Source organism: Eptesicus fuscus, chromosome 2 (assembly GCF_027574615.1).
Source record: "Eptesicus fuscus isolate TK198812 chromosome 2, DD_ASM_mEF_20220401, whole genome shotgun sequence".
NCBI classification, from domain to species: domain Eukaryota; kingdom Metazoa; phylum Chordata; class Mammalia; order Chiroptera; family Vespertilionidae; genus Eptesicus; species Eptesicus fuscus.
This window is the reverse complement of record NC_072474.1, coordinates 8,709,964-8,854,142: the sequence shown is the minus strand read 5'-3', so window position 1 is coordinate 8,854,142 and position 144,179 is coordinate 8,709,964. Positions and strand designations below refer to the sequence as shown.

Sequence of the window (144,179 nt, the reverse complement as noted above, 5' to 3'; positions counted from 1 at the left end):
CGGGTAAGGTCGAGAGGGCCAATGGCCTCCTTAAAGACCATCTAACAAAACTCTCTCTAGAAATTCGCAGCTCCTGGCCGGATCTCCTGCCCATGGCCCTGACCAGAATCCGGGCTACACCAAGGAGCCCCACCTTCTTAAGCCCTTTTGAACTCCTATATGGGAGACCCTTCTTGCTCAACTATTGTCTCCCTACTGACCTCTCTTGGCTACTTTTCTTCCATACCTGTCTCTACTCAGGCAGCTGCTCCGGGAACACGCTGACAGGTTTCTGCCCAGGCCAGAACCAGCTAACCAAGGCTCGCGAGGACCACCCCTCCAGCCCGGGGACTCAGTTCTCCTTAAGAATCTACATCCCAAGGCCTTGGAACCCAGGTGGACGGGACCTCACACAGTTATCCTCACAACCCCCACTGCGGCCAAACTACTTGATGATCCATCGTGGCACCACCTCTCCAGACTCAAGAGGACCCCGGAGCAGCATGACTTCTATAAATGTGAGGTGTTGGGCCCCACTAAGGTCCGCCTTAGCCGCCCTCCCCCTCCTTCTTCTCCTCCCAGCCCTGGGCAACCTACACCCTCCTACACCTGCTTATGTGTGGAGGTTCAAGGTCCATGAAACCTACAACCAGGACAGCACACAAGTCACCCGACAGGTAGGATTTCAGGACTGCCCTCTGGCCGGATGCCAGGCGGAGATCCTGATTGCTGTCAACCTCCGGTCAGTGTCCAATGGTGGCCGACCATACGCCTGCTTTGCTTACGACCAGCGGAACCCAGACAGGTGTAATCGAGACGTCAACACCTATGGGGGTTGCCGCTGGTCAGGCTGTGTCATCCATGATGCCTACAATGAGGTCAGGTCTGGTCCCTTCTTCTGGAAGGACGGGACCTTCAACATCAGGGTCCGGGACCCCTGGGACCAGCGATGGGTTGCAGGCGTTATGGGAAAACTATATGGGGATGGTTGGAGCTCAACCCCTTCAGGGACCATCTACATCTCCCGGGTTTCGGCACCAGATGAAAGGTTTGCGACGCAGGAAACAAGACACAGAGTCCAGGCCATGGAAAAGGGGGGCAGGTTTTAATCTTGCGCTCCCGGGCGAAACTCACCGGTCCGAGAGTGGGCCAGGGGAGTTCGCGCCAAAACAGGGGCTTAGGTATTTCCTTTATACAGCCGTTTGGTGAGAGGAGGGTGGAGAGCATGAGAGATGTGGAATTCCTGCCTCAGGCAGGGGTCTGGGAAGGCTAGCAAGGGTCTGGGAAGGCGCCAGTTATCTTCGTCACCATCTACCTTGCGGGTGCTTGCATGGCTGTGGTCTTTCCCCCATGCCTCGACCTAACAGGTTTAATCTCCAAAATTTATAGGGAACTTACACATCTTAACAAAAGTAAGATAAACAATCCAATCAAAAAATGGGCAAAGGACCTAAATAGACACTTCTCAAAAGTGGACATACAGAAGGCCAAGAAGCATATGAAAAAATGCTCAAAGTCACTGATCATCAGAGAGATGCAAATCAAAACAACAATGAGGTACCACCTCACTCCTTTCAGAATGGGTATCATCAACAAATGACAATGATGTGTTGAAAAGGGAACCCTCATAAATTTGCTTACTAAATACTTAGTGAGCAAAAGGTCTATATTTACAAATAAAGGAAAGGAAGCCCCTCATTCAGAGGAAGAAGAAGAAAGCCCAAAGGGAATAGGAAAGGAAAACAATAAGGAAGGAGGGGAGGAAAAAACCTATTATGTCCCATGTGAGGTTCGACCTTTGAGCTCAGGAGTTTATACAGTCAGCAGGGCCAAGGCCATTGTGATGCAGAATTTTTGGACTGGAACCCTGATTCTTTGTCTGCCGGAGTCGAAGAATGAATCCACGGACAGAGGGTGGTATAGCAAAGATGGAGATTTATTGAAGAACAAGTACAGACTCCCACGTGGGAAGGGGGAAAGGGTCCCACTGAGTTCCTTTTGATACCAAATTTTTGTACTGGAACCCGGATTCTTTGTCTGCCGGAATCGAAGAATGAATCCACGGACAGAAAGTGGTATAGCAAAGTGGTATGGAGATTTATTGAACAAGTACAGACTCCCAAGTAAGGAGGGGGAAGAGTCCCATTGGGTTCCTTTCCCTATGGCTTATAAAGACTGCAGATCCTGGTGCCTGATAGCCCCTCTGATTGGTCAATATTCCCCTTTGACATGTGAAGTTCTTCCTCCTCCTTCCCTCTGGGCTTTCTTCTTTTCCATCTGAATGAAGGGCTTCCTTCTCTTTATTTTGTAAATATAGACCTTTCCTGTCTACTTTCAGTTCCCTTGTCTTATGTAAATGCAACTGTTGCTGCTCCCTTGTCTTATGGAGATGTGACTGCACCTGGCTTCCTTGTGTTATGGATATGTACCTTCTCCCAGTCTGCAGCCCCACGCTTCCATGGACCCCAATTCTAAAAAATCCCTAAGCCTGCCTATGTCCCCCTAAAATTCCTGCTTCACTTTTCCGTATGGCTTATAAAGGCTGCAGATCTTGGTACCTTGATATCCCCTCTGATTGGTCACTATTCCCTTGGACTGGTTACTATAGTAACTTCTGGGCTCAAAGGTCTCCCCCCCTCTCCTTCCTTATTGTGTTCCTATTCCCTTTGGGCTTTCTTCTTCTCCTTCTGGATGAAGGGCTCCCTTCTCTTTATTTTGTAAATATAGACCTTTTGCTGTTCCCAGCTCCCCTATTCTATGGAAATGTACCTTCTGCTGCTCTGCAGCCCTGTGCTTCCTCCATGGGCCCCTTAATTTCTAAAATTTCCTAAAACCTGTCTTTTTCACCCCCCAAAATTCCTGTTTCAGTTGCAAGGACTTGGGCTTTTATCCTGGAGGCACCTGAAGGGTTCTGAGTGGGAAAATAGCCTGGGAAGTGTTCATGCTAATGGTCACTTTGGCTACAACATAGAAGACGGAGGTGGTCAGGCAGGGAGATCCCCTTCAGGGGTCAAAACCGGTGGTGGGGGATTAGCTCCAGTGGAGGGGGGGGGGGGTTGGGTGGGGGGGGGGGGGAGGTAGGATCGACCAGGTGGGGTATGGGTGGGAGGGAAGGCCAGGGTCAGCCCATGTTCTCAGCTTGGGCCTTCAGTGCACAGCAGTACATGCAGGACACACAGCTCAAAAGGGAAGATGGGCTCATTTCTGAAATCCCGAAATGTTCACTGGGAGGAGGTGTGGTCTGAGCCCTCTGAGGAGGTCCTGAGGCCCTGAGGTGGGAGGCCTCAGGATTAGAAGCACTGACATTCAGACATTTGGGAGGAAGATCATGGGAGCCAGGCCTGAGTGTTTCCCCCATATTGAATGCCCAGCGGTTTAGTTTAAAACACAGAAGTCGGCCTGACCTACATGGCTCAGTGACTGAGTATCGACCTATGAACCTGCAAGTCATGGTTGGATTCCCAGTCAGGGCACATGCCTGGGTTGCAGCCTCCATCCCCAGTGTGGGGTGTGCAGGAGGCAGCCAATAAATGATTCTCTTTCGTCATTGATGTTTCCCTCTCTCTCCTTCTTCTTTCCTCTCTGAAATCAATAAAAACATATTTTAAAAAAATAAAATTTAAAATCCCACAGAAGTCAGCAGAGACAGGAAGCACTTTCTTGGTTGTCTAGGGCTGGTGGGTGGCAGATAATTGGGGTGTGGCTGTTAAATTGTGTTTGAAGCTTATTTTTGGTGAGCTATGAAAATGTTCTAAAATTGTGGAGATGAATGCACAACCGTTAATATACTCAGTGTACAATTTGGATGGCTGAGTTTGATGGTTTGTGAATTATATCAACAAAAAGTGAATATTTGGATTAATCTAAGAAAGGGGTATCTGGGAGGTGTCTGTACTGTTCTTGCAACTTTTCTCTTGGTGTGACATTATTTCCAGTTTAAAAGTTAAAAAAGTGAACAGGCCAGGAGTGGGGAAGCAATGACCAGCGTTGTGGAGAGGAGGGGTGACTCAGAGCACAGGGCCAGGAGGGAGGAGCCCAGTGGGGGGATCAGTGGGAGGAGTAGGGGGGAGCAGGAGAGGGAACTGGAGATCTGTGGGTAGTGGTTAGGCCCCGGTGGAGGTCTGGTGGAGGTCCGGTGCCAGATTTATGTGAAAAGGCTGCAGAGGAGGAGTGGGGATGGGCTGCCTGAGACCATCTGGTTTATCTGCAGTAACGGCCATGTGCAGAGTTGGTTTACTTCTTCCCAAGTTGAAGGTCAGTTGTTTAGACAATTTGAAATTTTGGCTTTCTCTTTCTTTTGTTTATATTTTTAAGATTTGCTTTATGTTGGAAAAGATGTTTGTACTGAAGAACAGTGACATGCAGAGGATTCCTGGCTATGACCCTCTCCCAAGTAGATCCCGGAAAAGGGTCTGGGTGTTATCCGAGGCATAAGCTTAGATAAGCTTAACCATGCAGGTGTTGGGACATTTAAGTAGTTGCTAGCAAAGAGACTGCTCTACGCAAGCAGGACCAAGGGCAGGCTTAGGACCGAAAAGACCAAAAACCTTAATTTCAGTTTCAAGCATACACAAAACAAATTAATTAACCGCTGGAGGAATTACACCACATAAAAACATATGCAGTTGCAAATCACACAGCATTTTATTACTCACAAAAGTTCCTGATGCTGCGGGTACAGGCTTAACGGGATCCTGGTGGTGGTGTTTTCTGGGGTCCAGCAGTTGGGCTGGTCTGGTCCGGATGCAGGGGGCTGGCGTTCCTCACCCAAGAGCTCGGTCGCATCTCCATCGGGAGGTACTAGCCGTTCTTCTGTCGTCTGTCCGTCTCTCCGGGAGCAGAGAGTGGAGCAGCACAGTATGGTGTCGTCTGTCGAACTGGCAGAAGGATGTGCCTTTGTGGATGTCTTGATAGGCGAGCACTGTCGACTGGTCAGGACCCGTTTTTAAAGTCTGTTCATACCTGCAGCAGTTCAGGTGGCTGTCCATGAATTACGTGTTATCAATCGGTGTGCACTCGTGGGTGCATATCTGGGGAAAGTATATCACTCACATATATGGCTCTCATAGCAAGTCACTCTAAGTCAGTAATCGAAGTTCAAATCCTTATCTATGGGATACACATGTTTAGGGCAGTAGGGTATGTGTTCTTAATATCATGCTTTAGGTTTCAGTAAAGTTAAACATTTTAAAACCTTTTAAACATTTTTAGACATTTTAAAATATTTCTATATATTACTACAACAGACCCCGAGACTGTAGAGAAACTGAGGAAATTGCAAAGAGCTTTGGTGAGTCACTTTTACTCCTAACTGCTTTGAGTTCCCTGTGGATGTGAACCCACCATGGAAGTCTGGGAGATAGTTAGAGCTGTGAGTCAGGTGCCCTGCCTGGTCAGCAAGAGTTCCGAGGGATCGAATGGCAACTGTGTTTCTGTGGTGAGACCCTGTGAGTGGCCCGTGTGCAGGGCAGTCCTTGTGAGTTAAGCATCCCCCACACTTAGCCAGTGGGGCTGGACTCGGCTGTGCAGCAGAATCACCATAGAGCCTTCTGATCACTTTGGAAGAGGCCCCACCAAGACCAGAGGCAGGAGGAGAGGGGGCTTGTCTGTTGAACCTCCTCAGGTTTTTTTATGTGGGGCCACAGCTGAGACCCATTGCCCTCTCCTCTATCCTTCCTTTTTTATTTTTTTAAAGAGAATGCTTATTTTATATATATTTTTTATTGGTTTCATAGAGGAAGTGAGACGGAGAGAGAGAGAGAGAGAGAGAGAGAGAGAGAGAGAGAGAGAGAAACATCAATGATGAGAATCATTGATTGGCTGCCTCCTGCATGCCCCACACTGGAGATTGAGGCCACAATCGGGGCATGTGCCCGCCTGGTTCATAGGTCAACACCAACACTCAACCACTGAGCCAGGCTCAGGTGCTGGTAAAACTGCTTGTATAAATAAAAGAATGGTATTGCTGGTTTAGTGTGCTTCAAGGTGTTCTTTGAAACTGTTGGGAAATTTGGTAAGAATTTATAACTTAAAATTTGAAAATTACCTTCTAAGACCTAATGGGAGCCCATTTTTTTCTTTAAAACCTATCCTGAGGATATGCTTATTGATTTGAGAGAGCAAACCATTGGTGTGAGGGAAAAACATAAATTGGTTGCTTCTCATATTCACCCCTCCCGGGGACTAAATGCCCAACCTAGGTATATGTTATGACTGGGAATTGAACCCACAGCCTTTCCATGTACAAAACGATGCTCCAACCAACTGAGCCATACCAGCCAGGTCATGGAACCAACTTGTAGGAAAGAAAACCTTATATTACTCCTAAGCTTTCTGCATATCTGAGGTCTAAAACACAGCTAAGTCAATGTGAGCTCATGAAACACCTTGATGACTTTGAGTTGATTAAATGAGATGTAATGTATGCAACCTGCTCACCACTGCGCCAGGCTTGCACTCACTCTTTTGTGGTTTCAGTCGGCCTCCTTCTGTTTTCGGTGTCATTGTTATGTATTTTCCTTAAAATAGCTCTAGGTTCATAAATTTTGTATCATTTCTCTGAAATGCTGGCCCTGAAAATTGGGAGCCGAGTGTTTAAAATTTTAGCATCCAGTTAATATCTCATTGGCATAAGCTCATAAACTCAACTGTTATTGAAATCTTGATTTGCATAATGATTAAATAAGTAATTTTCAATATGTCAAGATTCTTTAAATTATATGTTATTTGCTCTGTTCTCAGTTCAGGTCACTACATCTATAAATTTATTTCCAGTTTAGATCACATTTGTTTGACATTATTTTAAATCTCATCATGCTTCCCACAAATGAAGACTGTTGGATTTATGGGATAGGTTCTATCTGAGGAATTGATTGAGATAGTTACGAAAAAATAACACCTTTAGGTGGGATTTCCCCCCCATTTTTGTTCTTGTGTTAGGGGCAGGAATAGAATGTTGGGGATGAGCTATAATCATAAGAAATATTAATTGTTCTCTGGTAACCGTGATTGTTAAGTTCTGATTAGAGAAAGCACATTCTAATCTGGCTGAGAGCTGTACGCCCTGGGACATGGGAGCTAACATGGGAATGCAGGTCATTCTTTCTGAGAACTGCCTAGATCAGTGATGGGCAACCTTTTAAGCTTGGTGTGTCAAACTTCGCCCAAAAACTGAGCATAACTCGGGTAGTGTGTCACTTTGAGGAAAAAATTAACTCCAAGACTCTAGTCACAAATGTTTCATCCTCAGGAGCAGCAAATGTTTCATCCTCGGCATGCGGCCGCGTGTCATCAGAAATGGCTATGCGTGTCAGTGCTGACACGCATGTCATAGGTTCGCCATCACTGGCCTAGATTAACAACCTTGTTACCTGTAATCTGGTCCCAGAGGCACCCTCCCAGCCCTCATTGCATGTAACCCTAACCACTATACCTTGCCTACTTTCCCATGCCTGTAATTTCTACTTTCCCATGGAATCTTTGTTCTTCTACCCAAGATAAGCAGCTGGCTTATGGGGAGGGGTGCCTCTGGGACCAGATTGACGTTTGTGGATGACCTGCTGCTCTCCCATTCCACCCGCATTAATGCAATAAATGCTCATATATGAGTCAACCCTGTCTCTGCTTCATTGGCTCAAGTAGTGATCAGCAGCCTGGATCCATTGTTTGTCCGGTTTTACTTTAAGTATTTTTATAACAGTTATTGGAGCTGGATAACTAATATAAATGCTAATCAGTACCTTTTCCCCCTCTATCATAAGTCCAGAGATTTCATCTACTTAAAACAATTTAAATTTTCTTTAAATTAAGAATGAGTTTTTTAATTAACCTAAATAAAATCATTACTAGTTTAGAAATAATCAAAACACTTTTGGTTCATTAATTGACAGCCTAAATATTTAAATTCTGTTCTGAGGATACCTGTATATTTGTTCTCTAAATGTCTTTCTTGCATGTGCTAATTTAATACTCCTTGCACAGAAAGCTATGTACAAAATCTTTTTGTTAAAATCTTTTCCGGTCCAGCTGGCATGGCTCAGTGATTGAGCTTCATACTATGATACAGGAGATCACCATCTGATGCCCGGTCAGGGCACTTGGGGGCTCGATCCCCAGTATGGGGCATGCAGGAGGCAGCTGATTGATGATTCTCTCTCATCATTGAGGTTTCTATCTCTCCCTCCCTCTCCTTTCCCCTCTGAACTCAATAAAGATATATTTTAAAAAATAAAGTATTGTCCAAATATACAGCTTTACTTTGTTCATTTTTCTTATAAATTACACATTAGTGAATGGTCTGTCAAATTGTTTTTTAGGCAGTTGACTGGTGGGGTTCAGGTGTTCTAATGTATGAACTATTCACAGTCGGTGGTGAGAATTTCCGAGCTGAGCTCTCTAGGTAAGACTCCACAAAATAAAATGTATGTGTTACCTAAAAGGGACGGATCGAATTTCTGTAATCCGGCTGATGGGAAAAAAATAATTTTTAGAAATGTGGATAGACAAAATTAGAATTAAGTGGTTAATCTCCATTTATAATGATATGGTATATTTAATATAACCTTTATGTTTCTTTATATTTTCTATGCCCTGGTAGATCTTAAGTTTCATAGGGAGAGTGTCCTAATCTTTGTGTATTCTAAAGCAGCATGGGGCGGGAGCCGCTGGCAGAGCCGTTTAGAATGCAGGGCGGAGAGCCGTTTGTAACGGGGGGCATGGAGACAGTGGGATGTGGGGGGCAGAGTCGGAGGGTGTGGAGTCGTGTGAATGGTCGGTGTGTGAAGAGTCAGTGGACATAAGAGTCGGTGGCTTGGAGTCGGTGAGTGCAGAGCCTCTTCCTGTGTACGAAGGGACTGTACTCGCCTCGCTGCTGTGGAGAGTGAATTTGGCGAGGACAGAGGGCACCCAGTGAGGGCCGGGCATGGGCAGAGAGACGGTGCCAGGTGAATCCAGAGTCTGTGAGCAAACCCTTCCCACTGCCAGACTTTGATCGGAACTGTGTCCACGGACGAAGGTCCACGGCTCCCCTTCTTCCAAGAACCGGGTTCTGTCCCGTGCAGGGAAAAGGAACACGAGCTGGGAAGGCAGGAGCTGCCGCCCACCCCTAGTGGTTAAAAGCCGCGAGTGGGGCCAGCCTTGGAAAACTGCCCACCGAGAGACACGGACACACCCCGTGAATGCGTGTCCCCAAACTCTGAAGGCACTCAGGGGACACTCAGCCCCTAGGACACCGAGTGGTTCTGGGAGGGCTCCCGGGGCGGCAGCAGAGTCGAGGGTAAAGAGCTGAAGGGTCCCCGGGGTGTGCTGGGGGGCAGTGGGGCCGGAGTAAGCCCCGCGGATCCTCCCGGGAGGGGGCCTGTGAGGGACCTGCCATTGCATCCCACACCCAGCATGTGCCTGACACACAGAGCCCCATAGTATGGTTTGTTAGCCCTCATTTCCAGGAAACTGCCGAGAGCTTTTGGTTTTGCAAGAGGACGTATGCAAACTGTTCAGATAGGAGCTGTGTGTTGAACAAAAAAGCTCGCCGGAATAGCCATTTATCTCCAGGACCCAGATCAGTGCAGTGACTGTGGAATTGAGAGGCCTAGGCTCCGCCCTCGAACCCGGAATAGCTCGTAGTCCCCACCCCTTCCTTGTTAAGGAACCGAGCTCAGCGAAGTCAGCAGGTGCACTCGTCCAACCAGATGAGCCTGTACATGTCAGATACTCTTGGACTATGTGTACAGCAGATTGGGGCAGGTTTAGGTTTATGTTGTGTCTTTGATTTTCCGCTAGTGGGTTGGTGCTGCTGCCAACACAATGGCTTAAGTGGGCATCACTTAAGGCCCTCAAAACAGACAGGGCCTGCCTGGCTGGGGCGGTTGCCCGGGTTGCAGGCTCCATGCCCAGGGGTGTCCTGTGGGAGGCAACCGATCAATGATTCTCATCATTGATGTTTCTATCTCTCCCTCTCCCTTCATCTCTGAGATCAATAAAAATATATGAAAAAAAAATCTATATATGTTAAAAACAAACAAACAGATAGGGCCTGACTGCTGTGCTGCTTTTCTGTAAGGATGTATGTAGTTGGGTGCCTGTTGCAAAAAGGGTCTCTGTTGGTGTTTAGGATGTGGGTTGAGCTGTGATTTGGGAGTCCCTACAGGCTTTCCAAGACATGTTAGACCTGCTAAGGGGCCACAGAGCTGCCGGTCATCATGTTACTTGCTTTAAAGCCCTGTGCTATATGTCACTTTGTTCAGACAGCACTCAGAGACCTCGGATGTCTTCATCACCTAGGTCACTAGGCCAGTATGTCTTTTAGTGGCTGTGAGTCTCACAGCTGGGCACTGTGTTGGAGTCACTTTTGTGTGGCTGTGCTTTTGGAAATGAGCTGTTGCATGGAGGCCCTTGGGGGGCGGGGGCTGCCCAGAGGGTGCCCTGGGGCCCATCCTCACCCCGCCCCTCTTCCTGCACTAGGACCTTGGACACAGCCTCCAGCAGTTCCTTGAGAAGCTGCTGAGGGACAACATGGCCCACGAGGCTGAACAGATCCAGAGGATGAACCAGTCTGACCACCTGAGCTGGGAGCTGGAACAGCTGTCAGATGGCAGGCAGCAGCCCCTGGTGCCTGGGAGCCAGCCTGGCTGCGGCTTCTCCCTCATCCAGGGAGCTGAGTCCTTGGCTCTGAATCTCCTGGGTCAGCCCATCATCACCCCAAGTAAATAGGGTTTTATTCAAGGACCATTTGGAACTGTTTCATTGCAATTCTCCCCAAGAAGAACGTGAAGGGTCTGGCAGCCTTGAAGTCAGACATGAACTACAAAGTAAGTGTTGCCCGATTTCTCAGCTCCCATGTGGACAGTCCCAGGAGCTTCCAGATGACAGCATGCTAACACCCAGATCTGTTCATGGGCGACTGAAACTCTGGATGGCAGGAGGCTTCCCCAGTGGTCACTAACCTCCATTGTAACAGTACCCTGGGCATGATTTCCTCCGTTCATTTCATAATCGGGCAGATGGCTGCAGTCTGCTCTCTGTCTCCCTGGGAAGGGGCTGCTAAGTGCCATCTTCTCCTGAAGGACCTTACCCAGGCATGGCAAGTACTGGGCACACGCCCCCCAGAGCCTCTACCACTTGCAGACATACTGGTCAATTATTGTGCCCCCCACATACTCAGCTGAGCCCCCCAAACCCCCTCACTCTGAGGGCTGGCACAGACACCACCATCTCTTTGCCATCTCTGTGAGTCTCTGAAATCCTTGACTTGATGGTCAAGTTAGAACTTGGCAAAATATGGTTCCAACAGTTCCACCATCTTGAACTTTTGCATTGGCTTCTCCACGGTCACCTGCTTTCTTCTTGAGCGCTGGGTTGCTCCCCGAACAGACCCCAGCTGAGCCAGCAGAGGGGCCATAACCGATAGCAACTGCACCCTGTGAACAATGGAGGGCACCCAGCTGACCATCCCCAGCCCCTCAAACCCAGGGCTCAGGGTGATGGCTGTCTCGGGGATGGGGACAGAGTGGAAGCGGAGGCCCTGGCATCTGGCTCTGACTCCACTTTGCTCTTCAGCCTCCAGCCGGATCCTGGAGTTGGAGGAAGAAAACCAGACAATCCAGGGCACAGACCAGGAGCTGCGGGAGAGCAACGTCAAGTGCGGGAGCTGCAGAGGAGAACCAGCAGCTCCGGAAGCAGGTAGCGGTGATGTCCGGAATACGGGTAAGCCAGTGGCCAGGTGTCCCATGTGGTGACAGGTGTGGGGTTTGCTTTAAAACAAACTTCACTGTGTGACTGGCAGGGCTGGGGCTTAGGCTCTGCAGGTGGAAGAGTTGGAGATCCAACTGCAGCAGGAAAAGGCCAAGAGCCAGCACTTGGAGACCCTCCATGAAGAGCTGGAGGAAGACCTAGAGCAGCTGCTCAACATCGGAGACACCCTGAAGGTGCACAAAGCCCCACAGGTAGGCCCTCCAGAGCGCATGCCCACCCCCACCCACCCCAGTGCCCCTGCCTGCAAGAGGGAGTGTTCAGGATCACAGCCGTGTCCTGGTCATTGATCAGTGATTCCTGGGTACCAGTTTCCTCGCTCAGCTGCAGCTCAGATCAGCAATTCTCAACAGTGGCAGGGGGACAAGGGCAGTTATTGCCTCCCAGGGACACTGGCAATCTTGTTTTTGGTTGACAGGACTTGAGGGAGAAGGAAGGTGCTGCTGGCTGTGCTGGGTGGGTGGTTGTTCCTGAAAATATCAGGGTAAATTGGTTGGTGGTGTTGTTCAGATATTCATAGTGATGTTCTAGGTACTCTTCGTAAAATAGGATTTTAAAAGTAGTCAGAGAGGGTACCCAAGGAGCTTATCCAGAGAACGGGCATCATTTGCCAAAAAGCTCACGTGTGTGGAGAGGGGCTCAGGACTCCGTTTAGCACCATATGATAGTCCCTTTATGTCATGATGTGGTCTGTCCCAGCGCAGTTCCTTAATTCCTGGAGGAACTGTCCTCAGCACAGCTGGGTTTTGCCTGCCCTGAGGGTCCCTGCTATTTTGGTGTCTGCACTTGCCCTGCTCTTGGCCCCTCACTGCGTGTGGGGGTGCAGGGATGCGGAGTCTCTGGCTCCCCATGGCCTGCACCCAGTGAGGCATCATCACCTTTTCCCTCTTGGCAGGTAGAACCTTCCATTCTGGGCTCTGAGATCCAGCAGGGGGCCAAGGAGAGGGAGCTTCAGGAGCTGGGAGAGCAGCAGGAGCAGCTGACTGACGTCCAGGAGGCCCTGCTGCAGGACCACGCCTGCCTGGGGGTGCCCCTTGATCACCTGTTGGGGCAGGACGAGGCCCTCATGGATGAGCACAGCTGCCCCAAAATGCTGCTGTGTGGGTCCCTGGAGATGGAGAGCAAGGCGGTCAGGCTTATGTGCATGCCGGCAACTGGTGGGGTGACTGGCAGGCTCTCCAGGTCTCCTGCTCCACCTTCACCCTGACCTCTCGTGTTTCCCCAGTACTCACTGCTTCACAGGGACTGGAAAGAACCCTGGGGACATGTTGGGTGGGAGGTGGGGGACTTGGCTCTGGGGCTGGAGGAGACCCCTGCCCATCCCCGCCTCCCGCAGCTCTGCAGAGAGAAGCTGCTCATGGAGGCTGTGCAGGCTCCTGAGAGTCCATGCCTAGTGGGTGGGTGTCCCTCCTCAGGCAGCAGGACCAGCTCCCACAGGAGGTGGCGCTGCAGGAGCCGAGGCAGCTCTTGACCACCAACCGGGAGGCCCTGCAGCAGGAGCAGGAGGCCAAGGCCCTGGCCGCCCAGGAGAATGAGAGGCTGCGGCAGGAGGTAGACAGGTAACTGCCTTAGCCCCTGCAGCGGCATCTGCGGGGTTTCATTCAGACCAACTCACTCAGCATCCACTGAGCTCAGCTCAAGTGAGTCCCCTGGTAATGGGGTACTTTTACCAACCCTATCACGGTAACAGCTGGATGGGTGGTCACAAGGTAAAGGGACTCTAGCTGGTGGCTGGGATGGAAGGACTAGTGACAGTTAGGATGGAGCATTGTCTAGGTTTGAATAACTGCCCCTCCCACATTGATGATGGTGATAACTGTGTCAGGCACAGGCACCTTCATCCTCTGACACCAGCGATCCTGGGAAGGACATATGCTCGCTCCAAGTCATTCACACATTCCCTATCGGTGACTTCACCTCCTTGCTGAAATGCACTTGTCATCACCAAATCGGTACTTTCATGGGTCGGTCCAGAGTTCGAGATGTGGGAGTTGCCTGATGTGCTCATTTGCAGCTGTGGTTAAACAAGGCCTTTGACTCCTGCCTTGTTTCAGCTCTCACACTGCCAACTAGCATCCCTTTCGTGGACCGTTGAGTGCCATGGAGTTCTATTTTCATGCTTTTTGGTGGCAATTTCGCTGTTTGAAATGGCCCCCAAAGGGAGGGCTGAAGTGCTATCTAGTGTCCCCAAGTGCAAGGCTGTGCTGGGCCTCAGGGAAAATATAAAAGTGGCATGTACGGGTCATTCAGGCCCAAGGTATGGTGCCGTTGGCTGTGAGTATATTACACAAAGCGTCTTTATGTCTTGATTGGTTGACAAAAATGTGGCCAGAGACTCACAGGAACTGTTGGGAACAGTTTTAGTATACACTAATGCAGTGCTGGAGGTGGCTTGATAGGACATTATATGGCAAATCATGAGAATTGACTGAGCTATTATCTGTTGTTTTCAAACAGATAAGGAAAGAGGCTCAGAGAGATTACATAATTTGTTCAAGGTCAATCCTGAGTGTAGTGGCACAGTTAGGATTCAAATCCAGGTCTTGTCTCAACCCAGAGGCATGACCACATGAAGCCTTCCTTCCCACAGCCTTGTTTTACTATGTATTGGGGGGCTGCAAACTCAGGTGCCTGCGGTGGCCAGGCAGGTCCAGCAGGTGTGGAGAGGAGTGTCAGTGATAGAGCAGGCCCCTGCGGAGAATACACACCCTCTGAAGGCTGTCAGCTGGGAGGCAGTCCCTGGCTGCCAGGTCATTCTTTTGTTTAGACTTTTTTTTTTTTTTTTTAAATCCTCACCCCAGGATAATTTTTCCACTGACCTTTATAGAGAGTAAAAGGGAGGGAGGGAGTAGGAGAGAGAAATATTGATGCGAGAGAGATTTTGGATACCTACAGCACACTCCCCTATCATGCCGGGGAACAATCCCACAACCCAGGTACATGCCCTTGACTGGGAATTGAACCCATGACCCTTGCGTACAAGGGCTGACACTGTAACTGCTGAGCCACACCTGCCAGGGCCTTTTGTTTATGCTTTCTCCCCACCCTTTGAGAAGCTAGATAGCTGAATATTGATGTGAAACTTAAAAATTTTAAAATATTCATTAACTAATTAATTTAAATCAAATTGAGTCCATGAGCCTCTGGTCATGTGAGATTTTTTGGTATAAATTTTCACCCCAGAAACACAGTCAGGTAATTATTACAATGATGATGATGATGATGATGATGATGATTTCAGTGGCTTTACATAATACTCCAGACTCTCATATCTTACTTGTCTCAGGAGTTGAAATTAGAAAGGGACTTGGAATTGGGGAGAAGAGCTGGGCATAGACATAGATTTTTAGAGAAAAAATGTTCTGATTCCATGTTTTTCAAAAGTGTTTCAGTTGAAGAATGCTTTTTTCCAAGGAGGCAGATATGCAAAACCTTACACGAAAAGGATTTTCACAGGATACGTTGTTGAAGTGGTTTCTGAGCCTGCCTGTCCTATCTCCCCCAGCCCACAGTGGGGCAGCTGGGGCAGCCTCATAGAACCCCAATGGACACAGTTTGCAAACCGCTGATTTTGTTTACCCCTCATTTACCCATGGGAAAACCTGAGGCCCAGAGAGGTTGTGGATTTGATTAAGGTGCATACCTGGGATAGAGGCTGGGAGTGCTCCTCAGGCCTGGTCCATGTGGCTCTCCACCACCAGGCTCACTTCCTGGAACTGTTACAGAAAACCGGAGAAGAACCAAGCAACTCTTAGAGAGATGGAGTTACATTTATTACACGAGGGCTCAGAGGAAAATGTTTCTCAAATTCTGGACCCCAACATGGAGGAACTTTCCCTATTTATATGTTTTTACCTTCTTTGTCTCCCAAATATGGAGTGTTTCCGGCCCCCTTTGCAAATTCTTAAAGAGCCCCTATGTGCTGGGGCCTTGAGACCTCAACCAAAGGCCTGGCCTGGTGCCAGCACTGATAACTTCATCCGGGGAAGGTTTAATGGCTTCTCAGAAGTGGGAGTAGTCTTATTTTCCTTATTATTTAAGCAAGCAAGCATCTACAGAAGCCAAATAGCAGGGTTAAAATGTCAAACAACAGTGTTTATATAAGATGGATGCTTCATTCCCCACTGGTTTTATGTACATGAGTCAAATCATTGACTCTTAGTCATTGTCAGGGAGGGAGTTATATTTACCCCTGAGGACTATAATCTTAATTTTCTGCTTAATAAAGTTAGTGGGCCTGCTTATAAGATAAGGGCCCGGAATGAGGGCCAGGAGTAATCTTTAGAGAGTCCGAAGAGTCCTGGACTCTCTATTTTTCCTGGGCTGTCTTAAGCCTGGTGTGATGAAGCCACATTGGGATTCCATTGACTTGACTGCCATGGAGGTGGTCCTTTCCAGGTAGGAGTCAGTCCTTGGGTGGCAAATTTCTTTACCCAAACAGAGTCACCAGGGTGGAAGGGATGAATCGGATCAGAAGTTGGTACAGGCAGAGCGTCTCAGATGTGCTTCTGGATTGCTTCCTGGGTAGACTGTAAAGCCTGTAAGAACTTGAGTAAAGATTGGTTATGGATTTCAGCTTTTCTAGATTGGGTAGGTCAGGGTCTGGAAGAGTCACTAGAATCTGTAGAGGCCCCACTGGTTTTAGAGCAGCCTCCCGGGCTGCTTCATCTGTGGCCCGGTTCCCTCTTGCTTCTGTGGAGTCCCCTTACCTTTTAAATAGCACTATGTACGTGAACTGTTGTAAATGAGTACCTGCTATCAGTATAAATTGTTACTGATTTTTCTTTTGTCCACCGGAGAGCCTGAAACTGGGTGACTCAAGTGTTTGACATCCAGCACTCCAGTGTGTTCCAGAGTAAAGCCTCAACCTCATGTGGGGCAGTTAGGATTAGTTCCTGCCCTAGGGTTAACTTATTTGCTTTTTCGATAAGCATAGCTGTGGCTGCTACCACCCAGAGGCAAGTAGGTCACCCAAATGCAAAGGGGTCAAGTCTTTTGGACAAATAGGCTACCGGCCTTTTCTAGGGGCTGAGACTTTGGGTGAGTACCTCTTTGGCTATGCCCCTTGTCTCACATATGTAGAGGTGGAAAGACTTAGTTACATCTGGTAGCGCTAGTTGGCCCATCATCCTTGCTCTGCTCATGTCTGTCTAACTGCCTAATATATTACCTCAAGGATCCTGGCTCTGAATTCTTTTAGGGAAGATGGACATTGAATTTCTTCTGTAGCTGCTTCGTGCTGAGGAGGGACGGAGTTTTCTCTCAGAGTCAAGAGATCCTTGCTGTCTGTCAGTGGGACGATGAGGCCTGGGCACAGAAGGAGGTGGGCTTGTGACCTGGCAGAGACAAACTGTAACAAATGGTCCAGTGGAAGGGAAAGAAAACCCTTCAGTTTTAATAACCTCTATTGAAATAGAATTTTTCTCCTCTAAATTACCTCTATGTTTATCAAAAGAGCCAGATCAAGACCAATTTATCTATTGTATTTAATTTGGCCTGATAGTTTGCATAAACACAACAAGAATGTTAACTGACTACCTTTGCCTGAATTTCATGATTGAATCGTAGTGTGCCCCATAGGGCCAGGAAGCCAAGCCCTGCAGCTGCCATCCATCCAGCCTGTAGTATCTGCTGAGTTAGGTGAATTCCTCACCTGCAGTGACTCCACCTGGGCCCATGCCCTAGGTTTTAAGGCCCATCTCAGTAGCCCTCCTACTTGTCGCAGCCTAGAGTTCATGTGGGTTCCGCAGCAACGCAGAGGCGTCCTTATTGCTCCCCTTCTACTCTGGCCAACCGCCAGCAATGATAGGGTACGGGCCTGATGCTATCTATTTTTATGGCTCCCAAGCAGGATACCAGGCTTTTTCTGTGGCACTCTTATTGGCTTCAAGTCTTCAGAGTTCAGACAGGGCTCTTTAACCCTTTGCATTCCCTTGCTTTTCTCTATTCCTTTATTCTACTGCTAACCGTGTTGAGTCATACTCGACATTTGAGTGCAAAGGATTAAAACATGATACTCCCGTCAAAGTTTTCAGTTACTAAGACCACTATTAGAAACCGGTCTTATTGAATTTATGCAAAGAAATGCATTGCCATGATTTATTTATTAAGAATTGCCAAGTTTTGGAGGAATTGTATAAGGAGAAAAATATACTGACCTGCTTTAAGATCTTCTAATTTTCCTTGTCAGTCCTTTTCATGGACTATTTAAAGTAATATAACTGTCTTCAAATGGCAAGAAGAAATTCAAAATGTGTCTATATTCAAGTAGGCGATTACAGCTGACCTTGCAGTAGGGTTCCCCCTACTTGACTTGTAGTCTCACGTGTTACAGGACCTCACGGGGTCTGTAATTCCTGTAACAGAGGGCTGGTACTCACCACTTCCCTCTATTCCAAACAGGCCTTCCCCAGTTTCCTAAAGTTGAGGTTTGTGCAACCCCTGACATGGGCATGGTCACACAGGCCTGCAAGACAGTATACAGGCTGCCAACTGTCTTTTAATAGAGACCAAAACCAGATGGGTATTTTTCTTGCCCATTTGGGCACCTGTCCTTTTGGCAACTGCATTCAAATCTGTAAGGCTAATGCAATATTATTAACACAATGAAGTACAATATTGGCACTGTGGCCACCTTAGGTAGCCAAATCTTCTGCTACCATATATGACACATGGTAGGGCTATACAAATATCTTAGGGAGGTGACTAAGGTCTATTCTTGACCTTCATACACAAAGTAAAATTGTCCTTGTCTCTCTGGAGCCATGTCCATGAAGATGGAGGCATCATCTAAGTCTATTATACAGTTTTCTGCAGGCCACTGTCAGGGCTGTGTATGGTGGCTGGTTCTTCTTTCTAGTCACAAACACAACCTATCTAATTTCCCTAAAATGTATTCTGGCACAGGAGAAAGTTGTTTTGCTGTAAACAGGCAGCTTAACCCCTACATAACTGGGCTTGGACATCTGCCTAGAAAGCCATAATCTATAAGTTTAACATGCGGCCTTAGGTCCTTCCAACCCAACAGGGTCTCTGCCATCCCTCAGTCAGACTCCTCCTCTCTTGGAGAATCTCAAAGTCCTGAAGGCTCCCAGGTCCAGGGAGAGTGCCTTTCCTTTGCCCTTTGACTTTAAGCTGCCAGTCCCAAACAGCCAGAGCTGCAGTTAGAAACAGCTTTGCATATTGCAAAGCACTCCTGTGGCAGTGGCTTGGATATTAGGCCCCTTGTCTTCCCGCCAGTCCCCTTTGTGGCAGAGCAGCGACCAGGCCTCACCCAAGGGAGTGCACTGGAAGGGGATCTCAGCCCCTCCTCTTCCAGCAGCAACAGGTACTGAACCCTTTCAGTACATTTGCAAACAGGGAGCTTTCACTAGCTCTGTCTGCTGCTTTCACAGATCCCGGCCCTGCTGCCCTATTTCTGGGGCTACCGGAAGGCCAGTAGCAGTCACTGGCTTCTGGTTTAACTGCTGCAGCCAGCAAGCCAAAGGCCTAAGTCTTGTATTGCTTGTTGTAAAACGTTTATTACTCACTGGGCATCAGCGGGGAAGCTCTAGTGTCAGGTAAATGTCTGCTGTCCCCTGCTTTTCTCACTGCTGCTGCTTCTTCCAGGGTCATTGCAGGCAGCTCGGGCATCGAGCCCCTCCTCCTCCCCCCCCCCCCCCCCCCCCCCGCCACACACACACTTCTTTCACCTCGCTCTTGGGGGCTGAGTCAGCCTAGCAACCAGTTCTAAATCGCCAGGGCGGCTGTGGACTTCAGCTCCGTTTCTCCTCCACTTGGCTCCTGGGAGTTTAGTTTAGGGTTTTTTTTTTTTTTTTTTTTAATGTATTAAAATTCTTTATTCTTAGAAACCTCAATCCTTTAATGATTACCAAAAGTGAACAGTCAGCATTTTTAGATTAATATTTATGAACACATTTTAAATGTACTTTTACTTTCAAGAAAATATATCTAGACCTTCTGTGATAAAACTAAGAACAGATAAATTAGTCTAGTAAAAACTTATATTTTTCCTTATGCAATTTCAAGTATATTGTATCGGTCTAATTTAGTATTGGAAGGGTTAAACAAGATAAAACAGGGCAGAGAAAGATTAATTGTGCTTGCAGAAAACTTGCGACGTTGAATCTAGTGAAGTTCTGATAAGACACCTGGACCAGACCCCTACGCCAGCAGAGCGGTCTGCAGCCAGTAAAAATCAACAAAAACCTATCTCTCCCTGCTTCATAATTAACTGCCGACACTCCCTTCCCTTTCTGCATTAACCATTTACTTTGTCCTGAAACAAGGCAAATGGTCTGAGATCCTGTATATTTAGGCTTTTTACATTTAAGGATACTTTTTTTCTTTCTGTAACCGTTGTTTTCCCTCATAGATTTTTCCTCTTTACTCTAAGCCCCTAGAGGATCTTAAATCCTCCTCCTTCACTACTCTTGATCTCTGCGACCATCCCCGTTCCCCAGTCCAGTTGCTTGTCTCCCTTTCTTATTGTGAGTCAGAGGAAGACAATTCCTACAGAGGGGAGAAATAGAAACAGTGGGAGTTTCAGAGAAAACTACAGACTACCGCTGTAGTAGTCCTCCCTTTCGAAGGCTGGGGTCCAACATGTGGAGAAAAATGACTCTTAGTTGGCCTGGAAAGATAGGGGATGAGGATAAGGGTGTGTAGGGAGATTTCTTGTGAACTGAAAGCCTGGATGGCCTCCTGAAAGAAAAGATCTTTAATCCAGTTACAGATGCTGTCAGAATTAGGAATAGGGAGGAAGGGAAAGACCAGGTTATGTCCTCTATGAGGATCCTAATAACTAAAAATGACAAATCAAATAAAACACACAACCACCAAGACAACAGACCGCACAAGACACACAACCAGGGTTAACGGGGTCCATAGACAGTTAATAATAACTTCAGCCTTAGTTCTGCCTCAGGTGGCTCATGTTGGACTAAGATGTCACAGGCAGGGACAGGGCATGTAAATCTCTCCACCCTGCAGAACTGTAAGCCCTGACCCTGGAAGTCTCTGACCACCAAAAGAGATAAGAAACTCCATAAATAAAAGTTATTTGTTCTTTGAAATTTCACAAATTTAAATAAACCCTAGAACTTCAAAATTTCAATTTAATACAGCAAATTCACAAATCAGAGCAAACTGAAACCCTTATTTATACATAGACAGAAATTTTTATTAGCTAAGTGGGCTGATTACCTCTATGATGGAGAGCAAAAGACTCTGAAAAAAAGAAATCTCACAGCTGCTAGAGACTTTTGCATTCTGCCACAGCAGGTCTGCCCTAACTTTAAACAAATTAGACAATAGAAAGAGATAACAAATATTCTCTACCTAAATTAACGGGGTCTCGGCTAATCCCCGAGGAAGTCCTTGACTTCCGGGGAAGTGGTCAAGCTCCCTTTTCCACTAACTTAGAATGGGCCTAATTGACTAGGGCCCCTACCTTGCCGATTCTGTCGACAGGTCCAGAAGTGTCCGTCCACTCTCTCCAGATGCCTGCCGGCTGGGTCCTGGGCTGAGGTCCGGGTCCTCAAATATCCAAAGCTGATCTCTGTACTGTTACCACAGAGACAAGCTCAAGAGAGTATGTTTTTGGGCTTCCTTGTATCTGCCAGGCCTCGGATTAGCCATTTCTGTAGCATCACATAAACACTCCCTCTCAGTGAATCCTTAGGGGGGCATGGACACCTTCTACAGCCGAGCGCCGCCTGCTCCAGCCTTCCCTTCTGCCACTGCCTGCACCCAGACCATGCTGTGCTCCACTTTCATGTCCCCCCTACCTCCTACCCTACTGTCAAGCCCTGTCCTTATCCGGGTCAGCAGCAGAACCCCCATTCCCACCACCACGCTTCCTTCTATGTCTCCATGGAGCTCCTCAACGTCTGTCTGGTATGCACACAGCTCTTCTCACATACCATTGCCCGTCCTGGTTCCTGGCCACAAGGTTGTTGGCAGAAGGAGCACAACCACGGCTCACCAACAACCAGCTCTCCCGTCCATTAAGAGGAAATCAGACACAGAAAGGGCTCAGTCCCCGATCTGAATTCTTTCCCTGTACCTCTGTCATATTTTAAAAACTGAACTAAATTCCAAAAGCAGATTAAAAAGCGTCTGGTAGTGGGCAGTGTCTTTGAAAAGCCAACAAAAGCCAACCACCCCTACTTGCAGAAATCTAGAACCTTTCCAGGGAAACGAGAGAAGGATGAGCTGGGAAGATGGCCTGTCCCCTTGCCCTTGGGACACCAGTGCCCAGAATGTCGAGGGTTAGGCGTGGAGCTGGAAGCCCGGACGGAGCCCTTTGTGGACTGACGTCGGTCAGCCCACACCCCTTACAGGCGCTGAGTCCTGTTCTCCACACACTCTTCTAGAAAGCTCCAGTTCTGCTCCCCCAATGTCTTGATCTGGCTCCTGAGGTGATGTTTCTCTTCTTCCAAGTCCTTCCTCACACGGGTGAGCACTTAAAACACAGATCAACAATGTCTCAAACACCATGTGCCCCTGTGACCCCACTGCTGGGGATCTGCTCCCAAAAGAAGAAAAAGGCCACGTGCACAAAGATGACCATTTCGTATGATCTACACCAGTTGGAAAGACCAACACAGCCAATGACATGGGGATGGCCAAGTGCACCAGCCAATCAGGCAGCCACTGCCCACGTGTGGCCACTGAGCACTGAAAACATAGCCAGTCTGAGCTGAGACATGCCATAAGTGCAAAATACACAACAGGTTCTGAGGACTTAGCACTTTTAAAAAGAATGTAAAATATCTCATTAATAAGCTGCCCAGAGGGTGTGGCTCAGTTGGTGGAGCCTCCTCCCATGTACCAAGAGGTCGATATGATGTGCACTGACCACCATGGGATGGCGCGGAAGGAAGGGAGGTCCCAGCTGGCAGCCAGAAGGCTCAGATTGGCCCTGATCACTGGCCAGGCCTAGGGCCCCTACCCGTACATGAATTTCATGCACCAGGTCTCTAGTATTCTATATAATCCTAATATGCAAATCAACCAACCAGTGGAATGACCAACAGAATGGCCGGTTGCTATGAAGCACACTGACCATCAGGGGGCAGATGCTCAACACATGGGGCAGCTCCTGAGTTGGGCACCTGCTCCCCAAGAGGGAGGCGACCAGCAGTGGCAATCAGGGAGTGGGGCTGGCCAGCGGGTGGTGCCAGGCTGCCAGCCAAGGTGGGTGCCAGTGGGGCCCTCCGATTGCCCCACCTTCTGGTTGTCCCACAGATGGCCCTGATCACTGGCCAGGCCTAGGAACCCTACCCCATATATAGGGAACAGTCTCTTAGATTTAAAAATTAAAACCTGGCAAGGCTACTCTAACACTGAAAAAATGGATGATGCAGTGGTGACATGCATGGATTCTGGCTTGCACATTTTATGGTCAGCCCCGATTCTGACACTTATAACTGTGTGACAAAGCCAATTACTTAACTTCTCTCTGCTTCAGTTTTTCCACCCATAAGATGCGGAAAATGGTACTACTGCCTTAGAAGGATCATATGGACTACTTTTTATAATCAGGGCAAAAAAATGTAGCTGCCCATATAACAGCAAGATGCCTTTCACCTGTATGAAAAGTATGGTCACTGGTGCATGCAGTGTCTCAGATTGTAAGAGGGATGTCTGACTGCCGGTTTAAGTCCAACATCCCCCGAGGGGTCTGAGATTATGAGAGGACACAGGCTGGGCTGAGGGACCTCCCCCCCCTCGCCTGTGCACAAATTTTGTGCACTGGGCCTCTAGTATATATATAAAATTGATTTCAGAGGGGAAAGAAGAAGGAAAGAGAGAAACATCAATGATGAGAGAGAATCATTTATTGGCTGCCTCCTGCATGCCCCACACTGGAGATGGAGCCCTCAACCCAGGCATGTGCCCTGACTGGGAATCGAACCAGGACTTCCTGGTTCATAGGTCAATGCTCAACCACTGAGCCAAGTTGGCCAGGCCGACTTCTGTGTTTTAAACTAGACCACTGGGCATTCAATATGGGGGAAACTTCTTCTCTGGAACACTCCGGCCTGGGTCCTGTGACCTTCCTCCTGCTCTTCCTCCCAAATGTCTGAATGTCAGTGCTTCTAACCCTGAGGCCTCCCAACTCAGGGCCTCAGGACCTCCTCAGAGGGCTCAGACCACACCTCCTCCCAGTGAACATTTCAGGATTTCAGAAATGAGCCCATCTTCCCTTTTAAGCTGTGTGTCCTGCATGTACTGCTGTGCACTGAAGGCCCAAGCTGAGAACATGGGCTGACCCCGGCCTTCCCTCCCACCCATACCCCACCTGGTCGGTCCTACCTCCCACACCCATGTCCACTGAAACTAAGCTAATCCTCCCACCACCGGTTTCAACCCCTGAAGGGGGATCTCCCTGCCTGACCACCTCCGTCTTCTATGTTGTAGCCTAAGTGACCATTAGCATGAACACTTCCCAGGCCATTCCCACTCAGAAACCTTCAGGTACCTCCAGGATAAAAGCCCAAGTCCTTGCAAAGGCCTCTACTCTGCTCCCATGCGGGCCCCACACAAACCATCTTTCTGCTCTTCACATATTGCTAAGGGTTTCCCTGAGCTCCCCCATCTCTAATCTGCAGAAAAGGAAATGAGGTAGGAGTCATGCTCAGCCTTGTTTTCTAGAAGGGGAAACTGAGGCTTGGAAGACTCAGGTCAGTGGCTGAGCCAGAAGTGCAGGTGGGTTGACACCTAAGCCCTGAGCCACATGGCCTTCCTCAGTAAACATTTTTTGAACAGATGAGTGTTAAATAAATCTATTCTTAAACTCACAAAATACCCGAGTTCTTAGTAAAGGAACAATGTTTGCTCACATATTAAAGATAAAAACATCAAATCATACAAGCAGACGATAACAGATTGCTAGGACATGAAACATAATATTTACCCCATTTATTTTTACGTGTTGGTCAGCTTCTGAGCATTTAGGCACGTAGGAAGCAGGTCCAGGGACCCATCGTACCCTGGTCTGGTCCTGGAACTTGCTGCCTGCCCCCTGGCTTTGGCCTGGGTCTTTGAGATCAGTTCGTGACAAAGCATCATCTTTTCTCAATGAAAAGCCCCCATTTCTCAGCATTCACAGGATCAGTTCCCAATCTTTCACTATGAAAGTTCCGGTAAGTTTTTTCAAAATGTCAAAGATGAGGAGAGACTGTACCAGGTGGAAGTCATACAAATGGGCAATGATGGTGAACAGGTTGCCACATTCTTTGCCCTCGCTTCCATTTTTATAGATGTCACCAAACTCCCCCACTGGGGCCTCCAAGAAAGGGAGCTCCGACCTGCACAAATGAAACAGACCAAACGTCATCGCAAACACCTGACAATCGTGGCAGCAAGTTCCTGTCAGGGATCCTTCTTTTCAACAAGCTGAAATGTTTACAGTGAAAGAGTCAGCACTTTTAAACTTAGCGCATAAATATACACATGGTAGGGTACACACTCCCACAGGGCATATGCTTTAAAAACCATTCTGAGTGTACCTTAGTGATGTCCGGAAAAAGATCACCACACACCTCTGTCTGCAACGCTGCACGTCATTCCGAAGCCTCGCTTGAGCCTGAGGAAGAGGCGGAAGCAGGGGAAGCAGGTCGGGTGGAGGCGTGGAGCGGCGTGGAAGGTGTAGTCAAGGAGTGAGGCCTGCACAAACGCAGTCCAGTGGGACCTGGGAGGGAAGGCCCCGAGACAGAACTAGCAGGTGTGACCAGCCACTCGGCCACTAGATGTAAAAGATTAAACTCCGAGGAACAGGAGCTGGAGGCGCAGAGCAGGTTCTGGGGGAGCTGTTTCAATTGTGGGTGCAGGTGAGCTGGACCAGACAGGATAGAGTGTAATATACAGATGTCATTGCTAAAGCGCAATCACTAAATGGTAAAGACTCCAGAGAAAGGCACAGATGGGCAGGAGGGAACAATGACTTCACAGAGGCCAGCGCCCATAGACAGGAGATATCCTTTAGTTAATAAATAATAAATTTAACTTGTAAACTCCCTATTGGAGCCCTCCCACTAAAGATCAACCTGAAGAGCATACTATGACCACGACATTATGATCAAATATAGCTTAAAAAAGAGAAATCAGTCCAGCCTGCATGACTCAGAGCCTGCATGACTTGAGAGTCAACCCAAGAACCAGGAAGTTGTGGTTTGATTTCTGGTCAGGGCATATGCCCAGGATGCAGCTCAATCCCCAATTGAGGCAGCCGATCAATGATTCTCTGCCATCATTGATGTTTCTATCTCTTTCCCTCTCCCTTCCTCCCTGAAATCAATAGAAATATATTTTTAAAAAAGAAATTAGAATTCTGCAGATATAAGAATAATTAATGTATAAAATCTCAGGTTGAATGTTTTTAGCACATGAGTGGAATTATTTAACTACACCAAATTTGAAATTTATTTGATGTCTTCAAAATTAAATATAACTTAGTATAGCATTTATTTTATTATCATTGTTAAAAATAATTCTTTATTGTTGATAGTATTACATATTTCCCCCTTTTGTCTCCCCATTAACCCCTCCAGCCCACCCCCACCCCCCACCCAAGGCCCTCACCACCCTATTGTCTGTGTCCATGGGTTATGCATATATGCATACAAGGTCCTTGATTGATTACCTCCCATCCACCCACCCTCCCCCACCTTCCCTCCAATATTCTGCTCTCTCTTCCATGCATACATGTCTCTGTATCCACTCCATTGATCAGTTTACTGGTATTTTGTTACTTAGATTGTATATATGACTGCAATCATGCGATACTTGTCTTTCTCTGACTGGCTTATTTCATTTAGCATGATACTCTCCAGGTCCCTCCATGCTGCCTCAAAGGGTAAGATACCTTTTTTTTTTTTTTTTTTTAATGCTATGTAGTATTCCATGGTATAAATGTACCACAGCTTTTTTATCCACTCATCTACAGATGGGCCCTTGGGCTGTTTCCAGATCTTAGCTACTGTAAATTGTGCTGCTATGAACATAGGGGTGCTACATTGTTTGTGATTGGTGTTTGGAGTCCCTTAGCATATATTACTAAAAGTGAGATCACTGGGTCAAATGGCAGTTCGATCTTTAATTTTGTAAGGAAACTCCATACTGTTTTCCATAATGGCTGCACCAGTCTGCATTCCCACCAGTAATGTTCTTGGGTTCTCTTTTCTTCACTTCCTCAGCACACTTGTCATTTGTTGATTTGTTGATGGCAGCCATTCTGGCAGGTGTGAAGTGATACCTCATTGTTGTTTTAATTTGCATCTCTGATGATCAGTGACTTAATGCTCTTAAGCAGCCATCGGGTTCCTTGGGAAAAGAACATTTTTGAGCATTTTTTTCATATGTCTCTTGGTCACCTGTGTGGTGCCTTTGGAGAAGTGTCTAGGTCCTTGGCCCATTTTTTTTTTTTTTATTGGATTGTCTATCTTCCTGTTTTTAAGTTGTATGAGTTCCTTATATATTTTGGATTTTAACCCTTTATCAGATGTATCATTGCAAAATATGTTCTCCCATACAGTGGGCTCCCTTTTCATTTTGTTGACAGTTTCTTTTGTTGTGCAGAAGCTTTTTATTTTAATGTGGTCCCATTTGTTTATTTTCTCCTCAGTTTCCTTTGCCCTAGGAGATCTATCTGTAAACACATTGCTACGAGAGATGTCTGAGATTTTGCTGCCTATGGTTTCTTCTAGGAATTTTATGGTTTCCCAACTCACATATAAGTCTTTTATCTATTTTGAGTTTACTCTTGTGTATGGTGTAAGTTGGTGGTCTAGTTTCATTTTTTTGCATGTATTTGTCCAATTTTTCCAACAACATTTATTGAAGAGACTGTTTTGACTCCACTGTATGTGCTTGCCTCCTTTGTCAAATATTAATTGACCATAATAGGTTGGGTCAATTTCTGGAGTCTCTGTTCTGTTTTATTGATCTACTAGGGGCCTGGTGCATGAATTCGTGCATGGGTGGGGTCCCTCGGCCTGGCTGGCAATCGGGGCTGATTGGGGCCATCTCACCTAGTCCCTATTGGGGCGATCTGGGCCAGCCGGCCGGGGGTGGGGGAGGGGAGGGACCATGGGAGGTTGGCCTGCCGTGGGAGGTTGGCTGTGGGAGTGTACTGACCACCAGGGGACAGCTCCTGCATTCAGTTCTGCCCCCTGGTGGTCAGTGCATGTCATAGCAACTGGTTGACTGGTCGTTCTGTCATAATGGTCGCTTAGGCTTTTATATACTAGTATATAGATATGCCTGTTCTTGTGCCAGGCTGTTTTGGTTACTGTGGCTTTGGAGTATGACTTGATATCTGGTATTGTGATCCCTACAACCATTTTCTTCTTTCTCACAATTGCTGTGGCCAATTGGGCCTTTTTTGGTTCCATATAAATTTTTGGAGTATTTTTTCTAGATCTGTGAAATATGCTGTTGCTATTTTAATAGGGATTGCATTTGATTTGTAGTTTGCTTTGTGTAGTATGGACATTTGAATGATGTTAATTCTACTAATCCATGAACACGGTATATTCTTGCACTTGTTCATATCTTCCTCTATCTCTTTTTTCAACATACTTTAGTACAAGTTTTTTACCACCTTGTTTAAGTTTATTCCTAAGTATCTTATTTTTTGTTTTGTTTTGTTGCAATGGTAAAAGGGATTGTTTATTTGGTTTTCCTTTCAGAGAATTCATTATTGGTGTATAAAAATACCATCTATTTCTGGGTGTTAATTTTGTATCCTGCTACATTGCTGAATTCTAGTAGTTTTTGGTGGGGTTGTTAGGGATTTCTAAGTACAATATAATGTCATTTGTGAATAATAAGAGTTTTACTTCTTCCTTTCCAATTTGGATGCTTTTTATTTCTTCTTGTCTGATCGCTATGGCTAGCACTTCTAGGACATTGTTGAACAAGAGTGGTGAAAGAGGGCATCCCTGTCTTGTTCCTGTTCTTAGGGGAAATTGGTTTTAGTTTTTGCCCATTGAGTATGATGTTGGCTGTAGGTTTGTCATATAAGGCTTTTATTATGTTGAAGTATGATCCCTCTATTCTCACTTTGCTGAGAGTTTTTATCAAAAAAGGGTATTGGATTTTGTCAAATGCCTTTTCTGCATCAATTGATATGATCATGTGATTTTTGTCTTTCGATTTGTTTATGTGATGTATCACATTTGTTGATTTGTGGATATTGTACCAGCCTTGCATCCCTGGAATAAATACCTCTTGGTCATGGTGTATGATCTTTTTAATATATTGCTGGATCTGATTTACTAGAATTTTGTTGAGAATTTTGGCATCTATGTTCATCAGGGATATTGGCCTGTAATTATCTTTCTTAGTAGTATCTTTATCTGGTTTTGAAATTAGGATAATGCTAAACTCATAAAAAGAGCTTAGATGTGTCCCTTCCTCTTGGATTTTTTTTTTTGAATAGTTTGAGGAATAGAGGTATTCTTCTTTGAATGCTTGTTAAAACTCCCCTGTGATGCCACCCAAATTAGGGCTTTTAAAGTTTGCAGGGAATGTTTTGATTCCTGCTTCTATTTCCTCAGTTGTTATTGGCCTATTCAGGTTTTCTGATTCTTCCTGTTTCAGTTTTGGGAGATTGTGTTTTTCTAGGAATTTGTCCATTTCATCCACATTGTCCAGCTTGTTGGCATATAGTTGTGCATAGTATTTTCTTACAATCCTTTGTATTTCTGTGGTGTCAGTTGTTACTTCTCCACTTTCATTTCTGATTTTATTTATTTGGGTCCTCTCTCTTTGTTTCTTGATGAGTCTGGATAATGGTTCATCAATCTTTTTTATCTTTTCAAAGAAGCAGCTGTTGGTTTCACCAAGTCCCATTCCTTAGTGGTGAAAGGTTCTGTAGTAACCAGACCTGTCAGAAGGAGACCAAGGTAGACACATAGAGGTCTAGGAAGCAGTGATTGACTTGGGGAAGCTTTGCAGATATAGTGGGTTCTCAAAGCTTCTGGAAACCCATCAAGGAAGCCCGATGAGGAAGTGTGGGAGATCTCCTCCATCCTGGAGATGTAAGGTGAAGGTAGGAGTTACTACAAAACCTATAACATGGAGGCTAGGCAAATGCTGCAATAGATCATGATGCCCAACAAGCTGCCTCAACCTGGGTTATTATCCCAGCTAAGCTCTCACAGGAGTAATCTATGGAGGATTCAAAGTCGTCATTACAAAATGTCAAAGTTTAGCCAATTATTTTAAGTAAAAAAATAAGGGAAAACTTTATAGCTGTCTCCTTCACCAAGACATTTGACGTCTCAAGACAGCTGCTTGTTGAAATGAGATGATTTCCGAGATTAAAAATGGCAGCAGAGTAGGAGAATGCTGCACAGACATGCTCCCAGGAACAAGCTGAAATTACAACTGAAATATGGAAAGGCTTCCTGAATAATCAATGGAAAACTCACAGGAGAGAACCTAATACCCAAGGACCGAAGGTGGAGACCACATAGAGACTGGTATGAGGGGTGGAGACATGAAAGGAATGGCTGGGCACCCACAGATGGCAAATGAAGTCCTGGAGAGCTACCTCAGTTCTCAGGAGGGGGTGCCACTGAGAACTCTGGGATCTAATCCCGAAGCTGAGCTCCCAGCAGAGAGTACCAAACTGAGGAGGGTACCCACATAACATCAACTTTGAAAAGCAGTGGGGTGCCGAAACCGGTTTGGCTCAATGGATAGAGCGTCGGCCTTCGGACTCAAGGGTCCCAGGTTCGATTCCGGTCAAGGGCATGTACCTTGGTTTCGGGCACATCCCCAGTAGGGGGTGTGCAAGAGGCAGCTGATCGATGTTTCTCTCTCATTGATGTTTCTAACTCTCTATCCCTCTCTCTTCCTCTCTGTAAAAAATCAATAAAATATATTAAAAAAAAAAAAAAGAAAAGCAGTGGGGTACTGTTTGCCAGGGAGTGGCAGCTGAAAGTTTGGGCATCCTCTTAAAGGGCCAATGCACAAAAATTCCCTGTGGAGCCACCCACTTTGTGCTCTGGCAGAGGGAAGGTGACGTGGACTGGAGCTGTGAGAGCAGAACCCAGGACTGGGGACTAGGGGGATGGAGCTCAGAAGGCAGACACCCCAAGTTTCCTGAGCTGAGTCATTCCCTCACACAGCAGAGGACATATTTCCCACACAGACATCTGCCTTGCCTGGGGGGGAAGACAGTTGACACACCCTATTGGAAAACACCTTGCCCTGAGGCCAGTTAAGAGATTAAAAGTAACAATTAGCCTCCAGGCAGAAGCAACTGCTCCATTCTGTTGAAAAAACTCTCGCCACACCTGAGGATGATTGCCTGGAGGCAATTCAAGTCAGAATCCTAATAGTCTGTAGACAGAGGCAATCTCTGGAGGCTTTGAGTCTTTGCCTGAGCCTGTTAGTCAGAAACAGCCTTTAACACTGTCCTGCACTAGAGATTGAGAGGTATAGAGGATCTACCTAAAACATAGTCACAAACCCAAACAGACAACCAAAATGAGGAAACAAAGAAACAACCCCCAAATGAAAGAACTACAGAATTCTCCAGAAGAAGAGATAAATAAAGCAGAGATAAGAAATTTATCTGAATCAGAGTTCAGAGTAATGATGGTACAAATGCTCAACAGCATGGAAAAAGTATAGTAACTATGAAAAAAGAACAGTCTGAGATAAAGAATGACATAACACAAATAACACATTGGAAGGAATACACAGCAGATTAGGGGAAGCTGAGGATCGAAACAGTGAATTAGAAGACAGAGTTGAAAATAGCACTCAATTAGAGAACCAACAAGAAAAAAAAACAATTAAAAAAACAGGAGGACAGCTTAAGGGAGCTGTGGGACAATGTGAAATGCAACAATATTAGAATAATAGGTGTGCCAGAAGAAGCAGAAAGGGAGAAAGGAATAGAGAAGGTGTTTGAAGAAATAATGGTGGAAAACTTTCCTAACCTGGTAAGGGAAAAAGTCACACAAGTCAGGAGGCACAGAGAACCCCAAACAAGAAGAACCCAAACAGACCCATGCCCCCACACATCATAATTAAAATGCCAAAAATTAAAGACAAAGAGAGAATCCTAAAGGCAGCAACAGAAATGAAAACTGTTACCTACAAAGAAGTTCCCATAAGGCTGACACCTGATTTCTCATCAGAATCTACAGGCCAGAAGTACTCAAGGTAGTGGAAAGCAAGGCTTTGAGACCAAGATTACTATATCCAGCAAGGCTATCATTCAAAATAGACAGTCAAATAAAGAGCTTCCCAGACAAAAAAAAAGGCTAAAGGAGTTTATCACCACCAAGCCAGCATTACAAGAAATGCTAAAGGGATTGCTGTAAAGGATTGCTGAGAAGAAGAAACAGAGAGAGAAACCTAGCCATACAGAATTAAAATGGCTACAAATAAGTACCTCTCAATAAGAACCCTAAATGTAAATGGATTAAATGCTCCAATCAAAAGGTGTAGGGTAGCTGAATGGATACAAAAACATGACCCAATTATATGCTATCTACAAGAGACCCAGCTCAAAACAAAAGACACACACAGGGTGAAAGTAAAGGGATGAAAAAAATTTTCCATGCAAATGAAAAAGAAATAAAAAGCTGGAGTAGCAATACTCATATCTGACAAAATAGACTTTAAAAGCATTATGCTAAGTGAAATATGCAATTTGGAGAAAGATAAATATCATATGATCTCACTCATTTGTGGAATATAATGAACAACATAAAGTGATGAACAAAAATAGAGCCAGAGGGGAAAATATTCTAGAATATAATAGAAGTAATCCTGTTATTTGCAGATTTTTAATATTTCCTACAACTTTTGTGATATCATACTATGTTAGTACAGTCTTGGTAATATTATTATACTTAAAATCTTTTTATTCTTGAAATATTAATTTTATTGCAGGTACTATTATTATATGTACTAATAAGATCTTTTTTCTTAAATAATAGGTGTTTATTGCATGTAACATATTTAAAATCATTTTTCTTGAGATATTAATGTTTATTGCATGTAACATTATATTTAAGATAGTTTTTCTTGAAATATTAAGGTTTATTGCATGTAAGATTATTATATTTAAAATTGTTTTTCTTAAAAAAATTTTTTTTCTTTATTGATTAAGGTATTACATATTGGTCCTTATCCCCCCTCTCTCTAAAAATATTATTTATTTTTTTTTCAATCTTTAATTTCTTTATTGATTAAAGTATTACATATGTGTCTTCATCCCCCCATTAACCCCCCAACACCCCCTCACTTATGCCCTTACGCCCCTGGCGTCTGTGTCCATTGGTTAGGCTTATATGCATGCATACACGTCCTTTGGTTGATCTCTCTCCCTTTACCCCCACCATCCCCTACCTTCCCTCTGAGGTTTAACGGTCTGATCAATGCTTCTCTGTCTCTGGATCTGTTTTTGTTCTTCACTTTATGTTGTTCATTGTATTCCATATATGAATGAGATCATGTGATATTTATCTTTCTCTGACTGGCTTATTTCACTTAGCATAATGCTTTCCAGTTCCATCCATGCTGTTGCAAATGGTACGAATTCCTTCTTTTTTACTGCAGTGTAGTATTCCATTGTGTAGATGTACCACAGTTTTTTAATCCACTCATCTGCTGATGGGCACTTAGGCTGTTTCCAAATATTAGCTATGGCAAATTGTGCTGCTATGAACATAGGGGTGCATATATCCTTTCTGATTGGTATTTCTAGTTTCTTGGGATATATTCCTAGAAGTGGAATCACTGGTTCAAATGGGAGTTTCATTTTTAGTTTTTTGAGGAAGCTCCATACTGTTCTCCACAGTGGCTGCACCAGTCTGCATTCCCACCAGAAGTGCATGAGGGTCCTTTTTCTCCACATCCTTGCCAGCACTTGTCGTTTGTTGATTTGATGATGATACCCATTCTGACAGGTGTGAGATGTTACTGCATTGTCGTTTTGATTTGCATCTCTCAGATGGTTAGTGACTTTGAGCATGTTTTCATATGTCTCTTGGCCTTCCTTATGTCCTCTTTCGAAAAGTATCTATTTAGGTCAGTTGCCCATTTTTTGATTAAGTTGTATGAGTTCCCTGTAAATGTTGGAGATTAAACCCTTATCAGTGATAACATTGGCAAATATGTTCTCCCATGCAGTGGACTTTCTTGTTGTTTTGTTGACGGTTTCCTTTGCTGTGCAAAAGCTTTTTATTTTGATGTAGTCCCATTTGTTTATTTTCTCTTTAGTTTCCATTGCCCTAGGAGCGGTATCTGTGAAGAAATTGCTTCGGCATATGTCTGAGATTTTGCTGCCTGTGGATTCCTCTAGTATTTTTATGGTTTCCCATCTTATGTTTAAGTCCTTTATCCATTTTGAGTTTATTTTTGTGTATTGTGTAAGTTGGTGGTCTAGTTTCATTTTTTGCATGTATTTGTTCAATTTTCCCAACACCAATTATTGAAGAGACTGTCTTGACTCCATTGTATGTTCTTGCCTCCTTTGTCAAATATTAATTGAACATAGTGGTTTGGGTCTATTTCTGGGTTCTCTATTCTATTCCATTGATCTATATGTCTGTTCTTGTGCCAGTACTAGGCTGTTTTGAGAACAGTGGCTTTGTAATACAGCTTGAAATCTGGTGTTGATACCCCTCCTACTTTGTTCTTCTTTCTCAGGATTGCTGCGGCTATTCGGGGTCTTTTTTAATTTCAGATGAATTTTTGGAGTGTTCATTCTAGGTCTGTGAAATATGCTGTTGATATTTTAATGCTTTGGGTAGTATGGACATTTTAATAATGTTGATTCTACCAATTCATGAACACAGTATGTTCTCCATCTGTTTATGTCTTCCTCTATCTCTTTTTTTAGTGTCCTGTAGTTTTCTGTATATAGGTCTTTTACCTCCTTAGTTAAGTTTATTCCTTGGTATCTTCATTTTTTTGGTGTGATGGTAAATGGGATTGTTTTTTTAAATCTCTCTTTCTGTAAATTCACTATTGGTGTATAAAAAGGCCATATATTTCTCTGTGTTAATTTTGTATCCTGCTACATTGCCGAATTCATTTATTAAGTCTAGTAATTTTTTGATGGAGTCATTGGGGTTTTCTATGTATAGTATCATGTCAAACATGAATAATGACAGTTTTACGTTTTCTTTTCTAATTTGAATACCTTTTATTTCTTCTTCTTGTCTAATCGCTATGGCTAGCACATCCAGGACTATGTTGAACAGGAGTGGTGAAAGTAGGCATCCCTGTCTTGTTCCTGTTCTTAGGGAAATGGTTTTAGTATTTGCCCATTGAGTATGATGTTGGCTGTAGGTTTGTCATATAAGGCTTTTATTATGTTGAGGAATGATCCCTCTATTCCCATTTTGCTAAGGGTTTTTATCAAGAAATGGTGTTGGATTTTGTCAGATGCCTTTTCTGCATCAATTGATATGACTATGTGATAAAATCGTTTTTCTTGAAATAAAAAAAAAAACCCTGAAAAAAAAGAGCTACCAGTTTAAAAAAAGAAATGAGATGATTCCCAATGAATCCTTGTTAAACCTCCTTATTAAACTACAATACCTGGGATAGGCAGTATGGTATCATCTCACATCAGTGCTGGTGTGACACCTTTATGAAGAGAGATGAGGTGATTTCCTGCTCCTGTTGTACCAGAAACAGCAAATCCTGGGCACCTGTAAAGGTGAGAGGTGACCAGGGATCAGCCCTCAAGGGCCCTTGGCTCCATTTTGATAGATGTTATCTAGCTCCCACTGTCTGTGGGATGTGCCTATGTTTTATTTATTGTGGGACTGTTGGGAGGAAGGGCCCCTATGGGGACAGGTTGGCCTGTGGGGGACAGACCCTGAGCTCAGCACACAGCTCAATTTGGACTGTGCTGCTGTCTCTCTTGGTGGGAAATTTCCCAACCACAGACTGAGGAGAGCACTTAGGATGGTCACTGTAGAAAGAAAAGCAGAAAACACAGGAACATGGTGAAGGAGAATCCCCAGTCACTGCCCATATGTCATCTGCAAACAGTAGTGTTACCTCCTCCTTTGTTGTCTGCAGTGAGAATACAGGAAATTAGAGCCACAGAGAAAAAGCAAGAATCCTTCCTGGATGCAGCCGAGAGCTTGAGAGGAAAATCCCTGCTCCCAACACAAAGCCCTTCTCTTCCCCACCTCCCTCTGCCCGGCTCCTGGGGCTGCTCTGTGGGCTTGGTGAGTCAGGAGCGCCCCTGGTGTTCTTACTGTCCCCTTCAGGTCTTGAGCGCCCCCTGGTGTCCTGATCGCCCCCTGGTGGTCTCAGCCTCTCCTGCAGAGAGGTTTGTGTGTGAGCTCACACTGACTTTCCCTCACTGTGTCTCTGGCACACTGTGTCCTCCGCTCTCAGGCTGTTCAGTGTTAAGTAAACTTGGCTCTTGGAGGTGTCCCTGGTGACTCTGAGTGGGGATTTCAGTGTCGGGTTATAGTTTGTATCTTCATCAGTTCATATAATCCCGACCTACTCCAGCCCTTTTCCTGGGGGCTGGCGGATCCAGTGCACACTATGGCTCCTTAAAGAGAATCCAGAGACAGTGCAGGTGAGGGAAAGGGTCTGGGAGGGCTTCACCAGTCCTGGGCCCGACTCCTGCAGCTGGACAGGACACCTGGGGACAAGGAGCATCAGTCCCTGTCAGTCACGTGCAGTCACAACCATCCCTTGACCCCTGTCTGACACCTGAGTCCCTCACATGGCAGGGGGGCGGGGGGGCGCTGTCACCAGGCACAGGAGAAGACCCAGCAGTCTCATCTTCTTCTGGACCACAGCTCTGCCTTCCCAGAGACCTCAGCCCTGTGAGAGGAGAAAGCTGTGAGCCTGCTCAGCCCTGGAGAGGATTTACCTTGCAGCTTGAAAAGATATTTGCATGTGGGGAGCTTTGTTCCCATAAGCAGGGAGGGACTGAGGTCAGTCTGACATGTCCTTCTGGTTCCTGTGCACATTCCTTCTCCTGTACTCAGTGGTGTGGGTCTGGGATGGGAGGGCACTTGGGGTATTGGCACCTTGGAGTAAGGTCAATGGATAGCCCCATCTTTCTAAGTTTAAAAATAAATGCTGCACTAGATGAGTGGGTCACACTATTTTAATCTTAAGGATCATGCCTTTCGCTGATAAAATGGATTAATATGATATAAAAAAAATATTGCCAAGTGCAAAGAAACATTAAATAGGTTCAATATAGTAAGATTGGATAATCATAATCTCTCTATATAAAAGGCTAACATGCAAAGTGTCCTCTTGGGAGTTTGACCGGGAGTTCAATCGCTTGCTATGACATGTGCTGACCACCAGGGGGTGGTGTGGAATGAAGGAAGGTCCCAGCTGGCAGCTGGGGAAAGGAGACCCCAGCAGGCAGCTGGAAGGAAAGCCCCGGCTAGCAGCTGGAAGGCCCCAATCAGTCCTGATCTCTGGCCAGGCCTAGGGACCCTACCCGTGTACGAATTTTGTGCACCAGGCCTCTAGTTTCATATACTAGCAAAATAACATTATAATGTCAATTTTGATATAAAAATAATTGTAAAGTAAAAAAAATCCTTCCCTAGACCTAATTGAGGTCCCTGGGCCTACAGGTAACAGCGCCGGGGCTGCCTCTATCTCTGTCCAGCTCCAGGGAACAGGCCATGCTGGTGAGGATCTGCCTCCCATGAGTCCAGCTCAGGCCATGAAGCAGAGACAGGTTTACACTCTGTGTCCCTTCTCTCCCCTCACTTCTCCCAGGCAGTGCAGCCCCTCACACAGGTGAGCAGCTCAGGAAGGTCTCCCTGGTCCTTGACCACAAACAGGCTCTGAGACTCTGGAATCATCTTCTCCCAGAGGGACATGGGCACTTAATCTGGACCAGCAGGTGCTCTGACATGGGTGTGGACACGTACCTGATCCTGGTCACAGAGAGTCATTTTGGGAACCGCCCTCCCAGCGTCCTCCTGCGAGGAAGGGATTCCAGGAAGGGAGCTGTGAGCTCATGATGGGCTAAGAGTACCGATGGAGGGAGAATCAAAGTCCAAAGCAGTTGTATCTTGTGTTAAATCACTTAACTGACATTTACCTAATAATGAGATATCAGAAGAAACGGGTTTTGAACTTTCCTGAAGAGACCTGATCGTGTGTGTTAACAACAAAGGTGGTCATGAAATTCCGGGTAGTCTCTGAGCTCCGTTGAACTCACTCATCAGCTAAGTCAGGGACAGGGGCCACCTGCGTCATGAAGCACATTGGAATTAGGTCAAGGACAACCTCATTTGAGCAGAAGAAGAAATGTTGGACTAGATGAGTTGGTTACATTGGCAAATTCTCATTCATCTTCAAGTAAATTTCATAGGGATTAGCATTTGTTCAGTTTCTGAAATCCAACACTTACACATATCTACAATTACCAAATGTTTATCATTGTCATCTTATATGCTAATTATGTTCACTTGGTGTAAATAATTTTGAAAAGCACAGCGCCATTTATTCTGTCACATTGTCTTCATTTATGAGGTTGCTTTGATATGAGTAACTGCTTCCCAAATACAGGAAAAAGGGAGACCCTTGATTCTTGATGTTGGAAACCTTTTATTATGTTACAACACACTGCACAAACTCTTACCTTATGCAAGCCCACAGCATATTGCAGGGACCTCAAACTAATCACAAGAGAAATTATCATGTTTTAAGAGGGAGAAAATGATAGAAATAAAAACAGTGATCATGCATGTGTACCACTGTGAATCCTTTTTAAAAAATATATATTTTATTGATTTTTTACAGAGAGAAAGGGAGAGGGATAGAGAGTTAGAAACATCGATGAGAGAGAAACATCAATCCACTGCCTCCTGACACCCCCTACTGGGGATGGGCCTGCAACCAAGGTATATGCCCTTGACCAGAATCAAACCTGGGACCCTTCAGTCCACAGGCCGACGCTCTATCCTCTGAGCCAAACCGGTTAGGGCCCACTGTGAATCTTTAATGTGTTGAAATGATATGGCAGCCTGTTAAGTGAAAGGATTTCTCAATCTAGTGTTATCAGTGATGTTGGGGTTCAGAGTGAGGGAAATTTGGAAATTCCTAGGATACATTTTCTCACAGGAAAGAGAACTTCAACCCTGTCAGGAAACCCTTACCCCCAGGTCCCCTCTGCCCTGTCCTGGTGTTCACTGTGGTCAGAGGGTGCTGGACTCTCCCCCACAACATACAACATCCTTGATGTGTAATGCACACATTCTCCCATCAGGCACATGATTCGGTGATATTTCTGGATGTCAACTGGTATTTGTATTTTAGAATCTAGTAGTGTCTAAGCTGGTCTCATTTGGAGTTCCTGACATCTAAGTCTGGCTGCTACTATCACCGGCCAACATTGCCTTTTATCTCTAGATGATCACTAGGACCCCCTACCCATCAGTGGAAGACTATGACTGATCCATCATAATTTACAGAATGTATTTAATAGCATGGCATCATATTTTCTTTCTGCTTCCTTTTCTCTGTTCCTGTAAAGTGTTTTCTGGATGCAGGTGTTATAGTGGAGCTTACACATGTCCTCTAAGATCCAGAGACTGAGACTTCATGATTTTATCACAGTGTGGTGGACAGGGACGTGCACCAACTAGATTTTTGGCTATATTAGTTTCCTATGGCTGCTGAAACAAATGACCACAAGCTTAGTGGTTTAAAGCTACACAAATTTATCTTTTTGTTGTTGTTGTTGTTGTAGTTCTAGAGATTCGAAATCCAAAACCAGTTTCACTGGGCTAAAGATAAGATACAGGGGAAAATCTGTTTTCTTACCTTTTTCAGCTTCTAGTGGTCACCTGTATCCCTGGCTTATGCTCATTTTCTCCATCTTTGAATCATACCATGTTAATCTTTGCTTTCATCATCACGTCTTTCTCCTCTGACTCTAACTCCTCCTGCATCCTTCTTCTAAGAACCACAGTGATTACACCAGCCCCCCTGCCTCCTGCTCCTTCTCCCAATAATCCAAGATATATGCAAAGTCTTTTTTTTTTTTTTTTTTTACCATACTGGTTAACATTCATAGGTTCCATTAGGACCTGGACACATTTGGAGGCTATTATTCAATCTACCATTCTTGTCTATTTTCAGTGTCTGCCTTTGCTGCATGGAACCACTTTACCTCAAGTCATACCCTCTCTGGGCACTTGTGTCTGGTGGCTGAATGAAACAGGTATAAATTGTAGGAAATGGACCTCTGTGATCTAACTCCAGCATGGTAGGCTTTTGATGGGATTTACTGAATTTCTCAGGACAAACAGAAAGTAGGGAGGAGGGAAGAGGAACAAAGAACTGTGCACCTGGGCCAGTATCATGGTGGAAAGCCCTGAGGCATCTGCCTCAGCTAGACAGGGGGAGGTGGAGGCAGCTGGAAAGGCCTCAGCCCAATATTTTAAAAGGCCCAATGGGAGACAGCAAGACCTAGGAACCTATGAGGAAACAGGTGACCCCATAGTGCTCAGCCAATGAGGAACCGGAGGAGGGACTAAATACATAGCCTGTGTTCCCTGCACCAGGTGTGCCTGTACAATGGGATGGACACCCACTCTCGAGAACATATAAAAAGTCTCATTTTCCCCAAACTTCTGTCTTCGAGTCCATTATTTGAATTCAGACAGGTGAGCATTTTCTCACACAAATGCCTGGCCATTTTGGCTCAGCCCAGGCTATTCTGAATGGAAATACTTGCTCCTGGGCTTCCTGCCAAGTGGCTGAGGCTTTGCTGGATCTGTGTCATAGTTTAATTTCTTCCTCGCCCCAATCCTATTTTTTTCTCCTTTCCTTTCATAGATGTTGATCTTTAATCAACATCTTATACCTCCAACCCTGGTCCATTTGCTGCTGAAGAACTCAAGTTGCTGGCAGTTAGTGCTGAGCGTAGGCTGGAAAAACAGTGGATAAGATGTTTTTTTTTTATAGCTGGATCATTCATTACCTGGCAGACAATGAAGAGCTCAAACAGCCCCTGGCAAAGTGATGGCTCATTGTTAAGCTTTCACCCTTAGTGAGCTGGGAGGTAAACTAGTTGAAGGTAATGTATTAGTAGATAAAATATATTAGGTATTTGAGATTTACAGATTAAAGACCTAATATACTTATATACAGATAACAAGATTGGATGGGCATTACTAAGTTCTTGGCCTGATAACTCTTTTTGTAAATAACATTTTATTGGAATACAGCAAATGGCCATTCATTTATATATTGTTTATGGCTACTTTGACACTATAATGGCAGAGTTGAGTAGCTGCCACAGAAACTATGTGACCCACAAAGTCATATACAAGAATATTTACAATCTTGTCTTTTACAAAAAAAGTTTGGCAAGTCCTAGTTGGTTGCTGGAGTGGTAGCCCCTATTATAGTCTATTTAATTTACCTGGCCCCTGAAAAAAACAACAATGGATTTTGGAGAATAACTATAGACTACCACAGCTCAGATAAATAATTGCACTCAGTGTACTTAATGAACTTTTTCTAGGGTACATTAATTTGGCTACAGATATGTGTTCAGTGGCCACAAAGTTGGAAAATGCATTATTTTCTAATCCAGAAAAGAGAATAAGAAGCAGTTCAGATTCCTATGAAATGGATAATAATATTCATTTATAGATTTGTCCTAGGGCTCTTTTAGTCTCCGGCTTTCTGTCATAATATATTCTGAGGAGATATGGACAATCTTGACATTCTGCGCTACATTACTTTAACCAATTACTTTGATGACATTATGTTGGGTTGGATTTGCAAGAGACAGCTAGCACAGTGGAAGTACTGGTACAACATGTGATCTTGAGTGCGGGAGACAAATCCTACAAAAAGTGAAGTGCCTGCAACATCTATCAATATTTTAGGGGTCAGTGTTGTGCCTGGGTAGGTCCTCCAATGTAAAAGAAAAATTATTTCATCTTATATCTCCTACATTAAAATGGAAGCACAATATTGGTGGGCCCCTGACTTCTGGAGGCAGCATAATTCTATACCTCAGGATACTTCTCTGGCCCACGATACTTCTCTGGCTGGCTACTTTATATGGGATCTACATTAGAAAATAGCTCACCAACAGGTCCAGGCTGTGATGCATGCACCTCTGCCACTTGGGCCCTACAATTTGGCAGAATCTATGGTATTAAAGGTGTTGGTGAGCAAAGATGCTGCATGGAATTTGTGGCAAACACCACTGGGGAAAAATCATAGTATTAACCCCTTGAGTTCTAAAGCAAGGCCATACCATTTTCAGTGGAGAATTATGTGTTTTTTAATGTGCTCCTGGTCCTGCCTGGCCATGGAGCATCAAGGGACTATCTTATCTATATATTCCTGTGAGGAACTGGATTCTGTCAATTTCCCCAAATTATAAAAGATCAGACAGGCTCAGCAACAGCACATTGCAAGATGGAAGTGGTACATTTGGGAGCAAGTACAAGCATGACTGGATGGCACAAACAAGCTTCACGAGCAGGTACCGCAGATGACTGTAGCATAGTTGTGTCAGTGCCCTTCCCTCAGCTCATGCCTGTGATTCCATGGGGGATTCTTTACGATTACCTGAAGGGGAAGAAAAAACCCTCAAGCTTGGTTTATGGATGGGTCAGCTCAGTATGTAAATGAAACTAAAAAATGGCCTCACTCAAAGGAGGCCTTGAAAGACAAGGTCCTGGGAACCATTGTCGGTCCTATTCTTTGCACAAATGCATTTCTTCCTATCTCACTGGTGCATTTTTTTTCTCCTAACCATCCTCTTGCCTCATCATATTTTATAACCATTAACCTTTCAAATAATTTTATGGAATCCATGTACTTATCTCTTTTAAGAATGATTACCCATAACTTTGTCAAGTTTCCCCATTTTTAGAGAGAAGGAACCTTATTCAACATGTGGATTAGTTACTTTTTTACCCAAGAACTGTATATCATTGCCACAGCTCATGATCCTACCACTATAATTTGCTTCTTGAGAAATGAGTCAGTTTCACAAGACTTGGCTACTTCAGGGTTTTATCTCTATGGTGATTAAAGAATAATATTAAATTCAAACCAAGAAGTTTTATTAAACACAATAACCTATTAAGAGAAAAGGAAATTGTTTAGGTTGTGTTTTTATGGTAAAAGGAAATGATTTTTTGAAAGACAAAACAGGTTGGAACTTCATGATTAGACTTTCATAGACAAAAGATAAGTGCAGAGAGAAAGAAAGGAGACTATTTATAGAGAAACTGGGCCTTAAGATCAGGTAGAAACCTGGAGGATGAAGCTACTTATATTCTTGGCCCTTCTACATGGGCAATGTGGAAGAAATTCTCCTTAAACAAGTATGTGTCTTTTCTGTTGTTAATTATTTTCTGGAATTTTCTTTCAAGCCTGACTTGAAAATACTGTGATATGTGTTTTCTTGTCGAGCATATTTTGTTTGATCAGAGATAATTCGAGCCAGATTATTATTGTTATTTTGCTCTACCACAGAACATTTCCCCCATAAATTGTTCTGGGCTGCAAACATTGCACAGCTCCCCCGCTGCCTGGAGGCAGGATGCCTTGGGACAGAGGGAGGTGGAGTGGGTCATTGAACAATGGGCCGGTTGGAGTTCAGAGGGAGGTGGAGGTTCAAGCTCCGGCCAAGCGTGCCCAGGCGTTGCACCTGTGCCCTGAGTTCCTTGGAAGCGGCTGAAACAGCTTTTGTAACCTTTGGGGTGTCATTGTAACTGTCCTAACTCCCTCTTGTGGTTTCCGAGTATAAATTTGCGGTAACACCTGAGGTCTGCACTGCGGTTCGGCCTTCACCGCGGTAGAGTGCTGCAGCTGCAGTCACTGGCCAGTTTATTAAAGGCTCATACATTTTGATCTCTGTCTCTGGTGATCAAAGACAGATGGTCGCCCCATAACAAAACGTGTACAAGAAAACTACTTGAAGAAAGTTTCTCACAAAATATATAAAATTAACAATTCACTGGAATTCAAGAATTTGCCAGAACTCAGAAGCAGCTCTGGAATTCAACAGGTTTCCACTAGATGGCAAGCTTCCTCTTTCAGTTTCTCAGAGGCAGCAAGCTAAAAGGTGGTTACTATATCAGACCCACATCTCTGCATGAGGCAGCTGCACTTGGTATAAAAAAATGATAAAACACTGTTCACAAATTTAGTCAAATTTAGAATCAAGTTATTTAAACTTCAGTTAAAAGTTTTATTTGTAGAATATATATTCATTCATTTGTTGACAAACACCAAAGAGCCTCATAGGTGCTTTTAATACTTTGTCTCATTTACTCCCCTCCCCAACAATGACATTAGGTATTTTTATTAGTCTCATTTTAGAGATTGGGAAACAGGTTTAGAGAGATTAAATAATTTATTATCCCCAAATAAACTGTCTAGTTTTAAACTTAGATAGTTTGATTCAGAGCTTATTCTCTTAATCACTACATCTTAGTATTTCTCTTAAATAAATTATAATAAATCAACTTAAAGCATTTAGCACAGTGTTTGACATGTAATGTTCAAAAATATTAGTTACTAGAGGCCTGGAGCACGAATTCGTGCACTGGTGGGGTCCAGCTGGCCCACCCCAATGGGGAGTATTGGGGCTGGCTGGCTGGGGTTGGGGGCTGATTGGGGGTGTGGCCGTCTGGGGTGAGGGGCTGCGGGCATTCAGGTCATTCCACTGTTCAGTTGATTTGCATATCATCCTTTTATTATATAGCACTATTTTCTTCTCTGTAGTAGACATTAACAGGGTTTGGGGGCTAAGAAAAATACTTTTCTTCTCACCTTCAAAGTTCTTCTGGGTGGGCTAATAAATTAACAGAGACAAATTAACAGGAGAAAAATCAAATTTTAATACATGCACATAAGGAATTCACATATGCATGGAAATGCCACAGATAGTGAGGCAGCATTAAGTATATAAGACATTTTGGACAAAGGATAGAGGTGGGGAGTGGGATATTAGATTTCAGAAGTGAAAATTGGAGATTTGCAGGTAGTTGAAGAAGGGTGGAACACACCTGGCAGGCAAATTCCTGACAACTCAGAAACAATTGGACACGGGATATTGAGCTAACAGGCCCCAGCCTAAAGCCCTACTATTTACCATACTTAATCCAAATTAGCCTAAGGCAACATCCCAAGATTTCCTTCCTAGAGTAAACCTTTCCATCTAAATCTCTTAGGCAGGGGAGGGTTAAAGGTTCTTTCTGAGCCTTTTTTCCCCCCTGAATATACAGCTTAAAATCAATATCCCAGAAGGCAGCTTCAGCATGGCCAAACTTTTGTCCCCTTCAAGAGTTAAACCTTCTAGCTGAAGCCGGTTTGGCTCAGTGGATAGAGCGTTGGCCTGCGGACTGAAGGGTCCCGGGTTCAATTCCGGTCAAGGGCATGTACATTGGTTGCAGGCTTATCGATGTTTCTAACTCTCTATCCCTCTCCCTGCCTCTCTGTAAAAAATCGATAAAATATAATTTTTCTAAAAAAAAGAGAGTTAAACCTTCTGGTATAATCTTATTATAAAGAAATACAAATGATTGCAAAGCACTGTATTTGAGCAAATAATGTCCGGACAATGTTGCCTATTTACTATGTAAGACAACAAATGACATGAAATTCTACAAATGTGCCTCAGAGAAAGACAAAGGTAGAAATGATACCATTGTAATTAGCTAATTATTAATGATAGGAAAGGAGCAAAGCGAAGGCTGGATATTATAGGTACATTCCCTGCAAAACAGTGTGGGGAGGGGACTGGACAAAGGGAAGATAGACTCATGCCCCACAATGTTGGTATGCCATAGGAAAGATACTCACCTGTCAATCACACCTGGGAACAGAGATGGTTGGCCAGAATAGGCCTGGCCACTCCAAGGGTAGGAAGATTTGAGATACATAAATCCCTAAACAAAGGAGTTCGCTCTCTTGTGCTCTTGGCTCTCTTGGTATTCGTGTGACTAGTGTGACTCTGGGACTCCTTTGCTCCCGCTTCCTTGCATTCACCCACATGGACCCCCACACACAAGGGACTAATGGACTGCAACTAGCTTGATGCTGAGCTAGACACAGCTCCAACATGGAAAGGAAACTGGACATGGACTTTGCTTCTAGCTTTATTGAAACCACAGCTACACTTCTATGGCTGGACTAAGGGAAATTGGACTTTTTGGGCAGTTTTATAACTTTATTTGACAGCAGTTAGTTCTCACCCACATTAACTGTTCGTAGATTTTTGAAAGTGGTGGCAGGTATGTAGGTGACCAACATTTAGAGCTTGTTTGGTGAATCTTCATCCTCATTATGTGTTCTGGAGAAGCATACCTTTACACTATGGGACATTCCTTATTCCTTTGGCCCAGACAGCTTAGTTGAGCCTGGTGTCAAAGCACACATCTGGAGCTGCCATCTCCTTCCTGGCAAATTTCCAGATCTCTTTGAGTGCCTGAAGGGCACACTTTTTGAAACCCACTCTATGGATGTGCATGTGAAGGTTGATGGTATATTCTCTGGTCACTACCTCGTTGATGGCAGAATGTCCCTTCTTCTTCTCATCGCCCTTCTTTGTGGGAGTCATTACTGCCAGGCCTAAGTTGGAAAGCTCTCAGTTTTAATTTTAGTAAATATCAAAATTCCCTCCAATTGGTTATATTAAGTTTACTGCATCTTTCATATTTTAAAATAATTTTTAATCTCAGAAAAATCCCTATCAATTAAAAACAAAAACCAAGTATTCATAAAAGGAGTATAATTCACATGTTATATTATGGTATCCCCAAATGTAATATAGCAATGATTCCTAAGTCAGCCAGCATCTGAAACAGCACTTGTCATAAGAACTGCTGAAATCAGAAAGGAGTCCTAGGTGGACCTTTCTTAAACTTGCTCAGGAAAATTAGATTCCAAGGATCTCTGTTGCCATCTGGTGGCAACTCCCCATTGGTGAAACCTCCTGTGACACAATTTCTTTCTTTTTTAAAAAATAATTCTTTATTGTTGAAGTATTACATATGTCCCCCTTCCCCCCTCATTGACCCCTTTCAGCCCACCCTTTCCCCCACCCCTGCCCCAGCACCCTATTGTCTGTGTCCATGGGTTATGCTTCTATGTATACAAGATCTTTGGTTGATTATCTCCCACCCACCCACCTTACCCTACCTTCCCTCTGAGATTCCGAACTCTGTTCCATGCTTCCCTGTCTCTGGATCCACTCCGTTCATCAGTTTATTTTGTTACTTAGATTCTGCATATGAGTGCAATCATGTGATACTTGTCTTTCTCTGACTGACTTATTTCACTTTGCATGATACTCTCCAGGTCCCTTCATGCTGTCTCAAAGGGTAAGAAATGCTTCTTTTTTTTTTTTTTTACTGCTGCATAGTATTCTATGGTGTAAATGTACCACAGCTTTTTTATCCACTTATCTACCAATGGACACTTGGGCTATTTGCAGATTTTTTTTTTTTAAATATATTTTATTGATTTTTTTACAGAGAGGAAGAGAGAGGGATAGAGAGCTAGAAACATCGATAATAGAGAAACATCGATCAGCTGCCTCTTGCACAACCCCTACTGGGGATGTGCCCGCAACCAAGGTACATGCCCTTGACCGGAATCGAACCTGGGACCTTTCAGTCCACAGGCCGATGCTCTATCCACTGAGCCAAACCGGTTTTGGCTATTTGCAGATTTTAGCTATTGTAAATTGTGCTGCTATGAACATAGGGGTGCATACATTCTTTCTGATTGGTGCTTCGGGTTTCTTAGGATATATTCCTAGAAGTGGGATCACTGGGTCAAATGGCAGTTCCATGTGGTTAAATAGTGCCTAAGGTATATCTCTGGTAATGTCGTTTGAAATGTTAGATTTAACATTTAACAAGTATATTATTAAAATAACATACTTATTAAACTGGGAGACATCGCTAATATGTCAAACGATAGAGTTAAAATTTAAGTGATCCTGATTAGCTGGAATGGGAGATGTAAGGTTAAATGTAAGAAAGTGAAATTTCCCAACACTAAGAATAAAATGCTGTAATTAGGTTTAAAAACTGTAACAAGCCAAAACCGGTTTGGCTCAGTGGATAGAGTGTCGGCCTGTGGACTGAAGGGTCCCAGGTTCGATTCCGGTCAGGGGCATGTACCTTGGTTGCAGGCACATCTCCAGTAGGGGTTGTGCAAGAGGCAGCTGATCGATGTCTCTCTATCATCGATGTTTCTAACTCTCTATCCCTCTCTCTACCTCTCTGTAAAAAATCAATAAAATATATTTTAAAAAAATAAAATAAAAACTATAACAAAATCCCTGTGGGCAATATATTACATTGAAAACATCTTATGGTTATTGTTGGCTGTAAAGTTAAGTCAATAGTGTGATGCAGTTGAAAAATAAAGTAGTAATGCAATCACTGGTCTTATCACAAGGAAATAAGAGTCTCCCTTCCCTGTAAAACAATCTGGTAGTGTTTAGTTCTGGGCATCACTTTTTAAAAATGACTTTTGCCAACTGGAGTGTATCCAGAGAAAAGTGAGCTGAAGCCACATCATACAAGGTATAGTTGAAATAATGGAAAAATGTGTATAATGGAGGAGACAAACTTACATTGACTTGAGTCTCTCTTTAAATAGCTGAAAGATTGTCACATAGAAGACTTACATTTATTCCAGAAAGCCTCAGAGGCAGAACTAGAAGCCCAAGAGAGTGTTGGAGAGCGTGGGATACTTTGGATAAAGAGTTATCTGAAACTGGAGATGCTGCTTTAGGAGGAAGTTCACCATCACTAGAAGCTCAAATATTCATGCAGAGACTTGTCAACTACTTGTTAGGGACCTAGTAGAAGTTATTCTGTGTTTAATGCTTTCTGCTGATGTTCATGGACATCTTAAAGGAGACAGAGGTACAGTCAACGGTTGGACATAAAGCAGGTGCTTGCAATGAGAAAGAAATAGTGCCAGAAGGAGAAATAATCATAATAAGACACTGCACCAAGTTAAACTTTTGCCCATGCAATCGTTGCAGAGTCAGTCTGCTGGACAGGTGGGAGTGAGGAGAAGGGGAGAGGGATGATGCACGGTGGTGATGAATGTCTTCCACTCATTCGCTTGTTCAACAAAATGCCACATATAAAATCTTATGCTAGGTCCTGGAAATATAAAGATGACTTGGATGTAATTGCTGCCCATTGGAGCTCATAGAGAAGACAGATGTAAAGACAAATAATTCACAACACAACATGGTAAGCGCTTTGGCAGTGGATGGTAGGCAACTGACTAGGGACCAACATTTGGGATAGGCTGATCAGTGAGTTTATAAACATGCCACTTCAAATTGGCAACAAGAAAACCATCGATGATGTTATATTGATTTGTCGTCAACTAAATCATATGCTCAAGAAAGTCTGTTATTGGGTCAGTAGGAAATTTATAGTAAGAGGAACTTTCCTGAACAGTAGTTCATGCAAAACACCTGGGGATTTTATTTGAACTCAAGCTCAGTGTGAGTTTACAGAGTGATATGACAGCCAAAAAAGCCTATGCTATTTTTAAAATGAATTAATAGATATATAGTACCCTGAATAATGAGAATAATGGAAGCAACATCAGACTGTATCTGGCACATATAAAATATAATGATTTAAAGGGAATATTGACATAAAGCAAGATCATTTTTTCAAATGAGATGAAATACAATAGAAGGAACTGAGTGCTTTTTTTTTTTTGGCTTGCAAAAGATATGATTTATGAGGAACCTCATCAAATATTTTAGTGGCACTTAATGTCATGTGGAAGAATGATTAGACTTACACAGTTGTGGCTCCAGATAATTAACTAGAACAAATCAGAGAATTTAGAGAATTTGGAGGGAAGTTTAGGCTCCGCTCCAAGTATATCTGCCTGATAATTGCAAAGGACTGTCTTTTGATCTAATGAGCTCCCTATGTGAGATGGCAGTGATGACCCAACTTTCCAACATGCTTGTATGCACATCCTTTGCCATGTAACTTAGGTGTGCCTCCCATGATGGGAAGGTTGATCTGTGCTGCTTCTTAACTCTGGGCTGAACCATGTGACTTGCTTTGCCAATGGGATGTTAACAGATGTGAAGTAGGCTTGCACGTCGGGGTTTATTTTACCCTACTCCTTTACCAGCACCATGAAAGCATCTTGTTAGACTATTGGAGAATTAGATGTACATGGGTAGGGTGAGTCATCCTAGTCATTCCAGTTGAGGCCTTTCTAACTCAGCTGAGGGCCAACTGACCTTTAGACATCTGAGTTGGATACAACTGAGTCCAGAACTGCCCAGGCAATCCCAGTCTAAATTGCTGACCCATTTATTTATTACTAGAAGCCCGTTGCATGAAGTTTCGTGCAATAGACTTTCCTTCACCTGGCTGCCAGCACCAGTTTTTGTCTGGCCACCCGCCGATCGGAGCGCCTCCTGAAGGCTGAGGGAGGGACTCGGGAGGCGCTCCAATGGGGGGCGGTGGCCAGAGGAAAACTGGTGCCGGCAACCATGCAATCTGCCACCGGCGTCTGCCGCCGGCCCCATGGGTCCTCCCACAGCGCCAGCCCTCTACCCCCTCCCCCCCCGCTCCTACTGCCAGCCAATCAGCCACCCTGAGTCCCGCCCCCGCGCCTCCAGCTGGCCCAATTGTGGGCGTAGTGGAGTGATGCAATTTGCATATTGCCTTTTTATTATGTAGGATAAGCTAAATAAATACTTATAGGTGGTTTGTTTTACACTACTATTGTGGCAATAGATAGTTGACATTACCTATTGGTTGAGCATATTCAAGAAAGGGATGGATGGCCATCAGTCAAGATTGTTATAGGAAAGGATACTGTGTGGACACTTAGACTAAGTACGTTCCAAAGATATTTCCCTCCATAGGGACTACAAGGGTAATACTGTCTTAATATAATGATTAACACTTAATGAACAGTACTATCTGCCAGGCATTATTTTAAGGTTTTACATGTATTATTATTTATTCCTATGAGGTAGTTACTCTCATTATTCTTATTATACTATTGAGGAAACAAGCACAGATCACAAAACTAAGTGGTGGATCTAGGATTGAACCTAAGCATCTGGCTCCAGAAATCACACTTTTATCAGCACACTATGCTCACACTGGCTCACGAACTGTTTAGTATTCCTAAAGCCCATTGGGAAGTGGGCATTTATATCTCCATATATTTATTAAGAGTGGGAGAATTGCCTGGCTGGTATGGCTTAGTGGTTGAGTGTTGACCCATGCACCAAGGGGTCAGGGCACACGCCCGGGTTGTGGGCTTGATCCCCAGCATGGGGCGTGCAGTAGGCAGCTAATTGATGATTCTCTCTCATAAATGTTTCTATCTCTCTTTCCCTCTCCCTTCCTCTCTCTAAAATCAACAAAAACATATTTAAAAAAAGAGTGGGAAAATTAATCACTTCTCTAATGCTTTTTTTTTTATATAGAAAAACTTCCAAAACATGAGTTTTATTAGATAAAATTAAAAAGGGCTCCTTAGAGGTAAAAATGTTGGCAACTACTGCTTTAAGCAGTCTTCCAACCTTAAGTTACATGATTCTTAGGTAGAATTATTCGCTAATATGCAAGGGTCTTCTTTTCTTTAAAATAATAACATAATGAAAAGAATTCCATAAAACTTCCTTAGACTACTGGCTTTATAATAAGTACTTCATAGGACCATTCATGAAGAAAATATTAATTTGTAGGTGATAGTAGAAATGTTCTGCTCACTCACCAAAAAAGACATGTTACAACATAAAGGAAAATTTAAAAGAAAGTTCCTACTAGCCAAATTATGGTAGCATTGTATTCTAATAAAACTTCTTTATTATGCTGTATGTGGAGATAGAATTAGCAATAACTTTCAGTCAGTAAACATATTATGTGAGTATTTGGTTATGTAGATATTTTGGACAACCTGGCTTAATCTTTCATATCTTACTAGATACTATATTAACTATGCTACTTTAATGGTAACAAAATCCATATTTTGATACATTCTCTGCTGCAGAACATAAATATTGAATAGGATTCAATTTCAACTGTTGAAAACCATCTTTTGCAAATCTAATGAATTTATGTAATATGAGTTTAGCAGACAAGCTGTTTATAAAATTGGTCTAAAATTATATATTTTTTGCATTGCTTACTTTTCTAAAATCATATCCATTTTTACACTAAGGAAGTTGGCATCAGGGTTGTAGAATGGAGCTTGTGGCTTATTGCTTTTCAATGTTTATTTCATTTCTTGAAAAAAAGTCACCACTGTTTCAAAATACCTTAATGAAAGTGTTCCCTCACACATTGCAACAAGGAACATATACATTATTTTTCAGTATGTAAAACTATTTCACCTAATGTTTATACAGATATATTCATTTTAAAGTCTAAGCATTTCTCGTGATGATCTGTCAGTTATTCGAACATTCTTGGTGGTGTTGCTTTGGCAGTTTGAATTGGGATATTCTGGACCAAAGCTGATTTAATAATTTTCTCTGGAACTGTTCACAGTCATTCCTTCACACCTGTGGATGGATATTACTATTTGCATAAAGGTAAACTAAGTGAAAAGCAAAAAATTTCATCAATGGGAAATATTACTTATTTGACAACAAATACATACCTGTACCAAGGATAGAAAAACACCTATTACACCATTCTAGACCTATAGTAGAAAATAATAATTGAACTTCGCCTGGCACCCCCATAATTCTGATGTTGGTACGCTTGAAGTTGTCCCAGAGGCTCCTTACACTATCTTCTTATTTTTGGATTCCTTTTTCTTTTTGCTTTTCGGTTGGGTGTTTTTTGCTTCTTCGTATTTCAAATCTTTGACTAGATTCTTGCGATCCTCTAGTCTGCTGTTGGATCTCTGTATATTATTTTTTTATTTCAGTCAGTGTATGCTTAATTTCTAGTTGGTTCTTTTTCATATCCTCAAGGGTCTTGCTAAATTTATCGGCCTTTTCTAGAAAATTCTTGAAAAACCTTATAACTGGTTTTGAACTCTATATCCAGTCATTTGCTTTCCTCCATTTCTTTAATTTGTGACCTGTTTCTTTGTCTCCGCATTTTGGTTGCTTCCCTGAGTTGATAGAGTGGCTTTGTGTGCTAGGTGTCCTATAGGGCCCAGTGGCTCAGCCTCCCCAGTTACCTGAGGTGGACACTCTTGGTGCACCCCTTTGTGGGCTGTGTGCACAGTCTTGTAGTTAAACCTTGATTGTTGTTGGTATCACTGGGAGGAATTGACCTCCAGGTCAATTGGCTGTGAGGATCAGCTGTGTCTACTCTGGGAGAACTTCTGTGCTGGAGACACCCTTATGAGACAAGACTTGCAAAAGCCTCTGTGCTCAGCTTGGATGGGGCGGAGTCTCAGGGTGGATTAGACAACAATGGCTTCCCGTCAGCCCTGTCCCAAGAGGCCCCTGGTTCTCAGCGTCCCATGGCAATCACTGCAAGCACCTCTGAGAGAAAGCCGCCCTCGAGCCTTGCCCGCTGCCAGACAGTCCAGTTTCTCACCAAATGAGTCTGGGTCCCCAGAGTCTCGCCCAGAACCAGAGTTCAGAGCAATCGGGAGCTTCCGTCTCCCTCTAGCTTGAGAAAGCCAGCCATGTACTCAGTTGCCAGCCCTCTCCACCCACATGCCTCCACACCTCTGCCCTCCGCAGCTCCTGTGAGTCTCAGTGTGCTTTTCTCTTTTCTTCTAGTTATAGAGTTTCCACTCAGCCAGCCTTCCTGTGGTTCTGGATGATGTCTGTTTTGTCTTTTAGTTGTAGTTTTGAAATTGTTGTGTGAGGCAGCAGTTTAGGTGTTTACTTATGCCACCATCTTGGTTTCTCTCTTTTTTATATTTTCTTATCCATATTATTGATCTTTTCTATTCTTTTTAAAGAAGTTCCTTTAACATTGCTTGTAATACTGGTTTAGTGGTGATGAACCTTTTTAGCTTTTTCTTGTCTGTGAAACTCTTTAGAACAATATTGGTTGTAGGCTCTTTCTTTTCATCACTTTGACTATTTCATGCCAATTTTATCTAGTCTATAAAATTTCTGTTGAGAAATCTTCTGACAGTCTTATGGGAGCTCCCTTGTAGGTAACTAACTATTTCATTTACTGCTTTCAAGATTCTAGCTTTGTCTTTAACCTTTGCCATTTTAATTGTGTTGTATCTTTGTGTGTGCCTCTTTGGGTTCATCTTGTTAGGGACTCTCTGTGTTTCTGGACTTTTGTGCCTTTTTTCTTCACCAGGTTAAGGAAGTTTTTAATTATTTCTTCAAATAGGTTTTCAATCCCTTTGTCTCTCTCTTCTCCTGATACTCCTATGGTGTGAATGTTGTTATGCTTGATGTTGTCCCAGAGGTCCCTTAAACTATCTTCATTTTTAGATTCTTTAAAAAAGGTATTTTATTGATTTCAGAGAGGAAGGGAGAGGGAGAGAGATATAGAAATATCAATGATGAGAGAGAATAATTGATTATCTGCCTCCAGCATGCCCCACACTGGGGATCAGGCCCACAACTGGGGCATGTGTTCTGACTGGGAATCTAACCGTGACTTCCTGGTTCATATGTTCTTTTATCTTTTTGTCATTTTGATTGTGTTTTTTCTGCTACCTTTTATTCCAGATTGCTGATTCAATCCTCTGCTTCATCTAATCTGATGTTGATTCCCTCTAGTATATTCTTCATTTCAGTTATTACATTCTTCAGTTCTGACGGGCTCTTTTTTATACTTTCTCTTTGTTGAAGTTCTGTATGAGTTCATCTATTCTTTTCCCAAGTTCATTGAGCATCTTTATAGCCAGTATTTTGAACTCTGTAGACTACTTGTCTCCATTTTGTTTAGTTCTTTGTCCTATCCTTTCATTTGGGATGTGATTTTTGAGTGCTCATTTTGACTGACTTCCTGTGTTTTGTTTTGAGATATTAAGCAGATCTGGTATATCTGGTCTTGACAGAGTGGCCTTATGTATAAGGTGTCCTGTAGGGCCCAATGGTGCAGGCTTCCTGGGCACCTTATCTAGGTGCTCCATTGGTGTCCCCTGTATGTGTTGTGTGTGCCCTCCCATTATAATTATGCCTTGATTGATGCTGGCACATCAGTTAGTGTGGTTGACCCTCTGGCTGACTGGCTGTGATGGCTGGCTGTGACTGTAGCAGACAAGCTCTTGGGCAATGGCTGACCCCAAGGAGCAGGAGTGTCTTTAGCAGGGCTCTGGTACCAGCTAAGGTTGCTCTTCAGATGTGTGTGTTGTGAAGCTAGTTGGGTAGTGTTGGCTAAAACTGTCCACTAGGTGTATTGGATCTGGAGTCTCTTGGGAGGGGCTCTAGTTCCGGCCAATATCTGCCACTGTTTGTGCCAGCTTGAGACCATTTGGTAGGAGCTACAATGTGAAATGTGGTTGGTTGCTGCTTGTGCTGGGCTTGGAGGAGCATGGAAAAGGCTATGCTGTGAACTGGGGCTAGCTGCTGCTTGTGTTGTGATGTGAGCTGAGATCAGTGCCACTTGTGCTGTGCTTGTAACCATTTAATTCAGAGGTGGGGAACCGTTTTTCTGCCAAGAGCTAGTTGAATATTTATAACATCATTTGTGGGCCGTACAAAATTATCAACTTAAATATTTGGTCAAACATTTAATTAACTCACCTCTAATGCCTTGGCAGGGCCAGACCAAATGATTTTGTGAGCCTTATATGACCCTCAGTCTGGATATTCCCCATCCCTGACTTAGTTGGACCTATGTTACAGGTCAGGACTATCTGTTACTTACGTCAGGTTTGGGGCCATAAGATGGGAGTTGAGACTGGTTGCTGCTTATGTTGGGCTTAGGGCTATTTGGCAGGAGGTATAATGCATACTGAGGTGGGTGCTGCTTGTTTGGGGTTTGTGGACTTTGAGAGAGTCTGTAGTGTGAGCTGAGAGTGGCCACCAGCAGTGTGGGATTTGAGGATCTTTTTTAAAGACTTCAGTGCAAGCCTTGGGAAGCCACCACTCATGCAGGTTTTTGTAGATTTTTGGGAAAATCCACAGTGAGCTGAGATAGGCCACATATGTGGAACACTTGTTGGAAGAGTCTTGGGCCAGGTCAGTGACTTGGGTTGGGTGGAGTCTCAGAATCACCTGGGCAGGGTGAATAGGGTAGCCAGGTTAATGGAGAGCACAGATTTGGTACCCACCCCACACCCAGTTGTCTGGGTAGGAAGAAGAGCTCAACCAAAGAACAATGGTACCTGCCAACACTTAGATATCCAGAGCTCCCCCAGCCCTGTCCTTGCAGACCCCCCATGAAGTTAATCAATTTTCTTTCTCTCCATATGTCTCTGGTGCTTTTCGAGCTGCTGCCCTGTGCTGGAACTTAGAGTGAGTGAGTTGGTGAGCAAATGAGTTTGTGTGCAGACCCTTTAAGAGGAACATCTTGGTCTCTAGCAGATTTTTGTTTTCTCTGGCAAAATCCTCTCTGGTTTTCACAGCCAAATGATATGGAGATTTTTCTTCCTGACACTGGTGCCCTGGGATGGGGAGCCTGGTGTGAGGCTGGGACCCCTCATTCCTCAGAGATGGAGACATGTGCAATAGAGATTTCCCTCCCATCTCTTAATCACCACACTGTGAGTGTGGGATCTGTCTGGTCCACCTCTCTGTCCCTCCTACTAGTGTAGATGTGGCTTCTTTATATCATTGGTTATAGGAGTTCTATTGAACTAGTCTTTAGGTGGTTATTAGTGATGGTTGTTCTAGAATTTAGTTGTAATTTTGATGTGATTGTGGGAGGTGATGAGTACAGAGTTTACCTACTCCATCATCTTGACCAAAAGTCCTCATTGGTTATTCTTATTAAAATGCTCCACACAGCTGCTGCCAATTGATTGGAGCTACAAACAAGTTCAAACCTGTTTATTATCCTATAGTTACAATGAGCTTAGAAGTGCCTATATGATTGATCAGAGTTTTAATGTAATAAAAATGAAACATCTGTTGATCACTCCGTGGGGATTAGGCACTGAGTTCAAAGTTATATTTGCATTATCTCATATTTCTCACAGAAGCCTTGTGATATAGGTTATTATCATCATTTCCATTTTATAGATGAAGAAACTGAAGCATAAAGGGGTTAAGTAAACTTACCCCAAATCATAGAGCTAGTAAGTTGGTGAGTACCAGTATTTAGATCAGCACTGTCTGATTTCCTGACTTTAAACCCTGGCTCTTCACCAGTATTTGGTACCACCTATTTTTGTTTAAGTTTTTGTTTTTGGGGACTTCAACAACACTCTGTTTCAGGGTACCTCAGTACTGTGCTGATTGCACTTTTGTGCAGAGCTGGCTTGATCTCTGTAAGTGGGGTGGAGGACCTGTTTTTTGTTGTTTTGCAGAGGAAAGAAATGAGCCAGAAAGCACATTAAAGTAGTAACTCCTTATAGCACAGCATTGGGAATTGGAAACATCTTATTGATTTTGAAATTATGTAATAAGTTCTCATAATATAGTAAAAATACTCTCCTTTTTATATTAAGCAAATATGTTTCCTTTGTTTGACACTAATGCTTCATTGGTTATGAAAGGTAGCTTAGTCAGAATTAAACACTATCCTTTAATATGGGTTGAGAAATAAAACCCAAACCATAAATACTGCCCTAAAGTGTTATTATAGAACTGACAGTGTGTGCAGTCCTGGAAAATATTAATTAATAAAAAAAATTGATGTTAATTCTCTGCTTAGCATTTCAATGTCACATTAAAAATTCTGCAAGATAGTTAATTGAATATTCTATGTGTCTAGAAAGGGCTGTGATTCTCAGAATTGCATACTAATTCCTAATTCCTTTTATATAATGCAGAATACCTTTATGGAATTAAAATTTCATTTATATTTTAGGTGAAGTCATTATATATTTACTAGAGGCCCGGTGCATGGATTTGTGCACTAGTGGAGTCCCTCGGCGTGGCCTGCACCCTCTCTCAATCTGGGACCCCTCAGGGGATGTCGGACTGCCAGTTTCCACCCGATCCCCGCAGGCCAGGCTGAGGGACCCCACTGGTGCATGAATCCGTGTACCGGGCCTCTAGTATGCATGTAAGATCTTTGGTTAATCTCTTCCTGTCCTCTCCCCTCCCCCCTTCCCTCTGAGATTCATTAGTCTGTTCCATGTTTCCATGCCTGTGCATTGAGCATCTGCCCCCTGGTGATCAGTGCACGTCATAGCTATAGATCGAATGGTCAAACAGTCAAACGGTCGCTTAGGCTTTTATATCTATAGATACCAACTTTTAAATAAAAGAAATGTCTAGAATTAATGTGTTAACTTCAAATTTTGTGGTTAAGTCAGACTTTTGAAGCTTTATCCATGCAAATTATTAAAATTCTCCCATGAAATGAAGACCCTTTTATACAAGCAATTATTATTATTTTTCTAATTTCAATATTACTGAGTTGTCCAATGAAGGTGCAAAACAATTCAGGCCCCCATTTTCACTTATTAATAATCTTACTTGGCCCTTTCCCTGTTTTCATTTTGTAAGTTTTGAGCTTCTCAGCTAGTCTTTATTTTTGTCTTGATGAAATTCTAACAATAAAACTGTTGGGATTTTTAACTGCTGATGACAATCTTAGCAAGATAAGAAGGATAAAATATTTCATCTTCCTCTATAGCTGCAGAAACATACACATGATTTTATTTTTGTCATAAAACCATTCTTACACATTTTATTTCTAACAAAGGAGTCTTGTAAGAAGCCTTGGTTTCATGCTTTGGGAAAGTAACCTGTAGCTTCAAAAATTGCCAATTCTGTTGCTCATCTTACATAATGATTTGTTGTTCTGAAAATAATATATAAACCAGCATTTATGTTTTCTGAAAGATAAAAATACTAAGAAGTTAAAAAGCTTAAAAAGGTTAAGTCCTTCACCTCTCATATGTGGACAGGGAAAAACTAAAGCCATTGGATTCCTTATGTGAACAAAGTTTGAGTCTAATCTATTTGTTAAAGTTATGATCATGTCTTAATGTAAGAGAGAGGTTGAAAGGCTCTTATGAAATTATTGTAGTATATGCCATACCTGTAGAGCAGAGAGAAAAGAAGACATTTATCATTTATCTGGTGTCTGTGATTTAGGCACCAAATGCCAGATTTTCCTCATTTGAGGAATGGGACTGCTACTTAGTAAAACATATCAACCCAGTTCAGTTCAGTTTGGGTGGTGCTGAGGCTAAGTCAGGCACAAGCCAGAGCCTGAACTCCCCATGCACATGGGGCTCTGAGCTGTTGATTCATTGCTGGCTCAGTGGACTTGTATGTGCCACAGCCTTGAGAAGAGCTGGACAAGTGGAGTATTCCCCTTTGGAGTTAGGGCTGCCATTTCTGTCTTTTCTCCAGCACCAGTTCTCTTTCCTTTCTAATTTAAGATGACTATATTAATCTGAACTTGACCTAGAAAATCTTTTGCGGGATTCTGATATTTTCCATCTTCTCCTTAAATGCTCTCTCTTATTTTGTTTTACAGTTTTTCTCTCTACTTTCCCCCAAGCCACCGGGAAACCGAATTTAAAGAAAAAAAAAGTCAGCCTCTCTCTAGGACCTTCCCCAAGGTAGAGATCCACAGCCCATTTCCTTTTATTTATATTGTCTGTCTCATTACCTTTCTGGAAAGAACAAGGAAAAAAAATGAGTGGCTGTTTTCTGAGACTTTCAGTTAATAAGGTGTGGCTAGGTTAGAATCTTATTTTACCTAAGCGGGGTGAGAGTGACTCTTGAAGTTGATCCTTCTAAATCAGAGAAGTTTCCATTCACATCATTATGACATGTGCTGTTCTAGAAATGCTAAACAAGTTTCTAGATTTAATGCATAAATCTTAGTCTCAGTTCACTTATGGTACATAATGTTATTGGATGATAGATTGAGGTCAGAAAGAAAGAGTGATATCTCAGACTGCTAGGTTGTGCCTTTTCACACCAACTTAAGTTGTCAGTTTTAATTTTCTTGTGAGAAATATTATCTACAAGAACAATACACTATAGTGTTTTGATAACATTGTTGCATCTGTAATGCATTACTGGGCCACTTGAAATGAGCAGTAATGAGATAGGTCAAGGCATTATGTGGTGTTTCAACCATTTAACATGAATTGTTGATGGCCACACACTCAACCCTATTTGCAGTCAGTATAGCATTAGTTGTGAATATGGAACTTCAAAATGACCCATGTAAGTTATGAACATAGCCAACATGAAGCCCAATGTATGAAATTTCAAATTTATCCATTGTTGCAAATATTCACTTAACAAAAAGATTACCACTGGATAACTTTAAATATTGGTTAAAATAGAAGATTTGTTTGTAATGCACAATAAAAACTTTAAACAACAGTAGCACTTCTATCTGTTAAAGAATAAATAGTATTATAGGATGAATAATCACTAATATGATAAAAATATTAATATGGTAGGAAAGAAAAGCTAAAACCTTTGTTAATTGCAATGGCAAGTCTAGTTTATTCTCCATTGTCTCTTATATTTTTCCTCTTGGGTCCTGACTATTTTGAATTTAGATTTAAATTATATAGTGTGTATGTGTATTTGTGTACTGTGTGAAATCTCATTATGTTATTCTTGGGAATTTTTCCCCCATTACTAAACTCTATTAAATAGAATTTTAATTGTAAAAAGAAACTAAACAATAACAACAACAAAATAAAACAAAAATCGAAGGAAAAAACCCCCAAAGAAACAAACAGAAAAACTTCCCCAACAAAGTATAACTGAACATAATTTAAAAATCCTTTAGAGACTTACCTATTAAATCAGGGCAAGGGTAGATTTAGAGTCTTTCTTTCTGTGACATTTATGTAGACATAAGTGGTTTCAGTTAGGAACTTTAAGTTCCGAGTCAAATTTACAGCCTGTAAGTATGGGCAAGAAAGCAAGACATAGAGAAAAAAGGGAGCATCAAGGCATGATAGCAAAGACCAATTATTGTTCATTTGCCATGGGCCTGGTCCATAGGGTCTCTGAAGCTCTACCACTATCATTATTCTGGCATGCATATTAGAGATGTTCAATAATTTAAAAAAATAAAAAGCTACATCCATCAAAGTTATCTTCTTTTAATAATTTAACTTATTTTCTAGGACATAAGAGATTGGGAAAGATTGAATTGCTAGAGAAGTTGTTTTTTTTTACATCTACACTGATTTTCCCAGAAAATACACCCATGCAAGTGGGGGAACATCCTAGGACCAACTTGGGCTCATTGGTTATCCTGTATTTATATTTTACAGATACATTAAACATGACAAAATTTCCTGATTTTGATCCTGAATTTTGAATATCACAACTAGTTAATTTTTTTGGTTCAGGTATGGAAATTAGGTTTGTTCTGAGACAATGAGGCAAGAAGAGTATCTGCTTAGTTCTACATAGTTATCACTACTGCTTTGAATCGCTATAAAACACAATAATTAGTGGTAACAAGGACCTGTGACTAAAGCAAATATTAATGAGGACTTCAGTACACTGTGTAGGATTGCAGGTAAGGTTAAAAGGGATTGAGATGATATACCACCCTACACTATTTTTTAAATATATATATATAATTTTAACTCATCCTGTTTGAACAAGTCCATAGTGTCTGAGTCAGTAGGGGAGCAGTGTAGCAGAAGGAAGGGTCAGATGGATTGTGTTTGAGTGTTGGCTTTGTTTTTACCTTTCTGAGCCTCCATTCCTTATTTGAAAAATGAAGATAAATAATATATCTACAATACCAAAATGTAGTCTGGATTAAGTGTTATAATGTATGTGTAAGCGCTGTTGTGAAATTGCTAAAAGCTAAGAAAATGGCATATAATAGTATTTCCACCCAGCCTCTCCTCTCTCATGCATTTCTTTCTCCTATTTATGTCAGTTCTAGGTAGTATAATGACTGTATTTGGGGATAAAGAGGAGAGACTAAAGTGAAATTGATTTATTCTGTGGGAATTTCTATAGGCTTCCCTTTACCTTTCCATTTATTTTAGATTTAGAGTTTGTGTAGATAAGAAATGTATGGATGAGAAAATGCTTTTATTATAAAGATGTCAAAATAACAATACACACAGTCTGGAAGTGGGGCAAACAATCAATCTTATGACTTTGTCAGTTTAGTATGTATAACATCTACACTAATAAAAGAGAAACATGCAAATTAACCATCACTCTGCTACCCCCACCAGCCAATCAGGAGTGAGTATGCAAATTAACCCAACAAAGATGGCGGCGGCCACAGAGCTGGAGCAAGCAGGAGGCTTGGGTTGTCCCCGGTGATGGAGGAAACCAAGCTTCCTGCCTGCCCTGGCCGGCCCTGGCCTCCACTCAAGGCTACAAAGTTTCAATTATAGAAGATAAATAAATCCCAGATACCTGCTTCCAGCCAACCCTGGCCTCTGCTCAAGTAGGCGTTGAAAAAAGAAAAAGGAAAAAAGAAAAAAAGCCCCTTACCCAGGCTGGCCACACCCCCATGGGGTGAGGGTCCCCGCTGGGGGGTGTGACCAGCCTGCAAACAGCCATCAGCCCCTCACCCAGGCTCGCCACACCCCCATGGAGTAAGAGTCCCCGCTGGGGTGTGTGACCAGCCTGCAAACAGCCATCAGCCCCTCACTCCGGCTGGCCAAGCACCCCAGCGGGGACCCTCACCCCATGGGGGCATGGCCGGACTGCAAACCACCACAGGCCCCTCGCCCAGGCCACCCCATGCCCCAAGGGAACCCCCACACTGATCTGGGACACCCTTCAGGGCAAACCAGCCAGCCTCCACCCGTGAACCAGGCCTCTATCTATACTAATAAAAGGGTAATATACTAATTAGACTAGGAGACCTTCCAGGAGACCTTCTGGATGTTCTTTTGGACAAAGCCATGGTGGCGGGGCTGAGGTAGAGGCCGTTAGAGGCCAAGAGGGGAGGGAAGTTGTGGGTGATCAGGCCGTTGGGGGGGGGACCCCGTTGGGGGTGAGCAGACCAGCAGGGGGGCCAGTTGGGGGTGAGCAGGCCATCAGTGGGGGTCAGTTGGGGGTGATCAGGACAGCGGGGGGAGGGGCAGTTTGGAGTGAGCAGGCCGGCAGGCAGAGTGGTTAGGGGCAATCAGGCAGGCAGGCAGGCAGGTGAGCGGTTAGGAGCCAGCAGTCCTGGATTGTGAGAGGGATGTCCAACTGCTGGTTTAGGCCCGATCCCTGTAAACTGGCAGTAGGACATCCTTTGAGGGGTCCCAGATTGGAGAGGGTGCAGGCCGGGCTGAGGGACACCCCACCCCCGTGCACAAATTTCGTGCACCGGGCCTCTAGTAGACATATAATATGCATCATCTAAAAAGGGGCGAAGAGGAATGATAAAATAATAAGCAGTAGTGGGGATGAAGGCAACTGCTCTGTCTATTGTTTGATTAATATTGAACAATATCGACAGTTTTGGCACTAGTGGGGCTGAACAGCAGAATAGGAAGGAAGGAGGAATCCCTTTCAGACATACATTGATCTGTGTTACTTGTCAGCTGTCTTGTTGGCCACCTGACTGCAGATAGCTTATCATAACTTGCAGCTTGTTTCTTTAGGGCATTCTCCACCACAACCTCTGAGGTAATTGCCTGTGCTGCACATCTTCTACCAGATAAAGTCTCCTTAACAAACTTTATTATGAACAGATCCAGCTTTCCATATAATAACAAAAAATACCACGTACACTTATTTATTCTGTATGTAGACACAAAACTTTAACATTTACATATTTTGTATATGGATATATGAACTCTTTAGCATCCATAAGCATATGCCTTTATTTACACACCTGGGAAAATGACAACCATGATATAGTAAATGGTGAGGGAGAATGAAACCAACATATAAATCTGGAGTTCTCTCCAGATCCTTCTGTGATACTATCAACTATCCTACCTAATAATAGACAAATATGCAAATTGACCGTACCTTCGTTATGCCCACGATTGGCCAGGAGGTGTGGAGGGGCGGGACTCAGGGTGGCCGGGGTGGCCTATTGGGCCAGCAGGACGCTGAGCTTGCGTCGCCAGCGGCGGCGCGAGCTCAGTGTCTGCGCCATGGCTGTGCTGCGGCACAGAAGGGGCCTCTGGGGCAGCGAGCCCACGTCCCACCGCGGACCATCAAAAGCGGGGGAGCTGGGTGCCTGTCCGCTCTGGCACCAGGCCTTTCAGAAGCCTCTGCCACGCCGGAGGCTTCCGAAAGGCCTGGTGCACCAGCGGACAGGCACCCAGCTCCCCCGTGATCAAAAGCGAAAGCGTGGGAGCTGGATACCTGTCCACTCCCGCACCAGAGGACAGGCACCCAGCTCCCCTGTGATCAAAAGTGAAAGCGGGGGAGCTGGGTGCCTGTCCGCTCCTGCACCAGGCCTTTCAGAAGCCTCCGCCATGCAAGAGGCTTCTGAAAGGCCTGGTGCACCAGAGGACAGGCACCCAGCTCCCCTGCGATCGAAAGCGGGGAGCTGTGTGTCCGCTCTGGCACCAGCAGACCCCCTGCCATCAAAAGCGGGGAGCAGGCTGCTAGCAGTGTCCGTGGAGTGTGCTAGGCTTTGTGGGGCAGTGGATATGGCCTGGATGGCAGGTTAGGCCTAGGGGACCCTACACGTGCATGATTTAATCATGCACTGGGCCTCTAGTCATTAATAATTGATAATACTCTGATATTTTAAGAAGATCTGACAAATCAGATGACCTATCCCCTGCTCTCATTTGCTGAAAATTATATCAATATGGCTTTGTATGGCTAGGTATCAATATGATATATTTCCTTTTTTTATTTCATTCCCTGTTAATAGATTAGACTACTGTTTTTCAAATATTTTGGCTTGTGGCCCATATTAAGAACACATTTTATATCATGACCTAAATACATGTAAACCTAAATACAAATATATAACTATTTTTATGTTTATTAAAAAATGTTTTAATCCTCACCTGAGGGAATGCTTTGAGAGAGGAAGGAAGATGATAGATAGATAGATAGATAGATGATAGATAGATAGATAGATAGATAGATAGATAGATAGATAGAAACTGATGTGTGAGAGAAACATCTTCCATATGCACCCCAACTGGGGTTTGAACCCACAATCTGGGTATGTGCCCTAACTGGGAATTGAATTGGCAACCTTTTGGTGCACAGGATAATGCTCAACTCTGGCAGGGCATATAACAATAAAAAAAAAATGGTTTTCATGATCCACTAAACAATTGCAAAGTACTGTTTGAAAAACACTTCACTAATTGAAAACTAGTTAGTTGACATCCAAAGGCCCATTTGCTTATCATCAGTTACTTTGTCTGAAAACAAAGCTAAGGTGAAATGGTAAAGGCTGATTACCCTCATTATCTATACATTTAAGATTTGTGAGGCTTGTCTTGTGGGATCAAGGAGTCTTGTCATGGCCTATTTGAAAGATCAAAGAATAAGATAAAACTATTGAGACAGGTTTGGAAATATCTTATGAAAAGATAGCAAGCTTTCTTTCCTGACAAAACTTCCTCTCCTCCAGCTTCTTCTCTCTTCTCATGCTACATAGATATAGGTGTTATACTGATAAGGAGGAACATAGGGAACACTTATAAAGTTGTAATGTGGGGACTTAGATCATCATAAAAGCTTCTCTCTGTCTCATTCTAAGACCATATCTTTGATCTCCATGGTGTGAAGGTGCCAATAAAATCTCAGATTCTGCAAGCCAAATGATCTCTGACTAAATTTATGTTACCCCAGGACTTTTGGAGTCACTGACATTGGGAGTGTTGTTTGGGGCAGAGGAGATGGGTCCTTGTAGCCTCAAAAAGGTAGATGATTTGTCTCTTTTACCATTAAATTCTATGGTACTTAATTATTTATTTCAGACAATTTAGTTCTTTGTTGTATGCTCTCTGATGATAATCTCTATTTTGTGATTATGAATTATGTCTCTTCCATTGAGTTACTTTTAAAAATATTTTTAGAGGATGTGGAAGATGGCAACCGGCAGGAAGGTAGGGAGGGAGAGAGTGTGAGAGAGTGAGGGAGCGATAGAGGAGTGTGTGGACATGTGTGGTGTGTGTGTGTGTGTATGAGCTAGGGACAGTTAGATTCTGCAGGTCTTCCAAGGGGCTGCCAAACCGGGCAGTCTTAGACGGCAGAGCCCCACTCCCAACGTTGACACTCCGGGGCGGCCAGCACGGGCACAGAGACCACGCCATCTTGAGAAACAGAGCTGCTTGAGACTAGGATCCTGGCCTCAGCACCACCCAGTCTGGTCTCAGATGCAAACCAGGACCCTGCAGCCACTGGGGACAAAGACCTGCAACCACAGCTTCAGACCAACAGACAACAAGAATCCAGACATCCCGGCCGCAGATTTCTGTGAGTCACAGAGTCTATCCCCCTCCCCGCAGGCTTGCGGGCAGTGCCATAGTAACTGATAGACCCACCCCTCGCATGGGCCGCAGCGCTGCTACAGAAATTTGAGCCTGGGAGCACACGGACACTGGGAATCTGTTCCCCGCAAAGCAAGCGGGCGACCAAACCCAAAGCCCACGCAGGGCGGCAGTGCCACCTGACTTCGATTCTGGGCAAGCGCACACGGAAGTCTGTTTTCCTCAGCGCAGAAGCAGACCTCTGGCCAACACAGTGCTACTGTGCAACCCAGTCCTCCAAGGTGACCAGGACCCCGATTCTCTGGGCGGGAGGCAGCACTGAGCACCACTGACTTGACTCTGTTTCTTATCGTGTGTGCCTGGGATCCCTGACTCCTAGTGCATCACACTCAGAGCCAGTGCAATTCTTAGTGCATGCGCACACAGGGACCCTGATTCTCAGCGCGACGCCGCATGAAGCAATAGAGACTCTGATACTCAATTCTTGGCGCAGGCACAGGGGAACTTTGACTCCTGGCACACGCTAGGGGGCTCTGATTTTCAGCACACACCAGCGGGGTCTCTGTTTCAGCGCGGTGCAGGCAGGGTCCCTGATTCTAGGTGTGCACACGAGGCCACACTGAGTGCTGGTAACGCTGATTCTGGGTGAGCCTGGTTCCCACCAACCCATGGCAGCCACATGTCTTGGTGTCAGAGCTCTTCAGTGACACTTGGGTGGTGCGAAGCTCCCACTGCACATGGCTGAGGCCCACACAACTCGATGTTTGAACCTTCTGGTGGTAGTCAGAATGGGGAGACAACAAAATCCTCAGAGGAAAGAAAATGAGGAGTTGCCAAGAAAGGAAATTAGTGAAACTGAAGCATGCAACATGACCAAAAAAGAATTCAGAGTAAAGGTTGTACAATTCATTCACCGGATGGATGAGAAAATCGACAACCTATGCAGGAATCAGGAAGAAATTAAAAATGATATAGCTACAATCAAAAACACCATGGAAGGTTTCAACAGTAGACTAGTAGAAGCAGAGGACCGAAATAGTGAGTTAGAAGATAAGGTAGAGAAACAAGCTCAAGCTGAACAGCAACTGGAGAAAAAAAATTAAAAAGTAGGAGGAGAGCCTAACGGAGCTTTGGGACAACACGGAACGAAGTAACATATGTATAATATGGATGCCAGAAGGACAAGAAGAGCAGCAAGGATTAGAAAATCTATTTGAAGAAATAATGAAAAAATCTATTTGACAGAAAACTTCCCAGATATGGGGAAGAAAAAAGTTACACAAGTACAGAGAATCCCAAGCAAGATGAATCCCAAAAGACCCACACCAAGACATGCCATAATTACAATGGCAAATGTTCACGACAAAGAGAGAATCTTAAAGGCTGCAAGAGAGAGACAGAGAGTTACCTACAAAGGATCCCCCATCAGATTATCAAATGATTTCTCAACAGAAACACATCAAGCTAGAAGGGAATGGAAGGAGGTATACAAAGTGTTACAAAGCAAAGGACTGAATCCAAGAATACTCTACCCAGCAAGACTATCAATCAAAATTGAAGGGGAAATCAGGAGCTTCGCAGACAAAAAAAGGCTAAGGGAGTTTGTCACTACCAAGCCAGCAATGCAAGAAATGCTAAAGGAATGCTGTAAAAAGAAGAAATAAAAAGGTAAGAAAGAACACAGGCACAAAAATAGAATGACTACAAACAAGTACCTTTCAATAATAACTTTAAACGTAAACAGACTAAATGCTCCAATCAAAAGACATCGAGTGGCTGAATGGATATAAAAACACGACCCATATATATGCTGTCTACAAGAGACCCACCTCAGAACAAGGGACTCACACAGACTGAAAGTGAATGGATGGAAAAATATCTTTCAGGCAAATGGAAATGAAAAAAAAGCTGGGGTAGCAATACTTATATCTGACAAAATAGACCTCAAAGTGAAGGCCATAACAAGAGATAAGGAAGGCCACTTCATAATACTAAAGGGATCGGTACAAGAGGATATAACCCTGATAAACATATATGCACCCAATGCAGGAGCACCCAAATACATAAAAAATCTCCTGGGAGATATCAAGGGAGAGATCAACAACAATACAATCATAGTAGGGGACTTTAATACACCACTGACATCACTGGATAAATCCTCTAAATTAAATGAGCTAGGAACACTTCCAAGCTCATTCTATGAAGCCAGCATCACCCTAATATCAAAACCAGATAAAGACAACACAATGAAAGAGAATTACAGGCCAATATCCCTCATGAACATAGATGCCAAAATCCTCAACAAAATTCTAGCAAATAGGATCCAGCAATACATCAGAAAGATCATACACCATGACCAAGTAGGATTTATCCTGGGGATATAAGGATGGTAGAATATCCGCAAATCAATAATCAGACAAAAAATCAGCAAAGAAACAGCAATCCTAAATGACTCACTAGATCAGATTGACTTAATTGACATCTTCAGAACATTTCACCCCAAAGCCATAAAATATACATTCTTCTCAAGTGCACATGCGACATTTTAAAAAATAGACCACATATTGGGTCACAAGCAAAGTCTCCCCAAATTCAAGAAGATTGAAATAATACCAAGCATCTTCTCAGACCACAATGGCATAATATTAGAAATAAACTACAATAAAAACAATCCAAAACACTCAAACACTTGGAAGCTAAATAGCATGCTATTAAATAATGATTGGGTTACCAATGAGATCAAAGAAGAAATTAAAAACATCCTGGAAACTAATGACAATAAAAACACAACAATCCAAAATAAATGGGACACAATGAAAGCAGTCCTGAGAGGGAAGTTTATAACTCTACAGGCCTACCTCAAAAACAAGAAAAAATGGTAGTAAATCATCTAACTCTACAACTCAAAGAATTAGAAAGAGAGCAACAAGAAAAGCCCACAATGAGCAGAAGGAAGGAGATAATAAAGATCATAGCAGAAATAAATGACATAGAGACCAAAAAAAAAAACAATACAAAAGATCAATGAAGCCAAGAGCTGGTTCTTTGAAAGGATAAACAAGATTGATGAACCTCTAGCCAGGCTCACCAAGAAGCAAAGAGTGAGGACCCAAATAAACAAAATCAGAAATGAAACAGGGGAAATAACAACAGACCCCACAAAAATACAAAAGATTATTAAAAAATACTATAAACAACTCTATTCCAACATACTAGAAAACCTGGAGGAAATGGACATATTCCTAGAAAAATACAACCTTCCACAATTCAATCAGGGAGATTCTAAAAATCTCAATAGGCTGATAACTATGGAAGAAATTGAAGCAGTCATCAAAAAGCTCCCAGCAAAAAAAAGTCCGGGGCCAGACGGCTTCACAGGGGAGTTATACCAAACATTCAAGGAAGAACTAAAACCTATCCTCCTCAGACTATTCCAAAAAATTCAAGAAAAAGGAACACTTCCAAGCTCATTCTATGAAGCCAGCATCACCCTAATATCAAAACCAGATAAAGACAACACAATGAAAGAGAATTACAGGCCAATATCCCTCATGAACATAGATGCCAAAATCCTCAACAAAATTCTAGCAAATAGGATCCAGCAATACATCAGAAAGATCATACACCATGACCAAGTAGGATTTATCCTGGGGATATAAGGATGGTAGAATATCCGCAAATCAATAAACGTGATACATCACATAAACAAATTGAGAGATAAAAATCACATAGTCATATCAATTGATGCAGAGAAAGCATTTGACAAAATCCAACACCCTTTCTTGATAAAAACTCTCAGCAAGTTAAGAATAGAAGGATCATACCTCAACATAATAAAAGCCATATATGACAAACCCACAGTCAACATCACACTCAATGGACAAAAACTAAAACCATTTGCCCTAAGAACATGAACAAGACAGGGATGCCTACTCTCACCACTCCTGTTCGACAAAGTACTGGAAGTACTAGCCATTGCGATCACACAAGAAGAAGAAATAAAAGGCATCCAAATTTGAAAAGAAGTAAAACTGTCCTTATTTGCAGATGACATGTACATAGAAAACCCTAAAAACTCCATCAAAAAATTATTAGACTTAATAAATGAATTTGACAATGTAGCAGGATACAAAATTAATGCCAAGAAATCTATGGCATTTCTTTACACCAATAGTGAACTTACAGAAAGAGAGACTAAAAAAGTAATCCCACTTACCATTGCAACAAAAAAATTAAGATACCTAGGAATAAACTTAACTAAGGAGGTAAAAGATCTATATGTGAAAAACTACAGTACCCTGAAAAAAGCGATAGAGGAAGACATAAACAGATGGAAGAACATACAGTGTTCATGGATTGGTAGAATCAATATCATCAAAATGTCCATACTACCCAAAGCAATCTATAGATTCAATGCAATCCCCATTAAAATACCAACAGCATATTTCACAGACCTAGAACAAACTCTCCAAAAATTCATCTGGAATAAAAAAAGACCCTGAAAAGCTGCAGCAATCCTGAGAAAGAAGAACAAAGTAGGTGGGATCTCAATGCCAGATTTCAAGCTGTATTACAAAGCCAGTGTTCTTAAAACAGCCTGTACTGGCACAAGAACAGACATATAGATCAATGGAACAGAACAGAGAACTCAGAAATCGACCCAAACCACTATGCCCAATTAATATTCAACAAAGGAGGCATGAACATACAATGGAGTCAAGACAGTCTCTTCAATAAATAGTGTTGGGAAAATTGGACAGATTCATGCAAAAAGATGAAACTAGACCACCAACTAACACAATACACAAAAATAAACTCAAAATGGATAAAGGACTTAAATATAAGATGGGAAACCATAAAAATACTAGAGGAATCCACAGGCAGCAAAATCTCAGACATAAGCCGAAGCAATTTCTTCACCGATACCATTCCTAGGGCAGTGGAAACTAAAGAGAAAATAAACAAATGGGACTATATCAAAATAAAAAGCTTTTGCACAGCAAAAGAAACCATCAACAAAACAAGAAGAAAGCCCACTGCATGGTAGAACATATTTGCCAATGTTATCACCAACAAGGGTTTAATCTCCAACATTTACAGGGAACTCATACAACTTAACAAAAGGAAGATAAACAATACAATCAAAAAATGGGCAACGGACCTAAATAGAAACTTTTCGAAAGAAGACAGAAGGAAGGCCAAGAGACATATGAAAACATGCTCAAAGTCACTAATTATCCGAGAGATGCAAATCAAAACGACAATGCAGTAACATCTCACACCTGTCAGAATGGCTATCATCAGCAAATCAACAAATGACAAGTGTTGGCGATGATGCGAAGAAAAAGGAACACTTTTGCACTGCTTGGTGGGAATGCAGACTGGTGCAGTCACTGTGGAGAACAGTATGGAGTTTCCTCAAAAATCTAAAAATGGAACTCCCATTTGACCCTGCAATCCCACTTCTAGGAATATACCCCAAGAAAATAGAAACACCAATCAGAAAGGATATATGCACCCCTATGTTCATAGCAACACAATTCACCATAGCTAAGATTTGGAAACAGCCTAAGTGCCCATCAGCAGATGAGTGGATTAAAAAACTGTGGTACATCTACACAATGGAATACTATGCAGTGGTAACAAAGAAGGAATTCTTACCATTTGCAACAGCATGGATGGAACTGGAGAGCATTATGCTAAGTGAAATAAGCCAGTCAGAGAAAGATAAATACCACATGATCTCACTCATTTATGGAATATAATGAACAACATAAACTGATGAACAAAAACAGATCCAGAGACAGAGAAGCAGTGATCAGACTGTCAAACCTCAGAGGGAAGGTAGGGGAGGGTGGGGGTAAGAGGGAGAGATCAACCAAAGGGCTTGTATGCATGCATATAAGCCTAACCAATGGACACAGACAACAGGGGGATAAGGGCATGAGTGGGGTGGTGGTGGTGGGAGGTTAATGGGGGGATGAGGACATATATGTAATACTTTAATCAATAAAGAAATTAAAGATTGAAAAAAATATTTTTAGAGAGAGAGGAAAGGAAAGGGAGGAAGAGAGAGAAACATCAATGTGCGAAATGTGAGAAGGAACATTGATCAGCTGCACACCCTCTACGAGGGCTGGAGTCTGCAACTCCAGCAGGTGCCCTCACTGGGAATCAAACTAGCAGCCTTTCGGTGCACAAGGTTGACATCCCATTAACTGAGCCATACCAGCCAGGACTCCATTGAGTTTCTTAAGGACACTTTTGCATAGCTCTAGGTAACTATTAGAATCTCTCCAAATACTTTCTATTATTTTATTTAGTGGAAGGGAGAGAAGGAATACTAGGTCCTTCTGTTCCACATTTAAACCAATCAGCCTACAGTGATACATAGTACCTATTAGAGACTCACTTCAAGCATTGAACAACCTCCTTCTAGATCAAACTGAAGCAAAAATGTCACTTTCATTAAGTTTACTTTCAATCCTGTTAAATAATTAAATTCATTCAAGTAATTTATTACATAGCTAGAGGCCCTGTGCACAAAATTCATGCACTAAGGGTGGGGGTGGGGTCCCTCAGCCTGGCCTGTGCCCTCTCACAGTCCTGGACGCCTCACTCCTTACCGCTTGGCTTGCTGCTCCTTAGTGCTGCCGCGGAGGTTCCCGCCACCTCTGCTGCACTCGCCAGCCCTGAGCCTGGCTTCTGGCTGAGTGGCGCTCCCCCTGTGGAAGCACACTGACCACCAGGGGGCAGCTCCTACGTTGAGCATCTGCCCCCTGGTGGTCAGTTCATAGTGACCAGTCATTCCACCATTCGGTTTATTTACATATTAGGGTTTTATTATATAGGATAGGATAATGAATATGAACTGTAAATGAAAAGTAAAATTTAAAAAAGAATCAAATAAAATTTTAGATCTGAAAAATTTTAAATATATATATATATTTAATTCTCACCTGAGGATGTTTTTAAAACTGATTTTTAGAGAAAGAAACATCCATGTGACAGAGAAATACCGGTAGGCTGCCTCTTTACCTGCTGACCCACTGGGATCTAACCTAAACCTAAGTATGTGCCCTAACCTAGAATCCAACAGGAAATCCTTTGGTGCACAGGTTGAGACTCCAACCAATTGAGCCATCTGGCCAGGGCAGATCTGAAAAAAATTTTTTAAATGTACCTCCATTTCCTGGTCAGTGTGGATCAGTAGTTAGAGTGTCCTCCCATGCACCAAAGGGTCATGGGTTCGATTCCAAGTGAGGGCACATACACAGGTTGTGGGTTCCATCCCTGTCGGATTGCTTGGGCAACTGATCGATGTTTCTCTTTCTCTTCCCCTCTCCCGTCCTCTCTCTCTAGAATCAATGAAAAGATCATATCCTTAGAGGAGGACTTCAAAAGAAAAAAAATGCTGGTTTGGTTCAGTGGATAGTGCTTCTGCAGGTGGACTGAAGGGTACCGGGTTGGACTCCGATCGAGGGCACGTACCTGGGTTGCAGGCTCAATCCAGGGCCCTGGTCAGGGATTCAGCAAGAGGCAACCAATTGATGTCTCTCACATTAGTTTCTGTCTTTCTCCCTCCCTTCCACTCTCTCTAAAAAAAAAATCAATGTAAAAATGTCCTCAGGTGAGGATTAACCAAAACAAACAAACACCCATCCCCAGTGTGATTATTGAAGGAGCATATGAAGTATTTGTCCAATGAATGGGAAGGGATGGGACTTTGCTTTCAAACTGTTTTAGCAACTCTGCAAGCCAGAGGGTTTATTTTTATTTTAAAAAAATATATTTTATTGATTTTTTACAGAGAGGAAGGGAGAGGGAATAGAGAGTTAGAAACATCGATCAGCTGCCCCCTACACACCCCCCACTGGGGATGTGCCCGCAGCCAAGGTACATGCCCTTGATTGGAATCGAACCCGGGACCCCTCAGTCCACAGGCCGATGCTCTATCCACTGAGCCAAACCTGTTAGGGCCAGAGGGTTTATTTTTTATTTTAATTTTTATTGATTGATTATTTTAGAGAGAGGAAGGGAGCGAGAGAAACACCAGTGTGTTGTTCCACTTATCATGCTCTCTTTGGTTGCTTCTTGTCTGTGCCCTGACCAGGGATCCACCCCCAGCCTTGCTGTATCAGGAGGAGGGTCTAACCCACTGCGCTGTGGGCTGCCTGTCAGGGCCCCTCAACAAAACCCTCTGGGTGCCCTGGCCCTGCTGTGGGCCGAGCTCCTCTGCCACAGCAAAGGTTTGGGTTCCATTCTGTCAGGGCACCTACTTAGGTTTCGGGTTTGATCCCCGGTCCGGGCTGACTGCTGCTCAGGAAGTGAATGAGGACCATTGAGGTCCATGTGCTCTAGTCATTCGGTGGGGAGCTGGGGTTCCATTGCTGACATGGCCGACTCCGATCCCCGCTACCCCTGCTCTTCCATCGAGGGTGACTTCAACTATGGCAGCTGCGTGACCTCCGAGTAGGTAGCCCTCTCTGCGGCTGGCCAGGCCTGGCTGCTGCACAGTCGCCCCAGGAGGCGGATTTCCGGACTCCCAGGGAGAGAGGGTCCCCTAGGGAAAACTCTTTGCTCTGCTTCCCTCAGGGCTCTCGGGCCGGAGCAGAGCGCCCGTCCTGCTCAGGGCTTGAGGGGAGAGCTGCCCCAGGGAGGCCCCCTAGCTGGGTGTGAGAAACGAAACTGGAGCCCTTCCTCCTTGAACCCTGTCGTCTTCGGACATGTGAACGCATTTTATTTTATTTGACGCAGCCTCACGTGCCCAGCCTCGTGTGGCACGCAGCCACGCCCACCCATTCCTGCCGGAGGTTACCTGTGAGGGCGTCCTGGCTAATTAGCATATTCCTCTCTTATTATATAAGATTAGTGAGATTTGTTGTATATCAGACACTATACAAGGGATATAACCATGAGCAAAAGTATTGTGGATCTTACAGTGTATTATTTCTACCATTTATTTTTTATAAACCTAAGTACTCTCATATTTTCCTAAATCTCCACCCCTGCTTGCTTACGACTTCTTCCAAGTCTGCCCTCAGATCTTTATTTACAGTATTGTGTAAATAACTGATCATAAGCCACAGTTTTATCCCGAGAGGCATTTATTCTTTTTTAAACTAGAGGAAGAATTTAAATAATCAGCAACCAATAATGGTCAAGATTTATTAAGCATTTACTATGTTCCATGCATTATTCTAATCACTGCATATAGATTGACTCATTTAGTCACAGTAGCACTATCAGGTAGGTGCTATTATTATATTTGTCTTATAAATGAGAAAACCGAAGCACAAAGAAATTAAGTAACTTGCTTTAAATCACTAGGCCCGTAAATAGAGCTGGGAGTTGAAACTGGGTCATTTGACTTGAACCCTCATGCTGCCAACCACAACATTATACTACCTGCATTGTCATAAACAAAATTCCAGGCGGGCTCTTTCATTAGGTAGGCTCCTGTCTATGCTCTATGTTCTCTTCTAGCCGGGAGTTGGGACTTTGTCCTTTGTTAGAATTCAGGTTTAGAAACAATTTGATTAGGAGAAAAACAGTTAAGACATAGTCTTCCTAATGGGGGTTTTAGTTAATTGGCGTGCCAATTATTTAGCCATTGTTTTTCAGGGGCAAATGACTCTATAATTGGTAATGCTGGAGACCCAGATTCATCAATTGCTCTCTGTTGTTAGAATGTGCTAGAGGGGGCGCTAGAGGGAGATCAAGGCAGGAGGCAGGGAGAAGGGATTGCTCCCTCCCTGTTTGTTGTTCCCATCAGCATTGCCCCAGCATTGCCTGCGATATTATCTTGGGCACCAAATGTAAGGAGGCTGGCCTTGCACTTGCAAGGGATAAGGAAGTGCCTCCTTAAATTTTGTGCTCTAGGCGCCTCACTAGTGTCACTCTAGTCCCTGCCCTGAAAGCTACTATTATGGATTTGGTATGTTTTGTCAGAGTTTTATGTAACCTTTTATGTGGTTTTACTTATATTGTTGAACCTTTGTCTATTTTTCTCTGTTAGTTGGAAGTGACAATATAAACATTCCCCATTTTATTAATAATCTTTTACTTTTTTTAAAAATCCAAGAAGTATTAGCTTCTTTTTTTAAAAAAAATATGATTTTATTGATTTAAGAGAGGAAGAAAGAGGGAGAGGTAGAAACATCAATGATGAGAGAGAATCATTGATTGGCTGCCTGCTGCACACACCCCTACTGGGAATTGAACCTCCTGTTTCATGGGTCCACACTCAACCACTGAGCCACACCAGCTGGGATATAATATTTTATTTTACATTTTTAAATTTTTAAATCCTCACCTGAAAATAGGTTTTTATTGCTTTTAGAGAGAGAGGAAGGGGGAGGGAGAGAGAATAAGAGAGAGAAACATCCGTATGATTGCCTTCCCTATGCAATCCCACTGGGGATCAAACCCAAAACCTTAGTATGTGCCCTGACCGGGAATTGAACCCACAAACATTAAACACACACATACACACACACACACACACACACACACACACACACACACATAGAGAGAGAGTGAGAGAGAGAGAGAGAGAGAGAGAGAGAGAGAGAGAGAGAAACATCAATTGGCTGCCTCCTGCATGATCCCCTACTGGGGATTGAGCCAGAAAGCTGGGCATTCGCCCTGGCTGGGAATGGAACCAGTGAACTCTCTCAATGCATGGGATGATGCTCAAACAACCAAGCCACATTGGCCAGGACTGAATCCCCAACCTTTTGGTGTATGGGACAACACTCCAATCACCTGAGTCATTAGCCAGGGCATTTATAATTTTTTAATGAATATATTTAATAGCTCTCTTAGAATCTATCATGTAGATATTTATAAAATCATTACAAGCATTATCACACATATTATCTCATTTCAAGTCTCACAACCTTATGAAGTTAATGGGACAGATGTTACTCATTTTACAGATAGGAAAACTGAGGTTTTGGTAGGTTAAATGTGTTGCTCATGATCATAAAATTACTAAATAGCAGAATCAGTTTTTAATAATTGTTAATTGTTATTGCCATTAATAATAATAATCAGTACTATTTTAGTGAGGGTCTGCTATTGGGTGTCAGAACTGGCCTTTGAATTCCTGTTTCCTCTTAAACACTATGCTCATTACACCATGTTGCCTCATTAAATCTGGATGTGTTATAATTTTATGGCAAGGACTTTTCTTCATAGGAATTCAGAGGAGAGGATTGCTCAGGGAGAGCTTCCAGAAGATGGCCAGACTTGAATTAGACCTGAAGTGATGAGTGGGAATTGGAGGGAAAGAGGAGTGGAAGATAGGACTGGTGAGAGAAGAACTGAGGTGAGGAAGGAGAGGAGCGGAGTGTGGAAGAGAAGGGGCGGGTGGAAAGGGAGTTCATCCTAAACAAAGGAGTCAGCACAAATGAAAACATGGAAGAATAAGTGTATTGTAAGAAACTGAGAAGCATGACTATTTTAGTGGATTGATGTGTGTTAGGTAGCGAGGCCAAGTTAGATTACTGAGGTTGTTTTATGGCCCTTATAATAGCAACGATCTTTTAGAAAGTTTAGTTGCACACAGAATCTATATCTGTCTGTGGCTGTGGTGGAAATGAGAGAATTTTGCAACACTTTCTGTTGAATTTAATTTCTCTTTTGAGTTTCCATTTTACTCTTAAATACTCATAACATTTGCCATTTCCTTATTCTCTGTATTTAGAAATGATCACCTTGTAATATACCAAAAGTCTTATAGAGTAGGGTGAAATTGCTCAGTAATTTGCTTGATCACATTTGTAGTACTATTCCTTAGGGAAAAAGTAAATCTTACTTCAATTCCAGCTAGAAGTAAGATTATTCATTAATGCCTCAAGATTGCGACCCTTTGTATAATTTTAATGAACAAATATATGGTAGGAACCTCATGCCATGGCAAAGGGACAAACCAGACAGGCCTTTTCTGTCTCTTACTTCCATAGAGTTCTTTTTACAATGACAGACTAACACAAAGTTTTATTCTTAGGACTAGAGGCCTGGTGCACGAAATTTGTGCATGGGGGAGGGGTGTGTCCCACAGCCCAGCCTGCACCATCTCCAATCTGGGACCCCTGATTGGGCCTAAACGGGCAGTCGGACATCCCTCTCACATCCCTCTCACAATCCAGGACTGCTTGCTCCCAACCGCTCGCCTGCCTGCCTGCCTGATTGCCCCTAACCACTTCGCTGCCAGCCTGATCTATGCCTAACTGCTCCCCTGCCAGCCCAATTGCCCCTAACTTCCCTCCCCTGCCAGCCTGGTCACCCCCAACTGCCCTCCCCTGCTGGCCTGGTTGCCTCTAACTGTCCTCCCCTGCAGTCCTGGTCACCCCCAACTGCCTTCCCCTGCTGGTCCGGTCACCCCTAACTGCCCTGCCTTGCCAGCCTGGTCGCCCCTAACTGCCCTCTCCTACTGGCCTGGTTGCCCCCAACTGCCCTCCCTGGCTGGCCTGGTCACCCCTAACTATCCTCCCCTGCAGGCCTGGTTCCCCCCACTGCCCTCCCCTGCAGGGCTGGTCCCCCCCAATTGCTCACCCCTGCTGGCCTGATTGCCCCTAACTGCCCTCCCCTGCCAGCCTGGTCAACCCCAACTGCCCTCCCCTGCAGGCCTGGTTCCCCCGCAACTGTCCTCCCCTGCAGACCTGATTGCCCCTAACTGCCCTCCCCTGATGGCCTGATTGCCCCTAACTGCCCTCCCCTGCAGGCTTGGTCTCCCCCAACTGCCCTCCCATGCAGGCCTGGTTGCCCCCAACTGCCCCCCCCCCCACAGTCCTTGTTCCCCCCACTGCCCTCTCCTGCAGGGCTGACCCCTAACTACCCTCCCCTGCAGGCCTGATCACCCCCAACTGCCCTCCCTTTCAGGACTGGTCCCTCCCAACTGCCCTGCCCTACAGGCCATCTTATGGTGGCCATCTTGTGTCCCACATGGGGGCAGCCATCTTTGACCACTTGGGGGCAGCCATATTGTGTGTTGGAGTGACGGTCAATTTGCATATTACTTTATTATTTAGGATGCCTTTTATATGAACTTAAAAAAATCATTTGTGAAAAATCAAATAAAAACATGATTAATAAAATAGGAAATATTTGCTCAGAATATGTGCTCAGAGTGAGCTATTGTGTATAATTTTAAAAAATGTTACATAGGGCTGAACTCTTTACTGGTTTGCTATTATTTTTATTTTTTTGCTCTTATTTTTAAAACTAGAGGCCTGATGCATGAAATTCGTGTGAGGGGCTAGGCCCTCGCAGCTGCGGCGGCTTGCCTCGGCCCTCGAAGCTGCAGTGTCTGCCTTGGCTCTTGCAGCCCTGGCTTTGTCTGGAAGGTCATCTGGAAGGTCGTTTGGCTGTCTGGTCTAATTAACATATGCTTTTATTATTAAAGATAGTTTTGTTAAGTCATCTTAAATCACCTTAATTATATGCTTATTTAAAATTATCCACAAATAGATAACTAACTGTATCAGATACAATTCTTTGGGTTGCAAGTAACAACTGACTTAAATAATAAGGAAATTTATAATCCTATATAATAAAAGACTAATATGCTAAGTGTCCGATCATTCATTTGACCGCTATGACACACATTGACCACTAGGGGGCAGATGCTTCGACCAGTAGGTTAGCTTGCTGTTGGGGTCTGGCTGATCGGGACTGGGTGAGATGGGCCAGACATGTCCTGGAGCCCTCCCGCGGTCCCTCCCAGGCCAGCCTACCTCCTGTGTCTCTTCCCAGCCCTGATTGTGCACTCGGCCTGACTTGCACCCTCTCGCAATCCGGGACCCCTCAGGGGGATGTCAGAGAGCCAGTTTCAGCCTGATCCCCACAGGCCAGACCGAGGGACCCCACCGGTGCATGAATCTGTGCACCAGGCCTCTAGTTTCAAATGAAAGAAAACCCTGAAGTAGAACAGGCTACACATTTAATTGCTTTAGTAACTCATTAATGTCATCATGGACCTAGGCTCTTTCTGTTTTTCCATTATGCTATCAGTGATATTGGACTTCAAACTAAGGCTGGTTCCTTTTTGATTTTAACTGACTGCGATCTGGACTACATGTTTTCTTATTCATGTCTAAATATAGAGAGACACCAGTTTTTGTTTTTGTTTTTTGCCTCCGTCTTAAAAAGAATAATATTTGTAGAAACTTCTAGCATTTCTCTTCTTATGTATAATTGGTAACAATTATGCCACATACTCATTCCTGAGCCAACCATTGACAAATTTGAGCTATTAGATATATTCCTGTAACCATATTTCTATTACTCAATGGGATAATAGAAAAATAAGTATTGGATATTTGTTATAAGGGTCACCACAATTTTATTAAGTGGTTCTGAGGTTATCTGCTATACTTTATGGCTTATGTTAAAATCTTTTATACTGTATCATTATTATACAAAGCACAACATTGGACAATGTATAAGTTATGGAGGGTTTTATTAGCTATAAAATATCTTTCATATTTTGAGTGATTACAATAATCTGCTTTAATAAATTTCAGATATACCGGAATCCAAAATTTGAAATGCTGTCCTATGTCAGGAAGGATTGCTGAGGAAGGAAACACAGTGTTTATTCTCAACTCTTGGATACAATGCCATATATCTATAGAACAGATGTGGAATCAAACAATGGGATAAAATGCAAAATAGGTAGGCATGAAGTTGGCAGAAGTTACAGAGTATTCTCTTCTAGTATCTTCCATAGTATCGACTTTACAAACAATTTTCTTTACTTTTAATTTTATTAAAAAATTAAAAAATATTTTTATTGATTTAAGAGAGGAAGGGAGAGGGAGAGAGAGTTAAAAACATCAATGATGAGAGAGACTCATTGGTCAGCTGCCTCTTGAATACCCCTTACTGGGGTTTGAGCTCACAACCCAGACATGTGCCCCAACCAAGAATCGAACCTTGATCTCTTGATTCATAGGCCAATGTTCAATTGCTGAGCCTCATTGGCTGGGCTAAAATTTTTAAAAAATTGATTTAGAGAGAGAGAGAGAGAAAGAGAGAGAGAGAGAGAGAGAGAGAGAGAGAGAGAGAGAGAGAGAGAGAGAGAGATTGATTTGTTATTCCACTTATTTATGCCTTTATTGGTTGATTCTTGTATATGCCCTGACCAGGGACATGGTATCTACTTTAAACTTTTTTTTTTACAGTGTGTACAGTTTTGAGTCTGTGTTTTGAGGAGAGATAGACTTGTGTGTATATGTGTACATATGTGTGTGTTAGGATTACTGTAAAAAAGGATAGTCAGTTGATTATTCAGAATGCTAGTTTTAAACTTAGCTACATTGAGTAATAGAAAAACACATTCCAATCCTTGCTTCACAATAAACTCTGGAAAATATATTGCTCTGATTGCTCGGTAAGAAAAACAAATACTAAGATATTTGTTGCTGAATGTAATAATTCTCTTATGTTTAGCTGCTATCAGTAATTTGGGGTTTTGGCTGTTAATGAACTTTTGCTGTATTAAATATTGTATGAAAGAATAATACAAACTTGGGATTGCTATTGTGTTTCTCAATTTAAATAGGTTTACTTTATTTATTCAATAAATATTTATTGAAATACTCAAATGGCTCAGGCACTATGCTAGGCACTGAGGATATGCTGGTGAACAAAATAGACCTATTTCTGCCTTCATGAATCTCATAATCTAGTAGAATATGGTTGGAAGCTGGGAGATCAATTTGTTGGTGGTGTTGCTGGCTGAATATGAAGAATGGAGGGATCCTCATAGTTATTCCAGACCATATTCTAATGTGATAAAGGAAGAGAAGAGAGTCTAGACAAGTTTGCCTATGTAGCTGAGGTCAAATTAAGTCAATAGCAGATCCAGAAATAGAACTGGTGTCTCAGCTCACTTAACTCCCAGGACCCTTTCTGAGGATACTATATTTCTTCATGTTGGTGAAGGGCTGGACTGGGCACACAATGCCTCTCAGTCACTGTCTGTGCCATTTTACATTTGGAGCTTCACTTCACACCTAAATCAGGTCTCAAGAGTGAAGCAGACATATCCTGGACATTATCTCATTTTAAAACTCATTTGCCTCACATTATTCTATAAAAATAAACATTTAGAATGCAAAGTAGCCATGAGATGATGATGATTATTTTTTAATAAATGAGCTAGGTTAATAGATAAGGCATACACCCCAACAATACAAATGATACATCTTTGTAATCATTCTGCATTATTTCAGCCAGCTGTGAGAGAACTGCCAACGAAAGTGGAAGAATTCCGTTTCATGAATTATTTATTGGATTCAGTTTAGTACTCTCATTATTCATAGTGCTTCAGGTTAGTCTGTGGTGCTATTTGCCTTAATAAGGATGGGAATAATGACTTGGCAGCGTATCTGTTTGCATTAGTGTGTGTTATTGTTTTCTAAAATAAAGCCCAAGGTATTTTTAGAAAGATGCCTCTTTAAAATAGTCATGGCTGAAAAATATTGCATTTTATATCTTGGGGGTCTATACATTTTTATTTGTATGAAATATTTCATCCTTTAATAAACATTATTAAATACAAGGGAGTTGTATTCATATTTAGGATATCATTGTTTATTGTTCAGCTAATGCATGGTGGGATTGTATAAATCTAAGCTTGTTTATCTTGGAATTAAAATAAAGTATCTGAAGAGGCAAACTAGAACTATTAGATTGAAGTTGGTTTGTGTATTGCTGCTCTGCTATTTGAATCCCAATGATGGGTATTTATTTTAGAGAGAAAAGTTTATTTTGTAAATTAGATCATAGCAATTATTTTCCATTATTTGTTAGATTAAGTTTCTATGTAGATTGTGTTCCAGTGGGTAAAACATATCTGATGGGCCAATTCTGAAGAATGCAGTTTATTACATACTAGGTGCATAAATTTGTGCACAGGAGGGGGTGTCCCTCAGCCTGGCCTGCACCCTCTCCAATCTGGGACCCCTTGGGGGATGTCCGACTGCTGGTTTAGGCCCGATCCCTGTTCCCAACTACCCTGTGCTGCTGGCCCAATCTCCCCCAACTGCCCTCTCCTGCCAGCCCGATCATCCCCAACTGCCCTTCCCTGCTGGCCTGATCGCCCCCAACTGCCCTGCCCTGCAGGCCTGGTCAACCCCCAACTGCCCTCCCCTGCTGGCCTGATTGCCCCCAACTGCCCTGCCCTGCAGGCCTGGTCAACCCCCAACTGCCCTCCCCTGCTGGCCTCGTTGCCCCCAACTGCCCTCCCCTGCAGGCCTGGTCGCCCACAACTGCCCTCCCCTGCTGGTGGTGACCATCTTGTGACAGCCATCTTGTGATGATGTGGGGGTGGCCATCTTGTGGAGGCCATCTTGTGATGACACCGCAGTGGCCATATTGTGACGACGTCGCGCAATGCCACCAGGCTTTTATTATATAGCATAAGCATGAAGGGAGATAATTTTTGCTTATTTTTGAAAGAGTTCCACTAGACTGTATGAAATTGCCCATTCAAGGATAGGAGAGACCAGAAGAGAAGGGAAAGGTATTTAGATGAAGAAGTAAGAAAAAAACATTATTAATAGTCCTCAGAAAATATTTCTAATAATTAACTACACAATTAGATTCACTGACCTTTGATAAAACTAGTTACATAGCTATGGCTCTATACAACAACAGCTGGGGGATTAGTCTGAATTTCCTTAGGTGTTTCCCATTTCTTTTGAATGTACAGCCCAGTGCGTCTCTTCAATCACACCTGCCGTTTTTAACCATCAAGCTGTGATTAGACCGCAGTACAGGCAACCTCGTTTTAATTTGAAGTGTTATCCAAAGCTACTTTGTGAAGCTTTGCCAACAGGTACTCCTGTAGCTCATCTCTATTTTGGAGAAAATTCATAGGTTGGTCACAATCTCTGACATTTTCTGGTCTTTGAATGCTATTGAGAAATCCTTCCATGTTAGCTTAGTCACCTCTGTCTCTACAGCAGCTATGTAAAATTTCTTCATTCTCTTCAAACGTTAACCACCCACCTATCCACTTTCTCTTATCAGTGGAAACTGAAGAACATCAGATGCATGCTTCCTCATTCACTGCCACTCAACAACAGCTTGGCTTCATATAGCCATTCTTTTATTTCCCTCCTATGAAATGAAAGAGACATTCTTTCTTTTATATGAAGCTAATCATTCAAGTAGGGAACATTTCTTCTTCCACTTCCCATAGATATATATACTACCTTATAAATAAATGATCTTTTTTTTTTTTTGGTACTTTTAACCTCTCCCCTTTAATACCTCTGTATTAGTTATCTACTGCTGCATAACAATTTACCAGCTTAAAACAACACACATTTATTATTTCACATAGTTTTTGTGGGTCAGGAATCTGGGAGTGGCTAAACCTGGCAATTCTGGCTCAGAATCTCTCCTGAGGTGTGGTCAAGATGTCAGCCTCAGTTGCCAATCATCTGAAAACTTGATTGAGGATGGAAAATCTAGTCCAAGGTGGCTCACTTACTTGACTATTGGCAGGAGGCCTCAGTTCCCTGCTAGCTGTGAGCAGGATGAACATTCCTTGCCACATGACCTCTCCACAGAGTGTCTCACAACATGGCAGCTGGCTTCCTTCAGAGCTACTGATTCAAGAGAGCAAGGTACAAGTCACAATGTCTTTTATTAGTTAGCTTCAGGAACCATTATTTCCACACTCTCCTATTATTTACACAGATTTATGCTATTCAATGTGTGTGTTGGGGTGGGTACTACAAAAATATCAGGAGTCAGGAATCATTGGCGTCATGTTGGTGGCTGGCTATCAAACCTTCCCATAAACATTTAAACATATTCAATTTTCTCCTGTCTTAAAAACAAATAAAACAATAAAAACAATGAATCAAACAACTAAACAAGGAAACAGTTATATCAATTAACACCCCTCCCCCAAAATATACAACTTCTAATCTTTCCCTCCCTTTTCCTCTATATTTGAAACTCTTGAAACTGTTGTCTATACTCCCTGTTACTGGACTCTCACTTGCATTCATTTCTCAATCTTTTGCCATATAGCATCGTTTTATTTTACTAAACTACTCTTGTCAAGGTCCTGACTTTCTTGTTGCTAAATCCAATGGAATTTTCAGTTTTTTTAAAAAAAATTTTACTTGATCTCTATCAGTAGCATTTGACACTGTTCACCTGATGTCACACACACGTCTTTCTACTCTCCCAATTTTTAATCCAATTTATCAATCTTGTGCCTTTGGAGTCTCCTTTGACCAATCTTTACCATTCTTCAGGTAATGGTCAAAGTTTTGTCATACATCTTTTCTCATTGTACACAGTCTCTTGTGTGCTATTCAGCACTACCATGGCTTTAAGTATTACCTATATACATGTTAACCAAAGGTACATTTTGATGCCACAATTTTCTCTTAACTCAACAACGACCACCTTATCTTTGTTTGTTTATCATGCAGTTATGTACCAATAATATCACAAAGCCCTACTCAATACTTTTCTTCCAGTCTTTCCAATCCTATTGTGTTTCCAATCTCTGTGATTGGCACTATTATCCACCAGGTGGTAAATTTAGGAAGCTCAGAACTAATCTCTTTTCTCTCTCTTACCTCCATCATTTCATTAACTAGTAAGTTATGGTGATTCTAATTTTTAAAAAATCCTCACTGAAGCATATTTTTTCCATTGATTTTTAGAGAGAGTGAAAGGGAAGGATGAGGGAGGGAAGAGAGAGAAAGAGAGAGAAGAGAGAGAGAGAGAGAGAGAGAGAGAGAGAGAGAGAGCGAGAGCGTAAGAGACATCAACGTGAGAGAGACACATTGACTGGTTGCCTCCCGCATGTGCCCCAACTGGGGCTAGGAATCAAACCTGCAATGGACGTACATGCCCTGGAAATCCAATCCATGGCCCTTTGGTCTGAGGGCTGAGGCTCTAACTACTGAGCAAAACTGGCCAGGGCTAATTTTTAAAATATTCTTGGATCTTTACAATATGTCCATTCCCTCTGCCATTTTGTTGTTGAAACCCCTGTATTACCAGAAAAACTTAAAAAGTATTATCCCAGTGTCCATTCTTACCCTCTTCTAATCCATTCTCCACATTGTCTTTCAAAATGCAAATGTGATTATGTTACTCCCTTGCTTAAAACTATTCTGTTCAATTTATCTGTATGGAAGTGCCACATTTTAATAATTATAGCTTTACTAGAGGACCGGTACATGAAATTCATGCACTTGGGGTGGGGGTTCCCCTCAGCCCAGCCTGCATCCTCTTGCAGTCCAGGAGCCCTCAGGGGCCTAAGCCGGCAGTCAGATATCCTTAGTGCTGCTTCCAGAGGCGGGAGAGGCTCCCACCATTGTTGCTGCACTCACCAGCCATTAGCCTGGCTTCTGGCTGAGTGGCGCTCCTGCATTGGGCATCTGCCCCCCTAGTGGTCAGTGAGTGTCATAGCAACTGGTCATTTTGCCATTCAGTCGATTTGCATATTAGCCTTTTATTATACAGGATAATATGTTTTAATATTTAAAATCTTATTAATTTTCTCTTTTGAAAAATTTGAGCTATTCCTAAATCTGACAAAATGGATATTTCTGTGGAGATAAAGCAATGTACTAAATATGCAATCCATCTTTCCATCACTACCCTTCAGGAGAAATATATCTATGGGGGCAATACCAGGAAAATAAATATATATATTTTTTGCCTGAGCTTCTACTCAAAACCTAGCTGGGTCCCTAGTGCTAGTGAGTTAGGTTAGTTCTGGTGGACTTCTTTTCCCTAGGATAGGCAGATCAAAGTACACTCCTGCTCCCACAGGCTTACTCTGGTTTCAACTTGGCTTTCTAAGGGGAAAGAAGGCAGTAAAGTATGGAAGAGGAGTACTCTTTCCAAGCAAGTGAAACATTTGGATCTGTCTATGTCTCTAGCATCATGAAGGTTAGACATTCCCAAAAGATACCTACTATAACTCAAAGATTACTTTGGAATTTGACCAATCCACAGCAACATTCTTTCTCCTTAGGAACATAGTGAGTGGGGGGCTCACTAGTCCTCTAGACTTGATAGTATGTTATCTATTTTACTACTTTTCTTTGAAAAAGCTAGGTTTAGATTTGTGCAAACACCAAATTAAAAAAATACATTTCTTTGTGGGAATTCATATAGAGTACATTAATTATTGAAAAGAGTAATATCACTATGAACATGTATACTGAAAATGCAGGAGTGAATTTCTTCTGTCCGTTTCCAGCTTTTTATAAAAACCTGAGGCTTAACAAAGTGAGCAACTCAATGGAGGTGAGTCTAGGATCCCTGCATTATGTAACCCTCCAGGATACTGTTTAATATAAAATTCAAATGCTCTAAAGCAAGCATGTGAAACTCACAGCCAGAGGCTGCATGTGGCCCACAACAAATATTTTTGCAGCCCAGCCAATATAACGGTATGTAAGAAACGTTTTAATAAAAATTTCGTAACTTAATTTTTACAATATCCTGTTATACATAATTATTAATAATGAACTACAACATTTGCTAATGACTGATTAGTATAATCGTGTTGCATTCATTTCCCTTACCCACCTTATGCACAGGCACACCATTTCTCTCCACTAATACTAGCAGCAAATATTCTAGCAGCCAATTGCCACGTCATTAGTCTTGGACTGACTTGTTTGGTGTGTGCAACAGAAAATATTTTGCTTTTGGAGAACAAGAAAGATAGGTTTATTTGTGTTATGCTTATTAATTTGTGCAGTTATTCAGTGTCTGGTAAGTTAATGTTCAAGAAAAAGTATTAACTTTTAGTAAAATGGTCTATTTTTTTAAGTTAACGATTACTCATTTATTTCAGCCCTTTGTTTTTAGCATGTCTCTATAGAAGTAAACCTACGTTTCTATGAAAGTTGAAGCTTTTGTATTTTTGTGGCTCACATAAACTTAATCCTTGTTTATTTGGCTCGTGTTAGCCTTGAGTTTGACATGCTTGCTGTAAAGTGTGTATAAGGGGAGCGGGAGGGAGTGTGCCGTTCACATGGAATTCTAAGTGCATTAATGGCCCTGGAATTTTCCTATGTAGTGGCCTCAGGTGAGTCTTTAAGTAAGGTGACCAGACATCCCACTTTTGGCGGGACAGTCCCGATTTTTAACAATTTGTCCCGCGTCCCGCCGCGTTTTAAAAAAGTCCCGATTTTTGGAAAGAATGCACGACAAGCTAGGGAACGGCGGGAGAACAGGAAGGGAATATACAGTTTTTGGCGGCCATGTGGCTATTTAGCCAGGATATGAGTTTTATATTATTTTTGTTAATTTTATAATGTTAAACTTTAATAATAACAAATAATTGTTGAGAACTGATGATCGAGAACTGCTTATCAAAGTTCGCATTGTTGATCAGTTGTTAGAATTCGACCACCATTGTTTGGACTTAATGAACAATGGCATTTTTGGGGATTGGCAACGACGAAAACATTTTGTAACTGTCTCTCAGACGATACACATCGTACTGCGTGCTAGTAAGCTAGTTAAACAAGTGGTGTCATTACAAATCAGCTACTCAGATAATTTAGGTAAGTAATTTATTTATTTATTTCATAAATACATAAATTTTCTTGAATTTAGCAGACAGTACTCGTATTATTTATATTTTATAGTGGCGGCAAAGAGTCTAGCGCCGGCCTTGAAAGTGACACTTACGACTTTCAAAGTGACACTTACGACTTACGTTACGGCAAATTCATGACCTTTTAAACAACAACAGCAATCTACTAAAAAAAATTCACTCAAATGAGAAGTATGCCAAAGAATAAAATAATACTATAATTTTTTATTTATTATATTTTTAAATTGTACTTATGTTGAAATTAAAAAACATATATTACAATACTATTTTTGCGTTCTATGAAAATTTTTGTTGCTCCATATAGACCAAATTTTTAATCAAGAACCTCCCCTCCCCCCCCCCCCACCTCCGGTCAATGGTGTCCCGCTTTAAATCTGGTCACCTTATCTTTAAGGGACTAAAGTAGTATGGTACACACATGTAGACTTTTGTTGGTTCAGCTTGATTTCTCTTTTTATTTTTATAGTATTATTGTTGCAAAAAACCAAAGAAATACCAAGCACGCTTCCTAGAGAAAGGGAGGGACCCGTTTATTAACACTAGTGGACTCTGGGAATAATTTCCAAATCTGAGTGAAGAGACACGCAGAGGGCTTCACTTTTCATAACCTTCTGGGGTCTTTGTCTTGCAGATATGGTTCCGCCCTATTTTGTGGGCTTACAGGAAGGCCCCCAGGTGTTGGGGGTTCCCAGGCCATATCCGATGATTTGTCCTGGGGCCAGCGATAACGACCCTCCCCCCCCCCCCCCCCCAGAGCAGTGCATTGTGCAGTTTTTATGGCCTGACACGCCTTGCAAGACCAGTTTTCTCCTCATTATGAAACTGTTTCCTCTTAGATTTTATAGATAGCTTAGAGCAAGTAAAGGGAAAGGTAGATTGCTTACTCTGAGGGAAATTTGTCTTGAATTCTCTTGGCTAAGTTTCTAAAGAAAAAGAACATATAACTTGAGGTTGTAGTTTTTTTTTTTTTTTTTTTTTTTAAATATATTTTATTGATTTTTTACAGAGAGGAAGGGAGAGGGATAGAAAGCTAGAAACACCGATGAGAGAGAAACATCGACCAGCTGCCTCCTGCACACCCCCGACTAGGGATGTGCCCGCAGCCAATGTACATGCCCTTGACCAGAATCGAACCTGGGACCTTTCAGTCCGCAGGCCGACGCTCTATCCACTGAGCCAAACCGGTCTTGGCGAGGTTGTAGTTTTTGACAAGAGCACAGCGTGCTGGTGCTTTCTATTAAAGACTGAAGGCGAGACCACAGAGCATGAAAACAAACAAGGACGTGACAGAGTTATCACCTTATTTTAAAAGTTCAGGAACCTAATCAGTTCTCTGGTGTGAGTGGAAGGCTGGGCCATTTTCCTAACCATTTACTACTTCATTCAATGCATATTTATTCATTAATACTATAGACAGCATGAAGAACACAACTAATATGCTCCTTATCCTGGTTTCCCTCAGAGTAAGCAATCTACCTTCCCTTTACTTGCTCTAAACTATAAAATCTAAGAGGAAACAGTTTCATAATGAGGAGGAGTTATTAATTTAGTAGGGAACAGAGACAACTGGACTGGAAATTACTAAAATTTAACAAACACAGTTTTGCTGAGGGTTTTCTTTCAGGTTGTAGACTGCTGACTTATCATTGTAGCCTTGCATGGCAGAGAGCAGAGGGGAAGCAAGCTCTTCTAAAACTCTTATCAGGCACTAATCCCATTCACCAGGATTCCACTCGTATGACCTCACCTAACCCTAACTATCTCCCAATGTCCCCAACTTCTAATATCATCACATTGAGGAATAGGGTCTTCACATATGAATTCTGGGGGCTGGAGGGACACAAACATTCAGTCCCTAAAAAATGTTATACAAGATAAGGTGGAAGAAGCTACTAGACCTAGACTTGGAGGGCTGGTAGCATAGAGTGCTTAGAGAAAGTGATATTTAAGCTGAGATGTGAAAGATGAACAGGAAAGCCACAGTGGTGAAAGACTGAACTCAATTCCACTGAAACAAAAGGTGGGAGAGTTCTTTAAGGACTGGGGTACGCTAGTGGGAAAGTTCTGGAGGACGTTAGGGCAGAGGGTGATGAGTGTGATTAGGTCATCTGTGTTTGCTAATTGGCACTTCTTGTTTGCTAATTGGCTCCTACCCTCCCAGAGAGACTGGAATATAAGGACACTATCTTTCTTGAAGATTACTTTTCAAAAGGATAGCTTTTAGATCCTCCAGAAAGACACTCCTTGGTTATAAAACTGGCAAAAACCCTGAGAGAAGATTTACATCTCAAAAGAGCAAAGAAGGATTTACAATTGCAAGGTTTCTAAAGTAAATGCTCCAAGGAAAAGGGAGGTCACAGGTGGGCCTAAATTCAGAAAGCAACCTTTCTAAGCTTTAGTGAAGTTGAGGGGAATGTTAAGTCTGTCTTGGTCACATTAAAAATTAAGTTAGATATTAACAGTTGATAATTTAGAGTCTAATTTTTAAATCTTTAAATAGCTGGGGTTTCTAAATTTTTATAACAAATTATATGTGTTGCAAAGGAACAATATTTCAAACTTCTCTAGATAGTCAGCTTAGGTGTAATATTCCCCTTTTTATTTTATGGTACTGTGAAGCTCTTTTAGGGATTATGGTTTTTAGACTTTATAGAAACTTTTTCTGCCTTTAAGTTTGTCTTCCATATCACTGCCAAGATAATTTTTCAAAATGAGAAATTTGGTGATCCTATCTCTTCAATTTCAGGATAAAATCTGAACTCTTCAAGGTCTTTTCTTTTTTTAAACATAAATCCTACTCATGTTTCTAGCTTTTGCTTTCATCTTTTACAGTTTCTACAGCTCTTTAATTTTCAAACATTTATGCAGTTACCTCAGCCTAATTGTCCTAGTCTCCTTCTTTGTTAAGGTAACTCCTTCTTGTCTTTCACCGGACAAGTCTGAATTCTTTATTGGCATCTATCAATTTTCTTTCTCTTGGACTAGACTCTGAGCTCCTTGAAGGCAGGTTCTATAATTTCCATCTTTCCCCCTAGTTAAGTCAAGTGCCTGACAAGTATTTAATATGCACCTTTGTTGTACAAATGAATAAATGGAGGTGGGCAATTAATTCCTTTATGAACATGACAGCTGTAGGGTGACTTACTGAGTTATTGTTAATAGAATAAAATAGTTTTTTTTTGCTAAGTATTTACTGGTTACTTTGTAACTTTGTTCTTGGTACTCATCTAAAAAGAAAATACTTAATAGCACTTAAACACCCATAGTTAGTTAAATTAAAACATTAATCATTGTTTTTCTGGAGGTAGCATATGGTTTAAAAATGGGATAAGGAAGTAAATACATTAGCAAATCAGTATCTCCACTTTTAGTAAAAGAGTGAAAAATGAGGTATCATTCCTGAATTAAAAAAAATAGATAAGCTGCTCTGTGGATAGAAAAACTTTAGTAAAACTGGAAAGTGTCCAATTCAGTGAAGCAATGTTCAGTCTGTTTAATTAAAAAAAAAAAATAAAAAAACACAAAACAAAACAGATGGATTATCTGGCTGCTGATGACTAGAAGCTTTGTGAGGATGACACTTCTTTTTACTCAGAAGGAAAGGGAAGAGGAGACTTATTGAATAGATTTTGCATTTTTATCAACCTCCTCAGAGTCTGTTCTCAGCATGGTGCTGTTATTTAAAACGATGAAAATAAGAGTCAAAGAGGATTAGGGGTGGGTCATGTAAAATATGGTAAAAATCTGCTGTATTTCTTAGGTTACATAAAATCCTAAGTGTGCCAGGTCAGAGTTTACTTCTGTTATATCTTATGTTTATTTGTGTATTTCCATGTGTTTTATGTATTGACATTATTTCAGGACAACTTATCCATTTAGATTGTATTCATGGCATTGGGGAGCGACTTTTTCAGGAATTGTTACTGTGAAGAAAAAATTGTTGTTCCCTAGGGCCTTTACAATATCCTTGTAGATTTCAGTAAGTCTGCTGTTTATTCATTTATGAATTAAAGAAATATGTATTGATGTAGGTATAGTTTCTGCTTACATTGAACTTTTGTTTAGAAGAGAATATAGACTTTATTTATTATTTAATTTAATTTAATAAATCTTTATTGTTCAGATTATTACAATTGTTTCTTCTTTTCCCCCCCATAGCTCCCCTCCACCCGGTTCCCACACCACCCTCTGCCCTTACCTCCCTGCCTCTGTCTTCATCCATAGGTGTACGATTTTTGTCCATGCTTTTCCCGTACCCCTCCCACCCCTTTCCCCCTGAGAATTATCAATCCTCTCCCATTCTATGCCCCTGATTCTATTATATTCACCAGTCTATTCTGTTCCTCAGATTTTTAATTCACTTGAGTTTTAGATTCACTTGTTGATAGATATGTATTTGTTGTTCATAATTTTTATCTTTACTTTTTTCTTCTTCTTCCTCTTCTTAAAGAATACCTTTCAACATTTCATATAATACTGGTTTGGTGGTGATGAACTCCTTTAGCTTTTTCTTGTCTGTGAAGCTCTTTATCTGACCTTCAATTCTGAATGATAACTTTGCTTGGTAGAGTAATCTTGGTTGTAGGTTCTTACTATTCATCATTTTGAATATTTCTTGCCACTCCCATCTGGCCTGCATAGTTTCTTTTGAGAAATCAGCTGACAATCGTATGGGTACTCCCTGGTAGGTAATTAACAGTTTTTCTCTTGCTGCTTGTAAGATTCTCTCTTTGTCTTTTGCCCTTGGCATTTTAATTATGATGTATCTTGGTGTGGTCCTCTTTGGATTCCTTTTGTTTGGGGTTCTGTGCGCTTCCTGGACTTGTAAGTCTATTTCTTTCACCAGGTGGGGAAGTTTTCAGTCATTATTTCTTCAAATAGGTTTTCAGTATCTTGCTCTCTCTCTTCTTCTGGCACCCCCATAATTCTGATGTTGGTTCGCTTGAAGTTGTCCCAGAAGCTTTTTACACTATTTTCAAATTTTTGGATTCTTTTTTCTTTTTGCTTTCCCAGTTGAGTGTTTTTTGCTTCTTTGTATCTCAAATCTTTGACTTGATTCTTGCGTTCCTCTAGTCTGCTGTTGGGTCTCTGTATAATATTTTTTATTTCAGTCAGTGTATGTTTAATTTCTAGTTGGTCCTTTTTCATATCCTTGAGGATCTTGTTGAATTTATCGGCCTTTTCTAGGAAATTCTTGAAAAACCTTATAACCGTGGTTTTGAACTCTATATCCAGTTGTTTGTTTTCCTCCATTTCTTTCGTTTGTGATCTGTTTCTTTGTCTCCACATTTTCGCTGCTTCCCTGAGTTGGTAGGGTGGCTTTGTGTAGTAGATGTCCTATATGGGCCAGTGTGTCAGCCTCCCAGTTACCTGAGGTGGACACTCTTGGTGCACCCCTTTGTGAACTGTGTGTACAGCCTTATTGTAGTTAAATCTAGATTGTTGTTGGTGTCACTGGGAGGAATTGACCTCGAGGCCAATTGGCTGTAAGGACCCACTGTGTCTATAATGGAAGAACTGCTGTGCTGGAGACACGCTTATGGGGCAGGACTTGCTTCAGTGGGGCTTTGGTGCTCACTGAGTCTGCCTCTTGAATGTGTTGCTTATGGATGTGAGTAGTTGAAATCTGGTGTCATCTCACACTGACCACTAGATACACTAGCTTCTGGATCTGCAATGAGGTGCAGGTCAGCTACTGTCTGAGGCCACCCAACAGGAGCTAGAGCGAGAACTACAGTTTTCTCCTCTTTGCTTGGGGTTTGGAGGTTTTGGAGCTGTCTGACCAGAGATGCAGTTTGTTTGGTTAAGTTGTGATAGGGCAGACCATTTATATGCAAAAGCTGCTGGGTGGAGCTTGGATGGGTTTGTAGATTGTGCGGGGCGGGGTGTCAGGGAGTCACTAGGCTAGGGCATGGCAAACAGCGATGGCTGCCAGTCAGCCGTCTCTGCGTCTCTGCATTTCCAAGTCCCTGCGTCCCTCGCCCCAGTGCAGTAAACAATGATTTCTGGGCGCACCTCTGCAAGAAAGTCACCCTCACTTTCCGACCCAATGGCAGACAATCCAGCTTCACCCTGTAGGAGTTTGGGTCCCCAGTGTCTCCCCAGAAACTGGAGTTCAGAGTAATCGGGAGCTTGTCTCCATTCGGGTTGAAAGAAGAAGCACACCCAGACACCTGCCACCAGCCCAATTCGCGTGCCTCTGTACCTCAGCTTTTCAGCGCTTGTGCATGATCAATGCTCTTTTCTCTTTCCTTCTAGTTGTAGAACTTCCACTCAGCCAGCTTTCCTGTGGTTCTGGGTGATAGACGTTTTGTCTTTTAGTTGTAGTTTTGAAATTGTTATGTGAGGCAGCAGTTTAGGTGTTTACCTATGCCGCCATCTTGGTTTCTCCGAGAAGATAGACTTTAGTTAGATAATTTTACAAATGAATTTAAAATTACAGTCCTCAAAGGATATACCCATTTGTCCTGCAGGTGCCCATCTGAAGGATGAGAGGAAATTTATTAAGCAAATGTGAAAATGGTAATGGGAGTGGTTGGAGGTACTGGAAGAGAGTGTTAAGGTTGATGGAGCATTATGTGCAAAGGACCAGTCGTGGAAGGTGTATGTCAAGTTAAAATTACTAGAGGAGGCCATCATGGCTGTCCCTATGTTGTGGAGGGACATCATGGAGGTGATGCTCAAACCTGAACCTGCAGAGTTTTGAAGACCATATTACAGACATTGGTTTTCATCTTAAGAGAAATGAAAAAGCACTAAAATATTATTCTAAATAAGTGGGTTAATATGTAGGATTTGCATTTTGATGAAATCACCCTGGCTGCCAGTGGAGAATAGAAAGGAAGGAGTCATGCCTAGAGACTAGTAAGTACAGGTAGGAGACGGTAGGAATTTGGACTAAGTAGGAAAAGGCTGCCCCATACAGTTGAGTAGATAATGTATTTCACAAAAGTTCCCAGCTCATCTTGCCTACAAGCTTTATTGACTCAGAGTGCCAATTGGTGATAGATGAGAAATGTGGATTAAGAGACAGGGAAGACTGTTAAGAATGACTTCTGAGAGATTAAAAATGGTGGCAGAGTAGAAGGATGCTGCACGGACATGCTCCCAGGAACAAGATGGAATTACAACTGAAATACCGAAAGGCTTCCTGAATAATCAATGGAAAACTCACAGGAGAGAAGCCTGATACCCAAGGACCGAAGGTGGAGACTGCATAGAGACTGGTAGGAGGGGCAGAGGCCCAAAAGGATGGCTGGCACCCACAGGAGAGGTATCTCAGCTGTGGGGTGGGGGGAGGGGGTGCCACTGAGAACTCTGGGATCTAATCCCGAAGCTGGGATCCCCAGCAGAGAGCACCAAACTGAGGAGGGTACCCACATAATATCTAGCTGTGAAAAGCAGTAGGGTGCTGTCTGCAAGGGAGTGGCAGCTAAAAGTTTAGGCACCCTCTTAAAGGGCCAATGCACAAAAATTCCCCTGACCTTGTGCTCTGGCTGAGGGAGGGTGAAGTGGACTGGAGCAGTGAGAGTAGAACCCAGGACTGGGTATTCAGGGGATAGAGCTCAGAAGGCAGACACCCCAAGTTTCCTGGGCTGAGTCATTCCCTCACACAGCAGAGGACATCTTTCCCACACAGATGTCTGCCTTGTCTGGGGGGAAGACAGTTGACACACCCTATTGGAAAACACCTTGCCTTGAGGCCACTTAAGAGATTAAAAGTAACAATTTGTCTCCAGGCAGAAGTAACTGCCCCACCCTATTGAAAAACTCTCCCCATACCTGAGTATGATTGCCTGGGGGCAATTCAAGTCAGAATCCTATTAGTTTGTAGACAGAGGCGATCTCTGGAGGCTTTGAGTCTTTTCCTGAGCCAATTAGTCAGAAACAGCTTTTAAAACTGTCCTGCATTAGAGATTGAGAGGTATGAAGGATCTACCTAAAACAGAGTCACAAACTCAAACAGACAACCAAAATGAGGAAACAAAGAAACAACCCCCAAATGAAAGAACTACAGAATTCTTCAGAAGAAGAGATAAATGAAGCAGAGATAAGAAATTTATCTGAAACAGAGTTCAGAGTAATGATGTTAAAAATGTTCAACAGTATGAAAAAAGATATAGTGATTATAGAAAAAGAAGAGTTTGAGATAAAGAATGACATAACACAAATAAAGAACACATTGGAAGGAATACACAGCAGATTAGGGGAAGCTGAGGATTGAATCAGTGAATTAGAAGACAGAGTTGAAAATATTACTCAATTAGAGAACCAAAAAGAAAAAAAAAACAATTAAAAAAACAGGAGGACAGCTTAAGGAAGCTGTGGGACAATGTGAAATGCAACAATATTAGAATAGCAGTTGTGCCAGAAGAAGCAGAAAGGGAGAAAGGAATAGAGAAGGTGTTTGAAGAAATAATGGTGGAAAACTTCCCTAACCTGGTAAGGGAAAAAGTTACACAAGTCAGGAGGCACAGAGAACCCCAAACAAGAAGAACCCAAACAGACCCATGACCCCACACATCATAATTAAAATGCCAAAAATTAAAGACAAAGAGAGAATCTTAAAGGCAGCAAGAGAAATGAAAACTGTTACCTACAAAGAAGTTCCCATAAGGCTGACACCTGATTTATCATCAGAAACTCTACAGGCCAGAAGGGAATGACATGAAGTACTCAACGTAATGGAAAGCAAGGACCTGAGACCAAGATTACTATATCCAGCAAAGCTATCATTCAAAATAGATGGTCAAATAAAAAGCTTCCCAGACAAAAAACAGCTAAAGGAGCTCATCACCACCAAGCCAGCATTACAAGAAATATTAAAGGGATTGCTGTAAGGAATTGCTGAGAAGAAGAAACAGATCGAGAAACCTAGCCATACAGAATTAAAATGGCTATACTAGAAAATAAGTACCTCTCAATAATAACCATAAATGTAAATGGATTAAATGCTCCAATCAAAAGGTGTAGGGTAGCTGAATGGATACAAAAACATGGCCCAACTATATGCTGTCCACAACAGACTCACCGCAAAACAAAAGACACACACAGGATGAAAGTGATGGGATGGAAAAAAATTTTCCATGCAAATGAAAAAGAAAAAAAAAAAAAGCTGGAGTAGCAATACTCATATCCAACAAAATAGACTTTAAAAGCATCATGCTAAGTGAAATAAGCAAGTCAGAGAAAGATAAATATCATATGATCTCACTCATTTGTGGAATTTAATGAACAACATAAACTGATGAACAAAAGTAGAGCCAGAGGGGAAAATATTCTAGAATATAATAGAAGTAATCCTGTTATTTGCAGATTTTTAATATTTCCTACAACTTTTGTGATATCATACTATGTTAGTACAGTCTTGGTACTATTATTATACTTAAAATTTTTTTATTCTTGAAATATTAATGTTTATTGCATGTAATATTATTATATGTAAGACCATTTTTCCTGAATAGTGTCTATTGCATGTAACATTATCATATTTAAAATAGTTTTTCTTGAGATATTAATGTTTATTGCATGTAACATTATTATATTTAAGATCGTTTTTCTTGAAAAAAACAAAAAAAAAAACAAAAAACAAACCTGGAAAAAAAAAGAATGACTCCTGAGTTACAGACTAAGCCATTGGTTAGATGGTGATGTCATTCACTATATTCGTTTGTATTTGTGCCTTTAAGAATAGTTTTCTATATATTGATATATATGGCATTTTGTAATTTACACCCAAATATAGTTTATCATAAAAGTGCTCAGAACACTTACATTAGTCTACAGTTGAGCAAAATCATCTAACAGTGAGTACCCTGCGGGGTGTCAGGTGTTTACTTTTGTGACCGTGTGGCTGGCTGAGAACTGCGGTATGCTGCTGCTGCCCTGCATTTCAGAGAATATTGTACCATATACTGCTAACCCAGGGACAGATTAAAATTCAAAATTTGAAGTATGATTTCTACTGAATGTATATTGCTTTTGCACCATTGTAAAGTAAAAAAAACCCAACAACAACCGTAAGTTGAAACATTGGAAGCCAGAGACTGTCTGAAAAATATGCCCTTTGTAAAATATGTAAGCATTATAGAAGCAGAAGGAATTAAGTGCTCAGCTTTTAATTTATTGACTTAATCCTACTTAATATGCATAAGAAGAGAGCTGACCTGGGTAATGAACAGTGCATATGTATATCGTTAATGGGAGTTGTATTTATGTCCTGTGGATTAAAATACTGGTTTATTGAACTCTTGGTTAGTGCATTTCATAAAAATAGAAGGAGATATGTGTGGATAGTGCCAAATTAATTTAAGGACAGGGTGCTAACTTGAATATAACGGAAGAAAGAGAAAAATAATCAGATAGACTGATGAAAACAGTGGATAATGATGATACCATATATGATTTGAAGCAAAGAGTGAAGAAGTTGCTTCATGCAGATAATATAACACTTAAGAAGAGATCAAGACTGCTATTTGTATCCTCAGATTTCTTGTTAGCATTGTGTAGATATGAATATCAACAAAATAAACTTGTGAAAGGGAAACATGGGTGGCTTGAAACTCAGGACTGAAATATAGCCAGTTGATAGAATATGTTATTCCAAAGAATAGTCATGTTAAGATAGGGATGGAGAATATTGGTGTTAGCTATTACAAATAAGCCCATGAGAAAATCCATGGAATGAAGGAAAAGAGAGAAATAATATATATATGTATATATTTTAAATTTCTTTATTGATTAAGGTATCACATATTTGTCCTCATCCCCCCATTCCCATCCCAAACCCCTCTCCACACATGCCCCCACCCCCCTGTTGTCCGTGACCACTGGTTAGGCTCATATGGATGCACACAAGTCCTTTGGTTGATCTCTCCCCTTTATCCCCACCCTCCCTTACCTTCCCTCTGAGGTCCGACAGTCTGATCTATGCTTCCTTGTCTCTGGGTCTGTTCTTGTTCATCAGTCTATGTTGTTCATCATTTCCCCTAGATGAGTGAGACCATGTGCTACTAGAAATACACTTATAAGAACCGAAAATGAGACAATAATGGTTATGCTGAAAGGCAAATGAATCAGTCTATAGTGAGTTTCTTTCTGGGCCAACAGTTCTTTTGAGTCCCAATTTCAATGTCAAACAGTTCCTTATGTGTATATGTCAGCACTGACATTTCAGTTCTGGATGGTGGACAAATGGTGGTAATGCAGGTCTGACCCTCTCTGGTTTGGTCCTGGGCAACCTGCAGTGAGGCACAGCTGCTGACTGCTAGTATGGCAAGGCGTCTTCAGCGTCTTCCATCACTGGACTGCTTCTCTTCTGTCTTCATGGCTGGAGTAGTCTTGTCAATTCCTCTCTGCTGCAGGAATCCACATGGTCTCGGAGTTGTTTTCTGAAAATATACAAAGATATTCTCGACCAAAAGTTAATAAAGGAATCTTTTCTATAAATTTGACTTTCAATCCTTTTTCATTTTTTCCCAAATGATTTTCCTTTGGCTTGTTTTGACCCCATGTATGTTTTACATGAGTGTCTTGCTGTTAGCATTACAAATGAAAGTTAATTTCTAAAGTAAAAATTTTCTAGATGTAATTTACTTAAAGGATATTTTTCCTTACATGATATTCTTCTACTATTCCCCCCTTTTTTGATTTAAATATTAGGAGGCTTTTGAAAATTTTATAATGTAGTCTTGTTAGCTTTTAAATTTTAATTTTTTGCACTATAATATGACTGCTTTAGGTTCATTACCTGTTATGCAATTTTACCATGAGATGAACTACCAATAAAAATTTTAGTTAACACTTTAGGAACAGCTTTTTGTCCAGTACAATTAATTTTTCTAGAATATTCACTTATTTCAATTAGCCAATTTAAATTAGCCTGAAAACTTGACTACTGTTTTACTGTCAAATTTAATACTCTAACAACAATCTTATTTTACCCTGTAAATATTGGTGGAAAGGATTATTTGCCTTCTTGAGTAGGCTCTGAGCATTCCTGGTTCTAGGCTGGATTTAGATATCAAAAACCCACTTCCCCACACCATGGGTACAAGACAACTCAAACAATTCTTGTTGGAGTGAGAGGGCAGCTGCTGCTGGCCAAGTCTCTGTCTGTTACCCGGGTCCCGATTTGAGCTGGGCATGGGAAGCACGAAGCAGCCATGGGGGCAGGAGACCTCCCTCAGAAGGGGTGAGGGTTCAGGCCCCTGCAAAGTTGGGGGGGGGTGAGGGTCTGTGCCCCATCTCTGTTGACCCCCAAGTTCTCTCCTGATGGCCCCTATGTGACTGTGCCTGTCTTAGGTTGTTCCTTCCCTGAGGAATCTTACCCGTCTGTGGCTAACCAGCCATCTTCCGCGGCCAAGCAGGGTGATGTGAGGTTCAGTTCTGTCTCCTTGGTCGCCTATGCCCCCATGGCCTCCATGCCCAGCACCTGCCTTGGGATCCCCTTGCCTGCTGGTGGGGCCCCAGCACTGATCACATATCTTGGGAAACCCGGGTTTCTTCTCCAGGGAGGGCCCAGCTCGCCCCACTGGGCGAGAGACAGATCCATGGTACCAGTCATCATGAGGCTTCAACCTTGGCATGAACAGAAAGCTCAGACAACAGCTGTGGGCAATTGGATTGTGAGAAGAGGGTTCCTCTTGGCCAAAAGGGCAAGAGGGAACAATATAGAATGCTCAGGTGCCTTCCCAGGGGACCCTCTACACAATGGAAGGGATTAAATCCTTTCATGTCCTTTTTAAATTGCTGCCAGACATTCAAAGAATTAGTTTGTAAGTTTGTTTGGGATAATTGTATATTATGCTGATGTAATTCTAAAATATTAATAGATGTGTTACCTTTGTCTCCAAGCACCAAAAAGATGATTTTTTATTGATCCCCAAGGGTGCGAGGTACTATTATAGGTAATTGGGGTAACACCAATCTGGGAAAAATTATAATGACATTGTAGAATAATATCATGTAAGGATATTCTTTGCTCTAGGCCATGGCAATTCCATTTCAAACTGGCTGTCAATTTCTTTTTGTATAGACAAGGTCTTAGTTACATTTTCTGCACCTCTCCCAGGGGCAAGTAGTAATAGTCCCTTTCTTTGGTGTCCACACAAGCCAGAAACCCCTCTTTAATTTTACACACAAAGGGGCAGTGGTTTGATTTTGTGTCATACAAAAGGGAAGCTGGGTGGAGACCCCTGTGTAATTATACTTTCTTGCCCCACCCATGGTCCTCCTGGATGACCAAGGTGTTTGATATTATTGGTGACTACATTAGGCAGGGGATCAGCCCACTTAAGGGGTCTTACCCATGAAGGGTCAGGAGCATAAGTCCAAAATACTTCCCCATTTGCCCCAGGTAATATTACCGTACAGCTGATGATTGCTAGCATGGCTAGAAAGACGTTCTCAGGCATTCTTGGGTTTCTGGTTACCTCACAATTTCTTATTTCTTCTTCTTCTTCTTCTTCTTCTTCTTCTTCTTCTTCTTCTTCTTCTTCTTCTTCTTCTTCTTCTTCTTCTTTTCATACTAGAAGCCCGGTGCACGAAATTCGTGCACAGAGGGGGGTTGTCCCTCAGCCCAGCCTGTACCCTTTCCAATATGGGACACTCAACTAAAGCTCAAAGATGCCTCCTCCTGGTGGGATCGGGCCTAAACGGGAAGTCGGACATCCCTCTCACAATCCAGGACTGCTGGCTCCCAACTGCTTGCCTGCCTGCCTTCCTGATTGCCCCTAACCGCTTCTGCCTGCCAGCCTGATCATCCCCTAACCACTCTGCTGCCAGCCTGGTTGATGCTTAACTGCTTCCCTGCCAACCTGTTTGCCCCCAACTTCCCTCCTCTGCTGGCCTGGTCACCCCTAACTGCCCTCTCCTGCAGGGTTGATCACCTCCAACTGCAAGCCTGGTCCCTCTCAACTGCCCTCCCTTACAGGCCTGGTCCCTCACAACTGCCCTTCCTTGCAGGCCAGGTGCCTCCCAACTGCCCTCTCCTGTTGGCCATCTTGTAGTGGCCATCTTGTGTCCACATGGGGGCAGGATCTTTGACCACATGGGGGCAGACATATTGTGTGTTGCAGTGATGATCAATCTGCATATTACTCTTTTATTAGATAGGATAGAGGCCTGGTGCATGGGTGGGGGCCAGCTGGTTTGCCCTGAAGGGTGTCCCAGATCAGGGTGGGGTTCCCTTGGGGCGTGGGGTGGCCTGAGTGAGGGGCCTGTGGTGGTTTGCAGGCCGGCCACGCCCCCTAGCAACCTAAGCGGAGGCCCTGGTATCTGGAATTTTGTTTTCCTTCTACAATTGAAACTTTGTAGCCTCGAGCAGAGCCAAGCCTGCTGCTCCCTCCGGGGCGGCAGCCATTTCTGTTGCAGTTAATTCACCTTCTACAATTGAAACTTTGTTGCCTTAAGCAGGTGAGCCCGGCCAGGGTGTGCGGAAAGGTTTGCTTCCCCTGTTGCTGCTGGCAACCCTGGCTTGCTCTCTCAAGGTCCATTCTGCTGCCATTTCTGTTTGAATTTGTTTACCTTCTATAATTGAAACTTTGTAGCTTGAGTGGAGGCTTAGGCCTGCAACGGCTATCGGAAAGCTTGGCTTGCTCTGTTACCTGGGAAACCTTGCTCTCTGTGGCTGTAGCCATCTTGGCTGGGGTTAATTTGCATACTCACCCTGATTGGCTGCTGGGCGTGACTTGGCTGGTGGGTGTGGCTTATGTAGCGGAGTGATGGTTAATTTGCAAATTACCATTTTATTAGAGAGGATGTGTCCTTATTCCCCCATTACTCCCCACTCCTGCCCCACCCCCCTGTTGTCTGTGTCCATTGATTAGGCTCATATGCATGCATATAAGTCCTTCGGTTGATCTCTCTCCCTTACCCCCGAGAAATAATATTATAGTGGAATTTTACTACTGATTATTTTGCCACATGAATCGATGGTTAGTTTGTATGATCAGATCACAAAAACTTCCATTTTAACATTCTAAACCTCTTATGAAACAAAAACATTTGACATGTTCTTGACTGGTTATACCAGTGGTCGGCAAACTGTGGCTTGCAAGCCATATGCGGCTCTTTGGCCCCTTGAGTGTGGCTCTTCCACAAAATACCACGGCCTGGGCAAGTCTATTTTGAAGAAGTGGCATTAGAAGAAGTTTAAGTTTAAAAAATTTGGCTCTCAAAATAAATTTTAATCGTTGTACTGTTGATATTTGGCTCTGTTGACTAATGAGTTTGCCGACCACTGGGTTATACTAATAATTTCATCTAACTAATGAAGAGATTTGCTACTTGGAACTAACTCTGACCAAGAGAGACATTTCTAGTGATGAGTAAAGGAGGATATTTAAAAGCAACATGGTAGTCATTTTACATACACTATATTTTTTTTCACTAATTCTCCCACTAATTTTATGAGGTAGGTATTAAAGTAAATGACAAAATTGCTGCTCAGAGAAGTTACATAATGGTTTCTACAGTCAAGTTATGAATAAAATATAGGATTACAATCTAGGTCTCTCTGACTGTATGCCTACTGTCTGTGACTGCATGGATGCAGACTGAATGATAATCAGTGAGAGGAATGCTGGGCATGATAAACAGCCTAGATTTTAGGAACTCAGATTTTACAAAGTTGACAGGAAAATAAATGGACGTAATTATGGTATGAATCCCTGAAATAGAAATGAGCTAAAAGTTTAGAATATTATCAAATAAGCAGTTTTGCCACATGATTACAGACAAATAATGAAGAAGGAAAAGAAGACTAAAAAAAATCAGCACAGATACACTGAGGATTCTCAGATGAGCTCAGGTTTTTAAAACCATGAACAAAAGGTAGAAGGAAGAGCACATGACTACGGATGAATGTGACTATCACAGACTTTTAAGAATAAAATCAGAAAGTCTGTATCTTCACAGGAGTTGACTTGTAAAAAATATGATGAGACTGAAAAGGCTTTTTAAAAATTTAGGGCTTAACAAAGTCAAAGAAGTGACATATCCTGCTCAGGACTAATGGGAAAAAGCCAAAGGGTAAAAATGAGTAAGAATTCACAAATCAAATCTGGCTTTCATCTTCTCTGTGAGGAAAATGATCTTACTAGTATAGTTGGCATGGAAAAAACAAATATTTGAAGGAGGAATCTAAAGCCATAAGAAAGGGAAGAAATTGTAAGAGGACACCTACTGTCTTCAAGTGAAGTGTCTTCAAAATGACCTCTGAGAGGACAAATAGCTAGACTTGCTGGTGGTGTCTTCCTGTCTTAAGTCCCTAGTACTGTTTGCTCTTAAGCCTGGAAGACTGATTCAGTAAGTTAAAATGGAGGTACCACTGAAGTATAAACAATCAGATGGGTTGGGTTTTGAGCTAAGGTTGTGTAGTTGGCAGATTTAGTCCAAAGCACCAAGCAAAAGATAGTTACAGAAAAAGAATAAAAGAAAAAGAGGCTAGGAAAGACATTTGACCAAGCAGTGGTGACAATCATGGGTGCCTAGCATCAGTCCTGCAAATTACTACATGAGTGTTAGGCTTATTTTGTGATGTTGGAGGTAGAATGGTGAATAGAAAAATAAATTGACCCTGAAGAACATTGTGCCCGCAACCACTGTACATGCCCTTGACCGGAATCGAACCTGGGACCTTTCAGTCCGCAGACCAATGCTCTATCCACAGAGCCAAACCGGTTTTGGCTTCTTTTCTTTTTAAAAAAAATATTTTATTGATTTTTTTCAGAGAAAAGGGGAGAGGGATAAACAGTTGGAAACATCAATGAGAGAGAACATCGATCAGCTGCCTCCTGCACACTCATCCACTGAGCCAAACCAGTTTGCGCATAAACACCTTTTCTGACTGCTCATTGGCTAAGCTCCCTATACACCGCCACTTGCAGTGATCTTGGTAACTTGGGTAATAAGAATCCAAGGAGGTGATCTAGGGTTTTTCCACCTCACTCCTGGAGGAAAAATCGAAGGTCCACTAATGGAGGGGCCAAGAAATGTCATATCCTGCCCTAGGCGGTTTGGCTCAGTGGATAGAGCCTTGGCCTGCTGACTGCAGGGTCTGGGTTTGATTCTGATCAAGGGCATGTACCTTGGTTACAGGATCCTCCCTGGCTGGGGCCCAGGTCAGGGCTCATGCAGGAGGCAACCAATCAAAGTGTCCTTCTCACATTGATGTTTCTCTCTGTCTCTCCCTCTCTCTTCCACACTCTCTAAAAATCAATAGAAACATATCCTCAGGTGAGGATAAAAAGAAAAAAAAAGAAAGAAATGTCATAGCCTATGAAAGACACATCTTGAAAATGCCTAAAGAAAGTTGTCATTTTTTCATGGTGAAGGGATTGGCGTCTGTGCTGATGAAAACACCTTGGCGGCTGTGGTGGCTGGCATTGGCTGCAGCAGCAGGGTGATGGGGCTGGCGCCTTCCCCTGATCAGCCCAGTCGCCTCCCACAGACGGAGGCCAGACTGTGGCTTAGGCTCGCTACGGGAGGCGGGCCTAAGCCATCAGTAGGACATCCCCTGAGTGCTCCCAGTCTGTGAGAGGGGGCAGGCTGGGCTGAGGATACCCCCCCCCAGTGCATTAATTTCATGCACCGGGCCCCTAGTCTATCCTATCTAATAATAGACAAATATGCAAATTGACCATACCTCCGACACACCCACAAGCCATGCCCACAAGCCACGCCCACCATCCAATCAGAGCGAGTATGCAAATTAATCCAAACCAAGATGGCTACAGCCACAGAGAGCAAGGTTTCCTAGGTAACAGAGGAAGCCAAGCTTTCTGCCTGCCCTTGCCAGGCCTAAGCCTCCACTCAAGCTACAAAGTTTCAATTATAGAAGGTAAACAAATTCAAACAGAAATGGCAGCAGAACGGAGCTTGAGAGAGCAGGCCAGGGTTGCCGCCGGCAACAGGGGAAGCAAAGCTTTCCGCACACCCTGGCTGGGCCCACCTGCTTAAGGCAACAAAGTTTCAATTATAACCCCAACAGAAATGGCTTCTGGCCTCGGAGGGAGCCCCAGGCTTGGCTCTGCTCCAGGCTACAAAGTTTCAATTGTAGAAGGAAAATAAATTCCAGATACCAGGGCCTCCGCTTGGGTTGCCAGGGGGCGTGGCCGGCCTGCAAACCACCACAGGCCCCTCGCTCAGGCTGCCCCACACGCCAAGGGAACCCCCACCTGATCTGGGATGCCCTTCAGGGCAAACCAGCTGGCCCCCACCCCTGTACCAGGCCTCTATCCTATCTAATAAAAGAGTAATATGCAGATTGATCATCACTGCAACACACAATATAGCTGCCCCCATGTGGTCAAAGATCCTGCCCCCATGTGGACACAAGATGGCCACCACCAGATGGCCAGCAGGAGAGGGCAGTTGGGAGGCACCTGGCCTGCAAGGGAGGGCAGTTGAGAGGGACCAGGCCTGCAAGGGAGGGCAGTTGAGAGGGACCAGGCCTGCAAGGGAGGGCAGTTGGAGATGATCAACCCTGCAGGAGAGGGCAGTTAGGGGTGACCAGGCCGGCAGAGGAGGGAAGTTGGGGAAAAACAGGCTGGCAGGGGAGTGGTTAGGGGGTGATCAGGCTGGCAGGCAGAAGCGGTTAGGGGCAATCAGGAAGGCAGGCAGGCAAGCAGTTGGGAGCCAGCAGTCCTGGATTGTGAGAGGGCAGTCGGATATCCCATAAGGGGTCCCATATTGGAGAGGGTACAGGCTGGGCTGAGGGACAACCCCCCTCCGTGCACGAATTTCATGCACCGGGCCTCTAGTATATATATAAAAGGCTAATATGCTAAATGTCCATCAGACCAATAGCTGTGACACACACTGACCACCAGGGGGCAGACACTCAATGCAGGAGCTGCCAAGCTGCAGTGACTTGGCAGAGGCAGTTCTTGGGTGATGCACCCCAAAACCAGAGATAAGAGAGCCTGATTCCTTGTGGGGCCATGCGATTCCACCTTCGGCCATGGGTTAAGTTGTTGTTGGGGCACTGTTGGCTGGAATCTGGTTTTCTGCACATTTGTGTTTGCGTTCCACACCCTGTATGACAGCAACTTTGCAGAGTGCCCTCTTGCACTCTGGTACCCCTCGGGGAATGTCAGAGAGCCAGTTTCGGCCTGATCCGTGCAGGCCAGGCTAAGGGACCCCACCTGCCAGAGGGATCCCACTCACTCCATAGATACCCTTTGAGCCACAGTGCCACCGCAGGTGCGGCCAGCTGGGGAGGGACAGCAAGAGGTTGGCTCCATGGCATGTCCAGCCCATCTCACCCAGTCCCTCCACACTGGCCACCTTCTAATTTATTTCCTTCCAATGTGCACAAATCAGTGCACTGGGGCACTAGTGTGCATATAAATTCCCTGGTTAATCTCTCCCCACCCTTACCATCCCTCTGAGATTTGGCAGTCTGTTCCATGCTTCTATGTCTCTGGATCCATTTTCTTTCAACAGCTTATTTTGTTTATTAGATTCCACATATGAGTGAGATCATGTGATACTGGTCTTTCTCTGACTGAAGTGATGGCTTGCTTTCAGAGATCCCTGTGATATGGATTCCTGGATTATTATAATGAGATGCAAATACAGCAATCTCAACTTGGATAATATGTTCTAATTTCTCTAGCTTGTTCTTTCCTTATCTATACAACAAGAGGCATAAACTTGATGAATTTTCTTTCTCGCATTTACTTATCCCTCTCTTTCCCAGCCTTCATGTTCTATAGTTTTCTGAGGTAGCGCAGAATCAAGGTAATATAAAAACAAATTAAATACATGCAAACCGAAGGAGGTCTATTGATCTTGTGACATCTTAAAATCTCTTACTGGCAGTTGATAGTCTATTTCAAGCCCCTAGATGGGGTTGTGAGTCTAAAAGGACTGTCAGGTGACAAAGAGAGAAACCAGGGCCCACAGGTTAGAAAAAGAATGAGGTTTATAGAGAAGAGGTCACAAGTGTGTCTGGAGATTAATGGTCTAATTTATCTCAGCTTTCACTAGGTTCAAGAGCTTGTTATTTAATTATTTGCTTTTACTAACTACTGCTTTTTAATATATGCTATATTACCTCTCAGCTCTCCAACTTGAGTTTAAATTGCAATGTTGCTTTTTAAGCTTTAAAGTCTCCATTTTCTTTTTTCATTTTTGAACCTTGGATCCAGCTTCTTAGAAATGGCTCCAAGGGCATCTTGTCAGCATCATTCAAGTCTAAACTTTCTGAAATAATAATAAATACAAAAAATTCCATGTTTCTCCAGGGGAACACAAGAGAACCCCCAAATTATAGTGTGCCCAGTACTAAGAACTGTGAGGGGTCTAAGGTTTTATCCTGTTTGCAAACTCACAAGTTTGCCTGCAGTTTCACCAATGCTGGAAGACACAGCACTTGGTTAGTCACAGCATAGCTGTCAGCCTAAGCTTCGTGGTTCCCTCGGTTCCCATCTTTTTGTCAGATGTGATTCACACCTAAGTCAAAACAATTTATCACTGAAATAGAGATGTTAGTAATTTAAAACAATTATATTTATACCAACAGTTTCGTTTAATTTTTTTCAAGACCATTGCAATGCAGTATACATGGGAATGTGGGGCCATCCTAAAAATGATTAAATGTAGGGATTTTCACTGTCCCATACATTCAGACCAAATATCTAACTAGTCCACCTGGCCAGGCCCCATGTACACCACATAGACCTATTTCAAGCAGAAATTTCCAAAAAGTTTATTCCTAATTTTATCAAAGGAAATGTACAGGGGTTGGGCAGAAGGAGGTGTATAGTTGTTCGTGTGGGAAAAGACATGCAGGTTATGATTACTATAATAGCGTTATTAACTCAAAAGAATGTCGCAATGGCACATTCTTCTTAAGAAGAAGACAAATAATACAAATAAATAATAAATGAATAATCATACAAGAATAAACTCTGTGTTTTGCGTATTCACAACGGTAAACCTACTTTGCCCTCCCCTGTATATTCCCAATGAAGCAAATTCTGTAATCTCTGGGCACATGTAAACCAATCTCAGAGACTCAGGAAGAAAGATTTGGTGCCTGCATTTTAATACTCATAGATAAAACATTAACTTAGAAACTTCATTGCTTAGTTACCTCTTTAGAAAATTCCAGCAAAATAGAGCTTTTCTTAGTTCCAATTAAACTTCCTTCACCATTTGAAACCTTTGGTATTCATGCAATGCTCTTTTGGGGCCTCTGTGTGTCTGGCAACTTAGAGATTTCTCTCATTTGTCTCTGAGGGCAGAGTTCCTTGAAAAAGATCAGAAAATTTCCTTTGCCACCCTTAGACTCCCTCTTCTCCTAGTCCTCCTTGATCAAGGATTGGATCCAGAACCTGTGAATCAGTCCTCAAATAATCTGGCTCAGGTTCCTGACCTGCCTTGTAGTATGAGTGATATCACCTTTCCTGGCATAGTGATTTAACACCCTGGGGCCTGTGGCCAGGTGTACTTGGAAGCCCCTGGGGACGTTACCTGGAGATCTGCCCCAGTCATCCCAGTATCCCTAATGCTCACAGTCACCCTCTCCACTGAAAGAAGGGGAGGGAAGTTTCTTTTCATTTTGTCCTCCCTAGTGTCCTTGGCACAGTTCCTGGGGCCAAGAAGGCACAGAGATGATCTGTTCCAGCTTCACTGCATTCCAGGTTTTCTATGCTTATTATACTTCTCCAGCTCTTAAGGCTCTTATGATATCCTAATATAGACTCCTTGTTCTCTGCTTTCCATGCCTTTATCTTTTTGGTCAGCATCCTGAGCACCTGAGAAAACTCTTGTCCTCATCTGTCCAACCCTTCACTCCCACTGATTTTTCAAATAGATCAGATATAAACTGGCCTGTATTTAGCATCATCTTTTTTAGGGGGAGGACTCCATCTCAGAGAATACATCAGGCACTATTCTAGTTCTCATATCCCCTTCAGTGCAGGTCTGTGAGCTATGTTACCTGGTACCACAGAGAGTGACCGTCTCTGCTTACCTTCCTTTGAGAGATGGAAGGAGAGGCTGAACAATCCAAGCATCTCTCTGCCTAGGTTGTTCAGAACCCTTACACAGGAGTAAGATAGTCAGCAGCCATCTTGCCCCAGGCCAGGATTCCAGGTACTTGATTTTTCCTTCTAAACAATAATGCTAACAGGTAGAAGAAGAAAAAGAATCTGGGCTCTAACTATATGATTTATTACCAATCTTGGCTTGTCCAGAGTTAGTAGGAGAAGTAGGATCATCAGTAGGATCTATAGAGCTTTTTTTAGAGTTAGAAAAAGGTTAGGCTGATGCTGGCCTGATACAGCTGTGTGTAGTACTCAGCCTGGCAAGTGGATTTCAGCTCCCACACAAGCTCTTGTCCATGCATGCCTGGGCAGGGCTCAATTTAAGCTATCAGAATGTAGACACTTAGTTAATTTTGTGTTACATTATTACAGTAATGACAAGATGTAATGTAGTGGTGAGTTTATTTTAGAGGCAGAATTCATTTTAATAGTTTTACAAATGACTCCAGTCTTATATTTATGGAATCATTAAAAGTCTGAAGTAATCACCTAAATACCTCATTGAATTTTATGGAGGAAATGATTTACTTTAGTGTATTCAGAGTTGGGATTGCTGAAGGTCTTAGGACATATCCTTATGTGTAACAAAGTCCTATGGCATTTTTAAAGCATTTGGGTGACTCGATATTCTTTTTTCTTTATTATAAGGCTACTTTACATAACATAGGTTGGGTCTGTTTTAATACTGTTTTACTGTAAACATAACATATCTTCTTTTCCCATATTAAAAACATTTAGATAGGCCTAATTTGTACATATATGAAGTTAAATCAGCAGGGATAGCAAAATTATGAAAAATTAAGTGTGCAGTTGTAAAACAAAATCATTAACATAGTGAACACTTTTATGATAAAATGATGTTATGATTTATTTTACGCAAATATAAAAAACAGAAAGAAGCTATTCCTTACATCAGATAATTGCACAATAAGGATAATACATCAAGGATTTTAAGGTCCATGGTTTCTGAATATTGTTGGGAAAATTTCCAAAATATATTAGCTATCTAACACCACAGATTCTTTAAAAAATACGTTTTATTGATTTCAGAGCGAGGAAGGGAGAGGGAAAGAGGATAGAAACACCAATGATGAGAGAGAATCATCATTGATAGGTTGCCTTCTGCACACCTCCTATTGGGGATCGAGCCCACAACCCAGGCATGTGCCCTGACTGGGAATTGAACCATGACCTTCTGGTTCAGGAGTCACGGCTCAACCACTGAGCCACAGTGACCGGGCTAACATAACAGATTTTGAAGCAATTTGTTATATATTTGATTGGCTGTTTCAAGGAATTAAATGTATATTAAAAACAAAAAAGAAAGCAATTATCCTGAAACTCATTTGGCCTCTTTAAACAGTATACTAGTACATAGCACTCATTAGGAAATTTAATATAGGTGAGTTGTAATCTAAGCTGGGTATGAGCATCAACATCTTGAACCACAACTGTGGGAAATGCATTTAAATTAAGCACTTTTTGATAGTTCCAACTGCCTTTGTAATTCATTATTCTTCACTCTTCATTAAAAAAAATCTCTAAAAGCAGACTGCATGCTGGGATGCCATAAAATCTCACTTTTAATCAGTCTATAATGGTAAGGGTAACATTTTGATATCTGCAATATAAAAGCAATGTACCTCAGGAAGATGGGTTTAAGGTTTTACCAGCATAGCATGGGGTAACAGTTATTGTTTTTCTTTTCTTTCTTTATTTTAAAATTGAATAATGTTTTTATTTTAAATAAAGAATCAGAATTGACTTTTTAAAATTGTGCTAGACTCCTGGCTATGAATATATACTAATTAATGAAGTGAGAAAGAATGCTTTATTTTGAGTAAGAACTAGAGATAAAAGACAGCTCAAATTAATTTTTATAGTAGTTCAGGTATGTGCATAGCTATGATCAATAATGAGCAATGATGTAGAGGGAGGCATTATTCCTGTTCTCACCACTGTGTCCCTGCTGCCATTGTATTCTTAACAATGGGAATAATGTATTATTAGCAGTGAGGCATATGACAGGGCAAAAGGGCGGGGGAGGTTGTGACATAACAACTTCACTGTAGGTATTGAAAGAGGATGTGAGAAGGTCTAGGCCCTAGACTCTAGGGGAAATAATACAAAAGGGCAAAGCCATAGGAGAGAATAGTCTGGGAAGGAGAGCAGCCTTGGGCACACAACATTGCCATTTCATTATTTATTTTCCTGAAAGTATGCAGGATTGCTGCTTTCTAGGAGAGGTATTAGTAATAGGAGTTCCTTTCAGTGATTTGAAGGTGAATAAACCTTTTCTTTCCTCTGAGAGGGGCTGATGAACCACCCTCTTCTCATTCATTTATTTATGGAAGAGACCAGGTTTTAAAAATCAACTTAAGGTCTAACATCAGAGATGAGCAATTTTGAAAGCTTTCTTTCTTCTTCTAGGATGTAATCAAATCTATCTTAAGAATTCCTCAAGGAGAAACCAAGATGGCGGCAAAGGTAAACAACTAAACTGCCGCCTTGCACAACAATTTCAAAACTACAACTAAAAGACAAAACGTCTATCACCCAGAACCACGGGAAAGCTGGCTGAGTGGAAGTTTTTCAACTAGAAAGAAAGAAAAAGGAGCACAAACGCTGAAAAGCTGAGGTACGGAGGCACGTGAATCGGGCTGGTGGCGGGCGACTGGGTGGGCAGCTTTTTTTCAACCCGAAGGAAGACAAGCTCCCAATCACTCTGAAATCCAGTTTCTGGGGACACGTGGGGAACCCAGATGCCTATGGGGAGAAGCTGAACTCTCGGCTTCAGGTCGGAAAGTGAAGGTGACTTTTTTGCAGAGGTGCGCCCAGCAATCAGTGTTTACTGTGCTAGAGCGTGGGACGTGGGGACTTGGAAACGTGGAAAGGCAGAGAAGGCTGGCTGGCAGCCATCGCTTTTGCCACGCCCTAGCCTAGTGGTGCCCTGAGACCCCACCCCGCCCTGAGACCCCTCACCGCACATTCTACAAACCTGCCCAGGCTTCACACAGCGGCCTTTGCATATAAATGGCCTGCCTTGTGGCAGCTTAACCAAATAAACTGCAGCTCCAGTCAGACTGCTCCATAACCGCTAAATACAAAGCAAAGAGGAGAAAACTGTAGTTCTTGCTGTAGCTCCTGCTGGGTGGCCTCAGACAGTAGCTAACCTGCACCCCATTGGAGATCCTGAAACTAGTGTATCTAGTGGTCTGTGTGAGATGACACCAGATTTCAACTACTTTCATAAGGGACACATTCAAGAGGCAGACTCAGTGAGCACCAAAGCCCTACTGGAACAAGTCCTGCCCCATAAACATGCCTCCAGCACAGAAATTCTTCCGTTATAGACACAGCAGGTCCTCACAGCCAATTGGCCTGGAGGTCAATTCCTCCCAGTGACAGCAACAACAATCAAGACTTAATTACAACAAGGCTGTACACACAGTCCACAAAGGGGTGCACCAAGAGTGTCCACCTCAGGTAACTGGGAGGCTGACCCATTGAACCATATAGGACACTTAGCACACAAAGCCACCCTACCAACTCAGGGAAGCAGCGAAAATGAGGAGACAAGGAAAGAGATCACAAATGAAAGAAATGGAGGAGAACAAATGACTGGACATAGAGTTCAAAACCACGGTTATAAGGTTTTTCAAGAATTTCCTAGAAAAGGCCGATAAATTTAATGAGACCCTCGAGGATATGAGCGAGACCCTCGAGGATATGAAAAAGGACCAACTAGAAATTAAACATACTGACTGAAATAAAAAATATTATACAGAGACCCAACAGCAGACTAGAGGAACGCAAGAATCAAGTCAAAGATTTGGAATACAAAGAGGCAAAGGACACTCCTCTGGAGAAGCAAGAAGAGAAGAGAATCCAGAAAGTTGAAGATAGTGTAAGAAGCCTCTGGGACAACTTCAAGCGAACCAACATCAGAATTATGGGGGTACCAGAAGAAGAGAGAGAGCAAGACACTGAAAACCTATTTGAAGAAATAATGACTGAAAACTTCCCCCACCTGGTGAACGAAATAGACTTACAAGTCCAGGAAGCACACAGAACCCCAAACAAAAGGAATCTAAAGAGGACCACACCAAGACACATCATAATTAAAATGCCAAGGGCAAAAGACAAAGAGAGAATCTTACAAGCAGCAAGAGAAAAACAGTTAGTTACCTACAAAGGGAGCACCCATACGATTATCAGCTGATTTCTCAACAGAAACTATCAGGCCAGACGGGAGTGGCAAGAAATATTCAAAGTGATGAATAGCAAGAACCTACAACCAAGATTACTCTACCAAGCAAAGTTATCATTCAGAATTGAAGGTCAGATAAAGAGCTTCACAGACAAGAAAAAGCTAAAGGAGTTCATCACTACCAAACCAGTATTATATGAAATGCTGAAAGGTATTCTCTAAAAAGAGGAAAAAGAAGAAAAAAGTAAAGATAAAAATTATGAACAACAAATACATATCTATCAACAAGTGAATCTAAAACTCAAGTGAATTAAAAACCTGAGGAACAGAATAAACTGGTGAATATAATAGAATCAGGGGCATAGAATGGGAGTGGATTGATAATTCTCAGGGGGAAAGGGGTGTCTGTGTGGGGGGTATGGGAAGAGACTGGACAAAAATCATACACCTATGGATAAGGACAGCAGGGGGGAGGTAAGGGCAGAGGAAGGGGTGGGAACCGGGTGGAGGGGCGCTATGGGGGGGAACAAAGGAGAAACAACTGTAATAATCTGAACAATAAAGATTTATATATATATATAAAAAGAATTCATCAAGCCTTACAAGGCAAATATTTACAAACAGAAATATTTCTGACAAAGTATCAACATTACTTAAAGTAAGTGTGGTATGGCTCCCTGGGAAGAACCTAGAATCTGAGGGTTAGGAGACATGAATAGTTCTGGGTATGCTGCTGGCTGGCTGCTGACTTTCCATAAGTTGTACAGTGGCTCGAACTCACTTTTTTTTTTTAACCTAAAAAATAAGCAGATTGGCTATGTCCCTGGATTTAAAGGAGCTTATGAGGCACCATGATCCTCAGAGGTGCTTTGTCATCATCTGCTTTGGAGGCTCAGTATCAGGGTTCCAGATTGGCTGCCCTCCACTGAGCCTGCTGCTAACCCAGATTTTCAGTTTATAGATGTCATATTTATTAGGTCATATAGATTTGCAAAAAAAGATATAAATAAAATAAAGTAAGCTGAAATTTTCAGAAATTGTACTTGTCTGGAGAGGAAGGACATTGTCTCTTTGTCTTTTTACTATCTAGCACATACCAGGTACACCACCCATATTTATTATATGAATGCAATAATTGTAATGTGCACATGGGAAGGAAATGTGAAAACGCAAGGCACCATATCTGTGTTGGCACCGGTTTTCACTCCATATAGCTTGTGACAACCAGTAGTGAAGAACAATATGGACTATGTTTGATGGGCAACAGCTACTTTTATTGAATTTGTGTATATAATCAGAAAATCAGTCTAAGAACAAGGTATATTATTATAAAGTCCAAAAAATCTAAACAGAAAAACTGGGAAATTTTGAACAGAGTAGAAAAGTAACTTAGTTTGATTAGGAAACACAACCTAAGGAATAAGGTTAGTTTTCAGTTTCTTTCAAGTAGGAGTGAATACTCCTTTCCTTTATGCAGTTTATAAAGTCCCAAAACATTTTCTTTGCATGGCAATATCTATTCTATGACCTATTCTAGACAAAGGGAAAGTTTACAGTTTACTTTCCCATTAAATAAGTTGTGTGTGTGTGTGTGTGTATGTGTTGCAAAAACAAGAGAGAAACAAGAATAACTCTAATGGGTGCTTACGGGTCTAAGATTAAAGACACATGTAAATGTGATTTATGGTGGGTGTTCTGTGCACCAAAAAGAATATTCCCAAATTACAGCTAGAAAAATTTTGGAGTAAATTGACTTAAGTTAAGGTAAATCAACAGTGGTCTCTGAACTAGAGGGGAATAAATGAGCAAGAACAAATCATTTGTTGACATGACTCCACTAAGGAAAACAACATTCAAGTAACTAATGAGACAGTCTACTGCCTGAGGAATTACCCAGCCTTCAGCAAGGCGAAGTAAGCTTCAAATGCCAGGAGGTTTGTTTTAAAACGAAAAGGAGAAAAAGGATCTGTACTTACAGATTATGGAAAGATATATTATCAACAGGGGAAAATAATTAGAAAATAGCAACCAACTTGTTTTCCCAGCACAACTGAAAGAAGAAAGAAGGAAAGCAATTTAATGTATCCTGGTCAAACAATTTCTTTATCCTTACTAACAGGGCTTGTCAAGATGTTCTGGAAATTTTATGAATGTAAGGAATGAATCATGATAGACATCAGTGAACTGCCAAGCTGACCAGGGCTCCAGAATTTATTTTAAAGATTGCCCCATATGTTTTGTATTATATGGTGATTATATTGCCTGTAATTTACTTTAAAATATTTCAATATAAACACTATGAAGTACATCATAGGTTTAAGTTAATTTTGTTCTATAGCTAATAATCAGAATTTATATTGTAGAGATTGTTGGTTACTTTCTGAAATAACTTAATGAGGAATATATACTCAGAGGATTTTATGTCAAACAATTTAAATATCACCATTTAAACCAGTACTATAATAGTGGGGAATTGTAACCTACCCCACCATTTGACCCTGTTTCTTTAAATGCTGATTCTAATATGTAGCTTTTAGATAAACAGCATATTTGTATAAGAATCCTAGGAACTAAATTCAGAATATACAGACTATAATCTTCAGTCATGCCAGCTCTAGGAGAATTGTTGAACTTCAACCATAAAATCAGGATGATGCACACCAAACCATCACTTGACCAGTTTTGAGGGTCTTATTGGAATGGACTATGCTGGTCTTCACATAGGGAACTTTTCAACCCCCTCCCCTTGATCTATTTGTTCTGCTTTTCTTTCCCTCTTTATAAAAACCTCTGCCTGCACTGAGATGTAGAGATGGGCTTTGGACAAGAGTCCCCCATCTTCTCAGGTGGCTGACACTTGAATAAACCTCTTTCTTTTCTCATCAGCACCTCTTAAGAGACTGGCTTTTGTGGTGGCAGGTAGCTGAACCTTGGTTTTGGTTACAGTTTTGGCAAGCCATCCAGGAGAAAGCGGGAGCCCCCAGGTTAGTCCCTGAACTTTGGAGGGGGTTCCCCAGGTTGCCTGTAGCTGACTGACCCAGTTAGAGAACTTTGGAGCTCCTATCAGCTCCTGAGTGATTTTATTTGGGGACTACCCTTTGCTCTCTCTTGGTGCTGGTTGCATGTTATGCTTGGCTGGGGGTAGGAAATGGGTTGTTGGTGGACTGACAAGCCCAAACTGGGTAAAGTCTCTGGTGTGCATAGCTAGGAGCCCTCTGCTTCACCATTTGGTTCTCTGAACCACTTGGGATTTCGTAGGAATCAATAGGCGCCTCTTGGCAGTAGGCACAGCTCAGTGACAAGAAAAATCCCAGTCCCCCAGAGTGGGACTGGTTGGAGTGCTCTTTGGGTATATGTATTTTGGGTATTGTTTGTTTTTCCTGTTGTCTCCATCTTGTGGGCGTCTTAATAGTTGTGTTTTTAATTTGGGATATTATTGCTAAGAGAAATTTGCATATGAACCATACTGCTATATAGTTGCTTGCTCCTTCCTGTTTGTCTAATTGTTATTTTGTATGTAACCCTTGGCTTACATAGCATGGGGGGTGGGGGTCTCAACATCAATACCCAGTGGTAGCCCCCTGGGTTGCATTTTGGCTGATTGGTCCAACTATGGTTATGAGCCAATGACCAAGAAAAAGATGATCTTTTATTGTAACACAGCCTGGCCAATGTGTGTCCTGGGGCCTGAAGAATGATGGCCCCTAAGTGGTTCTCTAAATTATTATACCATCCTACAGCTAGCGGTTTTGCCAAAGATCTAGTAAATAGGATAGGATCTATTATATGAAAGCTTTCATGTTGTTACATCATAAGAATTCTACTCAAAAGATCTAAATTAATGGTTCAAAAATGGGTAAAAAGATCTCACAGAAAAACTCAAAAAGAAATGTGAAGAAATAAGTCTTCTAAACACTCTACGTCCTTCTCCGGAAGGTCTTGGAGTTGCTTCGGCCCCGGGAACAATGGGGCAATTAATGCCACCCCAAACCTGTGCAGGCTGTGAAGCAGCCAGACCACTGCCCCACCTCAATGTAAAGGAAACAGGTGGCACCTTAAATTCAAGCAGCAGGGCCCCACAGCTCTCTCTGCCTCTCCTCCAGCCTTCTAGAAGTAGCTAAGAAACCAGATAATTAAACAACTCACGTTTAAGCACACTAAAGGAGTGATTCCTGTTACCTCTGTTATGCCTCTTACAATGTGTGGGCATATCTGCCAATGAAATAGCCTGTTTTTGAAAGTTATGAAATGTATTCATAAATTTGCCAATCTGAACAATGCTGTTACTATTAGTTTTTACAAAAATTAGGGTTTCTAAGAATTGAGAATTCTAATTAAGTTGGAAAAAAGTGTATGGTTTTGGTAATATAGAATTGAAAGTAGGTTGTTCTAAAGTTGATTATTACTGAATGAGGTAAGAAGAAACAAACTGAAAAAGGTCTAGGAAAGTCACAGAATGACTGTGTAAGTCACAGAGGGTTCGTGCATATGGCAGAGAATCTGTGCACATTGACGAAGGATTGTGTGGAGGGGAAAAGCAAGAAGAGAAAGAGTTAAGGAAGTGAAAAAGGTGAGAAAGGATAAAAGAAAGGGGCAGGAAGAAAGGACATTGGAGGAGGAATACTTAAGAAGGGACATGGAAATGGAAAAAAGAAATACAAAAGGAAAAGGAAGGCACATGTATAGACAGTAAAGTGGAGTGATAATTTTAATGACAAATGAAAAGGCCATGAAGCTCCCTTGGATTTTCCAAAACCAATTGTAATCTCCTTGTAGGTACAATTGACAGCGGGGAACAAACTAACTGATTTCTTAGTCTAATATACTTTCACTTGTAATTCTGAGTGTTAGCTTAAAATGTTGTTACAAAAAAGCAAATTCCTTTGTCAATTACATTATAATCAGATCTATACCCATGCCATTTTAAGTTTTTTTTGTGTGTCATTTAGAAACATCATTGTTTTACTGTGATGTATTTGCAAAAATGTTGCATCTTCAGAAAGACCAATGGAAAGGACTCTGACTTATTTTAAAATATAAATTTCTGAAAATAAATTTTTAGATCATACTTTTAAAATAGATAAATATTTATAAAACTCTAAGCAATAATTAGATTCATAAAATACTGGAAAATAATCAGAATAAGCAAGGATTGATTATGGGACTAACTAAATTTAAGATAATTATTATTCTTATGACTTTGTTAAAAATATTAAAAAATTTCCTTCCGGTCGGCTGTTCTGCCCGCTGCCACCCACTTCGGTTTCTTGTTCGCCATCGGGTGATGGGAGCCTGAGGGCCAAGGAGAGGGACTGAGAGGACGGCTGTTCCATCCGCTTGCCGGCCCCACCCCCACCACATTACCCTCTGTGTGTGTGGTGCGACCCTCGGCAGGTGGGGGCCTTGGCCTGGGGCCGCCGCATCCCCTCCACCAATCCCCGAGTCCCTGTTTGCTATCAGGCGATCGGATTCTGTTGGCCAGGGAAAGGGACTGAGAGGTGGTCAGTGCACCCCATAGTGATTGTTCCAGTGGTCGTTCTGGTCGTTCTGCTGTTATGGTTGCTGGGCTTTTATTATATAGGATATTTTTTAATTTTTATTTTCTTTATTGTCTAAAGTTTTACATATATCTCCTTTTACCACGATTGACTCCTCCCTCAACCCCAGCCATTCCCACCCACGAGGGCAAGCCCCCACCACCCCAGTGTCTGTGTCCATTGATTATGCTAATATGCATGCATACAAGACATTTGGTTGCTCTCTAACCCCTCCCCCAACCTCCTCTGCCATTTGTCTCTGAATCTATTTTTGTTCATCAAATTATGTTGATCATTATATCCCACATATGAGTGAGATTATGTTATATTTATCTATCTCTGACTGGCTTATTTAGCTTAGCATAATGCTCTCCAGTTCCATTCATGCTGTTGCAAATGGTAAAAGTTCCTTCTTTTTTACTACAGCGTAGTATCCCATTGTGTAGATGTACCATAGTTTTTTTAACCCACTCATCTGCTGATGGGCACTTAGGTTGTTTCCAAATCTTAGCTATTGTGAATTGTGCTGCTATGAACATAGGGGTGCATATATCCTTTCTGATTGGTGTTTCTGGTTTCTTGGGATGTAGTCCTAGAAGTGGGATTATTGGGTCAAATGGGAGTTCCATTTTTAACTTTTTGAGGAAACTCCATACTGTTCTCCACAGTGGCTGCACCAGTCTGCATTCCCACCAGCAGTGCACGAGGGTTCTTTTTTCTCCACATCCTCGCCAACACTTGTCGTTTGTTGATTTGTTGATGATAGCCATTTTGACAAGTGTGAGATGGTACCTCATTGTCGTTTTGATTTGCATCTCTCAGATGATTAGTGACTTTGAGCATGCTTTCATATGCCTCTTGGCCTTCCTTCTGTCTTCTTTCAAAAAGTATCTATTTAGGTTCGTTGCCCATTTTTTGATTGGGTTGTTTATCTTCCTTTTGTTAAGTTGTATGAGTTCCCTGTAGATGTTGGAGATTAAACCTTTATCAGTGATGCCATTTGCAAATATGTTCTCCCATACAGTGGACTTTCTTGTTGTTTTGTTGATGGTTTCTTTTGCTGTACAGAAGCTTCTTATTTTGATGTAGTCCCATTTGTTTATTTTCCTGGTACTGTTTGCAATGGTAGCAGAGGCTGCCTAGTTAGGCGAGCCCAGTTAGTTTACCCAGAAGGAACTTCAGGATCTAACTGTGCCTTACTCACATACACACACACACATTCCACATGACCACACAGTCCTCTTTTGCTCCCTCCCTCACTCACACTCTCTCCCTCACTGCCAAATTCTTCCTGCCTCACCTGAGGGTATGTTTCCATTGACTTTTAGAGAATGTGGAAGAGAAAAGGAAAGATAAAGAGAAACACTTTGATTGGTTGCCTCCTGCATGATACCTGATCTGGGCCCTGGCAAGGGAGGAGCCTGAAACCTAGGTACGTGCCTTTGATCAGAATCAAATCCAGACCCTGCTGTCTGCAGGATGAGGCATTATCCACTGAGTCAAACCGGCTAGGGCAGGATATGACATTTCTTAGCCTTCCAGCAGCGGACCTTCATTTTTTTCTCTAGAAGTGTGGTGGAAAAACCCTAGATCACCTTTTTGGATTCTTATTACCCAAGTTACTAAGAATATTACCAGTGGCATACAGGAAGCTTAGCCAATGTGCAGTCAGAAAAGGTGTTTCCTCTATAGTTCACACTAAAGCTGTGGCCTAAGCTTTAGGCCTGGGCAGGCCTCTCCAGCTCCCTCTGATCACTGGCTCAGCCCCTGCCCAGGCTTGCCCAGACCTAAAGCCTCTTGGGCAGGAGCAGACCCCCAGCTCCCTACAACCAATCGCAGGGGGGCCACTCCTGCCCAGGCTGAAAGCAGACCCCCAGCTCCCTGCCCAGGTGATCAATCGCAGGGGGTCCGCTGGTGTACCAGGCCGAAGAAACCCCCAGCTCCCTGCAATCGATGGCAGGGGGCCCGCTCGTGCACCAGGCCAAAAGCCCCTGGTGGAGGCTTTTGGCCTGGAGCCAGAGTGGACACCCAGCTCCCTGCTTTCGATAGCAAGGGGTCCGCTCGCCATGCCCACCATCCAATCAGAGCGAGGAACTGTGTGTCTGCCATGCCCACCATCCATCGAAAGCTTGGAGCTGGGTATCTGCTCCGGCTCCAGGACAAAAGCCTCTAGCGGAGGCTTTCAATCTGGTGCCAGAGCGGACCCCAGCTCCCTGCAATCCGTCACAGGGGGTCAGCTCAGGGTGCCTATGTATGCAAATTAACTGCCATCTTGGTCGGGTTTATTTGCATACTTGCTCTGATTGGAGGGTGGGCGTGACATGGCTGATGGGCATGGCTTGGGCATAGCGAAGGTGCGGTCAATTTGCATATTACTGTTTTATTAGGTTCAGCCTTTTGTGACTGTGGACTCAGTTCTAGAATCCCCTGCGGTCCAGCAGTCCTGTGGCCCTTCTTTCCACAGTCAGATGCTTGCCTGTCCCCAGGGACGCGGCTTGGTGCTGTGTGGGTTCCCTCAGGGGTCTGGTAGACTCGCCTGCCCAGCTCCTTGATTTTACCTTTTTCCAGGGATCCTATGCCCTTCCCGACTGCAAACTGTCTCACCTGCTGAGTGTCCTTCGCCAATTTGGGTTGGATGTTATTCGTTTCAGCTGTTCTTTCTATCTGCTCTGGGACAAGGCTTGGGACATGTCTCTCTGTTCCACCGCCATTTTGTCTCTGGTCTCTTAAACATATTGTTGAATTTGTCTTCCATCCTTTTCAGTGTCCTTATGACCATTGCTCTGAATTTTTTCTCTGACAAATTGCTTGCTGGCCTCCATTTCATTTACTTCCTTTTCCAGCGATTCCTCCTTTTCTTTCATATGGAGGGCTGTTTCTTTGTCTCCCCATGTTCACTCCTCTCAGGGTGTCTGGTTATGTAGCTCTCTCTCCTGCATTGACTTAAAGTCACAAAATATAATACAATAAGACACAATGCACAGGGCACCAAACACAAATGTATTCAGGATACCAAGGACCCCAAATAAAGGTAACCACCAGAGAAAAGAGAATTATGGTAGAGAAAAGAGTGCAAAAATGATATTGAGAAAAGGAAAAAATGTAAGAGAGAAAAAAGAGAGAAGAAAAAAGAAGGGGGAAAAATATATGTATATGGGGACCAAACTCCAAAAAACCAACATCTAATCCAAAAAATACAAACAACAAACACTCAGAGAAAAATTCAAACAACAAACAACAACTAATCCAAAAAATGCAAACAACAAACACCCAAACAACAAATACCCAGATGAATCTGAAGAGGCAGAGCTTATTTCTAGAAGGTAAGGTCAAGAAATTGAATGAATGGGAAAATGGCCATGATTCAGTGTAGAGGAGGTAGAAAGAGAATGAGTGTATAAGAAGAAAAGTAAAAAGAAAAATATAAAAAAAGAAAGAAATATATAAAAAGATATAAATGAAAATTTATATATAAAATTCTCTTCCCTTTCTTTAATCTATCTATGTATGTATTCATCTATTTTTGGAAAAGGAGAATAGAGAGTAGGTAGTCCTGATTTGGTGATTGAAACTAACTAAGCTATTAGAAGTGTTATGGAAGAAATGATGCTTACAGAAGACCAGAGAAAAACCAAGCAATGCCCAGAGATATGGAGTTATACCGCTTATTTGCCAGCGGGCCCAGAGGTAGATGTCTCCCAAATTTCTGAGCAAAAACATGGAGAAAGCTTTCTCTATTGATATTTTTCCACCCCCTTTGTCTCCCAAATAAGGGTTTTTCCAGACCTTATGTCAGATGACTAGCCTACAAGGTCAGATAGCCAAGTTTATCTTCCCTATTATTCAAGTAGCTAGAAAGCAAAGTTAATTTACAGAGTAAAGGGTCATCTAAAAATAACAGAGTTGACTCACAGAATAAGGGATCATCTAATAGCAGAGAATTTTAAACAGTAGTTTTTACAAAAATAGGGGTTAGCCTTCTCAGTAGAAGAAGAGAAAAAATGAGAAGAAAAACAGAAGCAAAAAAAAAAAAAAAACAACCAGAAAATAAACAAACTAACAAACAATCAAACAAATAACAACAACAAGACAGAAAGAAAGAAAATGGAAAATAAAAAGGGAAGAAAAGAAAAAAAATTGGGTTGTGAAGAAAGAGAGGAGATAAATGTGTATGGATTTGGAGCAGGGGAGAGGAAATTAGATATATGAGTAAGATCAATTTTTAACAAGGAGTCAAAAGAAAGGATAGAGAAAGACTAAAGCAGGAACAGGGTAAGAGAAACAGGATGAAAAAGGGGAAAAGTGAGGAAGAGAGTGGTGGCATAAAGGAAAAATTGAGACAGAGTAAAACAATGCTCTCTCCAGGCAACCTCTGACCTTTCTGTCCATGGATTGCCTCACCAGCTGTTTTTAATTCGCCAATTCCGGTGGGTGTTGTTTGATTCAGCTTCTGTGAGAAGGTGCAGGACCCGACAGTGTATTCGGCCACCACCTTGTCTCCACTGGACAAACTTTTTAGGTGCCCACGGCCTGGGAGGCTGGAGTCTCAGTGTTCATAAGTTCGCAGATGAGGCAGCTGTTCCCTGGGCGTTGTGGTTGTAGGGTCCCAGGAGGTATCCGAGGTCTCCCCGATTGAAGGTAAGGCTGGGCTTCTGATCACAGCCGCTCTCCCCTTCAAGATGGTGTGATCTCTGCATCAGAGCCAGTTGCTCTGGGAGAGATTTCAGTGGTAGTAGAGGCTGCCCAGCCAGGGAAGCCTGGTCCGCCAGTCCCTAACAGTCCTGTGGAATATAACTGTCCCTCACTCACAAATTCAGACACTCCCCTCACATCCACGCACTCTCCTTTCACTCTCTCACTCACATACTATCTTGCAGCCTGCTGTCCTGTCAGCTGCCATCTTGGATCTCTCGCATTTATATTTTTCTTTCTACTTGATCCCTCCAGAATTTAAAAACTCTCTGTCTCGTTTTCTCTCTCTGTTAATCCTCACCAGAGGATATTTTCTCCATTTATTTTTTAAGAGAGAGTGGAAGGGAGAAAGAGAGAGAGAGAGAGAGGAGAGAGAGAGAGAGAGAGAGAGAGAGAGAGAGAGAGAGAGAAACATAGACATGATTGAGACACATTGATTGGCTGCCTCCCACATGTGTCCCAACCGGGGCTGGGGATTGAGCCTGTAACCCAAGTACATGCCCTTGACCAGAATTGAGCCCTTCAGTCTGCGGGCTGATGCTCTAAACACTGAGCCAAACTGGCTAGGGCAGAATTTAAAAACTTAATAAGTGAGCATTATTATTTTCATGCCAATATGTTTGTTTCCATAAATCAAATAGGAATCTGATTTTTTCATAACAGGACACTTAAAGCCAGTTTCCAATTGTAGTTTTATTAACCAAGACTTTAACTGGAATGTCATGTTTGAGAAAGGCATGCCTAGACTCTGGATGTCAGTAAAAAGCTATTAATTATTTAAATGGTTCATGTCAGTCTTTTGAGGTAAGGGATGAAAGTTGCTTTCCTGGGAGATGGTAAGGAAAGAACCTCAAGACATTTTGGGGACCTCAATAACTTGAGGAATTTACCCAAACTTATAGGTATTGCAGGCAAAGCCTGATGACAACTATGTGGCTTGGCTTCTTTGTCCTGAAAGGCTAATTAAAGTTCAATTTGGAAATTCCTTATAAGATTCCAGCAAAGCAGATTTAAGAAAGCCTATGTGATCAATTGTTATTCCTCTTGTGTCTATGCATAATAATTAGGCCAAATTAAAACTAGACTTAATGCAATAAATGAATTGGTCTTGATTTGGTTCTTTGATAAAAATGAGTGTAATTTTAGGGTAAAATTATCTATAATACACAGCTATGAATATTATACTCTAGTCAGTTAATTATCTGAAAGTTTTATTTTTCACCTATAAACTAGACTCGATCTTGAATTTTTCTAGTTTTCTAAAATATCTTGGCTACAACCTCTAACTTACATGGAGATGGAAGAAAAATTAACAATGGAGAATTGTAACATTGAGGAATAGTAACCCACCTCACCATTCTTTTGACACTGTTTCTGTAAATGCTGACTCTACCTCTATGTAGTTTGTAGATAAACAGCATGTTTGTATTAGAATACTAGGAGCTAACTTCAGAATGTACAGATTCCAACCTTCAGTCATTCAAGCTCTAGGAGAATTGCTGACCTTCAACCATAAAACCAGGATGACAAAACCAGGATGATGCACACCATACCATCACTTGAGCAGTTTCAAGGTCCTTATCAGAATAGACTATGCTAGTCTTTATGCAGAGAATTTTTCAAGCCCATCCCCTTTATCCATTTATTCTGCTTTCCCTCTCCCTCCTTATAAAAATCTCTGCCTGCACTGAGATGTAGAGATGGACTTTGGACAAGAGTCCTCCATCATCTTAGGTGGCTGACACTTGAATAAACCTTTTTCTTTCTCACAAGCACCTGTTTCACAAGTTTGGCTTTGGTGGCAGCAGGCAGCCAAACCTGGGTTTAGCTTACAGTTTCAAATGTTTATTAGTTAACAAAATGGATATTAAAAATAATTATTTTCTGCTAAAATGAGTGGTGTTCAGGAGATGTTGATGACTAGAAGAACTGTACATTCATTTCCTCCCTTGCAAAAACAAGGAATAAAAATTTGAAACACACACACACACACCCCCCACACAACCTCACTTATACAAAATAGTGTTAATAGTGCCCTTGATATAGCATTCCAATAATCCTGTTTCTTGATTTCTAGAGAGTTGTCTGATGTTATCTTCAGAATGTTATTATTTCCACTTTGAATTGAACATTTTATGCATTGCACTCATCAGAATGCCTAAAAGGTCAGCAAAGTGTGAACTTCACCAAGCTTACAAAATAATGTTATATGACTTTCTGGGGCATGATGGTCAATGAATATTCCTATGTAAGGCAGAATTAGTTTTGAAACAATTTATTTGTAACATACCACCTAGTAGTCAGGTCATGGAGGAGAAATCATAGCACATCCCTAATGACTGGAGACCCTTTACTAAAAATCCTAATAATTATGAATGGTCAAATTGACTTATATCAGTTTTTATCCAGGGTATATACATATACAGATAAGTAAGGCTTGGTGCATAAGGCTAAGAAGAAAATTATCTGCTTTTCCAGTATTTTCTAAATGTTTGAGACTTTGCTTTGTAGACTTTATATTCATCCCATTTATTGTCCATTGCTTTTATCAGTTATATGGTAGACTAGTGACCTGGTGCACGAAATTCGTGCACAGTGGGGGCTTCCCTCAGCCCAGCCTGCCCCCTCTCATAGACTGGGAGCCCTCAGGAGATGTTCTACTGACGGCTTAGGCCAGCTCCCCATGAGGAGTGGGCCTCAGCCGCAGTCTGGCCACCCTCTGTGGGAGGTGACCGGACTGATCAAGGGAAGGCGCCAGCCCCATTACCCCACTGCTGCAGCCACTGCCAGCCACTGCAGCCGCCAAGGTGTTTTCATCAACACAGACTCCAGTCCCTTCACCAAGAAAAAATGACAACTTTCTTTAGGCATTTTCAAGATGTGTCTTTCATAGGATGTGACATTTTTTTCTTTCTTTTTTATTTTAATCCTCACCTGAGGATATGTTTCCATTGATTTTTAGAGAGTGTGGAAGAGAGAGAGAGAGACAGAGAGAAACATCAATGTGAGAGGGATACTTTGATTGGTTGCCTCCTGCATGAGCCCTGACTTAGGCCCTGGCCAGGGAGGAGCCTAGGTACATGCCCTTGATCAGAATCAAACCCGGACCCTGCAGTCAGCAGGCCAAGGCTCTATCCACTGAGCCAAACCAGCTAGGGCAGGATATGACATTTCTTAGTCCCTCCATCAGCGGACCTTCGTTTTTTCCTCCAGGAGTGTGTTGGAAAAACCCTAGATCACCTTCTTGGATTCTTATTACCCAAGTTACCAAGAACACTGCAAGTGGCAGTGTACAGGGAGCTTAGCCAATGAGCTGTCAGAAAAGGTATTTACTCACGAACTGGTTTGGCTCAGTGGATAGACCGTGGGCCTACAGACTGAAGGGTCCCAGGTTTGATTCCTGTTAAGGGCATGTACCTTGGTTGGAGGCACATCCCCAGTGGGGAGTGTGCAGTAGGCAGCTAATCAATGTTTCTCTCTCATTGATGCTTCCGACTGTCTATCCCTCTCCTCTCTTCTCTGTAAAAAAGGTCAATAATATATATATATTTTTAAAAATGGTGTTTCCTCTGCAGCTTATGCGGCCCCTGCGTTGTATCCACTGGGCTTGGGGGGTGTCCCTGCCACCCAGTGTTGGCCACCGGGGTCTCCGCACACCCCAGAGACTGGCAGCCAGCCCCGTCGTGGGCACTGGGCTTGGGGCGTGGACCCAAACTGCTGCTTGGCGCCAGTGTACGCACAAGCGGCTGGGGGTGGGGTGGGAACATCCCTGTCTCTGAAGCCCTGGAGGCCAGCAGCCAGCCCCATCGTGGGCGCCGGGCTGGGGGGCATGCGGGGACCCCTGGGCCGTGGACCTGAACCACTGCTTGGCACCGAAGCACGCGCAAGTGGCTGCACTCATAGTCCCCGAGTGGCCGGGGGTTGTTCTGGGACCCCTGTAGCTCAGGGCCTAAGTGTGGGTCTATAGGCTAGGAGTGGCCTGGGTCCTGAGGATGTTCCCGGGACCCAGGCTGCTCAGCGCCTGCATATGCAAATTAACCTCCATCTTTGTTGTGTTAATTTGCATACTCGCTCCCGATTGGTTGGTGGGCATGGCTTGTGGGCATAGCAGAGGTATGGTCAATTTGCATGTTTCTCTTTTATTAGATAAGATTGCTTTAGTGACCCTCATTATTTACCTCTCTTTGTTAGCCACACCCTTTGCCAGGTGAGTTTACCACTCCTTCCAACAAGAGGCAGAATATATTTCCTTTTCCATTGAATCTGTGTTTGGTCATCTTACTATGCTAGAAGTCATGATATAAGCAAAAACTTGAAAAAGTGATTGTGTATTTTAAGTTTCACTCTAGTAATTCTGCTAAGACCAGGAGAAAGTTGTGCCCAGCCTAGCCGACTGGTCCTAGGAGGAAGATGAAATACACTGGAGCAGAGTTGTCCCAGCGAAAGCCAACCTAGAGCAGAATCCCTATGTGTAGATGCATAGGCAAGCCCTGTTGAGTTGAGCTGAGCTCTAGAAGACTCATAGACATGTTAATTCTAATAATAAATGACTGTTGTTATAAGCCATTGAGTTTTGTTGAGGTTTGTTATCAGCAACAGCTAAGTGATACAAGCATGACAATCTCCATTTACACTGAGTGGCCAGATTATTATGATCTCTGAATGCATAATAATCTGGCCACTCAGTGTGTATATACATATATTAGAGGCCTGGTGCATGAATTCGTGCATGGGTGGGGTTCAGCCAACCTGGCCAGGGGGAGGGAACATGGGCGGTTGGCCGGCCTGCCTGCTGGTCAAATTCCCGGTCGAGGGGACAATTTGCATATTAGCCTTTTATTATATAGGATATACACTGAGTGGCCAGATTATTATGCATTCAGAGATCCTAATAATCTTGCCATTCAGTGTATATCTTTTACTAGTTAGTAAATATATAAAGTAACTGTCCCTTATAGCTCATATTGTATGGGAATTATAACATTTTATTAACATAAAATATTTTGTTATATAGGTTTTTGCACAAAAGGACAGACATTTATTTAGCATAGGCCTTTACTTTCTTCAAAATGATACTACTTTAAAAGTAAGATAATCCAATGAATAAATATCTCAAGGTCATTTGCTCCCAAGGCTACACTTCTGTACACTTTTTCTTGATTTACAGTACAGAAAGTCAGTCACTAGAGATTTAGCTTTACAGATGTATAAGTAGTGCATTTTATTAACAAGGGCTGAAATAGAGTGAATTTTTCATCTGTCACAGACCTTGTGCTAAAGAAAATGTTGCAGATTTTCACTTGGGGCTGTACCGTTTTAACCTTTCTAGAAGGATTAATGACCATCTATCAACATCTTAAAGATCATGTGTCTGTGTATTCATTTCTTTCCCCTATGAATTAATATGTGTCTTTTTAAATTGACATAAAAATTTTACATTATTAAGAGCTGAGCTACATCATCAAGTAAGCTTAACATGGAAAAGATATGTAGGGAAAACATCTAATGGCTATCCAATGTATTCTCTGAAACAATTTTATTTTCCATGAATAAAGACCTCCTGTGGCATTCACTTTTTTGTTAATCCTCACCCGAGGTTATTTTTCCATTGCTTTTAGATAGAGTGGAAGGGAGGGAAGGAGGAAGGCAGGGGGAAAGGGAGAGGGGATAGAGGAATATTCATGTGAGACAAGGGCCCCAACCAGGGTCAGAGATCAAACCTACAACCCGAGTTCATTCCCTTGACCAGGAATTGAACCCACAACCTTTCAGTGTGCAGGCAAATGCTGTAACCACCAAACAACACCTTCCAGGGCTGTGGTATTAATTTTAAAACTATCTTAAATACATATCAACCATGCAAAATTAATCTCATTATTTCCTTCTGGAAGAAAAAAATAATTCAAATGATGAATTCTCTACCAAGAATTAAATACACAAACTTTAGAGAAGAGGTAATTTATATTTAAATTACTTGGCTGATCAAAATTATAATTTATAATTGCTTCACTAGCTAGAGTTATTCAAGTTTACTAAGGGAAAAAGGTTAGCAGAATAAGGGTTTTATTTCCTTGTAAAATTTCCCTGTCTTGCCAAAACCGGTTTGGCTCAGGGGATAGAGCCTCGGCCTGCAGACTGAAAGGTCCCAGGTTCGATTCCGGTCAATGGGCATATACCTTGGTTGCGGGCACATCCCCAGTAGGGGTTGTGCAAGAGGCAGCTGATCGGTGTTTTCTCTCATCGATGTTTCTAACTCTCTATCCCTCTCTCTTCCTCTTGTAAAAAATCAATAAGATATATTTAAAAAAAAATTTCCCTGTCTTTGTCCTTTAATCTTGGTAACTTCTGAAGGCTTCATATGATCATATGATACACACATCATACCAATTTCATACTAAGTGTGACATACCCCTTTCTAAAGTTATTGTATGCTTCTGGAGCAAATCCTTTACAGCAGTAGTGTTGGTGAGGTAGTGCTTTGGAGCCTGAGTAGTTTTGGTTGCTTGTCATGATGTTATTTATATCTTTTTCCTAAAGCCTGGGAGAAATGAGTAAATCCAAGAGTTTGAGTTGTATATTGTTGATACACTTAGGGAGAACCTGGAAGCATGAGGCTTGTCTGCTTTCCTGAATGGTTGTGGACCTGAAATTGCCTTTGTGAGGGTGAATGAGACTAAAATGGAAGTCTGAGTAGTCTACCACAAAGATGATTACTACCTCAGTGCAGTCATCTTTAGCATCTGTTTGAAGACTATACTGGGGTTTGAAGAAAGTTTTAGGGTCTCATTCTCTTCACCCCATAGATAAAGATTAACATTTAAAAGCAAGTTTTCTTTTACCAGTTTCACAATTGTTGTGGTGAAAGTTTGTGATTGATCATATTTTTGATTAAAGATGGAAGCCTTTGTTCTATTCACTTTAGATAATAGCAGTTCACCAAATTTTATATAATTTGCATTGATGTTGGAACTTGAACTTTATTTTTAAGAATATGCAGAGCTTTGACATTACATATGCATTCATATTTATTTATTCTATTTTATGTTTTATAGTCACCAGCAGTTAAGAAATAGATTTTTAAATGATATGACAAATCTGAGTTTGACAAAAATGAATCATTAGTGGGCTTTCGAAGAGTCCTAGTCACTTGTGGAAACAGGAAGAATGGGATGTCATTTGCTGATAAAGGAAAAATTCCCTGTGTGATGAGATATGTATTTTGGGTGATAAATTGGGTGATAAATTGACATTTATGAATGAGGAGCCCTCACCTTTCAAATGTCTTTCATGAGGAGCCCTCACCTTTCAAATGTCTCTAATGCATAATTATGTTATAGTTTTTGATGTGTTTTGTGTATAGGTTATGACATTCATTTGAAGAACATCCCACTTACTAGTATAAGGTTCATGTAATAAAACATATAAAGAAACTTGGTACCCCAGAGTTTTAAAAATCATTAATCATAGTGAATTAAGATACTTAATTGGGACTTAGACATTGACCAAAGATTGTCCCTGAGGATTTCTACCTTGAAAACCTTTACAAAATGATGGTTTCTGCTTTCCACTTGACTGCTTTAGGAAACAAGTTCATTTTCTTCAGGAGCAGCTCAAGGTCAATGATATGACGATGTCAGCTTTAAGTGATGTTCTTCCCCGCACATCTAAGCTAGACTTCCATTGTTCTGACTAATGTTGAGAATGGTAGTATCAAGAAGAAGCCATTAGAGTGTCTAGGAAGAGAATTAAGTAAATAAAAAGACCAATAATGTTGCACATTTTAATTTGTCTTTAAATAAAAATATTTAATTGAATAATTTGTACCTCATGATGCAATGAAATTAAATTTTAAAAATCTAAACAATAAATGGAGAGTATCTATAATAATAAAAGCATAATATGTTAATTAGACCAGACATCCTTCTGGATGTCCTTCCAGATGACCTTCTGGACGAAGCCGGGGCAGCGAGGGAAGCCCAGGTCCCGGGTGCCTGCTGGCAGCAGGAGGGAAGTCTGAGTCCCAGGTGCCAGAGGAAGCTGGTGCCGGCCGCCGGGGTAAGGAAGGGCTACTCTTGCATGAATTTCATGCATTAGGCCTCTAGTTACTTTATAATGAAATATGCAGAAGAATTAGGCTAGGCTGTGGTATATTACTCTGGGGGGGGGGGGAATAAAACTAAAAATCTAATTAGGTTAATCTCTGTAAATTTTATAATTTTTGTAATTAATTTCAAATGGAATTTTAAAATCAGTTTTTCTCCTTTGATTCTCCAGGGATCTTCACTGTAGCAAATTATTTCAGAGCTGTGTCACAGAGACTGGATTCTTGAAGTCCTGGCAGAGTCACATGTCTCATTCATGTTGATCTGAGAGACATCTGTGATGAGCCTATACATAAAGCTCATTTGCACAGCTGATATGAAGTTGATGAGCAATTCTGAAGTGAAGCAGGTTGGGATCCAAAATGGGATGATTACATCTCTGTTCTCATAAAATACCTCAAAACCTGATTTATTTGTTGAATTTCTCAAGGCTTAAATGTATAAACTCTTCCAATATATTGTTCCCTACAATTTGAAAGTGAGTTGGAGGATTGAGTCAACTTTCAGGAGAACTCAAGCTCCTTAAACCCACTTTGCTTGCATATACTGAAATTTAGATAATCCTGAAATTTGTTTCAATCCTTTATTTAATTTTGTAGAAACTTTCTGGTCTCTGATGCAACAACTGCAACTTCTTTTTTCCCAAGCTCTCCTTTTTTTTTTTTTAAAGGAAAAAAAATAATGTCTACGATTTGTGGCAAAAATCCTGTTAAAAAGAGAATTTAAAATAGCCATCTTTCTCCAGTAATATATGTCTGGCCTAGGGCTTATTACTGGAATATACTCTATAGTAAATGACAAAAATAATAAAGGGAAAATACTATTGGAAGCAGGTGACATTAAAAATAGTAAAATTTTGCTTTTGTGGTCTCTTTTCTAAATGGCAAAATGATGGCTAAAAGAAAACTATGTCACTTTAAAAATGAATTCTGAACATGAAGCTGAAAATAAAAGCAAGGCATTTTTATAACAATACTGAATTATACTACTTCTGAAGAATTAGGATTATATATAGAGTACTTTTGAAGCCATTGACTTGTATAATCCCCAAGGCATATTTTTCTTCCCTTCTCACTGCACATCACCATACTGTAGGCATAAATTCATATTGCTGATTTCCATCCATGTATCAATGACAAAGATAATAGTATTGAGAACTATGTGAAATACATTGTATGAATACTATCTATTTTGAAAAACAAAGCAAGATAACTTATCTTACAAATTAGTAATATATTGCAACAGTGCTAATTATAATTATGCTTATGCTGTTATAATTAAGCCATACCATGATTAAGAGTCTGCCTGCCTTCTCAATTGTAAATAAATATTTTAAGCCATTATCTTAGGATTCCATGCTGTTTTCAGGGAAGAATTTATCTTTGCCAAATATAAATCAAACCTTAAATTAATGAACCAAATTTGCTATTTTCTGCAGTTGTCATTGTAGTGATGTGTGTGGAAATTGAGACAAGGGTTCATAGTCTTAAGTCACTTATGTTAAGCAGAATGGAGAATAAAACAATAAACATTTTTAATAATGATAATAATAATAGAATGGCTGGAAAGAACTAGCTTTTGGGATTAAATGACTTTACTATCTATCTTTATTCTACTTCAATGAACTTAGCTGTAGATAGAGCTGCAAATATCGCCAAACAACATCTTGTTCATGAATTGCTACACACAATTCCTATAATATAGACAGAAATGAAATTTCATAGCTGGCCTCTTAATTTCTCTCTATTCTTGGTGGCATCATTTAATTCACTCTGGAATTGATCTAATCTATTTCAAATAACAAATCACCCATTTGATCCCATCAAATCATTAAGAAATATCTGTGAGGCCACCATATTCATATACTTTAATAGACAATGTTTCTCCCTTCAATGATCATTTATTCAGTACAAAGTATCTGTATTGCTAGGTTCTGGGGCATAGCTCCTGTTTGTATCAAGCTCATGAACTAATACAAGAGTTGGGAAAGCAAAAAGACACTTGCTGTGTATGGTATGTATTGTGGGAGAGAAGGTATAAGGTATTATGAGAAAAGTGAAAAAGAAGAATACCACCTAAATCACAAGGGGAAGTCAGGGAAGATTCCTAGAGGAGACAAAAGTCTCCTTGAGTTTTTAAAAGAAGACAAGGTGCTAGGCAGATTAAATAAATAAAGGATGGGTATCCTGTGGAGGGGGAATCATCAGGCAGAGGGAACAATATGGGCAAAATATAGGATAATAATACTAATGACTACCATGTATTAAGTCCTTGCTAGATGCTAATTGCCCCCTGGGTTCTTTTTCATACATTTTCCCATTTAATCCTTTATAGATGAGGAAACTGAAAATTTGCAAGGCTAACAACTTTCCAAGGACAAACTACTTACACATTGTTAAAATGAGGACTTAGTCCTATATTCATATGACTCTAAAATCCATGGTCTTAATGTCTAATCTGCTGCAAAGATAATGTATTGCAGGAACTGCTTGTTGTTCTGAATTTGTTCATTCATTCATTTGTTCGTTCAACATTTACTGAGCCAGGCATTGTGCTAGATCATAGAGATACAGTGTAAATTTAGAAATGACCTTTTCCCAGAGAGATATTTTGGCTTAATAAGATGGATATGGCTATGTTAACAGTGGCAAAAGTAAATTAGTGTAAACATTAGAGAGAATATATGATTTGTTAAGGATATATTAGTATATGAGATTTAGTATGGTGACAAAGTTTTGCTGGGTTTGGGAGTCAGTGGATGGTCAGTGGATGTCTATGTTGTAGAAGTTAAAATGTTTTTGAATTAATTTGATGAATGAATTTATCAATTAAATTCCAGCATAAGGATCTATTTGTGAAGTCCTAATTCTTATCCTGGTCTCCTGATGACATTTAAATATTGAAGGAAATTAAAAGTTAGAGCTTCCTTTTGTGAAATAGGTCATCATCTATACTTGGGGTACAAACAGACTTATCTCTCCCTTTATCTACTCCCTTAGGGACTGCCAGAGTGAGAATATGATGGCTAACATTGCTACCTTTTGAATATTACACACTAGAGATCACTTTTTGTGAGTTTTGGTTTTTAATTACCCCTGAATTGCTGAGTTTTGATCCTTGGAGACTATTTTATTCAGCAGGACATGGTGAGGCTGCGTAAATGATAATTGAGTTTGATCATTAGTAAAGTTCTTATGTGAGTGGTTAAGAAGGACTATAATAGTAAATCCTTATTTCTATGTCTTAGGCAACAATATCTCTCATCTCACATGCTTTCCTAGAACCTTGTCTCTCCCCTAAGGGTTGGAATTTATGTTTTCTGCTTTTGAAGCCGGGTTGGCCTTTGTGACTGCCTTGACCAATTGAGTCTGGCAGAAATGAGGTTACATGACTCTGAAGTTAGGTCATTCATATACAACATACCTTTGTCTTGTTCTCTTGGAATGTTTCTCTCACAACCAGGCTGTAAGGAAGTCCATACAGGTGAATGGAGCGGCCACATGTAGAAAATCCAGTCTAAGTTTGACTCTGAAGGCAGGAAAAGACAGATGTTCCAGTTCAAAAAAAGTGGGGTGGAGAAAGCATTTTCTCCTTTACTCTATCTTTGTGTTCTATTCAGGTCTTCAATAGATTGGATGAGGCCCACCCACACTGGAAGGCAATCGTCTTTACTTAGTCTACCAATTCAAATTTTAATCTCATCTAGAAACATCCTCACAGACATACACAGAATAATGTTTTACCAAATACCTGGTCAATCTATGGCTCAGGCAAGTAGACACATAAAATTAACCATCACAGACACTAAGTTTGCGTTGATTTATTTAGAAGAAATAGGTAACTGGAATTCCTATTCCTCTGTGTTAAAAGCAGTGGGTTTTGTAAATGTAGTGATTAAAGTATAAAAAATTATGTTTGAAAACTTAAAAACTTCACTTTCCTTTTCTTAATAATCTATTTGATGGTCACAGTCATATTAATCACATCTCTGTATTGATTTGTGTTTCTAAGCAATTCTTTGTATAGAGATACAAATAAAGATAAAAAAAAAAAACAGGAATAGATTTCTTCTTTCTCCCCTCTTCTGAGCAATTCCATTCTTAAAGAAGAAAAAAAAAAAGAGAGTTCCAATCAAAGTCCAAGTCAATGCTGTCTACAAAAGACTCACTTCAGATCAAAAGACACGCACAGGCTAAAAGTAGAGGATGGAAAAAGATACTTCATGAAAATGGAAACAAAATGAAACAAAATGTTGGGGTAGCAATACTTATATCAGACAAAGCAGACTTTAAAACAAAGGCTGTACCAAGAGCAACTCCACTTCTGGGTATTTACCTGAAGAAACCCAAAACACTAAATTGAAAAGACATCCCTGTACTTATTGCAGCATTATTTGCAATAGCCAAGATATGCAAGCAACCTAAGTGTCCATCAATAGATGAATGGATAAAGAAGTGGTGCACATATACAATATGACTTCTGGGTATTTACCTGAAGAAACCCAAAACACTAAATTGAAAAGACATTTGCATCCATGTACTTATTGCAGCATTATTTGCAATAGCCAAGATATGCAAGCCACCTAAGTGTCCATCAATAGATGAATGGATAAATAAGTGGTGCACATATACAATATGACTCAGTCATAAAAAATAATGAATTCTTGCCATCTGGACCTAGAAGGTATTATGCTGGGTGAAATATCAGAGAAGGACAAATTCCATATGATTTTACTTATAGAATCTAAAAAACAAACAAGCAGAACAGAAACACATTCATAGATACAGAGAACATTTTGACAGTTTGTGGATGGGAGAGGGCTTGGAGGGAATGGATGAAAAAGGTAAAGGGATTTAGAAGTATAAATCGGTAGTTACAGAATAGTCATGGGGATGGAAAGTACAGTATAGGAAATATAGTCAATGATATTATAATAACTGTATGGTGTCAGGTGGGTCCTAGATTTATTGGGGTGATCACTTTATGAGTTATATAAATGTCTAATCATGGGGTTGTACATCTGAAACTAATATAATATTGTAATTTAAAAATAAAAAAGCAAAGGGAGCAAAGACTATGTCAATTGGATTAGAGTAAAGGCAGGAATATTTAATGTTTTAAACTGGTGAATGTTTTAAACTTTTCTAATATTCAAAACCTCATTTCTGCATGCTTTTCTCATTTTTAAGATAAATCTGTACATGTGAGTCAGGTCAAAGGAGAAGTTGAATGGCCATTCAGGAAATATTTATATGCTCCCTACTCCCTTGTAGTTGGATGGACTCAGGTGACTGTTTCTGGCCAATGGGCTATGAAGGTAAGTGATATGGGTCACTCATCAGTGGTGACCATGGAAACTGTGTTGGCATGAAGAAACTGCAACCTGGAAGCAGCCTAGATGCCTAAGCCACCAGGAAGGACCCAGCTGCCTACAGGCCACATGACCTGCAGTAGACAAAGAGCCCCAGTGTTTTGAACCACAGAAACCCAGGGGTTGTTTGCCTCCATAGCCTATCCTGACTAATGCAAATACCGGCAGTTGGAACTACCTTCAATTCTGCTGATTGCCACCGGATTGTGCTTTGTGAAGTCCACAGGGGACAAGCCCTATCCATGCATGTTTAGATGTCTTTTATGCATAAATGGAGAGCAAAAAATAACCAGATATTTAAGTAAACGTTTCTGTATTAAAGAGCTGGACCATAACAAACAAACAAAATATAGATCTTGGAGAAAACAGAAACAAAGCAGTGAACAAAAGTAAATTTAAAAAATAATGTAGTTTATAGCCCTAGCAGAATGTAAGGAGATAGTTTATCCATGAAACAAAACAGGCTGCTATTTAAAAAAAGACATCAAGAAAAAGCCTTTGGAATAAACATTAAAGTGCAACAGCTGACATTAAAGTTCAATAAAAGAGTTGGAAATAAAGTTAGGAAAACCTTTCAGAAAGAAATATAAACAGAAAAAAAAAGAAAATTAAAGAATGAATTGAAGGAGTGAGGTGTTGAGTGCTAAATCCTCCTATTGCAAAAATAAGTGTCACTAATCCTATCTAAACTTGCTTAAATAATAACTATTGATATATTTAGAAATGAGGGTAGCCAGTAGAAATAATTAAATGTGTGGGAAGAGAAACTGAAGAGGGGAAGAAACAGTGCAGAGTGCCACTAATTTTCATGGGAAGTTTTATTAGTGCTATTCAACGTTTAAAACTATGACCTTGCATTAGATTAATAAAAATATTTAAAAAATAAAATACTTCTTGGTTCTCTTTTTTACATTTATTTTTTTTAAAGCCATGGTACTATTGACACCTTAAGCCAGACAATTCTTTGTTGTGGGACCATCCTGTGCATCCCTAGGAGATGACATCACTCCCTGTTGAGAACTGCTTCCCTAAACTTACACAACACTAACATCATAAACAAACAAACAAAAGATAGAGAGAGGTGCATAAGCTCTCCCAATGTTGATCAACAACATATTAAAAACATTTAGAGTTCACTTTGCATTTTACAGCCTGTTAATTGTTCATGGGCTTTGAGATGAAAGTTATCAGTGTCTCTGCATTTAAATTTGTGATGTGTTATGTTGTGTGGGCTATGCTGTTTGCCTAAAATTAAGATCCTAATGCCCACTGTGTACCTTGGCTTTCATTTTAGCCTTGGTGAATTGATTAGCAAGTCTAACAAGAGAGGCACTGAGAGCCCTCTTGGCTCCCTGCTGGACTGTGTGCACACCCCTCTTGTTCAGAAGTTGCTGAACAATAATCCACTGTTCCAAAGGAGAGACCGCACTACAGAAGAGATGTAATTAAAAATAACAAGCTGTGTAAGCTGGTTACCGCAGTAGCAAGTTTGGCTTTGTGTCCTTGCGCTGTTTGGAGGAAGATCCTGCAGTTTTAACAGAACTCTTCTTGTGTCCATATTAGTCAATGCTTTTTTGGGTCAGTCAGAAGTCTGATGCTTTTATGCTGACAGAGAAACTCTGCCAGCTAAGAATAGAATAATAACAAAGAGAAGGAACAATAATAGATAATCGCAGCTCTCATGGCCACAGATTTTCGTCTGGAGAGTTTGTCAACCTTGGTTAAGGAGTCAGCAGACTGGTTTCTTTTCAATTTGGACACACAACACCTAGGATTTTACTTATAACTTTGCATGGTGTAGTGAGCTGGTTGAAGAACCACATGTCAAATGGTGTGTTCATATCCCCTGAAACTGAATATGTCTTCTCACTGTTTGACGCACATTTCCTTGGTCCACTTCTAGAGACTCTCAGGAAAAATAATTTTGCAGCCCAGGAAGGGAGGGAGTGCTCTTAAAAAGGGTCTTCTTAATGATCAACGTGCTGTTTTAGGGTTTTAACATTACACTCATTTAGAATGGCTTTGTGTTGATTTTACTCCACCCACTGCCTCCTCACACTGCATCCACGGAAATGCCGATGGTTCTTCCTTTTCCCTTAGCAGATAGACTCTTGGGCTTGATTTGTTCGAGGCATTTAAGTAAAAACAAACAGACAGTAAGACGTTCTTTCCCCTCCTGTCCTTTACTTTTCTTGGGCCCGTGACTTCTCTGGGGTGCTGTGCAGCAGGTGGAGAGATGGCCGCTGCTGTGTCAGCTTGTGAGCAGCTTACCTTAGTGATTCAACGTGGAGATCAAAGAACTGCATGGGTTTGTAAGACAGACACAGCAAGATCCAACTTTTTAAAAATATTTTATTGATTTTTTACCGAGAGGAAGGGAGAGGGATAGAGAGTTAGAAACACCGATGAGAGAGAAACATCCATCAGCTGCCTCCTGCACACCCCCTACTGGGGATGTGCCCACAACCAGGGTACATGCCCTTGACTGGAATTGAACCTGGGACCCTTCAGTCTGCAGGCCGATGCTCTATCCACTGAGCCTAACCAGTTAGGGCAAGATCCAACTTTTTAAAGTTGCCAAATTTTCATAAATCTACATGAAGACAACGTAGTCAAAGGAAATATGTGCCTCCTTTTTCATTAAAGAACTAACAGAATGCAATTTTCAGGACCTTCAAGATTGTCATGAGGGCAGATTTGTGTACAGAGGTTGAATTGCAAACTCATTCAAGAGCTTAACAAAGGGTACATGTGGTTAAATGAAAGAAAATAGTCAGGAAATACTATTTTTGAAACATATTCTTTCAGTTTACATGCATGACTAAGGAGCCCAAATGACAATTTTACCTGCCTGTCAAAATAAGCAAGCTTCTCAGTACTTTCAGAATTTAGAAGCCACGATAATGAGAAAATGATTTAGAGGATTTTAGAAATCCACAGATAAATGGTGAATTGGTAAATATTCCTATTGCTAGCTTCTTCCATAAGAAAAACTGTGGGTAGCATTCTATGTTATCTTGGCTCTTCTGGACTGACCTGACGGGTGGGAGGTATAACTGTTGAATGAACTAAAGGCACTTGTCACATTTCTATATGATCATTGTTGAAAGTGAGGTAACTATGCTATGGGAGTTGAAAGTGATTGGAACTTTGAAGGGAAACCCAGATTTTGTGTTAATGTAGCTCGTTCTTCAGGAAGTTAATGGATAGAGCACTAATTGAGCATTTATTATGTTCTAGGCAGCATGGTTGGCACTAGGAATACAGAGACTCAAATGCACAATCATTGGCCTCAAGGAACTCACACTCTAGTGGAGGGAAAGACAGCTAAGCAGATGTCTGTAAATATGTAGTAAGTGCTAAGATGGAGCCACACCAACCCAAGTTGGGTTAGATAAAGGGTTTGAGAGAGGATGTGTCAGGGAAATCTTGAAGGACCAGAGACACACAGTCTGCTGAGGACAAGAGAGCAGGCACTCGAGGAATTTGGGTTCAGACTTTTCTTTGCTTCATGGCTGCTTGGAACTTGTGTAAGGGCTGAAGAAGAGTCATGAGAAGGGTTTTTATTGGTTTTATGGGCGAGAGGTCTTGTCCTTGAGAGAGCTGCTCCAGATAAAAGAAATGCAATTAGGCATAACCTATACTATCAGGTTAATCTTCTCAGTACTCTCGTCCTTGTATTAAAGACAAAGGTTTTTTTTTTTGTTTGTTTGTTGGTTGGTTTTTTAAAAAGACAGACAGTTCCATATGATATCATATGAAGCCCATTGTGGCAGCAAGGCACATTATGTTGAAAGAATGACAAGTGTAATTTATTTGATGAAATAATCAGAAAAATAATGATTATAGGTACCATTTAACCATGTATTGACTGCTGCTTGCTTGTGTAAATTAAACTTGTGTTTAATAATAGATCAAAACTGGATTCAGGCACAGTTTCTAATTGCTCTTCAATCACAGGGCAGTGGGAGGCAATCCCACAATTTGGGTTAAAATACAAAGTACTTTGTTTTTTTGGATAGAATATCTTTATAGGCTAAACCAGTGGTTCCCAACCTTTTTTTGGCCAGGCCCCACCTAAGCATCTCTAAAATCCTGATGCCCTCCCTGAGACATATAATTCTTATTATTCAAAAAGTGAACTCGTGTTCACATGGAGGAAGCCTAAAAGGCCACTAACTTGGTCTAAACAAGCTTCCAAAGAACATGGCATCCATGAAAGAGAAAAATAAAAGAATGAAAGGACTGTTGAAGTACTAAGGAAGACATCACTAAGAAATTGTTAAAAAAATAATATGAAGGGATATAAAAATAGCAAATAAAGTTTCAAAACATATCATAGAGAACTGAAATCCATAAATGTCACAATATATATTTAGGTACTGTATGTGAGGCCCCTAGAACAAGAAGAAATGCAAAAAATTCACTGTTGTTAACTCGTTCTCAAATTGCCCCCCTTCAAAATCAAATTCCTTCCCTGTGGGGCATGTGCCCCATGTTGAGAACCACTGGGCAAACAGGTTCAAATGATTCCCAGAAGAACCATAAGTAAGCTGCCAGACAGCTATGTGTAAAACTAGCCTTTAGGGGCTTTGACCACTAACTCTATGATTGAAAGAATGCTAAGAATTACATTTTCAAGTGACAGGGTCAGAATTTGTCTTAACTAAAGCTGGTGTAAAATTTTAATACCAAAATAAGAACATATACATTACCAGGCCTTTTCCTCCACTATTAGTAAGGATTTATAAAACAACTTTGTCACAAAGCCTGGGCAGATTATTTCTATCGGGCCATAACATAAAATGCCATTAGATGTTCAAGGCTTGCCAATTAAGTGTTTATTTTTGCAACAGAGGCAGCAGGCGAGCAATAAAAGTGTGTCATTTCCCTCCTCTATGAACTGCAGAGCTGGCTAGCAGCAGATTAACTGTATGAAAGGAATTTCTTATCTTTATGTACAAATCATTCCTTCAAACTTGGCTTCCTTCTTAGTCATGTTTTGCTCTTTTGCATCTTTACTGATTATAAACCCAGGGATGTCATAAGTCAGTTGGAGAAAGGCTCTTGTCCTCATTAGGAGGGAAAAATACATATTAGAGTGACTGGATTCTGGACAAAGAACTCTGGACTTCAGAGTGCTATTTAGCTCAGAGAGAACAGCTGGACTGAGGCTTTAAAATAAAATGACAACTAAGAAACAGTGGCTTAAGTCAGAAGGTCTAAGACAGTGGTCGGCAAACTCATTAGTCAACAGAGCCAAATATCAACAGTACAACGATTGAAATTTCTTTTGAGAGCCAAATTTTTAAACTTAAACTTCTTCTAACGCCACTTCTTTAAAATAGACTCACCCAGGCAGTGGTATTTTGTGGAAGAGCCACACTCAAGGGGCCAAAGAGCCGCATGCGAGCCGCATGCGA

The 144,179-nt window shown here is 42.0% G+C and overlaps 1 pseudogene; it reads right to left on the bottom strand.

Moving 5' to 3' along the window:
• Positions 1–45,942: 45,942 nt before the first annotated feature.
• On the bottom strand, positions 45,943–46,318 carry LOC114229482 (60S ribosomal protein L31-like; annotated as a pseudogene).
• Between the last annotated feature and the right edge of the window lie 97,861 nt (positions 46,319–144,179).